General features: G+C 41.4%; 2 protein-coding genes across 2 annotated transcripts; one reads left to right on the top strand and one right to left on the bottom strand.

The window, feature by feature from the left end:
* The first annotated feature begins 35,494 nt into the window (after window positions 1-35,494).
* On the top strand, window positions 35,495-82,961 carry ZDHHC7 (zinc finger DHHC-type palmitoyltransferase 7). Its single transcript, XM_036751802.1, has 8 exons — window positions 35,495-35,833; window positions 49,254-49,334; window positions 63,338-63,669; window positions 69,520-69,644; window positions 73,506-73,602; window positions 74,048-74,129; window positions 76,942-77,072; window positions 80,780-82,961. The coding sequence occupies exons 3-8, from the start codon at window positions 63,355-63,357 to the stop codon at window positions 80,954-80,956; spliced, it is 927 nt and encodes a 308-aa protein (XP_036607697.1). The 5' UTR covers window positions 35,495-35,833; window positions 49,254-49,334; window positions 63,338-63,354; the 3' UTR covers window positions 80,957-82,961.
* A 4,203-nt stretch (window positions 82,962-87,164) lies between these two features.
* Window positions 87,165-142,175, bottom strand: LOC118842891 (hepatocyte nuclear factor 4-beta-like; the record flags this gene model as incomplete). Its single annotated transcript, XM_036750196.1, is given in 9 exon segments — window positions 87,165-90,585; window positions 91,384-91,533; window positions 92,737-92,973; window positions 96,162-96,314; window positions 102,267-102,354; window positions 110,326-110,481; window positions 122,876-122,982; window positions 132,642-132,736; window positions 141,974-142,175. Coding segments are annotated over 9 exon segments (1,322 nt in total), but the record flags the coding sequence as incomplete, so codon positions are not given.
* Between the last annotated feature and the right edge of the window lie 2,004 nt (window positions 142,176-144,179).

Genomic DNA, 144,179 nt, shown 5'->3' with positions numbered 1-144,179 from the left:
TGGGAAAGCTTAGCTTCTCAAAGTTGTTCTTTCCTCCAATCAAAGCACATAGCAGTGCCACTTCATATAGAGAAGCAGTTATTTCCAAGATGTACAAAAGAAAGTCATTGTGAGTCTTCTGCCACCCTCAGTGAAGGCCTCCCTTTGCAAGGATGGCCTAAGCTGAGGCCCAAAGGGACAAAGTGATTAACCTCAAGTCATACTGCAGGACCCAGCTCAGGCACCCTACAATCTTAATCCTGAATCACTCCATGGCCATGGTTGAAGACCTTTCAGGATCTCCATTTCCAAAGGGGCTAGACTAGATAACCTCTAGGATTTATAGACCATAGAGCTCTACCTCTTATGAACAATTTACGATCAATGGCAGCAGTCGGGCTTATGGAACCCTCCCATCCCCCCAGTGACATTTATAGGGGGCCATGCACCATGCTCCCCCCTCCAGTCCTTTTTTATCACTTCTTCCACTACTAAGAGCCTACCATTCATCACCCCATTCCTTCTACACTACCCCCCCAAAACTCACCTTCTTCCTTGATAGGGCAGAGCTGGGTTTGAAAGACCCCAGAATCATTCTTTGCAATGGTTGCTACCCCTTGCATTAGAACAATGAATTACAGCCTTAAAAAAAATCTCCTTACTAGCCAGTTTCGCCACCTCACACTATCTATTGCATAAATCTTCCTTTCTTTTATGCAACATCAGCTAAGTCTCTTGATTTTCAAAATGCAGTATCTCCAAACACCTATGCACATTTCATTCTTCCAGTGAATAACCAGCAGACCCTAATGTTTGCTTCACAGGTATCATGGGAAATTAGACATGGAATAGACATTCTCCTTCATTCTACATGAAGAAACTGAAACCTGGAAAATATAACTGAATTGCCCAAGGTCACTAACGTTGACATGTATTCTTTCCCTGCCTCAGCCTCATATGTTCTGGGACTTCTATGTAAAACTCAACTTGTTTTCATTCCCAAGATCATAAATTTGGAGAGTGAAAGGACCTTAGAAGCTAAACTAGTCCAGCCACCTTATTTTACAAATTAAGAACTGAGGTATAGAATGATTAAGTGATGTGCCCAAGATCGCATAGTTAATTTTGCCCAGGTAGCATTCAAACCTGGGTCATTTCAAATCTACCACAGTTTTCACTATCTCACGGTACTGCCCTGGAGAAAACTTCCCTAAGCAAAGGTGGCACGCTATAGTAGAAGGCCATTGACTTTGGCTTTCAAATAAATACTTGGAGGTTTATGTCCCAGCCTGGTCACTTACAACCTGTGGGAAGTCACTTCTTTTTGGAGGTCCGTTTTCTCATTGAGAAAATGGAAGAGACAGCTAGCTGTCTTCTGGCTTCAATAACCTTTGATCCCAAATGAAAACTGGAAAAGGTAAGTAAGAAGGCAGCACCTTCAGTTTCACAACCATCCTATTTCTCTCTAGGGTGGAGGACAAGAAAAACTATCGGATGAGTTGGGCCAGAATTAAAATGCTCTAGGTTGCGTCACTGCTTCAGAAACCACCTAGACTTAGTATTTGGAAATGCAGTTCACTTAAGCAAAATGGACTTCTCCCAATTCTACTTCCTTCTGGGTTTCTTAAATACTCACAAACAAATCTAATCAGTTGCAGTGGAAAGCAGAAGGCTGCCTTGAAGTTAAGGGAGGGCTGCTGTGCTCCAGGGTTAAGAAGTTGGCCAGTGACTCAGGGAGGAGGGGAACTCTGCCAGCTGGGGACTTATTATTTTTTTAAAGACCTAAGACTCATATAATACAATCGGTCCCTAATTAGACCTCCCACACACAGATCCTTGACAGAGGGCCTATGCCTCCCTCTGCTCCACACCCTCTTCAGGGGGTAGCCTTTAAAGACCTCCCCGTCTTCCAGGGTCCCCAGGATTTACGATTACCATAACAGAGCAAATGTACACAGAGTAGTTTGCCCCAACTCTAATGCCCACTACCCCCTTTACAATGACCCTAATATGAATTTGCCTGGAGCCTGCCTTAGCTGTAATCCATAAAAACCCTACCCATGAGGAAGGGTCTTTTAGATGGCTGTCTGCAAGTATTTGGAGGGCTGTCAGGAGAGAATCAGTGTTCCATTGCTTCCCTAAGAGTGGAACCAGGAAAAAAGGCTGGAAATCCACAAAGGTAGATTTAGACTTCATGTCAGAATAAACTTCCTAACAATTAAAGCTGTACAAATGTGGACTGGCCTGCCTAAGAAGGTGGTAGGTCCTCCCTCCTTTATCCAAATATTTGACAGGGATGCTATAGTAGGGATTGCTTTTATTTCATGCCTTTCTTTGTCTTCCCTGCACTAAGCACACAATAAGCGCTTAATAAATCCTAGAGATCAGAGGCACTTGGTTTTTCAATGGAAAATATCACAGGCAACATTTTTCCTGAGGCAGACTTACCAACACAAAACAGGACACTAGTTCTAATTCTCCACAAACGGGAGGCATGTACTCAAAGGCTGTCAGCAGCCATCAAACTTTGAATGGGGGGGGGGGGGGGGAGTGGGAGAAGGACGACGGGGAGACCAGAACAGGAACTGAATTTTAGTATTAAAGAAAAGAAATTTTGATTTCTATTAAATGTCCCTTTAATTGGGCTGAATTAGGATGTAGCTCCAACCTCGTGAACCTTCAGCCCTGGTTGGTGGGAAGTTCCACCGGCTTAGGTCCGCAGCATGATCTAAAGCAGCTGTGGCCCTGACAGCTGTTGGCCTGCGCAGGGAACACTGACTCACCACAGCGACAGCTTCCACGTCAGTGACACCTCCTCCTTCACCTGGGCCAGGGAAGAGGCGGGATTCTGCACCTGGCCTTGGCATCGAGCACCAAACTAAGGGGGCCTCAAGGCTGACGATTCATACAGCAAAATCTCGTCTGACTCTTTCTTGGCCCCCGCCCCCAATTCCCCCTCTAAAATCCTGCAAACTTCGGGGAGCAAACCCGGAGCAGGAGAGAAAGTAAGACGCTCTGCTCCCGCTCCCAAAGGCGTCTGTCTGCCTTGGAAGCTGCTGTAGCGCAGCCGGTAACAGCTGTCCCGGAGCCCTGGAGGAAGGAGATGGAGTCCTCAGCTCGAAAGCCCTCAAGCCAACTGAGGCAGTACCGAGAGTTGGGAGGAAGGGGTCCCTGGCCAAGTAGCCCAGCAGGGAGACGGAGAGAGGGAAAACTTGGAAAGGGGAGAAAAAAGAAGCAAAAGACCCCCGATGGCACTGGATGGAGCATCGTAGACGTATTTCTCGCGCCCTGGGGGAACACAGGGCATAAGCCCACGATACCCTATAGCCCAGGCATCCTGCCCTTTCTCCCTGGGAGAGACCTGATGTTCCCCACCTCCTCCTAACCCCTCCTCCCCCTAAACAGTCTGAATACTCACGTGGAGGGAAGGATCCTTTGCCATTTCTAATTCCTGCGTGGACCCGGGTTTTGCAGAGACACCCCCCCCCCCTTATTCCCACAAACCCTTACAACCTTCTCCCTCAACCTCCCAACACACTCCAGTTTTCTACAGCTTCTTTTGACCCCAAAGAGCTCCCTAATCGCTCAGAGTTCCTACGGGGCCACATCATTTCTGATCGTCGTACCCCTCAGGAACTACTGTAGCCCCCTCCCGCCATCCCCCCAGGACACCTAATGCCCTTCCAACCCTCCTGCCACCTACGAAGCTCGAGGTCATCCCCAACTCCAAATAATCTCTCTGCACTCTAACCCCGAGCCCTGAAACCTGCTCCCCCATCCCCACGCATCCCTCATGAGACACCCCCCACCCCCATCCTACGGCTGTCCCCGGCTGGACAGGTCCCTCTTCCCGCCCCCCCACCGCACTGCGCTGTGCTGGCGCCAGGCCGAGTGAGCCGGCCAGAGCAGGGCATCTCCCCACCTCGGGCTGCGGCGTCGGCAGCGAGCCGGTCTTACCGCGGCGGGCTGGCCCGGCAGGCTGCCTCCAGTTCCCACGGCCGCAACAGTAGCAGCACCCAGGTTCTCCCAATGCGCACCGCCCGCTAGCCCAGCTGTCAGACCGCCGAGCCTCTCCGTACTGCGCAAGCGCCAAGGCTGAACCCCTTCTCGCAGGAAGCCAGCCAATGCAGGAAAGAAGGGGTGGGGAGGGAGGAGGGATGGTGGAGTAGTAAATGGCCTGGCATCACGTGGTTGGGGGAGGTGCCAAGATTCTGAGGCTGGGGCTCACCTGCTGATGTGTCGTCCCTCGCTCACAGCTCCTTCTCTGGGTTATCGTTAGGAATAACATTTTATAACAATTGATGCTATTTCTGCAACTCTTCTCACATCTGCCTTCTTTCTGCCACCACCCTAGCACAGTCTCTAATGACCGTCACTTAGGCCACTGCAAGAGCACCTAGGGCACTGGCCTTGAAGTCAGGGAGTCGTGGGTTCAAATTCTTCGAAAGGCATTTACTAGCTGACCCTATCTCTCTGTGCTTCAGATTCCTCATCTGCAAAATGAAGGGGCTGGTCTTCTAAAATGGTTCTAAATCCTATTCCCTTCAGTCTCCTCCCCAATCCACCTTTCCCACAGTTCTCAGATTAATTTTCCTTACCTTTCCTATCTACGTGTCATTCATCTACTCCAACATCCTCACTGGCTCCCTACCGAATACCAAGTAACATTCTAACTACTTTGCCTGACTTCCAAGAATTTCCCCTCTCTTGTGCCACTCTATCTTTCCAGCCTTATTCTACAGAACTCAGGTCCAGATTGAACCACCCTCACCCTCACCTTCCAAAAGGTATTTTGGTAAAATAATAAAAACATAATGCCTTTCTTCAGGATGACTCCTGTTCCTGGAATGTTCCAAGAGCTGGAACTCCTCCCTATGTTCACCTCTTGAATTGAGCCCAACTCAATACCACTTTCTCCAGGAAATCTCTCTTCACCCTAGCTCTCCTCTGGCTTTAGCTCTCTGACACCTCCTCTGGGGTGCCCTCTCTAGAGGGCAGATGCTACTCCCAGTTCCCACAGCATCCCATGGGTGGCTTCTCCCAACACTACTCCTCAGGAGTCCCCACTAGTATTGTTGTTGAGTCTTCTCCACCCAAACCTTTGTAACCCCATTTGGGGTTTTCTTGGCAAAGTTACTGGAGTGGTTTGCCACTTCCTTCTCCAGCTCATTTTACAGATGAGGAACTGAGGCAAAGAGGATTAAGCAACTTGCCCAGGGTCACATGGTTAATGTCTGAGGCTGGATTTGAATTTAGGAAGATGAGTCTTTATGACTCCAGGCCAGCAACTCTGTGCCACTAGCTTCCCACTTATCAAACACTATATGCCAAACATTGTGTTAGGCATTAGAAGTACAAAGATAAAATTGAAAGTCCCTACTGTCAGGAAGTTTTCTCTCTATGGCGAGAAACAAAATGTACACAAATAAGTAAATATAAAATTAATTATAATGTAGTGTATGTTGGGGGGGGCAATTAGAAAAATACATCCTCAGCTAGGAGGCTGTATTTAAGCCAAATCTTTAAGGAAGCTAAGGATTGTAAGAGACAGAGAGGTGAGGAGGCAATGGGAGGCAGCCAGGGCAAAGGCATGCTGGCAACAGATAAAATATCATAGGTGAAGAATAACAAATACACCACTTTGGGCTGTAACAGAGAGAGAGCATAAAAGGGAGTGATGTCTATAGAAATCAGCTGGAGCCAGATTTCGAAGAGCTATAAATACCCAACATGGTAGTTCATATTTGGTTCTAGAGGCAATAGGGAGCTATTTGAGCTTTTTGAACAGAGGAGTGATGAGGTCAGATATTTAGGAGTATCTTGGGCAGTTTGGTTGAAGATGGGTTGACAAGAGAAGACACTGGAGGCAGAGACCAATTAATGACCGATTCCACTAGTCTAGATGAGAAGTAATGAGGGCCTGAACTAGGTGGTGTTTGAATGATCAGAGAGAAGTCAGATGGATATTCTTCTCTAATGTATTTATTAAGTAAGGGGGTGTATTTGAATTATCTACATTGGTATTTGATATGGCGATCTCCATGACAACAGAGATGCAAGTCTTATCATGACTATGTATCTCCTAAATCTAAACAGAAAAGATTATACCATAAAAAATTAGAGAATAGAGATACATTTCACAACTAGGAGCACAGGGAGAATTCTGAACTAAATAAAGGAAAGAGGTGTTCATAAATGATAAAGCAAACAACTTGGAGTACATAAAATTAAAAAGGTTTAGCCTGCAAAATAAGACTAGAATGAGAATTGTCATATGGTTCAAATCTTTGCATTAAAAATCTGATAAAATTATGATATACAAAATATATAGGGATCTGACACAAAAGTTATTTCCCAAAGGATAAATTTTCAGAAGAAAAATAGAAATTATTAAAAATTATATTGAAAAAATACTCCAAATCTCTACTAACAAAGGAAATACAAGTTAAGTAAAACCACGGCTTTACTTCTCTAACACCTCCGCTGGTGTCTCTAGAGGGCAGTTGATACTCTTAGTTCCTAGGGTATCCTATGGGTGGTTTCTCCCACTACTATTGCTCAGGAGCCCCCACTAGTGTGCTTCCTATTAGTGGTCAACAAGTAGACAAAATTAGCTCTTAGCAAAGGCATTTACTAAGATGGCATAGTAGCTAAAAAACATTCTCCCTGATAAACCTGGGGTGCACTCTCCACTAAATACATCCAGGGTCCATGAGAAGAATGGGCACAAACTTATAGTACAATGGTAGTGAGGCACACATCTGACTGAGACAACTCACACTTCCAGAACTACAGAAACTCTATGTTCTTTCTCTCCTTGTAGAATCCTCACAAAATTTCTATGAACTGATACAGAACAAACTGAACAGAATCAAAACAAAAATTTGTACAAGGACCACAATAACATAAAGGAAAACAATGCAGAAAGACTTCAGAATTCTGATGAATGTAATGAACAATCTCAATCCTGAAGAACTGATAAGGAAAATCTCCTCTCAGTAGATGAATGGGTACTACAGAATTGGGTCATTATCTTCACTGCTCAATGAGATTATTTGTTGATTGGCTTTGCTCAAATATTTTCTTTACTCCAAAGAAGGGTTTAATGTTGGAGGGCTGCAAGTTAAGGTAAAATGAGGGTGGTCTGAAACAAAAGGTAACACTGAAACTTTTAAAAAATAAACTAATGAACTTAATGCATCCCCACCCCAATCCCAGCACAGAATTATGCGCCCAGTAGCTACATAATAACTATTTCTTGATTTGTTAATTTAAAAACAATAATAATTTATCTAGTGCTACCGTGTAAGATAAGTTGGTATAAGTATTTATTCCCCTATTTCACAGATGCAGAAGCTAAAACTTAGAGAGGATAGTAATCTTGGAGGTCTCTTCCAGATCTAAATCCTATTCTTCTAAGTGACTTGTTCTTTACTAATTACTCTTCCTCCTCCTGTGGATTGTCTCACAGGACTTTGTTTTCCATTCTTCATCTCTTTTCTCTAAGCTCTCTTCCTCATCGATTCCCATCTATTTCTATAGCTTCTATTATCAACTCTATGTACAGATAACTCCAAAAATCCAAATGTTCAGGCCAAATTTCTCCCATTAGCTCCACTCCCTATATTTCTAACAGCCAACTGGACCTGGATGCCTTTTAGCACTTCAAACCCATCATGTCTGGAATTTAGTTTAGCATCCTGCCCATTAAAACTTGGTAAATCCCCTTAACCTTGTCTATTTCTTTGATGGCATCATCACCATCCTTCCAGATGCTCAGGCCTGAAACCTTAGAGTCAGCTTTGATCCTTTCCCCTCTTTCCTGTCATATCCAATCATTTGACATGCCCTGCCCATTTTCTTTCCCCAGAATGAAGTAGGAGGAAGAGGAGGGATTACGTGGGTCCATATCCCATCTTTGCCACTTACTAGTCACATGACTTTAAAAAAGTCACTCAACCTCTGTAGACCTCATTGGCCTTATCTGTGAAATGAGATGAGACTAGATGACCATTCAGGTCCCTTCAAACTTAGAACCTATCGATTTTCTCTATGGATTTTTTGGTCACAGTTTGACCAATTTAATCAACCTAGTACCCAATAGACAGTTATAATTGTTGTTGCTGTTTGTCCTTTGTTCTCCAAGAGGACCGACCTCAGGAGGGTGATGTCTTGACTTGCTAGCGAATTGGATTTAAGTGAGGCTGGGCTGTGTGAAGTCATCAGCCTCACCCTCTCCTCCAGGGTCATCTGAATCCAGTGGCAAGACATAAGTCAGGGCAACTGGAGAAGACCCAAGTGGGAGAGCTTGGCCTTTTTAAGCTAAGGTCTTTCCCAGGTCTCAGTGATTTAAGGCTAGGTAAGAAATGAGGCAAAAGATGGCCTAGTTTGCCTACTCAAACAAAAAAAAATCCAACTGGTTTCTGGCCAGAAAAGAATGACAAAATAAAACCTACCAATAAAATGACTAACAGTTTACACAACATTCCATATCCATAGCTCCCCTCTTCTCCAACAAAAAGAGATGAGTCTTTTTTTCATTTTTCAAATTAAGTATTTGTAAGGTTCTTAGCATAGTACCTGACATGTAGTAGCCGTTATGTAAATGTTATTCTCTTCCCTTCCCCCTTCTATTGGGTCCAAGATTGATCACTGCAATTCAGCTGAGTTCTAAAATCTTTTACTATTGTTTAAATTTATGTTTTTGTAGGTTTTGTGTATGTTATTTATTCTACTTACCTTACTCTACAATAGCTCACACACATCTTATGTGAAAGCTCTTTTAGGGAATAGTTGTGTGTGTTTTTTGAAAGAACTTGTCTTTATTTAAAACTTTTGTCAATTTTTGCTTTAATAATAATAGCTAGCCTTGAAATGTGCCTATTATGTGCCAAGCACTGTGCTAAGTGCTTTACAAATATTATCTCATACAATCCCTGTAGAGGGCCATTCTGAGAAAGTCCATTCTGGGATAACATACAGGCCAGAGTCCTGTTCTTGCCTTTGGGATGATAACTCAGCACATGGGCTCTCCACCCCTGCTTGGCATACACGTGCTGTTTAGGATGAAAGCTCTTCAAGCCTCCTCGCTACACACGCGCTCTCTCCAAAACCCCCTCGCGCACACATGCTAAATACCACCTGTGGGCTATTAACACAATAGTGTTTATGGCAAAAGGGGAACAAAAGCATGGAAGTCAAGCATTATACAAATGCCTCACACATGGATTTGTTGATTCTGGTTGCCTAAAAGGTATATAAACCCTGTCCCTCAGTTAAATAAATGGAGCTGTTCTTTACTCTTCCACCTGGCCCATGTTTCGTGTTTTTCTTTTCACTCTCTGTGGCATTCAGCCATTTCAGCACCACAGCCACTGGCGGCAAATCCCCACAGAAATCCTATGAGGGAGGTGCTATTATTTTCCCCAGTTTATAAATGAGGCAAATAAGGCAGAGAGATTAAGTGACTTGCCCAAAGTTACACAATCTGCAAGTGCCAAAATGCCAAATTTGATCTTCTTGACTCAGATCTTCTTGACTCCAGATCCAAGGCTTTATCCACTGCATCACTCAGTGGCCTCTGAAGTTAGTAGAAAAAAAACATATGCACAATGAATAATGTAAGTCAAAGGCCAGCATTATTTCTCAAAAAAATCACAATTGCAGGTGAATCAATAGCAATGGAAAGACATATGACAGGCGTAAACAGGTTGTTGTGCATTACCAATGAAATAACAATACAAATGACTTCAGCCAGGTCATACACGGGTAGAAAAAAAAGTGGGTTGATCATGCAGTGAGATTGCCAAATATGCGATGGACAGGCCAAATGTTGCACCAATATCCAGAAAATGTGAAAAGAATTAGAGGCAGACCTCCAGCATGTTGGATTTGAGGAAAGATGGGGACAATGATTGAAAAACATGAGAAGCTGTGGTTGAGTTGTGATTGATTTGCACTAGTGAGGGAGAAATATCTATACCAATGAGGTCCATTCAGTTCTTGTTGTTCAGTCATTTTCAGTCATGTCTGACTCTTCATGACTCCTTTTGGGGTTTTCTTGGCAAAGATATGTAGTGCTTTGCCTCTTCTCTCCCTTCCCCTCCCCTCCTCTTTTCTCTTCTCCTCTCCTCATGTTCTCCCCAAAGGAAGGTAAAATTTGATGGCCCAAAGCTACCCAGTTAACTTGAGATTTACTGGCTAGATTTCTTTCTCAAAGACTAAGCCTTAAACTCACTTCATTCTGGATTTCATGGATCCCTGCCCAAGCACCATTTAATAGTTATTTTTTGGGCCCTCCTGGCTCAGAGTAAATGTAAATAGTAACTTTTGGCCAGGAACCCTAAGGGTCTTCCCCTCCCGGTTTGATGTTTTTATTTTTTTTTTTAATTAAGGGGGTCATCCCTTGACTCACTTCTATTCACTGAATGGGCATTGCCTCACTCAAAGTGAGTACCTAAAGAGACTTTAGCTTAAAAGGGCCAGGGTCTCCCAATACATCCTGTGTCATCTCCAGTCCTCCTGATCAATATCTGGCCATTGGACCCAGATGGCTCTGGAGGAGAAAGTAAGGCTGGTGACTTTGCACAGCCCTGCCTCACTCAAATCAAAGTCAATTGCAAGTCTTGTCATCCTCTCCCTGATGTCATGGTCCTCTTCGAGAACAAAGGACAAACCACAACCACAACCAATAGAGCTCCTAAAAATTCATAGGGGCCATTCAGGGGCCTGTGATATGCCTTATACTAAGTGTCCACAATCGTTTGTTGAAGAAGAATTTCCTGTCAAATTCAGGAAGAAGCGTCTTAGGCATCACATTTCTTGCTGTTCCATGAAAACAGGAATACTCCACTTGTCTGGTATGGTTTAAATAGGAATAAATATTTTCTGCATATTTTCAGAATTATATCTGTATTATTTATTAAAATTTAAGGCCTTTAAAGGAAGGGGCTACCTTTCTTTCCAAGTGTCTTTTTATTCCCAGTGTCTGGCACAGTGCCTGGCACATAGGCAGGCAAAGATATTGAAGAGGTAGTTTGATGAAAAGAGCCCTGCACTGAGGACTAGGAGACCTAAATTCTTTTTTTTTCTTTAATTTTTATTTACTTGAAACTTAAATGCAAAACAAGACAAAAAAAGAACATTTCCTTGTATAGAGCAATATAAAACCATGAATTTCCATTTCAGACCGTTTACTTAAAAAAAAAACTAGGCAATAAATACTACACATTGTTTTCAGTGCTACCATGTTTTTTTGTGCTTCCTTTTAAGTTTTCTTTTGTTCTCTGCTGTGAACTTTTTCTCTCTCTCTCCCCACCCCATTCTAGAGAAGGCTACAATTAAACATGAATACATACATACACACATACACACACACATTTCTCCAATTACTTAAATCTGACTTATTTGTAAAAGAGTATTTCATAATTATGTTCATGTAGATTCAGGGTCTGTTTTGGCAGCTATACTCTCAGTATTTTATACTGTCTACAATTATTTTAAATGGAGTATCTCCTGTTATCTCTTCTTGCTGGGTTTTGTTGATGGTATATAAAAATGCTGATGATTCATGTAGGTTTATTTTATGTCCTACTACTGTGCTAAAATTATGGATTGTTTCAATTAACTTTTTTAGTTGAATCTTTAGGATTTTCCAAATATATCATACTGTGTGCAAAAAGAAATAAGTTTATTACCTCATTTCCCTTTCTGATTCCTTCAATTGTTTTTCTTCTCTTATTGCTATTAATAGCATTTCTAAAACAATATTGACTAATATTGGTGAAACATAGTGTAGTTTCTCTGTTTATATCTTTAATTAAATCTATTTTAGTTTTAACTTTGTCTGAGATCATGATTACCTCTGCTTTTTTTTCACATCAGCTGAAGCACAGTAATACTCCTGCTCTTTATTTTAACTTTGTGTATCCCTCATTTTTAATTATATTTCTTATAAACAATATATTGTTAGATTCTGATTTTTAATCCATTCTGCCATCTGTTTCTCTTTTTATGAGTAAATTCATCCCATTCACATTCAAAGTTATAATTATTAGCTGTGTATGTTCCTCCATCCTGTTTTTCCTCACTCTTTCTCATCCTGCTTACCGTCTCCCTCCTTCTTCATCTAATTTATTTCTAACTACTACTTTACCCTCCTATTACTTAATCTACACACCCCTTTAAGAGTCCCTCCCTTACCCTCTCCCCCAAGCTCCTAATTCTTAATCTATACACCCTTTCATAAATCCCTCCTTTTTCCTATCCCCTCTCCATCTTGTTTCTTTATAAATTTAGAAAACTTTTATGCCCTTCTACCTGTGTATGTTGTTGCCTCTTTAACCCAGTTTCTGTGAGAGTAAGGTTCCAGCCCTTCCAGCCCTCTTCTACTCCCACTTGCTTCTTCCATATCACTTCTTCCTTTCATGCCTGGTTTGTATGAGATAATTGTTCCTTTTTACCTGTCTCTACCCAGTTTTATTTTTTAGAATCAAACCAACATACTCAGCTCAGCCCAAGGCTTTCTTTCAAACTATCCAAGTAATGATGACAGTCTTAAGAGTACTGATAATATTTTCACATATAAGAAATAAACAGTTTGACCTTATTAAGTCTCTTATAATTGGTCTTTAATGTTTACCTTGTGTTTCTCCTGAATCTTATACATTGAATTTTCCATTAAGTTCAAGTCTTTTTGTCACAGATACCCAAAAGTCTTTCAGTTCATTGAATGTCCTTTTTTTCCATTCGGGAATATTCTCAACTTTACTGGGTAAATTATTTTTGTTCTCAACCTCGGATTTTTGCTCTTTGAAATATTATGTTCCAAGACTTACAGTCTTTGATGTAGAAGCTGCTAGGTTTTATGTGATCCTGATTGTAGCTCCATGGTATTTAAATTGTTTTTTCTTGTTGCTTATAGTATTTTCTCCCTAACCCAGGCACTTTGAAACTTTGAAAAATATTCCTGTAAGTTTTCATCCTGGGATCTCTTTCAAGTGGTAATTGCTGGATTTTTTTTTCTATTTCTGCTTTATCATCTTGTGCTAAAATTTCAGAGCAATTCTCCTTGTAATAATGAGTCTTGTATCAAGACTCTGTTTTTGGTTGTAACTTTCAGGCAGTCCAACAATTCTTACGTTGTCTCTCCTTGTTCTGTCCTCCTGATCCGTTTTTTTCCCCCCAATAGGGTGTTTCACATTTTCTTCTTTTTTTCTTCATTCTTTTGATTTTGTTTTATTATTTCTTGGTGTCATAACATCATTAGCTTCCTCTTGCCCAAGTCTAGTTTTCAAGGAGTTATTTTCTGCCTTAAGTTTTTGGATCTAATTTTCCAGTGGGTTGAATTTCTTTTCATAATTTTCTTAGTTTTCTTGGATTGTTCTTTTTTTCCCCCTAATTTTTCCTCAATCTTTCTTATTTTATTTTTAAAGTCCTTATTAATTCCTCCAAGAATTCTTTTTGGGCTTGTTACCATTTGACATTTCTCTTTGAATTAGGAGTGACTTTTTGAACCCAGATCTTCTCTGTCCCTATAATAGCTGTTTATGGTCGGGTTCTTTTTCCTTTATTTACTCATTTTTATTTTGTTTTATTTTATTTTTAGCAGCTTAATATTGTAATGCTCTCTAGTCCTGGGATATGAGGAATGGTGCCCCAGGGCTCAGGCCATTCTTACATTTATTTTCTGAGCTCTGTCCAAGGGCCTAACCTCAGGCACTCCTCTCCATCCCTAAGCCATGGCTAGGGCCAGGCAGGCTGTCCTGCAAACACTCTTGCTCCCTGTGGTCCCTCCCTTGGCTGCAAACTTCAGCTCTCCCCTCTGCCCTAGAACCAAAATCAAAACCTCCACTCTTCTGCAAATGCCCACATAGCCAGCAGGGTCCCTGCCTCTCTTTTTTTGTACTCACCACTCACTGAGCAGCGAGGGTCTTTCCTGAGATCCTCTCAAGTTGTCTTAGGAGGAAAACTGCTTTACCCCAACTTTTATTTATTTCTGCCACTCTACATTGACTTTAAAGAGATGATCTGTCTTTTCTGTGGGGAAAATTTGGAGAGCCTGGAATTTTCTGATCTGCTTTACCATTTTCCCAGAATCTTCTCCTACGAGACCTAAACTCGAATCCTGACCCTGCCATTAATCTGATGTACGGCCTTGGAAGGAAGGAAGCAAGTGTTTATATAGTGCTTACCATGTGCCAGGCACTGTGCCACGTGCTTAAAAAATATGTTTATTCTCACAACAACCCTGGGAGGGAGGTGATGTTTGGGCAAGCCATTTCTTAGTGTGTCTCTATTCCTACATCTGTGTATATGACACCATTACAGGGTGCTATGATCAAAGCCTAGTTCCCTTCAGTAATTCATTCAGGCCCACCTCTCCTGTGCCCCCACCCAGCATCTAAGAGTATACTTGGGTAACTGCCAACTTTTTTAGTTCTGAGAATAGCTGAGTCAACTTGACCCTTGGCTATGTATGTCCCTTTTGTCAGTGGTGGCCATGTTCTTGTCTCTCTAGCATATGAGTTGGTACTGAAAACAAAAAGCAATCCTACTAGTTCCTCCCACTACCGGAATTCCTTTAAAGACATGGCAAGGACATACATACAGGTTTTAATCAGGATAGTAAAAAAACAGTCAAATCACATGAGCATCGATGTCCCTAGCAAGCGTAAATCCCCAACCTGCAATCTTCCTTCAATCTCCTGGTCAGTTTCCTTATGGCAGGAGAGCCAGAAGCCCCAGCTGCTGATTACCCCACCCTGTTTGCTCTCAGAAGATAGCTCGATCAACTCCTGCGGCTTCCTGTTTCCTCTAAGATCAAATACAAACCTTCCCGATCCACTTCTCCAGACATACAAAGTGACCTTATTGAGGTTCCTCACACATTTCCTCCCTCCAGGACTTTGTACAGGATTGTGTCCCATGCCTAGGAGGCACTCTGCCTCTTACACTCCCTAGTTTCCTCCTAAACTCATTTCTAGCACTACCTTCTACATGAGACCTTTCCTGACCCACCCCAGCTTGCTAGTGCCTACCAGAAAGATGACCTGTTTTTGTATCTATTTGTATAGGTATATATTGTTTCCATTATCATCATCACCATAACTAGCATATATATTGCACCTACTATGTGCCAGGCACTGGGCTAAGTGCATCATCATCATCATCATCATCATCATCATCATCATCATCATCACCGTAACTAGCATATATATTGCACCTACTATGTGCCAGGCACTGGACTAAGTGCTTTATAGTCATTTTATTTGATCTCACAACAACCCTGGGAGATAAGCGCCATTATTCTCCCCATTTTACAGGCAAACAAACTAAGACAGATATTAAGTAACTTGCCGAAGGTCACTTAGCTAGTAAGTTTCTGAGGCCAGATATGGACTTAGGTCTTCCTGACTTCCAGTGCTTTACCTACTGTACCTCCTAGCTATTAATAAGAATGTAAGCTCTTGCATACAGGAACTCTTTTATTTTTGAGATTAGCACAGGGCGTTGACATAGGAGGTACTTGAAAATACTTGTGCTAGATTCCTTGTATCTCTGTTCCTTTGATACCAGGCAGATCTGTGGGATTGCCCACCCCCAAAGGATGTAAACTGGCTGGGTATCATAGTTCCCCCTCCTCCACCCCAAAGCAGTCCAAGAGTGAAGAAGTACCAGCTGATGAAAGCAGGTCTCCCTGTGTGCACTCCCACTAGCGGGAAGAAGAGACAATAGGGTAGCTTTGCTCCTCAGGCAAGAGAATGGAAGGAGTAGGGTGTGGGGGTAAGAGCCTTGAACTGGGTGTCAGGAGATGAGAGTTTCTAAAGGAAGCTATGCCCCTCACTGGTGGGGTGATTTCAGTTATGTCCCTTAACTACTCTTCAAAGTGGAAAAGTTAAAGTCTCATAGACTTATTTTGAGGTTCAGAGGGTTTAGTGCTAGGTGCTGATGTTACCAAAGAAAGGCAAATGCTCTCCTTGCTGTCAAGGTGCTCACATTCTAAATGGAGATACTCAGACAAAGAGCTTTGCATATAAGATTTATAAGAGACATGAGAAGACATCTCCAACCTACCCCTTCATGGAGGTGGGAGGTCTATAGGTGTTAAACTTTGCACATTTTCAGACTTTTTCAATGTATTAATCAGTTTCACTGATTTTTCTTCCTCTCTAAAAAATTACTGTTTGTCATATAGGATGGCTGTCTTGGAGAGGGAGGGGGAAGGATATGAAAGATAACTATGATGATGGAAGAAACAGGAAAATATTAATAAAAAACTTCTTTTAAAAAGAAATACTGAATATTGTACAAAAGATGGGAATATCAAAGGGAAGACACTGGCTGGGGGCTGGGGTGGAGGAGATCAGGAGTTTCATAGGTAACAAATAGGAAATTTGGGATTTGAACTTGGGTCCTCTGCTTCCCAATTCAATATTCTTTGCATTACATCACAGGAATTTGAAGAGATATATTTGAAAATATAATTTTGAAGTATCATAATAGAATGGGAAAATGTGCTTTAGAAAAAAAAAGCTAGCAAACTTTAAATAATGAAATTCATATAGAATATTTCCCATTCGTATATTTAAATATTTGTATTTGCTGATGATTAAATTTATAATTTTTTTAAATGCTTCTCGAAATCTGCTTCCAAAAGATCAAGGCAAACCCAGAGCATTCAAATAAATCCAAACACTTCACTCTAACATCATCCCAGCTCTTTGAAATTTCTGTGATTTTGTAAAGTCTAAAATCAAGTCTAATCAGGGTTTTTATTTAATTCTAGAAAAACATCGTTAGAACATGCAATGTGGGAACATAAAGAGGATGAAAATAAGACATGATGGCATCTCTCCTCAGAGTCAAAGCTGACTTGGCCATCGAGTTCTCTATGGTAATGCTTGGCTAATGTCAATTTCTCAAGGTTTGTCCGTCTGAAGAGCCGCAGGAGCGCCTCCTCGTGGTGACATTCGGGGATTGTTTTTTCACAATTGCTCGAATATCCAAACTGGTTTCGAATGTTCTTTTTAGGAGATAGGGTTTTTTTTTTCTTTTTCTCTGGAAAGCATTGCAGTAAAGAAGTAAATGCACTCCAATTCTCTATGCTTCAGGACTTTAAAACAACAACAACAAAAAGAAGAAACCAGAGACAATTCAAAATCACCTTTACTGAATAGAAAAAAGTATCTATTCATAAACATGGCACTGAGCTAGACATTGGGAACATAGCTAGGGTCCCCTTAGTGTGAACAAAGAATCCTCTGAAGCGTCACAATATTGTGAGTCACATTTCATATTTCCATTAGGCTGGGACCAATTACCATATTTTACATGACAATAAATTTAAATAGTGCAAATCTGAATGCATTTGACCACTTCAGGGGATTCATTTATTCACACTAATCAGGGTGCAGCTGAACAAAGAAAAAACAAAAAAAGTGTCCTTCTAAAGAAGAATATATACTAATGGGGGAGAGCTAATGCAACATTTGAACAGATAAATATAATCTAATTGAGGAGAAAAAGAGCTTTAATAATTCAAAGAATTAGAAAAGGCTTCCCTGAGGAGGTGGTACCTGAGTTGACCGCGGAAGGAAGTTCGGAACTTGAAGACAGAGTGCATTCCAGACGTGTAGGACAGTTTATGACAAGAAGGGAAAAAGGACATGGAATACCAAGGATATTGGTTCCCTGGGGGATTTTACCCCTTGTGCAAAGGGGAATTTTCCCTTTGTTATTCTGGTCTAATGAAAAATTTTGCCATTTCATCAATGGTTCCTTCCTTCCAAATTCATTCCTAGTGCTTAACTTCTACGAGACTTTTCCCGACCCACCCCAGCTGCTAGTGCCTACCAGAAAAATTACTTGTATAGTTATATGTAGAGAATGTACTATATGGAGCCATATTTCCATAACTATGATGAGCCCAAACACCTGACACGTCAGAGATTCCAGAATCATACGGGATCCATGCCGTATGTGTAGAACTTATTCAGGGCCGTGTAAGGAATATTTTTAAATGTTTGAGATCAAGCCAAGGCTACCTGCACTAGCTCACAAGAATCCACTGGAGATTTTCTTAAGAATTGTAGGCTATAATTTGGTAGCAATTTGCTTTTACTGATGCAGACCCTTTCATCAGTCCAGGCACCTTTAGTCAAAGAACCGATGTATGATTGTGTTAAAGGGATATTGCATACCCTGTTGAAGAGCTGTTGTGACTATGGCTACCTAATTATTGACTAATTGGTGCTCAGTGGTGGGTCTAGTCTCTCATCTGAAACTATTGAACACAGACCCATAGTCCGTGCAATAATAATGTTGAAGGGATTTTATGCCATACTGTGGATTCTTTGGGAGGATATAGTGTATTGATCAAAACAGGCCAGAAGGAAGGTGGTTTGTTCAGGGTTCTTTGGGGAACAGCACTCCTCTGACATCTCCTGCCAGGAAATACCCTCAGCCCCTACTGATTGGAAAATTACCCTCTACCTCTTGAATCTCCGTAGGCTTTGATAGGACAGCTTTGAAGCTCATCTTGTCTGTTTCCAGACTTTCCCAGCATTCCCTAGCATCTCTAGCCATGCCAGCGTGAATGTTTCTCTTCCGGGTCCCCTTCCATCTCTTCTTTTTATGTTGTCTTTCCCCAACTAGCGAGGCAGCTAGGTGATGCAGTGGATAGAGAACAGAGCCTGGAATCAGGAAGACTCATCATTCTGAGTTCAAATCTAGCTGCAGACACTTACTACAGGCTCTGGGAAAGTCACTTTGCCCTGTTTGCCTCAGTTTCCTCATCTGTAAAATGAGCTGGAAAAGAAAATGGCAAATCACTCCAGTATCTTTGTCAAGAAAACCCCCAAAAGGGGTCATGAAGAGTGGGACATGGCTGAACAGAATCTCCCATTAGAATATAAATTTCTTGAGGGCAGGGGCTTCCTTGCATGTTTTCATTTGTAGCCCCAGTGTTTAGCACAGTGCTCTGCAAATACTAAGTGCTTAATATATAATTCTATTTATTCATCAGGAATTCCAAGATTCTGGAAGAGAAAACTGGTAAGAGGGGAACTTTGAAATTAGTTACCAACCCCCATTCCCGCACCACCACTGACTAGGAGTTAATGAGTGAATTTTGAGCTATCAGTTTCAAATGCCAGCTGAAGGTAGGGGCACCTTCGCTCTCAGCCAGCGACTCACATTCTAAGCCCTTCTCTTTGAGCTGTGAGCAGCTCTCAATATAAGAGTAAGTGAAATGAACAAACATTTACTAAATGCTAGGCACTCTGCTTAGTGTTGGGGACACAAAGAAAAACAAAGACAGTCCCTGCCCTCAAAGAGCTTACAATCTAATGGACGAGAAAAAATGCAAACAACTACGTACCACAATACATATACAGGCTAAGTTGAAGACAAGGAGGGATCTCAAAATGCTTCTTGCAAAAAAATGGGATTTTAACTGAAGCAGGAGGGAAGCTAGGAGGCAGCGATGAGGAGAAAGAGTGTAAGGGTAAGGTTTTGATTAAGTAATCAATCAAGTCATCCCCCCCTCCCACCTCTCCCCATCACTACTTAACTTAAGAGATAACACCTGCTGGTACTTTAGCTAGGTGAACCCAATCAAGCTCAATCATAGACTTTAGCTTCAATCTGTCATAGGCTTTAGATTAAGTGTGAGAAGTCCTTGGAATTGCAGTGATGTTGCATAGGAATTGTGCTCAGATTAGCTGGGCAATATTGGTGATACCCTAGAGGTCACTTATAAAATATCAAACTAGTACAGAACTGGTATTTTCCCAGACACTGGAGTAAGTGTGGTGTTCTAGTACTCCTGAGGAAGGATCCCTTGGAATCGAAAGAGAGGCCTCAGCATCAGCCTCAGCTTAGGTCTCCTTCCTGCCCACCCTTCTTCTGCTAGAGGAGAACTCTGTGAGTTCTGTAGAGTCTAGAGGATATTGGATTTCCCATATTCCCATCAGGGCCCTAATGGAATCTCTGGATCAGCTGATGGCAGTGTCTGTATTAGGAGTAAAAGGTAGACTGGATATACATTAATGACTTTACAAGAAATCCAGCAAAGAGACTACATCGTTCTTAGGGGGAGCTTTTTGAACACTCCAAGAATGGGAAAAAGGGAATTCTACCAACTAGGAGCTAAAAGGTATATTTTTGCCATATGTGTTCTCTAAATGTGGGTCCATTTCCCCCTGGATGCTGTATGTACTGGTGAGACAGAGAGTGTGTTATAGACTTTTGGCGGGGGATATTTTATAACAACTTTTCTTACTATATCACCTTCATAAATACTCCTTTATAAAAGAGAATTGAGTCTGGCTGACTAAATGATATCAACTGAGAATCAGGGTGGGAATCATAGCAATGGAGGCCCATGAACTCGACAGCAACAGAAAGACACCCTTAACCTCTCAAGGGTACCCTAGAGCCCTGGGGGAATGTTGTCGCCATGCTTTGGGGACCAGACATCGTCAATACAAGGGAGAGAAGGGGTGGTAACTTTGGAGCATATATTATACTATCCGCAAATTAGAGGGTTTTTCTTCAAATTGTACTCTTATTGATAAATTCCAAGACTGTACAGAGCTCATTTCCAAATGCAAATGGGCAACAACCCTGTGAGACGCAAAAGAAAGAATTCTATTTCCACAGGATCAGTGATAGCAAGATGTAAGTCAGAGGTGACCAGTTCTAATCAGAGCTGTGACCTAGCAGAACCAGGCTTCTAATCAGGTAAAAGGTCGGAAGCTTGTATGTATGCTTAATGAGCTGTTTGAGAGGGAACATATTAGGAAGGAGAAAACACAAAATGGGCAGTTCAGGCAGGTGCATCTAGCCAATGGGGGGGTGGAATTTGAATTGGGAACAGAGCATAATAAACCTTGCATTTGTCTGAGCAAGGGTGCTCCATTAGGGAGTTACCCATTCACAAGGAATATAAAATAAATGTAAAATAAAATGAGACCTTTTCCTGGCTTCACGAGTATTGTTCTTTCTAGAGTGAGCATGCTTCTCATAACCCAATGACAGTAGCTGGATACTCCCAGCCAGAAATGGTTAGCACCAGCATGAGTTCAACATATATTGCTGGCCAGCGAAGATCCTTGTGGAATACAGGTGCCATATCCTCTATGCCACATCTGTCTGAATCCATGATGATACCCACAGAGGCAGAAAAGGCATTCCACAAAGGGACTGACACAAAGGTTTATGGTCTGAAGAAGAAAGTGCAAGAGAGAATCTAGAATGTCCTCTGGAGAGCAGGTATAACCCACTGAGAACCAGAGCAGATAACTTCCTCCAGTAGTCAAGGTGTGGTGGGATAAATATTTTTCTGTCTAGACCTAAACCTTTCCTTCTTCTAGGTCATTCACAGTCATAGTGTTGTCATCTATCTATCTATCTATCTATCTACCTATTTCTATTTTTCAGCATCCACTTTTATAAGATTTAGAGTTCTAAGTTCCCCCCCCCTCCTTTCCAAGACTGCGTGTAATCTGATATAGGCTATACGTGTACAATCATGTTAAATATATTTCCACATTAGTCATGTTGTGAAAGAAGAATCAGAACAAAGGGGGAAACCACAAGAAAGAAAAAACAAAAAAAGGAGAAAATGGTATGCTTCAATTTGTATTCAGACTTCACAGTTCTTTCTCTGGATGTGGACAGCATTTTCCATCATGAGTCTTTTGGAATTGACTTAGATCATTGTGTTGCTGAGAAGAACTAAGTCTATCAAGGTTGGTCATCACACAATGTTGCTGTTAACTGTGTACAATGTTCTCCTGGTTCTGCTCGCTTCACTCAGCACCAGTACATGTAAGTCTTTCTAGGTTTTTCTGAAATCTGCCTGCTCATCATTTCTTATGGAACAATAATATTTCATTACACTCATATACCACAACTTGTTCAGCCATTCCCCAATTGATGGGCATCCCCTCAGTTTCCAATTCTTTGCCACCACAATAAGTGCTGCTATAAATATTTTTGTATATGTGCGTCCTTTTCCCATAGTCATAGTGTTTTAATCACACCTCAGTCTAGTGAACATATGGAAGATTCTGAGACCTGAGAACAAGGTTCAATGGAGTCAGCATGTGATATTTCTAATGTATGAAACAATCTCCTCCCCACTTCCACCATGTATTCGTGGGTGATGCTCACTGCCTGGTTTCTTGTGCGTGGTTTGGAGCAGCTGCTACATGGTATAAGCACCAATAGGTAGCACTTGGAGTCTGAACACCATCTTAAGCAAACTGAGTACACATGGTTTATATTTCCTACCATCTCTGAACCTCTATAGCCTACCCAACCTTCTCTGTCTGACATTCCATTCTAGGGGGATGGATTAATTCACAGAAAACAAAAATCATTCTCTTTGATTCCGATTGTCTCCACCCATTTGGAGTTCCCAATCTTTTTTTCTCCACTTAATAGTATTTTACTTTTTGCAATTATATATAAAGATAGTTTTCAACATTCACTTTTATAAGACTTTGAATTCCAAATTTTTTTCTTTCTCTCTCTTTTCCCTCCTTCCCAAGATGGCATGCAATCTGATATAGGCTATACATGTACGATCCTATTAGACATTATTTCCATATTAGTCATGGTTGTGAAGGAGGAATCAGAACAGAAGGGAAAAATCATGAGAAAGAAAAAAAGAAAATAGAATGGTTCGATCAGCATTCAGACTCCATAGTTCTTTCTGTGGTTGTGGATAGTATTTTCCATCATGAGTCTTTTGGAACTGTCTTAGATCCTTGCATTGATGAGAACAGCTAAGTCTATCAAAGTCGGTCATCTTACAGTATTGCTGTTACTGTGTGCAGTGTTCTCTTAGTCCTGCTCACTTCACTCAGCATCAATTCATGTAAGTCTTTCCAGGTTTTTCTGAAATCTCCCTGTTCATGATTTCTTATAGTACAATAGTATTCCATTGTATTCATTTACTCCAACTTGTTCAGCCATTCCCCAACTGATGAGCATCCCTTCAATTTCCAATTCTTTGCCACCACAAAAAGAGCTGCTACAAATATTTTTGTGAATGCGAGTCCTTTCCCATTTTTTATGATCTCTTTGGGATACAGACCTAGAAATGGTGTTGCTAGATCAGATAGTTTGATTGTCCTTTGGGCATAGTTCCAAATTGCTCTCCAGAATGGTTGGATCAGTTCACATGGAGTTCCCAATCTTACTTCTCTTTCCCTTCTCAGAGCAGCCCCAAAGAATTAACTCATTTGCACAAAATATAAATGTATTTATTAAAGCAAAATTATAAAAGTAATAATGTAATAGTGTTCAAGATTGCTTCTGGGAGAATATGTATTTCTAGTTCCTTACCACTCCCTCTTCTGCCCCCTGCCCTTTTGTTCTTGTGGTGAGGAGAGATGCACCCAAAGGCCGTTGTGGTACAGGAGTGCTATTAACATTCTTGGTGTCCAGAGCCAAAGTGGCTCATCCAATCAGCCCACACCATTGTCTTCTTTGCTGGTGGCACTTATTGATTCCAATTCCTGGCCATCTGCCATGCAAGTCCAATGACATAGTTTGATACAATAGCAAGTTGTTTCATACTCGAGAAGAATGGCCTTTGGAAAGGCTAAGTTTCCCTCCCCTGCCTGGTGTTTTCTACCTCTCAACATCTGTATAGCAGATGAGTACTGGAAACCAGAGAGTCCATCACAAAGTTCTGTCTGGTCCTTTAAATGCAACCTTGAGTCTTTGGTCACCAAGAGAGACCACTGACCATCAATTTATTGATTATTTTCTGACCTAATTAATAAATTGATTATTATTTTTGTTTTGTTTTGTTTTTGGAGGGGGGAAGGCAGGGCAATTGGGGTTAAGTGACTTGCCAAGGTCACACAGCTCATAAGTGTGTCAAGCGTCTGAGGCTGGATTTGAACTCAGGTCCTCCTGATTCCAGGGTCACCTAGCTGCCCCGATTATTAATTACCCAGGAAAATGTAACCCTGCCAACTTCCCCTTGTGGTAGTATCCCTGAGGCTGTTCCAACTCTACACTTACATATCTCCATCTCTCTTTGGCTCCTAAGAGCTGAAAAGTGTGTGTGTGGGAAACCAGATACAGATGTTGAGACAGAACTCCTTCAGCAGCAGTTACACATTTAACGTCACTTTGGTGACATTAACAGGCTTTACTCCGTACCTGTTGATGCTTGAACAAGAGATGTAGTAGGCTACAAGGGAGATGTACATGGGAGATGTGGGCAGACTTGTAGCCAGTCCATCCTTCGGCTGAGACATCAGTGGAAGGGGTCCTACCAGTAGCTACAGGATCAGCTCAGAAGAGCTCAATCAATTCAGTTCAATAGGCCAGGTAGCATAATTCTTCAGAAAGGAATGGCATGATATTCAAGTGCGCTGTCAAGAACTCCAGTCATTAGATAGAGTCCTTAGTGTCCAAGGAAAACACAAGATGGTAGACTGGTGAAGAACTACAATATAATATAATACAACACAACACAATACAGAAAACATTCATTAAGTGCCTATTGTGTTCCAGGCACTCTGCTAAGTGCTGGGGATACAAACTTAAAGAAGGACAGTCCCCGCCCTTTAGGATCTTACAATCCAGTGGAAGATGATAACACACCAGGAAACTAAAAATGATGCAGGTACCCAGCATAGGGGCATGATGATGATGGAGCCAAATCCAAGGAGTACAGCTAGTGGGAAACTACCCCATACCAAGCAGCTGAAATATAAGGCCATTTTTTAGTCTATGAAAAAGCCCTAGAGAATGGTTGGGGCCTTGCTAAGATAATACAACACGACTGTCTGGTGCCCATAAGGACGTTAGTTGGACTTCTAGGTAGCTAGAATTTACCTGGGATCAGTGGAAAGTACAGGAAATAGGCCATGTGGAAGATTCACACACCTGGTGCACTAAATGAGGGCCCCTATGGTGAGGATCTGTCTCAGGACGTGGAGGAAGAGGCAAGTGTAGGTTGGTATCCTCTCAATGGTTAGGGGAGGGAGAGAGAGAGAGAGACAGAGACACACACACATAGGGGAGACAGAGAGAGAACCACAGGGAGAGAGAGACAGAGACAGAGGGAGAACCAGAGAAGGAAAGAGAGACAGAGAAAGAGGTGAGACACACATATACACGCAGAGAAATGGATAGAGAAATAGATGGAGGGATCACCCTCAGGGTGGAGATATCTCTAAGGGTGGGAAATGAAGTCCAGAGGGTGTCAAACCACAGCTAAGGTCCCCTCATGGAATGGTGCTCTGATGCACAGATCCAAAGAGCAGGATCCTTCCAGGACTTCCATGGGCTGAGGGGGACTTCTCTTTAGACAACGGAGGGAGGATCCCTTAATCCAGAAGCCATTCCTTTTCTGTTTGATTCTCTAGCTGTGGAATTCCTGAGATGCTCTTCAGAGTCTGATTTCTTAGATGCTAGAGATAGTGAGGCTCAGCCTGAGACATCTACAGGCTTAGAATTGGGACAGTAGGGTCTGAGATACCAAGAAGGCAGAATGGAAGTGCCAGGACTATCTGACTGTGGCCGGAGTGGCCTTTGTTTTCTTTGAGTGACTCAGCTTACCTCATTGAGCCTCACTGGCTTGCTGGGGCTTCTCTTCCAGGGCAGGAAGCCCAGTGACCATGCCTGGGAACAGAGAACTTCCGGTGTAATGAGTCATGGGGCTGGCTGAGGGTAGGTGTTGACTCCAGAGCCACACCCTATTGGAGGGGCCAACTCAAGAATCAGTCGGCCCTGGTCATTCAGGCGGCGCTTGATGATGTCAAAAACTCTATAAGAGGGGAGAGGACAGCTTGAAGAGCTCTTTCTTTCCTTTTCCAGTTGGCGCGGCAGCAGTGGGGAGCGTGACTATGGGCCAGCCCTTGCTCTCGGGCTGAGCACAGATGTTGGTAACTATGAATTGTATTGGGTCTGTCTGTTGATATTTGTAATTTGTTTGTATTTTGGTTTTGAAGTTCAGGATGCTGGTTTGTTTTCCCCCGAACTAAATGAATGAATGTTCTGAACTTCAGGGTGCTGGCTGTTTGTTCCCCTGAACTAGCTGACTGTAATCTGTATTTGGCCTGTCTGTTGATGCTTGTCTCTTTGCTCCCCTGAACTAATTGAATGCTAACTGAATGCTGGCGTTTTCCTCTGAACTAAATGAATGTTGTCTGTATGCTAACTGAATGCTGGATTAAAGTAAACTGGTCAACCCCTTCACCGTGCTTTCCTTGTTTAAGCAGATAAAAGAACCTGTGCTTTTCTGGCGTGCCCGGCAACCTCCTGGGTGCTGGCTGTGGAGGGATCTTATGCCCCCACAGAAGCTGCTAGCTGAATTGTTAATACACTGACCAGGGACTAACCTGGCATATGATACCCCAGGGTAAGAGGGCATCATAAATATAAATATGTCACAAACAAGTCATGCATATCACCAGATGCTGTCCACTAGTAAGAGAATTTATAACGCTATGTACATAAGCCCATGTTATACATTATATATGACCTCCCTGCTTGTTCTAGTAATGTAATTTTGTTATGTGGGGCTCGGAACTTATACATATGAGCTCTGTATCTTATGTAGCATGCATAAAACTCTTCTACAAGTAAATTGGTGGACATTCATTGTGCACCATGAATAATTTGCAGGAATTAAAAGTATCTTTACTGAGAGAAGAGTGTAACAGAGGCTAGTAGCTGGATGTAGGAACAAGAGTTCAAGGCAAATGTTGTATACTCTGCCCCCTCAAGTGTGGGCCAGTTTTCCTCTACATTTTTGCCAATGGGTCCCTTTCTCCCTTAAAATCTTGAGCGTGTGTGTGTGTGTGTGTGTGTGTGTGTGTGTGTGAGAGAGAGAGAGAGAGAGAGAGAGAGAGAGAAAGTGAGTGTATGTGTGTATATGTGTGACCACACCCACTTCACTGGCTTGGAATTTCCAGTCCTCCCCCTGGGATATAAAAGCTTTTATGGTGGTAGTGGTAGTCGGGTCACTGGATTGTCCTGAACAGTGCCAAGCACTTCCTAGTTGATACAAACAACTCTGTACCCCAGAACTGAGCATATGGGGCCCTGGGGTGACTAAGTAGCAGAGGGAGCTGTCTCCCAATGCCATGTATGCTCAAGTTAAGCCTAAGCTAAAACTGCAACCACGGTGCTTCTCACAGTCAACGTTCTGGTCCTTTAGCCTAGATAGGAACCTTAAGCTAGATAGCACAGAATGGATCATATGGACAGAGTACTTACAGAAAATGGGATTTGGTTAAAGGGTAAACAGAAGGATACAGGATGCTTAATAACCCCCACAGCGAGGAGCAACTCTACCTTTTCAGCCTTCCTTCACTCATCCCCTATTTACTGTATTTACTCCTGTATTTTATGCTCCAGCTGAAATGAAATAACACTCCCTGATCTTTTCCAAGTGAACAGTTAGTTGCTGGAAATAGATACCCTACAGATCATAGACTTAGGAACTCTGAGGTCATTGAGGCATGTTACAGATAAAATGAGTCTCAGAGGGTCAAATACCTTGCCCAGAGTCATAGCTAGCAAGTGTGTGAGACAGGATTCAAACCCAAGTCTTTAGTCCAGGGTTCTACCCGTTTATTGCGCCACCTAGCAACAACTTTTGTTTATGCTATTGTCTATTGCCTGGAATGTCTTTATTTTCCCCTTTCCCTATTTTCTACCCATCTTGTCAAGTCGTGGAGAAGAATTTTGACCAATGGAATGAATCATGAGAAAGAAGAAACAGAACCAAAAAAAACCAAAAAAAAAACCCCAAAAGCAAAAACAAAAGAGAAGCAGAAAAGGCGAGCATGTAGTGTGCCTCAGTCTGTATTCAAACTTCGCAGTTCTTTCTCTGAATGAAGATAGCATTCTCCATCGTGAGTCCCCTGGAGTTGTCCTTGCCCCTTTAGGTTGCTGAGAGAAGCGCAGTATGTCAGGGTTGGTCCTCACGGAATCCACATATCTGTGGCTGTGCACAACGTTCTCCTGGCTCTGCTCCGCTCATTCAGCATTATGTCATGTAGGTTTTTCCAGGTTGTTACGAAGTCTGCATCATCCCCATTTCTTATGGCACAATAGTATTCCATCACCTTCATATACCACAGCTTGTTCAGCCATTCCCCAATTGATGGGCATCCCTTTGCTTTCCAATTCTTGGCTACCACAAAGAGAGCTGCTATTAATATCCCATCTTTTAATGCCACCTCCTCCTGGAAGCTTTCCCTGATTCATCATCAGTAAGGGAGGGGGGAAAAGAAGGGAATAAGTTATTTATATAGCACCTACTATATATCAGGCACTGTGCTAAGCCTCCCCCCCCACCCCATTTTTTGTAGGCAATCAGGATTAAGTGACTTGCCCAGGGTCACACAGCTACTGAGGTTGGATTTGAACTCAGGTCCTCCTGACTCCAGTACTGGTGCTTTACCCACTGTGCCACCTAGTTGCCCCTGTGCTAAGCACTTTTTACAAATATCTGATTTGATTCTGACAACAGTCCTGGGAATTAAGTGCTATTATCATCCCCATTTTATCATTGAGGAAACAGGAAAACAAGTGAAGTGAGTTGCCCGGGGACACACAGCTAGTGAGTATCTAAGTCCAAATTTGAACTCAGGTCTTCCTGACTCCAGGCCCAGCATTCTATCCACTATGGCGCCACCTAGAAGATGGAAGAACTTTCTCCCTTGAACCTCATACATGATGTCCCAAAAGTCTTAGAGCATGTTTAGGCTACTAAAGCTTACTAAAGAATTATGATAGCATCCCAAAAGTCTTGATATGGTAGATGCCTTAGCGGGATGCATAGAATTACAACAAAAATAAAAAATCTTAAGACTTTTGTTGTAATTCTATGCACTCTGCTAAGGCTTCTCCCATATATTGTTTGTGCTGTACTCCTCCCCTGGATTGTAAACTCCATGAAGGCAGAATACATTTTCTCTAAGCTCTGCTTCTCCCTCGGTTCCTACCATGATACTCTACAGACAACAGATGCTCAGTAACTAGCTGTTGAAGGAATGAATGTTTGTTGCCTGAGCCCTAGTACTGAGAGGAGACTCAGGAGGTCCCGCCTTGCAATCTCTGGTGGGTAACAGGCATCTGAGTAAGTTACCAACTGGTATCTGATATTGGAGAGATAGGAGCTCTCCAGCAATTTAAAACTGTTCATTTTGGCCTGAAGAACAGCTTTTAATTCACTCAACAAACCGTGGGAGCAAGTACTGTTCAGCTTTTCCATTTTTGTTATTTCTATATCTTGAATTTTATTTGGGAAATAAAGGCTTATGCCCCCATGGAATACTGTTGGGGTTTTTTTGGGTTGTTGTCGTTGGTTGTTTTTTTTTCTTGTATGTCTGCAGGGAATTTGCTTTGAAACCTTGGTCAGTTTATCTGCTTTCCCTACCTCCCATTGACATTTGAAAGATGTTACATTGCTTTACCTTTCTTCTCTGATAAATTCAAGCTGTGTGTCATGGTCAATATATGAGATAGATGGGGTAGAAAGAACATGGGTCTAGGTGGTAGAAGATCTTAGCCCAAGACCTGGCTACCATGCTAACTGTGTTGCCCTAGGCAGGTGATTTGACCTCTCTGCGACTCAGTTTCCATATAGTGAAAAGAGCATCTGTTCTATTTACTCCCTGTGTGTTCTGGAACCAATATTTAACTATTCTGGGCTCCTAACATTCTTAAAGATGATCTAGTGAAGTCCAATACCCTCAGGCAAGGAAACTGAGACCCAAGAGAAGTTCAGTGACTTGCCCAAGGTCACACAGTGGCAGAGCTGTGCACCCACTTCCAGGGCTCCCTCCAGTATATCACACTGTCTCACAGCCTTAATTCCCTTCTTTTTAAAATGAAGGGATTCACTAGGTGCTTTCTGAGGTCTCTTCCAATACAGGAAGGAAGAAAAAAAGGAAGGAAGGAAGGAAGGAGGGAAGGAAGGAACGAAGGAGGGAAAGAAGGGAGGGAGAGTGGAAGGAAGAAAGGAAGGGAGGGAGGGAGTGTCAAAGGAAAGAAGGAAAAGAGATGAAAAGGAGAGAGCAAGGGAAAGAGGGAGAAAGGAAAGGAGGGAGAGCGGGAGGAAAGAAGAAAGGAAAGAAAGGAAGGAGAAAAGAAAGAAAGAAGGGAGGGAGGAAGAAAAAGAGGAAGGGAGGGAGGAAGGAAGCAAACAAATAAGCATTTATTAAGTGCCTACTATGTGCCAGGCACTGTTCTAAGCCATTTATAAATACTTTCTCATTTGATCCTCAGAACAACTACCTTGGGAAATACATGCTATTTTTAGCTCCCAGTTTACATTTGATAAAACTGAGGCACAGAGAGGTTAAGTGGCAGAATCATGGATTCAGAGCTAGAAGGGACCCCTAAGGTCATCAAGCCCAAACCTCTTATTTTACAGATGAAGAATTTGAGTCGCATAGAAATGAAGTGACTTATCCAAGATCACATAGCTAGCAACTGTCTGAGGCAAGCTTTGAAATCAGGTCTTCCTTATGCCAAGCCCAGTGCCTTCTCTACTATGCCATCACGACAATGATTAGGTACAAACTATAGTTTGAAGACAGCTCTTTCTTGCTTGGTTGTTTTGCCCCTCCTTTTCAATCAAATATTGATAATTCCGACAATAAACATAGAGGGAAGGAGGGAGACAGGAACGGGGGTGCCCAGTGCCAGGCTATCGTCCATGGTCCTAGAGCAGCCTAGTGCTTTGACTGGGGGTAGGGGTAGCTACAGCCCATGGCAGGGGCTGGGAAGGGAGAGAGATATCTGGAATCTGTCTCGTTGGCTTTGTGGCAGCTGCAGCCAGAGCTGGAGCCTCTCTTGGAACAGGACTTGCCTGAGGGTTCGTTCTGTACACAGGGGATTAAAAGTTCCCCTAGTCCCAGGAGCTGAGAGATCCAGGCATCCACTTATAGCTCTTTGGTTTTTATCTCGCCATGTTTTAATAAGGCAGAGACCAGAGTTTGAGAACAGAAATCAAGATACAGGATCTGACCTAGGTTTATTGTTTCTGTAGAATCTCAGTGAAAATTCACTTTCTCCTCTTGAAATTGGGCCTGTCTCAGAAAATTCTGGTGACCATGTTTGAGAGGATCCCCTATTAAAGGGAAGAAGGAAAGGAGCATTTTTTGGGGGAGGGGTGACCAAGAGGGACCTACTAAGTTACATATTGCTCTGGATACCTGAGTAAGGCAGTGAGTTCATGAAAGGGGTTGGGGTACCTGGAAGATTGGGGATAGATCTATGCCCAGATCAAGGAAAGAACTCTAGTCTTGAATTTGGCCATTACACCCTAGCTATGTGATATTAGGAGGTCATTTTAAATTTCAGTTTCCCAATTTGTAAAAATTCGCATATGTAGTCTTTCTAAAAGGTCCTTTCCAGACTTGCTATTTCAGGGACTAAAATCCTTCCCATCTCTCATGCATCCAAATCCAGACTAGAAATGGGTCTAGGAAACCTAGGTCCTCCAGAGATCCATGGTTGGGAAGTCAGATCAGCTGAGTCCTGTCCTTGGGGGTGGGGGAGGTCAACTGGGTTGACCAGAAGGATCACAGGCCTGGATTCCTTTGCAGGGTGTGGGGCTGTAGTTTCAGACTACCTGTCCCTCAAGACAAGGCTGGGGACAAGTTGGACTGGACAATCTTCCTGGGAGTGGGGGGGAGCTTGTCAATAATTCTTCTGCATTTCATTTAGGATCCAGGTCTGGTAACGGCACAGGTAATGGCACAGGTATGAACACCGGGAAATATGGGCTGAACACAGTGTTCCCCAGGCCCTGCAGGGCCCCAGTGCACACCAAGGGGCCTCCGGAGTCACCCTGGCATGAGTCCTTCCCACCTTTCTCAAGCAGACAGACCTTATCTGTCAAATGAGTAGGAGAAGGAAATGGCAAACCACTTCAGTATCTTTGCCAAGAAAACCCCAAATAGAATCATGAAGAGACTGATGACTGAACAGCAATTTAAATTCTGTAGAGCATTTTATACAAATTATCTCATTTGCTCCTCACAACAATTCTGTGAGGAAATCACTGCAGGTACAAATGTTCCCATTTATAGATAAGACACCTGAGGCTCGGAGGTTAAGTGACTTGCCCATAGTTACATGGCTGAAAACTGCCCAAAGCAGATTGTGAATCCAGGTCTTTTGGACTCCAAGTCTAGCACTTTCCACTACATCTTCTCAAGTATACAATGATCTTTAGTGGGGTGCATGGGGAGTTCAAGGAGGACTAGCACTTCTGCTGTGAGGGTTTCAGGGTTGTTTATCCACCTGGTACTCCACTCTCACCTATGGCTCCAAGAAGCTGTAGCTCGCGAAGTGGCCACACTCTCATAAACTATTTTAGCAGATGGGCCAAACACCAGGTTGACGGTACCTGACAGGTCTCAAACCCATCGGTGAGTTAGGAGGATGTCTACCCCAAGAATGTGAAGACTTGCCCCTGTGGAATGGGTGGATGAGAACGATTTGTTTCAAGGGCTGTGAAGGTGAATGAAGCAGGTGCTATGGAGCACTTACAGCTTGGTCAGACATTGAAGAGCCAAGGTCAACCTCTGCATCCTGGGCCATTGCCAGTCATCTTGACTTGTGTCCTGCCACTGGATTTTGATGATTCAGAAAGTAAGGCTGATGACTGTGCAAAGCAGCCTCTCTTAAATACAATTCACGAGCAAGTCAAGACATCACTCCTTGAAGTCCTCGTAGGTCCTCTTTAAAAACAAAGGATGAACAACAGTTATTAGTCATTTGTGTGACATCCCCTTAGACCAAAATTCCATGATGGTAAAGACAGTATTTTCTCAACCTGGGAAGACTTATTTGAACTGATACAAAGTGAAATGAGCAGAACCTGGAGAACATTGTACACAGTAACAGCAATATTTTACGATGATCAGCTGTGAAGGACTTAGCTTTTCTCAGCAATACAATGATCCAAAACAATTCTGAAGGACTTATGATGAAAAATGTTATCTATCGCCAACAAAAGAACCGATGGAGTGTGTATGCAGGTGGAAGCACAATTTTTTTACTTTATTTTTCTTGCCCCCTCTTTTTTTTTTTTTGCAATATGGCCAATATAGAAACGTTTTGCATGATCTCAAATGTATAATTGATGTCACATTTCTTGCCTTCTTAATGGGTGGGAGAGGGCTGGGAGGGAGGCAGAGAATTCAGAACTCAAAAATTTTTTTAAAAATGAATATTAAGAAAATAATAAATTCAAAATAAAACAAATTTAAAAGGATAGTTTTTTTCCTTGTTAAGGAGTATTTAATTTTTATTTTATATTTTATTTTATTACTTATATTATTATACATTCTATGTAATATATCTATTATTTATTTATATTTTAATATTTTTATAATAGTACTTTTTCAATTCAATATAAAAATAGTTTTCAACATTCACTTTTATGAGATTTTGAGTTCCAAATTTTTTTCTCCCTCCCTCTCTCCTCTCCCCACTCTCCAAGACAGCAAGCAATATGACATAGGCTATATATGTACAATCATATTAAACATATTTCTACATTAGTCATGTCTGAAAGAATAAGCAGAACAAAAGGGGAAAACCATGAGAAAGGAAAAAAAAGAGAGAAAATAGCGTGCTTCGATCTGCATTCAGATCATGAGTCAAAAAGAGATATTTTTTCTAAACTGTTTTGTATCTATTTTTGTTATCCCTTCCCTCTCCGCATGTCCTCACGGTGACAGTCTTTTCGACTCTTCCTACATGACGCCCCATCTCCCAACTCTCTGCCTCATTACTGGCTGGTCCTCCACACCTAAGATACTCTCCCTCCTTATCTCTACCTCTGATCTTTTCTAGCTCCCTCTCAGACTGACCTCAAATCTCACATTCCACTTGAAGCCTTCCCCTCTTGGATTACCTTCTGTCTGCTCCATTTAGATCTTACAGGTACATACTTATTTTTTATGTTGTCCTCCCTATTAGAATGTGAGCTCCTTAAGAAAGTGGACCATGTTTTTTGTCTTTCTTTGTATCCACAAGGCTTAGCACTTAGTGGCTGGAACAGCATACCTTAAAAGTGCTCGTTGACTGACCATACACCTTAGACCCCCCATAAATATTTGTTGAACTGAGGAATGTCAGTGCTTAAAGGAACCTTAGAATTTAGTCCTAACCCCAGCAAAGGAGGAAACTGAAGATCCGTGAAGGAAAAGAAAAGCAAGGCTTGAATCCGTGAACGTCCTTGGCTTCATAAAATGAGATAACGGTCTGTTTTTATTTCTACTGCTCCTGCTGCAGTCTTAAATATTTTAATGGCAGATTTAATGATGCTTTTCCTCTGGGGCTTTTTAGCAAAGGAAGCAATTAAAGATCCTAATTGATGATAATAAGCATATATATGCTTGTTAAACACATATATGTACAAATGATCTACATATTACATAATTACAGAAATTATACAAGCATAAACTATATTCCCATATAATTTTAGGTAGGGAATAGAGTCTGGAAGCGTTTCTTTTCTTCCGACTTTCATCTTGGGGATAGACTCAGTATTTTAGGTGCTGCGTTGCCGGTATGTCACGGCAGAACATGTTTGCGAATTTCATAGCCCGCAGTTAATTAAGCTGGAAACTAGCTTCCTGAGAGGCCGGGGGTGGGGGTGGGCGCGGGGCGGGGTCCCCTTCTCTACCTGGAGGGGTGCAGTCTCTTACTTAATTCAATAGGTCAAGCATTCACAATTTCATTAGAGTGGGTTTTCCCCCCACCAACAAAGATTTAAAAAACAAAATAAAAAACAAAACCCTTCCAGCCCAGGTGGGAACTCCTTAACAGTTGCTGCGGCTAAAAAACTACAAATAAAAATGGGGATATTTCCCCCTCCACGGGCTTGGCCAAATCCTTGCTCCTTAGTCCCTTTAAAAAGAATTGTTCCTCCTTCTCCCCATCATGAATTTGGAGGCAGAGGAGCTGAGTTCAAGTGTGACTTTTGTGACCTGTGAGATCTGGGGCTAGTTACTTCTCCTCTCATGGACCTCAGTTTCTCTATCTTGGCTTAACCGGGCACGTTCTTCATTCTTTTGAAGAATTCAAATCTCCTCCTATTATCACAAGAGGCCCTTCCAACCAAGCCCCTCTTCTTTTTACAATGCAGGAGGGGAAACTGAGCGTCAGAGAAGGGAAGGGAATCGCCCCAATATACACAGCAGGGGCGGGAGCAGCAGGATTCCCCACCTTCGCCCAACGTGAGGGTATGGGCGGAGCGGCGACCCGTAGTCCCTTTTCAAATTTCCCAACCCAGCAAGGAGTTTATTCTCTAAACGGAAACGTCTAGGGGAAGCGTGCTATTGGTTAACGGGTTTTCCCCGCCCCCCGGAAACGTTTGTCGTCACGAGCCGATCTTGAACTCCACCTTTCCTAGTCTTTTGGCCCCGCCCGCTTTATGCCTCCCGCTCCCCATCCCCTCACCCCTCCCCAGCCTGTTCCGGAAGTCGAATAACGGCCTCCCCAGAATGCCGCACATGCGCCCTGCCTCCGCGAGATCACTTCCGGGAGCTTCGCTCTGCTAGCCTAGCCCTGGGCGGCGGGGTCGCCTGTGAGGCGCCGGCTGTCGCGTCGTCCTCTGTGGGAGAGAGATCGCCGACAAGCCGGAGAGAGCCCGGCACGAGGGAGCCTGCGTGCGGCGGTGGCCCTGCCTCCTCCTCCCGGCGCCCGCGGCCGGGTCATGAGCTCGGCCGCATGATGTGCGCCCGCCCGCCTCGGCTGCCGCCGCCGTCGCCGCCCGCAGGCCAGGAGGAGACGCCGCGCCGGGCGGACCCCCGGGGCTCCCGCCCAGCCCGGCCCGGGGACCCGGGTGAGTGAGTGAGAGGCCGCCCCTGCCCGGGCCGTCTGCGCCCTCTCCTCCCTCTGCTCTCCCTCCTCCCTCTCGCCCCTTCTCTTCTTCCTCTTTTCTCGCCCCTTCCTGTCCTCTTTCCTCTTCCTTTCCTCCCACTCCCCTCCCTCTCCCCCTTCTCTTCTTTCCTTTCCTCCCTCTTCCCCTCACCTCCCTTTCTTTCCTCTCTCCTCATTCTCATCTCCCTTTCTTTCCACTCTACTCCCTCTCGTTTTCCTCTCCCTTCCCTCTCCTCCTTCCTCTGTCCTTCCTTTTCCTTCCCTCCCTCTCCCCCGTCTCTTTTCTCTCCTATCTCACCTCACCATTCTCCTTCCTCACTTCCTTCTTTTCTCTCCCTCATCTCCCCCTCTCTCTTTCCTCTGGTTTCCTTTGTATTTTATTTTATGCTTTTAAAAACCTAGTTCTGAGAGGAAGTCCATAGAAGAGGTTCACTCCCTCTTTCTCCCTTTCCCTCCCCTCCCTCTCTCTCCCTCTCTCTCTCTCTCTCTCTCTCTCTCTCTCTCTCTCTTTCCCCCCCTCTCCCCCTCTCCCCCCTGTCCTCCTCCTCTTCCCCCCTTCCCCCCTCTCTTTGTCTCTGTCTCTCTCCCTCCTTCCCTCCCTCTCTCCCTTTCTCCCTCTCCCTCCCCCTTCCCTCTCTGTCTCTGTCTCTTTCTCTCTCTCCCTCTCCTCCGCCCTCCCTCTCCCTTGTCCTCTGTCTCCTTCCCTCTCTCCTTCTCCCTCTCCTCTTGCCCCCTCCAGCCTCCTGCCTTCTCAGTTTACTTTCTCTGCCACTCTAAGAGGGTTGGGCTCACTGATGGAGGATGTCTCTTTCAGCTATAAATTCTGCCGCCCAGGGCCCTTCTCCTCCGATCGCTCTTAGCTGTCTCTCTTCCTGGAGCCCTTCTTAATTTCTTTTAATCTCTGCCACTTTCCCATTTGTAATTCGACTCTTTTTTCCTCTAGTCTTTGTAATTCTGAGACTATTGCAACGGTTGCCAGATCTTATTTTGTCTTTCATCTTCCGCTCTTCTACTTTTTTTTCCCTCCCTCAGCCACCGTTTTTGCTTATTGTTTCTGGTGTGACTTTTTTTTTCCCTTCTGATTTTGGTATAGTGTTAGGGGATATAGAGCAGGAAGGAACCAGCTAGTTCAGAGATTCTTAACCTTTTTTTGTGTGTGTGTTTTCAGACCCCTTGGGCAGTCTGGTGAATCTCCCTGACCCATTGTCAGAGTAAGGTTTTTAAAAGCCAAGAATAAAATCCAAAGGAAACCAGTTATATTAAAATACAGTTATTGGATTTTTTTTTAAAAAGTTCACAAGATCCCAGTTTAAGAGCCCTTTTGTTTTAATCAAACTTTTTTCATTTGATGGATAAGGAAGTTCGGGATTTAGAGGGACCCAAGATCAGCAGGAAGAAAGTAATAGAACTGGAATTGACTCTTAAGTCCAGCTCTTTTTGCTACATATGATTTCGTAAATAAAATGTTTCACTTTATTCCTTTCATAGAAAATATTGTCAGTTTTTTCTATTCATTGTAGGAAGGTAGTTTAAAAAAAAACATGGTAGGGAAGAACCAGTAGATTTCTGGAGAATAACTCAGATTATACTTTCTCCAGGCAGCCTGACTTAGTCTCTCTTCCACCAAGTGATGAATGACCTTCTCCCTCAGAACCTCCCATCACTTTGAATGACCTTCTCCCTCAGAACCTCCCATCACTTTTTGTACTTTCTCTAATGCACTTAACTATCCTACACAGTGTTACATATCTGTGTTGGTGTCTGTTAGACTGAGTGATAGCCCTGTGAAGAGTGCAGTGAGTGCACTAAAAGGGACCTCAGGGCCTTGTGCTCCAATCTCTTTCTTTTACTATGGAGGAAACTGATGTTGAGGAAGGTTAAGAGACTTGCCTGAGGTCTAAGAAGCAGGGAAAAAGCAGGGTTGGGACTCGATACCAGGATATTGTGTTATGAAAATCAGTTGAGGTAATGTATGTAAAGAGGGCAGCAATCATGTCTTATCCAAACTTTATCTTTTCCAACAACCAGTGCAATTTTCCAGTACCCTTTTTTGATCTTGGGCAAGCCTTCCTGTATAAAAGCCTTAGTTTTCCTCACCTGTAAGATGAGGGGTTTGGATGAGATGATTTCTAAGGTATTTCCAGCTCTAACATTCTATGTCTGGGAAATCCAGTCCACCTGGAGTTTTTGCATTTTTGCTGCCTGTAGTCAGTGCTCTTCTCATCACCTGGAAGGTGCTCTTGCTGTTCCCAAGTCCTTGAACACCACCCCTTTCTCTAGTAGGTCCTATGTGGAGCCATTGGAGAGACCTAGAATAAAACCAGTTTGTTTTTACGTTGTTAAATGGAGAGTAAAAAATTGCTGGTGCTTGTAATTTTGCATTTTAGGTTAGACTGCCATTTAATCAGGACTCATTTAGATTTTTTATTTGCAACAAGCTTTAGTTAAAACTTTTTGGTTGTAACTCTTTGCTTATAGTTGTTGTAGACCTTCTTCTAAAGTGCTTGTCCAGAATCTTAGACACATAGTAATAGAACATAACATTTTAGAACTGTGAAATTCTAGTAGATAATCTATTCCAGTCTCTCATTTTACAGAGGAGGTCATTAAAGTAATTTACTTTGTGGTAGTGATAGAGCTTGAACTAAAATAAAATACAGTACACCTGACTCCTGATCCAGTGTTGTTTCCAATACACCACACCACCTGATCAAGATGTAGTAATCCTTGTATGACAACTTAGTGATAGACCATAAGGTTAATATGAAATTCCTTTGGGCTGGACTTGGATCCAAAGAATAGTCATTAATGGTTTGAGACAACATGGTGTAGTGGAAAGAGCCCTAGAAGGATAGCCAACGTTGCTTGGAAATGTCTGAATTCAAAGTTTTCTCCATAGGCTAGAATGTTGGGGATGAGTATAGTAAGGTGAAGTTGAATAGGGATAAGTATAAAATCTTACACTGAGGATTAAAAAAAAATCTACTTCTCTAAATATGAGATGGAGGAGGAAAGGCTGGATAGCAGTCCACCTGAAAGATCTTGGAACTTTACATCAGACTCGGGAAAAGTTAACAGTGTTTTATGGCAGCCAAGTTATGAGATACATAGTGTCCGGGACCAGGGAGATGTCAGTCTCACTGTATTCTTTCCTGGCTAAATCACATTTGTATTATTGAATTTAGTTGCAAATTTTGAGTGGGACATTGATAAGCTGAAGAGCATCAAGAGGATGGTAAAGGGTCCTGAGATCTTGCCAGATGAGGGTCATTTCAAGGAGCTGGCGAAGTGTTCAGTTTGGAGAAGAGAAGATTTTTGGTGGGGATGTGATAGCTATCAAGTATTCGAAGACATCATTATGGAGACCTATCAGATCTGGAGGACCACATTTGGTCTTGTTTAGGCAGGTATTTCAGAGAAGATTGGTAAGAAGGAAAAGCTTCTTAACAGGGATGTCCCAAAGTGGAATGAGATCCCTTGGGAGATGGTGGGTTCCTTCTGAAAGGCTGGAGGCAAGTATCTAATATATTGTGGGAAGGGATTCTTTTTTTCGTTTAGATCTGATGGGCATTGATCTTCCCTCTGAAACTAATATTATGTGAGAGTTAATTCATATCTCATCTATAAAATGAGAATAATAATAGTAATGCCAACCCTGCAGGGTTATTGTGAGAATAAAACGGAATAGCGTATAAAAAGTGCTTTGTAACCCTTAAAAATGATAGAAAAATGTTAGCTGTTATTATTTAGGGATAAGGACTGAGCCTATGATTACATAGGTAGAGGAAACTCCTGGATTGAGGATACTCTCTACCAATGCAAGTTAGCATCTTTGCAATTTAGAGTCTCAGAGAAAGAGAAAGGAGAGATTAAGCAACTGGCGCAGGGTCATATACTATTATGTGTCACCGGTGGGACTTGAAGCCCCAGTCTTACTGGTTTTGAGGCTGGCCCTCTATCCATACTACAAGGAAGTCAAACTCAAATAGAAAAGGGGGCCAGTAATCCGTACATGAGGATCCCTGTGGGCCCCATATTAATTTAGTTTTAAAATGTAATATTATCTGTTTTGGTTTTGTTAAATATTTCCCAATTGTATTTTAATCTGGTTTAGGCTGTACATATGGGCTGCATGTGTCTGGGGGCCATATTTAACCTCTGTACTACATCATGCTACTTTTATCATTATTGTTGTTATTAATAATTTCCTTGAAACCAGGGAGATTTGTTTTTCATCTAAAATTTACTTGATTTGGTGATCTCTAATAATCAACTAAAGAGTGAGCTTCAAAACAAATTTCAAAGCAGGATAAAATTGGAAGACTTTTGAAGTATAAGCCAGTGTGATAATTTAGAAGACGATTTTATACCTGCATGCCAGTCTTCCCTTAAAAGTAAAAGACACCATGGAAGGCCTTTTAAAAATATATTTAATTTTTCTGTAGCCCAGGATGTTAATAAAGGTAGAATTCATTCTCTTTATTTTTTTTTAGTTTGCAGTTCAAATTGCAGTTATTTTTAAAAATAACAACTGGAATCACGTATATGGATGTCTGTAAACTCTTAATTGATGCCAGTAAGCATGCATAAGCACTCTACTACTGTGTCCCATTTGATGAGGGGAAGTGAAAAGAATGCTACAGTCTGAGGATGTGGGATCAGATTTCAGCTTTACCACTTTTACTACCTCTTGACTTTGGGCCAATCCTTTAACCTCTTATGGCCTCTATTTCCTCATTTGTAAAATTAGCAGGTTGAACTAGATGATCTCTAGATTGTCTTCTAGTTCTAAATATGTGATCCAGTAACCCTGTGAGGTTCACATGACAAGTGAATATGCCATTTAAAGGGGAACTATAATCCTTATTTTTACAGATGAGGAAATGGAAAGTCAAACACTTGCTCAAAGTTAGTGATACAGGCAGAACTAGCACCAATATTTTAGGATTATTAATTAGTGTTCTTTACAGGCCATCATGTAATTTTTTCCAACCTAATTTCCCACTTCTCCAAAGTGAACTCTACATTCTAGTCAACTTGGAATACTCCTTATCTTAAAACATGTTTTCTCTATGTTTTTGCTCATGCAGTTCTCTATGGTTAGAGGACTCATTCTTGAGTTCAATTCAGGATCCAGCTCCATTATTACCTTTGCCCCAAGTGGTTTCCTTGGTACCAGCTGACCTTGGGAAAAACTGGCCCCTTCATTTTTGCCCCTTGTATAAGCGTTTAACTTTGTGCTAGTCACATGGTACTTTGATACATTGTTGTATATTGAATATCTCATGTACAATTTTGTATCCTTCAGACAGCTTGGCATATACCCTTATATAGATACTGAATACTTAAATTTGATGATCTGTAATCTTATTGTGGACATCCCTTTCCACTCCTACAAATGAAAATCCATCCATGCTTTATTCAAATCATTGAACGTCTGTTGAGCACCTGCAATGTGAAAGGCATTGTGTCTGCAGGTTCTGGGCATACAGAGACAAAAAAGACCCCACACAGTCTCTGCCTTCAATGAGCTTAACTTTTAGTTGAACTTATAACACATTGATTAGATGGTCTCTGATAATCAACTAAAGTTGCAAGTAAGTTCAAGGTAATTCGAAGAAGGATAATTAGGCAGCTAGGGTGACCCACTCTTAGCTGGGGTGATAGGGAAGGTAGAAGCCCTCTATCCAACGTGCTGGAGACCTTCCTGTAGGTGTTTCATTACTTAGAGATACCAGTGCCACATTCGTGTTGTTCACTTGTAACTCCGTGCTCTCCCTCTGATACACCTGCTTTGTTTTATAGACTTCAGTTTCCTTGATACTTAACGTTTTTTATTCTGTTTTATGCCTACAGAGACATCCTTGATCCATGAAATAGGCACTTTATAGTTGTTGTTTCAGGGACACTATTGAATATCCTTCGATATTTACTGAACACATTTAGAAGGGGTACAGCTTTGTCTCAGTCTCCTTTATGTCATTTTGAAGGCATATAAAGGGAGAAATGAATCACTTTCTCCCATCAAACTTTCATAGTATTTTTGCTGAAGTCCTTTGAGTTTTCGCAGCACTTAGAGACTCTCCTGGATGGATCTAAATTAAAGTACCTTCTGAAGCCAGATACGGTGAACATTTGTTCTCTGTGGCATTTGCTATCTTGATCCCTCCATTACATGGATATAATTGAGAGTTTAGTACATTTGGATTTGAAATCCTTGTGCTACTTATTTGAATATGGGTGGGTGTGTTTCTCGGTAAATTCACTTCAAGCAAAATAAAGAAACCTTCTCTGGAAGATATGGAAAAGTCTAGCTGAATTATCTTGGGACTTGGTACTTGGGGAGAGAGTCTGGCTACTGGGTGTGCAAGTATGGAGGGCATTTTTTACTTGTAAATTTAAGATTTTTGGGGGGGTTCAGTTACTCTGCTGACTATTGCACATATTTTTCTTGTATGATTTATTTAGTTGTGCCTTGAGTTTTAAGAACTAAAGTAAAAATTTTGACCTATAGCCTGCTAATGGATATGAATATTATATGTGAAAATTTTCCTCTCATTCTCATTTAAAATATAAGTATCTCCTTAGTCTCCCTAAACTTGCCATCTCTTTGATTTACAACTTCCATAAGGGGATTCCAGGATAATGAAGTGTTTTTATTTAAAAAATCTCTTGAAGTTGAAAGCCATATTTTGATATTGATAATATAGACTGTGGATAATATGTTGGTGTAAAATTGAGAGTTGATTGCAGTTGGCATGATAAACTAATATTGTGCCTTCCTCTTAAACATTCTTTAGATTCTGTAATTGGAGAGGAAAATAGTAGGTTTTGTGTACAGTAGATAATTGCTATGCTTTTAAAGAACAAACTAAATATTTCATGATTGCAAATTGATGGAAAGAATGTTTAAAGAACATAATTGCTATCAATGCAGTTTAGTAGATTATCTGAAAGTTAAATCCTCGTTAGCCCTGGTTTCCTTCACAGCTTGGCTCAAACACCAAATTCTGAGGCCTTTCCTGATTTCCTCAGCTACTTAGCCCCTCTCCCAACCTATTGCCTCCTATTTGTTGTTGTTTTTTATGCATATATGTGTAAGTGCCTTCTCTCCTTTAATAAAATATCAACTCTTAAAAGGCAAGGAGACAGTTTCAGGGTTTCATTTTTGCCTTACTGTGGCGTCGGCGTCTGTTGTCGTAGTCGTCGTGGTGTATCTCCTCCGCGCCTAGCACAGCGTTGCACCTAGAAGGTGCTTAGTAAATACTCGATTGCTTGATCAGTAGTTAGCTTCTCTTCCGGAGGCAGGAAAAAGGCCCAAAGATTTTTTGTTTTAAACAGATAGTGTACATGTGAATGGGGAGGACCGTACCTTAACCCAAGCTTTCGTTCAGCTCACATCCCCAGTCTCTAAAATAGAGCCTGTCATAACAAGTGCTTTAGAAATATTATCTAATGGAATTTAGTACCTACTTTGTGCAACACATTGCAGGTGCTAAAATGCCAAAATCCAAGGCATCCACTTTGGTAAATGGAATAATAATAATAATAAGCTATTAATTATACCTTGGATTTTTATAGCACCTTTGCCCCAAAAGAGCCTGGAGCACTTTCACCTACTATCTCATTTGTCTTAGTATTATTCTTCAGTGTTAACATCGTCTTTTTCACTACCAAAGAAAGCATGAAATGTAAGGAGAGCCTAAGTAACTTCACCTGAAGTACCAGCAAAAAGTGGATATCCAATTCTAATCTTTGTTCCTGACTCACAACCTCATTGTTTTATAACAAGTCCTATTTGAACAACCCAAGCTAGGCATGAAAATTACTACATTGTATTTATATCTTATTAGAATGGAAATTTAGTGCTAGAGGATCCTAAAGGATTTCATATTATTTGTTTTGTTTTAGGATTCTTTTTTATAATTTGGGGGGAATACTAGAGTAAGATGTACTCTACCCTCAGATATGTGGTAGAGGCTAAGTACTAGAAAAAGAAAAATTGAGTCAGTCTATCCTGTCAAGCAGGTCATATTCTAGTTGAGCAAGACAACACAGAAGGAGGGCTGGTTCAATAACATGATAGATGGAAAGACCAGGCGGTACTCAAGATTTAGCATCACAGTTAGCAACACCCTAAGGACCTTGGCCACGTGGATAGGCAGTCTAGTGGTCATCGTGGATGGAGCTCTGAGATATTCCTGGTAGAGGTGGAGGTTGTGACATACAGATCAGTATTCAGGTGAGAATGGGATACCAGTGTCTTATGGGAACTGTAATGTGAGTTAAGCTAGGGAAGAGGAAGGCCTGTGGCTCCTCACCATGTGGTCTTGTATTGTCGATACCTTAGAGCTCTGAATTTATGTTCTAAGGAATAGTCCATATTTTTCTGTAAATAAATTTTTGTGTTCACTTGTGTCCTTGAACATCATTAATGCTAAGAAATGATTACTATAGGAAGGTTAGAACTGGTAGGTACCTTAATACTCACCTGGTTCAATGCCCTAATTTTACAGATGAGGAATTTGAGGCATAGAGAAGGTAAATCAATCAGCCAAGAATCTATTAAGGACCTGTTCTGTGCCAGTTGCTGTACTGGGTTTTGGGAAAGACAGAGACATAAACTCAACAGTCCCTGCCTTTAAGAAGCTTACATTTTGTTTGGTTAGACTACATGTACGTGTATAGTACAGAGATACACACACACACACACACACACATATACATATATATGTATATATCACATACACATATATGAGTATGTGTATGTATTCATATATGCATATATATATATATATATATATATATATATATATAAAATCTTTAATATACATATACATGTCTCACCCAACACAATGTAGGCTTCTTGAGGGCAGGGACTGTTGGATTTATGTCTTCGTCACTACACATTTTGTTGTACCCCATCTGGATTTTTATACTGAAATGGCATTGATTCTCAAACTTTTTTCATGATCCAGCGCACCAGGTGTTTAATGAACTTGGGAATGCAGTGCTGAAAGATTTGGTTTGGTAAGTCCTTGTGGATGATAGTAACTTTTTTTCCTTTCTGAGAGGAAATTTATCTAGCAGATTTTCATTCTGTACCAGAACTAGAGATAAGAGAGTGGATACATTGTAGAAAAACTTATTTACGGGAGCCAAGATGGAGGCTGGAAAGCAGTGAGCTCCCTGCTGAGTCCCTCCAAAAACCTATAAAAAATGGCTCTGAACCAATTCTAGAACTGCAGAACCCACAAAACAGCAGAGGGAATCAGGGCTCCAGCCCAGGACAGCCTGGATGGTCTCTGGGTGAAGTCTATCCCACACGGAGCTGGGAGCTGGGAGTGGAGTGGAGCAGAGCCCAGTGTGAGCGGCTCGGACCAACCAGACCAGGAGCCGGGTGGAGCGGGCCCTAGCGCCCTGAATCAGTGCACTGCAGCAGTTACCAGACTTCTCAACCCACAAACACCAAAGACAGCGGAGAAGGTTAGTGGGAAAAGCTGCGGGAGTGGAAGGAGCTGATGGTTCCACTTTCAGCCCCGGGGGGCATTGGAGGTGGGGCATCTACAGCTGCTGCTGCTTCTGGCCCCAGGCCCACCTGGTGGGAGGAATTAAGTGGCAGATCAGAGCAGGAGTGCACATCCTGCTGAAGATTTAAGCCCGGTCCGGGTTGGGGGTTCTTGGGGAAGGAGTAGTGCTGGTGTGGCAGAGCTGGCGCATCCCCCCAGACGTGGAACATAGAACTCTTTAGTCTACAAGCAGTCATACCCCACTGAAAAACTCAAGGGTCAAGTTAGTTGGTTGGGAATATGGCCAGGCAGCGAAAACGCACCCAGATTCAGTCTCAAGACTTTGCATTCTTTCTTTGGTGACAAAGAAGACCAAAACATACAGACAGAAGAAGTTAACAAAGTCGAAGAGCCTACAACAGAAACTTCCAAGAAAAACATGAACTGGTCCCAGGCCATGGAAGAGCTCAAAAAGGATTTGGAAAAGCAAGTTAGAGAAATAGAGGAAAAATTGGGAAGAGAAATGAGAAGGATGTGAGAAAACCATGAAAAACAAGTCAATGACTTGCTAAAGGAGACCCAAAAAAATACTGAAAAATACACTGAAGAAAACAGCACCTTAAAAAACAGACTAACTCAAATGGCAAAAGAGCTCCAAAAAGCCAATGAGGAGAAAAATGCCTTGAAAGGCAGAATTAGCCAAGTGGAAAAGGAGGTCCAACGGACCACTGAAGAAAATACTACCTTAAAAATTAGATTGGAGCAAGTGGAAGCTAGTGACTTTATGAGAAATCAAGATATTATAAAACAGAACGAAAGGAATGAAAAAATGGAAGACAATGTGAAATATCTCCTTGGAAAAACCACTGACCTGGAAAATAGATCCAGGAGAGATAATTTAAAAATTATTGGACTACCTGAAAGCCATGATCAAAAAAAGAGCCTAGATATCATCTTTCAAGAAATTATCAAGGAGAACTGCCCTAATATTCTAGAGCCACAGGGCAAAATAGAAATTGAAAGAATCCACCGATCGCCTCCTCAAATAGATCCCAAAAAGAAATCTCCTAGGAATATTGTCGCCAAATTCCAGAGCCCCCAGATCAAGGAGAAAATACTGCAAGCAGCCAGAAAGAAACAATTTGAGTATTGTGGAAACCCAATCAGAATAACCCAAGATCTGGCAGCTTCTACATTAAGAGATTGAAGGGCTTGGAATACGATATTCTGGAGGTCAATGGAGCTAGGGCTAAAACCTAGAATCACCTACCCAGCAAAACTGAGTATCATGCTCCAAGGCAAAATATGGATTTTCAATAAAATAGAGTACTTTCAAGCTTTCTCAGTGAAAAGACCAGAGCTGAATAGAAAATTTGACCTTCAAACACAAGAATCAAGAGAAGCATGAAAAGGTAAACAAGAAAGAGAAATCATAAGGGACTTACTAAAGTTGAACTGTTTTGTTTACATTCCTATATAGAAAGATGATGTGTATGATTCATGAGACCTCAATAACATAGTAGCTGAAAGGAATATGCATATATATATATCTATATATAGATATATATATGTGTGTGTGTGTGTTTATGTATATATATATAAGTGAATGTTCATGTATGTATATATGTATGTGTGTATATATATATAAAGAGGGGGGGGTCACAGGGTGAGTTGAAGATGAAGGGAAGATATCTAAAAGAAATAAAATCAACAAGGGATGAGAGAGGAATAAATTGAGAGAGGGAGATAGGGAGAGATAGAATGGAGTGGATTATCTCGCATAAAGGTGGCAAGAGGAAGCAGTTCTGTGGGAGGAGGGGAGAGGGCAGGTGAGGGGGGAATGAGTGAATCTTGCTCTCATCAAATGTGGCCTGAGGAGGGAATACCATATATACTCAATTGGGTATCTTACCCCACAGGAAAGAGGAAGGAAGAAGAAAAAAAAGGGGGGGGGGAATGATGGAGGGGAGGGCAGATGGGGGTGGAGGTAATCAAAAACAAACACTTTGGAAAGGGGACAGGGTCAAGGGAGAAAATTCAGTAAAGGGGGATGGATTGGGAAGGAGCAAAATATAGTTAGTCTTTCACAACATGAGTGTTGTGGAAGGGTTATACATAATGATACACATGTGGCCTATGTTGAATTGCTTGACTTCTTAGGGAGGGTGGGTGGGAAGGGAAGAGGGGAGAGAATTTGGAACTCAAAGTTTTAAAAATAGATGTTCAAAAACAAAAAAAAATTTTTGCATGCAACTAGAAAATAAGATACACAGGCAATGGGGTGTAGAAATTTATCTTGCACTACAAGAAAGGAAGGGAAAAAGGGGATGGGAGGGGAGTGGGGTGACAGAAGGGAGGGCTGAATAGGGAACAGGGCAACCAGAATATTCGCCATCTTGGAGTGGGGGGGAGGGTAGAAATGGGGAGAAAATTTGTAATTCAAACTCTTGTGAAAATCAATGCTGAAAACTAAATATGTTAAATAAATTTAAAAAAATAAAAACTTATTTACATATGACCTTCCATTAAAATGTAATAGTAATTATGCAAAGGATAGTGTTATTCTAATTATGAGTAGCACCTTTTCCTCTCATTTAAAATTTTTCTGAATATTAAAAGACAGAAGGACTAAATCAAAAGACAGAATCACAAATATCCATCCCCTGATTTAGGATGTTTTCACTGACTGTCCCCTAAGCCTGGAATGTTCTCTCCTTCCTCATCTCTGCTTCCTCACTTCCCTGATTTCAAGTCCCAGCTAAGATCCTGCTAAATTCAAGAAGTCTTTCCATGTGTCCTTTAGTGCTAGTGCCTTCTTTCTGTGTGTATCTCCAGTCTATCCTGCAAATAGTTTGTTTGTTGGAATTATCATGCATTCCTTATTAGACTGAGCTTCATGAGGGCAGGGATTGGCTTTTGCTTTTCTTTGTATCCTCAGCTCTTAGCATAATGCCTGGCACATAGTAGATGCTTAATAAATGTTTATTGACTGACTGACATTAATACTATCTAACACTTACCACTTTTAGGCTTGCAGAGTATTTTACATATGTTAACTCATTTGGTCCTCATAGCAACCCCCAGAGTTAGTAGGTGCATTAGGCCCATTTTGGAGATGAAGAAACTGAGGCACAGAGATAAGTGATTTGCCCAGGATTTCACACCTAGTGAATATCTGAGGCAGTGTTTGAACTCTGTAGTTCATCCACTCTGACACTGACCTGCCTCTAGTCAAGTTGGAAGGGGGTATAGAGAACCTTTAATCCCATTCCTACCAGAATGAGAAAGCTCTCTACAACCTAGTCAGTAATTGGTTATCCAGTCTTTTATTAAAGACCTGTAGTGGAGGAGAACCCACCCTCCTGTGCCCCATTTCACTCCGGGATAGCTCAAATCTTTTTTCCATTCTATCAGCCCTGAGACTGTTGGTCTATAACTTCCGCCCACTGCTTCTAGTGATCCTTTCTGAGAAGGAGCAAAAGAAGGCTCATTCTTATTCCACTTGATAGCTCTTAACTGTATGGTTCTGTGATATGTGCTTAAAATGCTGAGTAGGCTAATTATACTCAACACCAGGAAAAAAAAAAACACAGCAAAGGCAGTAAGTATGCTACAGTAGAAAATGTGTTAGATTTTCAGTCAGAGAACTGACTTTCAGATACTGGATCTGTTACTACCTGTGTGTTCTTAGGCACCTATAACTTTAGTTTTCTCATATGTAAAACGAGAAATTTGGACTAAATTACTTGTAAGCTCTTTTAAGCTTTACGTATATGATCTTAAAAAACAATTTATATTTTTTCTGTCAGTAGATTTTTGTGCTTACTCATGGCCTTGATCATCATTTTACTAATTGGATTTTTCCTTTTTCAGATCATATCATATATGACAATATGCACCTTAGCCTGAAGAAAAGGCACAATGTCCAAGTAACATTAAAAAAAAGTCTGTGAGGTAAGTTTTTAAGTCAGTTTATGGGTATAATTTGTCATTTCTATTTTTTTATTTTGGAAAAATAGAAATTTATTTAAGTAGGTCCAATTGTTACTTTAAAGTTAAGAAGACTTGCCAGGTGTGGTGATGCATGGCTGTAGAGGCTGAGACATGTCAATTGAGTTAGGGAATTCAGAGATATAGAAGAGCTAAAGCTGATTGTGTCAGCACAGAGACTGACCCCAGCGTAGTAGCCCTGGGAATCAGAGGGCCATCAGGCTGCCTAAGGAGAGGAGAACCAGCACAGGTTAGAAAAAATGGAGCAGGTTAAAGTTTCTGTGCTGACCAGTATTCGGATTGGGACCCTGAGTGGCCATTGTATTTACAGCCTGGGCTAGACAGAGAAACTCAGCTTCAAGTGAATAAATAAAATTAAGAAAACCAGATCATTTCATGCAGCCAATACAATGGTAGAATCTTTTCAGAGGGAGACCTTTGTTTAACTGAACCAGCTTGCCTTGGTTTGTCTTGTCCCTTTGAAAAATGTCTAAAAGCAGTCTGCTGTCAAAGCAAACATCTGTGACAGGCTTTGGTGCGATGTGCTGTCATTTATGTGTCTTGATATCATGTGTTTTTGTGATTCTTGCCAAGTTCTGCTTCACTTTCTTTTCCGCTCTAGTCCTTGTCTTACAGGCACTTGAAATAGGAGCAAACCATTGGGCTAGGGGAAGCTTGTAATTTCTCAGTGATTCTTCTTTTCAAATGAGAGATGCATTTTGAAGCATATTTCTTAAAACCATTATCCCTCTACATTTTATATAGGAAAAACATAAGTTTTTTGTTTGGAGAGGTTAAGGAGTGAAGAACAGAGGGCGTCTAGATCTCTTAGATCCTACTCTAGTGGACCTTCTTTCTTGCTGTACCTTTTAAATTTCGTAAGCTTTCTTTGGCTGTACTAGCCAGGGATTAAAATCCTTTTTTGTATTGAGAGTTTTGTTTGAATTCAGTTCCTATAGAGGGATTTTCAAAACTGAGCATAAATTAAAAGAAAATATTTGTTTCAGATATCCTTAGCTAGTTGTTAGTGTCCTCTTACTTCTCCATTTTCCATCAGTGTTTCTGCTTGGTTTTGACTCCATGGAGCATCATGTCCTGGCTGGGTATCCCCCTAGTAGTCTTCCCCCACACTTTTCAGCTTTCTTCTGTGTATAGTCTTTTGTGATTAGACAGAGAGTTTCTTAAGAGCAGAGACTGTCTTTTACCTTCTTTTGTATCTCTAGTGCTTAGCTGTGGGCCTGGCACATAATAGGCACTTAATGAGTATTATTCAGTTGGATTGAATTAGCTTTGTTATCTTGTCTGCTTGGAATTGTAGCTTATCTTAAATAGTGTTACCCATTTTACCGACCTCAGAGGCCATCTAGTCAGACTCGAACCTTTACAGTATCTCTTAACTAGCCATCAGAGAGCTTCTGCTTGATGACAGCCAGTGAGGGGAGAATGTGGGACCTCATGGAGCAGCCCCGTTCCGCTTTTGGGGAGCCCTAATTGGGGACATTTTTCCTAGATGAAGCTAAAAATCTACCTTCAGTGGCTGTCTTGCTGGGCTGTTTCTAAACTTTTGAATGCCGCTTAAATCTTTTGTCAATAGAAGTCCAAGCTTTTGCTTCATTATATTCCATAGGATATAATTCCATTCCAAAGAACATATTCCATATTCAGTAAATGGAACCCAAAGAATATAATGATTCCATATTCAGTAAATGGAGCCCACTGGGAGCCCTAGGCAGGCAGGGACTGTGTATTCCTGATCTTATATACTTATAATCAATTATCTACAGTAAATGATCCTTTGTGGACCCACCCTTCCCTCCCCCCAACTTTTTCTGATTCCTTTATATTTGAAAGTCATTACTCAGGCTAAAATGCATAGGGAGAGGGGAGCTGAACTCTTTTCTGCCTTAAAGCTGCATTTACTCTCGAGGTCCTTTCACCTCTCTGTCTTAGATATTCCAGCCACCCTCACAAGATAGCCTGCTTGCCAAAAACTCAACTTCTTGTAACTGGTTTCCTTCTCTGCAAAATGTGGAAATTGGATTAAGTGATTTCCAAGGGCTTTTCTAGCTCTAGGATTCAGTGAGTTGGATTAAAATAAGAATATTAGCCAGTATCACAGTATATTATGCACACACACACACAATGTAAATAGAAAACTTTTTGCCTTTCAAGTTTGGTGCATTGTGGAGATCATTAGATTTGCCCTCAGATAGTTCAAATTCAGGCTCTGCTGTTTTCCACCTGTGTGGTTTTGGGCAAGTCATTTAAACTCTGGGCCTGAAGTAGTAAAATGAAAGTATTGAACTACATGGCTACTATGGGCCCTTCCAGATCTAAATATATGTTCTAATCTGATATTTGTAATTGAAAGTTTCTAGTCTCTAGAAATTGCTCCTTGAGTAATGGAAACTTGTTAGTTTTGATATTCTGAGAAGTGGGTACTATTTTCATTTAACATGACAATAAATACCATGGATTGGGAATGCAATCAAAAGAAATCAGACTGTTGCTGTTAAAGCAGAGAAATGGTCATCAGGCATCATCTTGACTGCTGTAAATCAATAGAATGCCTTCAAATTTCTCTCAGAAATGACCTTGAATTAGTAGGAAATCAATAGTGATTTTGATATTAAGAATAATTCTAGGTTTTCATGTTATTCTTTAATGGGGATAGTATTTTAGTAGCACATCTTTTATAAATTCTCTTTAGTATACCATTTGCACATTTTCAGCTATCCTTAGGTTAGAGTCTGGGCAAAGGAATTATTTCTTTACTTCTTCCCTCCTCCCTTGGTCCTGTTGCTTTTGCTGAAGCAGTACAATGACTCAGCAGACTGCTACAATAGTTTTGTTATGTTTTTTACATGTAGTGAAGAAACTTGTATAACTTTGATCTTGTTTTACACATAAGTTGCTCCCTTGAAAAGTCTGAATAATTTTGGATATTGAATCATTTTCTCATTGGCTTTTCTTATAATTTCAGAAAGATGTTCTTATAAAAATATTGGCCCTAAAACATATAATCACACAGTGATATTTACATCAAGGAATGTTCTGTTTTGCCTTTTGTCCTCTGAATTTTCCTCAAATAAATCTTACAATTTAGTTCAGTATTTATTAAGCAGTATGTGTAAGGCAGCTGTAGGATGTTAATTAAAATGAGTCAGTCCATATGATATTTGTACATGTGTTCAAAGACACATCTCTTAAAGTATACCAATTGGTAGTTTCCATTTCTTGGGGAACTTTCACAATGTTCATTACACTTGAATCAATGTAAAGATTAAAGGACTTGGATTCAAATCCTGACTCTTGTATTTAACAAACCTTTTTGACCTTGGGCAAGTTATTATTTTCTTTGAGCATCAGTTTCCTTTTCTAAAAATGAAGTTGAATTAATTGGTCTCCAAGGTTCCGCTCCAGATCTGCCTACACCTTCCTCTGTGCTGGTTAGAATGCTTGCTTCATAATGAAAACATACTATTTCCGATACTGGCTACTTTTTCTCTTATATCCCTGCACCTGCTGGTTGCTGTGGGGGAAGTCTTAATATTCCTTGCTCCCCACTGCCATTTCCAGGCACTCTCTCTCTTTCACCTTCACTAAGCATCCTCTCCTCCTTTGAGGTTTAAGCTGTCCAAATTTATCATGAAATCCAGATCCTGGTGATTAATGCTCGACCCCCAGGACATTCTTCCTTCCTCAGTGAGTTTAATACTTGACTCACCGTTTTTCTGTCCTCTCCATCTTGTGCCCTCATATTAGGACATTTCACTGTTCCTTCAACCAACCCTAACTTCTCAGTTCCTCATTCTGCTCAATTCCCATGACTTTCTTCTCTACTCTGGCTCAGTTACACACAGAGTTGGACACATTTTTAATCTTGTCATCACCTATGTGTTCTACTTCCTTGTTAATGATCTCTGATGGTACTTTTTCTGATAAAATCTTTTTGACATTTCATCTTTTGTAATGTCTGGTGATCTCTAGCTCTGTTCTCTGTTTTTGTGGTGACCTTCATTCCCTCTACCCCTGAGTTCTTTCTCAAGGTCTTCACCCCTGTACCCTTCCCTTTCCTATCTTGACCACATGGTGAACCAATTCAACTCTATAGTAGCCTCTGTTCTCAAATCCTTTGCCCATTTGTTCCATCAGTGATCATAATCTTTCCAAATCCCAACCCTGGATTACTCACATTATCTACTTTTGTTACAGTTACATGCTGTCAAGCACAGCTAGAGAAAATCATGAAACTGTGCTAATTGGGTCCACCACAAATTTATGCCACATTGTATCAATTGGGCTCTTACTATAGCAAGGCAAGTTTGCTATCCCAATTGTCCCAATGACTTTTCCCTCCTCAAACTTCCCACCCTCACAACTGAGGACCTCATTGCTTACTTTACTGAAAAAAAATCAGGCCTTTCACTGAGAGCTTCCTTTTGCCTCTTCATCTCATACCATTCAGACATCTTTCTCCTCAGTCTCCTCCTTCACTCCAGTCTCGGATGAAGAGTTGGCAAATCTTCTGCATGTAGTCTTGATCTCAAACCCTCTTGAGTTCTCTAACAAGTTGCCTCCACTGTCATCTTTATTCTCTTATCTTCAGTCTCTTCCTAAGCTCCTTCCCCTGTCTACCACATAACCCTTTGGTCCTTCATTCCAGCTAGTTCCCATCCTCTGTCTTTCCTCTTCCCCTTTATGGTTAAACTCCTTAAGAAAGCTCTCTACACTCAGTGCCTTGACTCATTGTCTTTTAAACTCTCTGCAGTACGGTTTCTAGTCCTACTGCTTTCTGCAGAGCTACCAGTGTTTATTTTTTCCTTTTTGGAGGGTAGAAGGCAGGGCAGTTGGGGTTAAGTGACTTGCCCAAGGTCACACTAGTAAGTATGTCAAGTGTCTGAGACTGGATTTGAACTTAGGTCCTCCTGACTCCAGGACCAGTGCTTCACTCACTGTGCCACCTAGCTGCCCCACCAGTGCTTTCTTAATAGCCAAATCTAATGGCCTTTGCTCAATCTTCCTCATTCTTGACCTCTTTTGGCATCTGACATGTTTGGTAACCTTTTGGACACTACCGTCTCATTAGTTTTTATGACTGCTCTCCTGCTTCTCCTGTCTCAAATCACTCCTTCTTAGAACCTGTCAAATAGTGATAGCTAATATTTACTGTATCAGGTATGAAAGTAAAGTGCTAAATGCTTTACAGATTTTATCTCATTTGATCCTCACAACAACTTTGCAAGAGAGGTACAATTATTATCCCTGTTTTACAGATGAGAAAATTGAGGCAAATGGGCGAAATGACTTGGATTTGAGACTGGATTTGAACCCATACTCTATCCACTGCACCACCTCTTTGTCCTAGGTGACTTAATAAATGCCTCTTGTTGATTTGACTGATGTCTCTTTGGTTTACTTTGCTGGTTATTCATCCATGTTGCATTCACTAACCATGGCTTGTCCCCCAAGGCTCTGCCCTTGACCTTTTTCTTCCACTACACTGTCTGACTTGCTGATCTCATCAATTCCCATAGATTTAGTGATTTTTATGCACATGATTCCCAGGTTGTTGTTCAGTTGTTTTAGTCATGTCTGACTCTTAATCCTTAAATGGTTTTCTTGGCAAAGATACTAGAATAGTTTGCCATTTCCTTCTCCAGCTCATTTTACAGATGAGGAAACTGAGGCAAATGGGGTTTAAATGACTTGTCCAGGGTCACACAGCCAGTATGTGTCTGAGGCCAGATTTGAACTCGTTTCTTTCTGACCCCAGGCCTCATACTGTATCCATTGCTCTAGCTAGGTGCCCCTAAATCATCAGTATTTGTTTATAAAACCAATAAAACTCATTAGGAAGAGATAGAAAGAAATTCCATTTAAAATTACTACAGAACATATGAAATACTTGGGAATTAACCTTCTAAGACACCAGAACTACATAATTATTACTACAATAAACTGTTTATAGAAACAAGTAATTGGGAAAATATTAATTACTCAAGGGTAGGAAAACTAGTATAATAAAAATGATGGTTCTCCCTAAATTAATTTACTGCTTACTCAATGCCATACCAGTTAAACTACCAAAGATATAATTTATAAAACTAGCAAAAATAATAAAATTCATATGGAGGGGGGAAATGGTCAAGAACCTCAAGAGAAATGATGGAAAGAAATGAGAAAGAAGGGAGTTCAGCAGTGCTAAATCTCAGATTCTATTACAAAATATTTAATTCTCAAAACAATAATACCAACCAATAGAACAGATTGGGGACAGAACATAACAGAAGCAGATGTGTCAAGTACCCCAAAATTGGAGAAGCACAAAAACAGCTACTAGGGTAAGGACTTACTATTTGACAAACTGCTGGGAAAATTGGAAAGCAGTATGGAAGAAATTAGATTTTGACCACTGCCTCGTGACTTATGCCAAGATAGCTCCAAATGGGTGTGTGTTCTGGGTAGAAAAGGTCATATCAGTCAAATAGGGAAACATGGAAAAAATTGCCTTTCATGTCTCTGGATAGGAGAAAAACTCATGACCAAGCAAGGGCTAGAGGGGGTCACAGAAGATAAAATGGATAATTTTGATTACTTAAAATTGAGTTTTTTCACAAACTCTGTAAAGCTAAGATTAAAAGGCAAAATGACTAACAAAGAAAAGAAAGACTACTGCATGGGAGAAAAGTTCTAAATTACTACTAATTAGAGAAATGCAAATTAAAGTAATTCTTGGAATCCATTTTGTGATTCTGAGATTTCATTTCTCACCGGAGTGACAAAGATGACACACAAAAAAAGAAAATGATAAATGTTGGAGGGGCTGTGGAAAAACAGGTACATTGATACATTGTTGGTGGACTGTGGACAGGTACAACCATTTATTTTTTCCTTTTTATTTTTAGTCTGTAACACACAGTTCTACATAATTTTGAGTTCCATATTTTCTTCCCTCCCTGCCCCACTCCCTCCCCAAGATGACATGGAATCCCATATAACTTCCATGTATAGCTTCGCATTGAATTAATTTACACACTAGTCAAGTTGTGGAGAAGAATTATGACCAATGGAATGAATCATGAGAAAGAAGAAACAGAACCAAAAAAAAAAACCCAAAAACAAATACAAAAGAGAAAAAAAAAGGGGGGGAGAAAAAGGCGAGCATGAAGTGTGCCTCGATCTGCATTCATACTTCATAGTTCTTTCTCTGGACAGGGACAACCATTTTGGAAAGCAATTTGGAATTATAGAAGAGATCAGAAAAAGAAGAAAAAAATCCTACATATTCTATTCTGGCTCTTTTTGTGGTGACAAAAAACTGGAAAGTAAGGGGATGCCTATCAGTGGAGGAATGGCTGAATGAGTTTTAGTATAGAAATGTGATGGAATAATATGGAAATAAGCAAAAAGAGGAAGGGACTTGTTTTTGACTAGGAAGAATCTTTTGGAAACCTTGGTTAACTGCATTATTGCCACTGGGCAGTGCTGTCAGTCTCTGGCACTACTCTGTTCTACTCTGGCTTTTTTTTTTTAACATTTATAAATTTTACCTTTGAATTTTCCTATTTCTCTCCATTTAGCAGTTTTCATTATAAAATCATATGATTTAGAGTCAGAAGGAGCTTTTGCAATCATCTGGTTCACCTCTCTTCATTTTACAGATGAGGTAGTAAGTAACAGAACTGGAGTTTGCAATTAAGTCCTTTGATTCCGAATCTGATTACCTCCCATGATTCTGTGGCACTAAGGACATGTTTTTTCTTTAAAGTTAAGAGTATTGTATAGTGCAGGGACAAGTTAAATATCTTTTTAAAAGCTGTTATGTTGTATGGTTTTCTGTATGTTTAGAGGATAAAAGTTATTAACCACTGAGTTATACTACAACTGTTCAGAAGCATCATATTTAGATTTGGGGGAGCCAATGGTGTGTAACTCTTTAATCTATTTAGAATTTAATCTCATTAATCTGTCCACTTAACCCTGCTCTCTTAAGTTTTATGTAAACTTATTTCATATTGAGTTTTTAATTCTTATTTGCTTCAGTTCTTACCACTTTTTTTACTTTCTTCTAAATTCTTTTCTTTTTCCTTTGACTTGTTCTGTGACAAGACTGTCTGTCCTTTTTTGTGTTCTTTGTACATCCTATAATCTGGGCTTAGAATTCTCTTCTCTTTCCTGTTTCCAGAATTCCCTTTCCATTTTCCCCTTGCTGTCAAGGTTTTCTTAATTTATATTAATTTTTTTATCTCAAAATTTAAAAAAAGTCATTAATATCTTTAAATTTTTCTTTTGGTTTTACATTTGGTTCTGAATAATTACCTCCTCATCATCCATCTCTTAAAATATTTTTTTTTAAAAAGGAAGAAAAATAGTTGAGAAAAACCAATAGACCATAATAGACCATAAAGGTAATCTAATCTAAAACCCTTATTTTCCAGATAAAATTGAGTCCAACAGAGAGGTTAAGTGACTCGCCCAGGGATCCCTCAGGAAGTGTCTGAGACAGAATTGGAACCCATGTTTGCCCGCCTCTGAGTGCAGCACTCTCTCCGTCCCCCGGTGCCAACTTGTCCAGTATTTTGCCCCTTTGCTCTCCCACCTGTGCAAAGAAAGGGGAGGAATTTTCTCTGTTCTTTTCCAGGGCCAAGCTTGGTCTTCATAATTTTTTAGTGTTCAGTGTCCTTTTTGTTGTTATTCCTGTTTACATTGTTATGGTCATTACGTATATTGTTTTCCTGGTTATGCTTTCTTCATTCTCTATCAGTTCATAGAATTCTCATTTATAGTTTCTTATAGCCCAGTAATGTTTTAATTCCTGTATTAGAGTTTGTTTATTCATCCTCAGTCATTGGTTGCCTAATTTGTTTCCAGTTCTTTATGACCACAAAAAGTCTACTATGAATATTTTAGTGTATATGAACCTTTCTTTTTCAGTCTTTAATCTATTGGGATATATGCCTAGCAGTGAGATTTCTAGAATCAGAGGGTATGGACATTTCAAAATGATTTCTAGAATGGTGGAACTTCATAGCTTTACTAATAGTGTATTTAGTGTGCCTGTCTTTTTGCAGCCCCTCCAGTATTTGCATATTTCTTAGTGATTTGGAGTAGTCTTGTATTAACACAGATTTTATTGATATCTTTTGGTTTTTACATCACTAGTATTTCTCCCAGTATCCCTTCTCCTTTCCCCCTACCCAGAGCCATCCCATATAACAAATACTATTTTTAAAGGAAAAGAAAAAGAGGAAGAAGAGAAGAAAGCAGTCTGAAAATATATGCAGAGTACCACCCCCATGGACCTCCCACCTTTGCAAGAAGTGGGGTGAGGGTGTCTTCTCATTTCTCTTATTTGGAGCAATAATTGTTCTTTGTAATTTTGCAATATTCACTTTTTTTTTTTGTAATGTTCACTTTTAATTCTTGATTTTTTTTCCTTTACATTGCTCTAGTCATTGTGGTTTTTTTTTTCTTGGCTCTTCTTCACTCTGTCAGTTCACGTAGGTCTGTGCATCTCTCTATCATACTTGTCATTTCTTATAGCACTATAGTGTATTCTGTTACATTCATGTAGCACAATTTGTTCAGCAGCTCCTCAATTGATGGACATTCACTTTATTTCTAGTTTTGTTTTTGCTACCATAAAAAGTGCTGCTATAAATATTTTAGTGTTTATGGGGACGTTCTTCCTGTTTATGAACTGCGTGGGGTATACTAAGCCTAGTAGTGGAATCTCCAGGTCAAAGAATATGGACATTTTAGACACTTTATTTTCCTAATTTCCAATTGCTTTCCAGAGTGATTGTGCTGATTTTATAGCTCTACCTGCATACGCTGGTGTGCCTGTCTTCCAACAATCCTTTCATGACATTGACTTTTCCAGTCTTTTCCAATTTTCTGGGTGTGAGGTGAAACCTCAGGGTTGTTTCAGTTTGCATTTCTCTTATTAGTGTACAGCAGTCTTTCATATGGTTGTTAGTAGTTTCTAATGCTTTTGAGAATTCTTTTTTCATATCCTTTGACTACTTTTCATTGGAGAATGGCCTTTAGTCTAATCCCTAGTTATCTATAGAAATATTTCATGCAAAGATTTTTTTTTTTCCCCAGCTAACAGCTTCTCTAATCCTAGGTGTGTAGTAAGCCTTTTTTGTTGATCTTAATCAGATTTCGTTTATAGAACCTGATAAGCATCTTGAGAAAAGGAGATTAAGGAAACCTCTAAGTAAAGTCTCCTTTCTTACAAGGGGGCATTCTAGGTGGTTCACTGGATAGAGTGCTGGACCTGTAGTCAGGGAGACAAATCTCATCTCAGACACTTACTAGGTGTGTGATACTGGGCAAGTTACTTTACCTTTGTCTCAGTTTGCAAAACATGTAAAATCGGGATGATATTAAAGCACCTGCCTTCTAGGGTTGTGAGAATAAAGTGAGACAATCTATATAAAAGCTCATTGCAAACCTTAAAGTGCTATTAGAAATTAATTATAATTAATTAGAAATTAATTAATTAATAATAGCAGTAACTTCATAACCTTTTGAAGTTATGTTTACATATATAACCTTTCGTTATTTATGTTTTATGGAATGATAAATAGGACAGAAAAACTAGCACTAAATTTGTTTTCTTTTATGCAGAGATTTTAGAGCATTTTCAACCTTTTACTGAAACTGTAACATCCTCTTGGATCAAATAACTTGTTCTCCTTTAGCAGGATGAAAGGGAGTCAGATTGTTTCTTCTCTAGTATCCTAAGTGACAAGTACATTAGCAAATCCCAGATCCTACAGTTAATTAATTGCCTGGCTTGTACTCTAATTGCATTGTCTGTGCTGCCACTGAAGAGAGTTAATTTTTCCCCCTCCCTAAAGTGGAGGGAAATACTATTTGGCAAGAAGCTAAATTATTTAGACCTCTGCTGTTTCTACAGAATCCCCTCCATACTCTTTGAATGTTGAGTTGTACAAGAGACATATATTAATATTGGTCTGTCATGTAAGATTGTTCTTACCCATGGACAGCTAAAATGAATAAATATTATCTTCAGAAAGTTGACATTAAAAACATTTTTAGATATGCAAAAATATAATGTACCGATAGGAATGCTCATACTTGATTATATCCAAAGTTCATCTTGCCTAGTGTTTTGTTGCCAACAGAAGCCTCAAGAGGCATAAGCATCCTGCTTTTAGGAAATATGAAAAAGTATTTCGGGGTGATGATGGTGTAACATCTTTCGCATCCACATTAGTCATTCTTTAAATTGGTGTTTTTAACATTGAACTAGAATATTAATGGTATTAGCTTGTCTTAATTTGCCAAAGCTTTAAACGATTACTGTATAGAAGGTAGTATACTAAGTGGTAAAGAATATAAAATTAAATAAAACAAGGTATTTATAATTTAGTAGGGAAAACAATATAGAGGCCTAGACAACTGTAATACAAAATTATAAATATAGAGATAGTTGCACAGGATGACAAGACAGAGATTGGAGGGGGGGTGGCGTTGTCAGAGACCATGATCAAGCAGAGCAGCAAAATGGGGCTTTGAAGTGGAAGCAAAGACAGAGCAGGAGAGTGTGTCTGGCTTGGGAGCAGCATGATCAGAAGTACAAGAGTGGGGCAAAGCATTTTAGAATTTGATAGGAATATTGCTTCACTTGTTGAAATAGACAAGTTCCTATAAAGTCGTTAAAAGATTTTTATCTCTGAAATGTACTGGATTTTCTCATTGACTTCTTTTTAAATTCCTTAGATATAGTCTCTGGGAAAAAATGTTGACACCAATCAGTAAATTCTCTTTGTAGGTTATGATAGATTTGCTAGCATAGTGTTACATATAAGTACACATATGTGTTCAATTCAAGAGGCATGGCTAGGTTTTGGACCCAGGTCTCCTGATTCTAAATCCAGTGTTTGGTTTGTTTGTTTGTTTTTTCCTCTGTATCTAGCTGTTGCAATATATAGTTGGATTTCTCCCTTGGTATCATCTGTCGGAACAGAAAGGGATAAATTGTTTCTCCCTTTCACTTGTCCCCTCCACACTGTCATTCCGAGCCACACTTAATGGATTGGAATTAACTGTGGAGACCACTGTTGCTATTATTTAATGTATGTATTGCTAAAGAGATGCAAAGTAGAAAAACCTTGGCTCTGACTGAAGATAGGAATGAAGAGAAAACATTAGCAAAAATGTAGGTAAACTTTTCTTTAGTAATTATGTGGACTGAGTAAGGTGGTTCCCTTTCTAGGTCTTGGAAAATAGGATGTAACATTTTAAAAATTACATCTTTAATTTTTCTTTTTTTTTTTTGTCTGGACCTGTGAATTCATCAAGGTAAAGAACTCCCTGGCATGGAGACACCCACGAAATACAGATCTGGCAGTTATGATTCATCTGTAATCTATAATCTTAGAGTTAATTGAAATCCAAAGAGACAAAGTGACCTGAGGTCCAATAGTTTGTATGTTTCAGAGGCAGGACCCTAACGCAGGCTGTCTGACTTTAAAAAGGCCAGCCCTCTGACTACTAGGCCACACTGTTTTCCATTAAGTGATATCAGAATAGGGATGGGATTCCACTGCTTTAGGCTACTCCTTTGTTAGGAAACCCCTCCACTAGTACTCTGCAATTTTGTTGGCTCAGTAGTTGCATAGGGTGGTGAGAGATTAAGTGGCTTTCTCCAGGTCACATAGCCAGTTTGTCAGAGACATACTTGAAGACTGAACCTCAAGTCTTTCTGGCTCCCAACGCCAGCTCTCTGTCCAGTATACCATTCTACCTCTCACATCAAAAGGAAAAGGGCAAATGATAGGAAACATAATGTACCTTATTAAGAGTTGAAGGGAATGGAGGTCTGGATGTGTGTCAGAGTTAACAACTGTGGAGAAGAGGAAAAGTCTGCTGTAGTGCACAGAATGGCTTCCAGGCCCAGCACTGACACTCTTCATTTTGTGGTCTTGGACAACTCACTTAGCCCTTCTGAGCCTTTGTTTCCTTGTCTGAAATGGACAGTGATACTTGTACTAATTGTTTCAGAATGTGATTTTGACGCAAACCCCTTTTAGAGCTTACAGGCTGAGACTTTATTTTTTTGTCTTTGTATATCAGTGACCTTTTGCAGTTTCTAGCATGTAATAGAAGCTTAATAAATGTTTGAAGCAACTTGGTTTGTCACCAATGCCAGATTGCCTAAGGTTAATACAATGGAACGTAATCTAGAAATCATATGATCATAGATTAAGAGGGGGAGGGAATGTTAGAGATCCTCTAGTCCAACCTCCTCATTTGACAGATGAAAAGCTTAGGTACAGGGAGGTTAAGAGACTTGGCCCAGGGTCATCCAGAGGCCAGCTTTGCCTTTCTGAGCCTCAGTTTCTTCATTAGTCAGATGAATGGGTAGACTAGAAAGCTTGTAAAGCTGTCCTTCAGAAATGTCTTCCCAAGGTCATGTAGGCTGCAGAGCCAGCAGGACTTCACACTCCAAATCTAGCATTGTCTTCACTAACACCATGGATAATTTGAAGTCCTTGATTTGGATTTTTTTAAAAATTAATCCTTAGAATTACAGGAAAAGGTAACTGTACATGGCTAAACTAGAGTTATTATAATGTGACATGGCATCCGAAAAGATGCTGTTGTAGGCTTAATGGAGTAATAGTGTCCAGAAAGGGTGGGGGTGGGGGTGGCAGCAAAAGTCTCGCTGTACCTGGTCCTGGCCCTATCACCTCTGAAGTACCATGTCAGAACCATTGAAATTCAGAGCAGAAGTAATTAGAGTTATTTTTGGTTCTTCGGTATTTCTGTTTTCAAACCTAAATTACATTTTTAAATGACCACATAAAAAATTCATTTCATATGTTATGTTCAAGATGGCATATGTTCAAGCACAATGGACAGCTCTGTTTAATGATTTTTATGTTGTGTTTACATGTACATAAACATTGCCTTTCTCCTGACTTCAGGGTAAGCCCAGGACATCATGCAGTCATCAGGGCACAGGTTCCGTGATGTGGAACATCATCCCCTTCTTGGTGAAAATGAGAATTATGATTCTTCATCCTCATCCTCATCTGAAGCTGACACAGCCGACAGGATATGGTTTATCCGGGATGGCTGTGGTATGGTCTGCGCTGTCATGACATGGCTTCTAGTTGTCTATGCAGACTTTGTCGTGACTTTTGTCATGCTGCTGCCTTCCAAAGACTTTTGGTACTCTCTGATCAACGGTGTTGTTTTCAACTGCTTGGCAGTTCTAGCCCTGTCATCTCATCTGAGAACTATGCTAACTGACCCTGTGAGTATATTACTGTTCCTAGTGATACTTTCTCTTTATTGTGCAAAATTTAGCTGGCTCCTTTGAATACAACTAAGTATTTCTTGTTCATCTAATCTTAGATTTTTGTTTATCCGAATTTCCTGAATGTGCTGCATTTTAATTGTATTAAATTGGAAAAGAGAACCTTCCCTTAAAAGTAAGAGTCCTCACAGTTTAGTGAGAATAACACTAGCCTGGAGTTAAGAGGCTGGGCATAGCTGCTGAGCGAGTTTGGGCAAGTCACTTTTCCTTTATAAAATCACATTTGGACTAGGTAATCTCCATAAGGTTTCTTTTGTCTGGAAGGTTTTGATGGTATAAATTGGGTGGGGTGGGGTTGCAGTGTTGTATTGATGTGTGGAGCCTTGAACCTCTTCTGTTCTCTCTTTTGGCTGTGATTTTTGTCCTTGTGCTTTGAAATTACTTGGAGTATAACTGTACTGGAAGGGAGTGGGAGGGGGAAAATAAGCATTATTAGGTGTCTGGCACTGTGCTAAGGGCTTTACAAATGTTGTGAGGATCTCATTTGGCCAAACGAAATCCTCGCAACAACCCTACGACTGTTAACAATTTTCTCCATTTTTTACAGTTGAAGAAATTGAGAAAAACAGAGGTTAAGTGACTTGCTCAGAGTCACAGAGCTAGGAAGTGTCTGAGGCTGGACCTGAACTGAGATCTTCTTTACTCCAGGCCCAGTGCTCTCTCTACTGCATCACCTAGCTATCTCTATAAACACATTTTCCAAGAGATGGAAAAACGTATACAGAATCATCCTTTCTAAAGTGCCTAATTGTGTGCTGTTTATATGGTGCTAAGAGGAGAGATGAGCTAAATTGTAGCTTAGTTCTTCTTATTTTTCTTTTTGTTGGGTCATCAAGTAGTAGTTACCTTTCAACATCCCTCTTTGTTCATACTTGCAGGTTCATTCTAGGCCATCCTTAACAAATCTCCAAAATACAAAAGATTGGAGAGCTTCAGGAGAAGTGAACCTTTCTCTACTGGATTTAAACATTTTTCTTTATTTCTTAGTATACTATAGAGAGGCTTTGTAGTGTTCAATAGAATGGATTTCATTTGTGGTCTGAGCTCTGGTGTGGCATGTTCTACCCTAGTTCTGGCCTTGTTCTAGCCTTCTTCAACTGCTACCAAATCCCTAAACTTGAAGTAGGTCTACTGGCTGTGGTTTTGGTAGCAGGGACTTGAGAATATTTAGTCCCTAACATTTTGAGTAAGGGACAAAGAATGAGTTAAGTTGATGGAGCAGTGAATTATGAACACTCTTATCTAAAGGTCACCAAGAACCTCCATCATTTAGAACCTGGTTAATAACCCAGAAGTGAGTGAAAAGGGCCACTAGGTTTCTGAAACAGTCCATGTGGTTCTCTCCATAGCAGAAGACCTTTGAACCTGTTGGTATTACGTTAAATGTATCATTATTAATGAACATGATGGAACACCCCTCATGTGCATAGGTCATTGTGTTAGTCATCGGCATATGTAGAGATAAAAGACATAGGCTCCTGCTCTTAGGACCTAATATTTTAGTTGATTAGATAGGATGTATGCCTCAACACAGGTTAGTAAATAAGTTCTAGAAGTTATTTGAAGTACATTGAAGTTAAGTGATCTGTCTGGGTTTACCAAGCTGACTAGCATTGGAGGTGAGATTTAAAGGCCTGCTCTTTGCTCCGAGCCTAGCACTCCTTCCTGATGCCCTCTCTGTGCATTAGAAGATGAGTTCTGTCACAGGGAGCTCCTGCTCTGCCACACGAGTGCTACACTCAGGTGGGACGCTGCAGCTCGTTCAGAACCAGCAGAGTCAGAGTCTGGTCATGGGAGAATCATTTTGCTTCTTAGAGCCTCAATTTCCCCATCTGGAAAAAAGGGACAGTAATACTAACTTAGAAGAGTTGTTGTGAGGAAAGTGCTTGGTAAACCTTTAAAATACTGTATAAATGTTGTCTTTAGTCATAACCAGCTTGGTTACCGGGTTTCCCAGCCAAAGTAATAAATCGATAGGAAAATGTAGAATAAAACAAGAATAAAACACCCAGACAACTGTAGAATTACACCAGTCTAGGGATTATTCGATATAGTAAACATTAAGCACCTGTTTTGTGCCAGGCACTGGGCTAAGCACGGGGGATACAAATATGAAAAAAAGATAGTCCTTTTCCTCAAGGTGCTTACAATCTAATGGAGGAAGACAGTACCCAGAAGGGCAAAAAGCAGGGAAGATACCTGATGGGAGCATGGTGGAGAAGTGCAAGAAATCCCCAAATATTGCAGCGGTGGTGCAGAGCGGTGAGGAGATGTCCGAGCTGAGCCCCCTCCAACAGTGGGGGGGTTGGAGGGCGTGGCTTCACCCTTCAGTCAGAGGGGCAAAGGGTGGGGACAAGGGGGAGTCCCAAGGCTGATGGCACAAACAGCCCTGCGTATGAGTGGCCACGGGGACCTCCCTGCATTGTGGTATAGAATCAGGTAACCAGTGTCATAATGAGAATCTCTAGTGTTTATAAGGCATGTTACAAAGTTTGCAAAGTGCCCAACTGCAATCTTCTGTACTCCAAGACCAATGCTTTTGATGCTGCACCAAGTTGTCCCTAAATATGATGATGACCTGTGTGATGAAGAAAAGTGCAAAATGTTTAATATACTCTGTTGATGAAGGCAGAAAAGAATCCATCTTTATTGGAGTCAGAATGGCAGGGTACTTAATCTTGAATCTGATACACAGCTGTTTGACCATATACAAGACATTTCGTTCTCTGAGCCTCATTTTCCCTGACTGTAGGACAGATATTTGAGCCTCCATAATGGTAGGGTTTTTATGAGGGGCTCAAATACGATCATATGCGTAAAGGTGCTAGATTAATGTGAGTAGTTATTGTCTAAAAGATTCAGTCTTTGCTACTTATGCTGGGTCAGTGAGATGTTCCTGGAGCTTATGGGGGATTATTTCTGAACTTGCTAGGGTATGTTTCTGTCTCTGGGACATGGTATGTGAAGTTAGACATGTAAGCATCTGATGGTCAGGGTTATTGTTTAAATAGACTACTTGAGGTGGTTCTGCTTGTTTAGGATATTTATCTCATCTCATTTGTATCTTTGGGGACCCAAAACATTGTAAAAAGTCAGAAGAAAACTAAGCTATGTTTCTCTGAGTAGTTAGAGCCGTGCTGTAGTGGGGCTATATCTTTGACCATTTCGTTCCTAGGACTTAACATTCTGCCCAAGGCAAAAAATAAAGAAATAAATAAAATTGAATCCTTGAAGAAATTGGGGGAAAAATTATTTTCTAGAACTTTAATACTTCAAGCCCAAGATTAACATGTGTTTCCATGGGATCTGGTCATTCAGCTTAGTTGCTCCTCTGGAAATGGATATGGTTAAGCTATCTTTAGTAAGGAGGCAGCTAGGTGACTCAGTGGATAGAGTGCTGGGCCTGGAATCAGGAAGACCAGAGTTCAAATTTGATCTCAGACACTTACTAGCTGTGTGACCCTGGGCAAGTCACTTAACTTCCGTTTGTCTTAATCCACTGGAGAAAAAAATGGCAAACTACTCCAGTATCTTTGTCAAGAAAGCTCCATGGTCAGTATTGGCATGCTGTGGTCCCTAGAGTTACAGAGAGTTGGATACAACTGAGTGAACAGCAATGCCTTTAGGAGACATATATATATAAATAAATTTGTGGTTTTTAGTACATATGTGTGTCAATTTCAGAAATAATCATTTTTTTTTCCTATACTAAACCTCATTCTAGTTGCAAAAATGAAGGTGTTTGGTGACACTTGGAAATCTTGGTCCATTCAGTCCCTATTACAAAACTCTGGGTATTCAAACCACTTTAATGTGTGGTTATATGCAAAATGATTAGAAGTTATAAAATAATATACCTTCAATTGATACAAACATTTAGTAAGCACCAGCTCTGTGCTAGGTGCTGGCAAAGAGCTGGATTGGTTTAGAATAAGTTAATTCAAATTTGCAAAATCAAAGGATTAACTCCAACTATTTTAGTCAGCTATAGTGAGAAGTGTGATCTCGGTCACAACATTTGACTTCTCTGCGTCTTATCTTCTTCACCTACAAAATAAGGGGATTTGACTGGATGATGATATCTAAGACATCTTGGCCTACAGTCTATGCTCCTCTGATCATACCTTGTCATAAGGATTGAAATTGATCAAAATATGTTTTGGAAATAAATACATTCCCACTAAATTTAACATCGTTTACATGTTCTTTTTCTGCCTGTTATCATCCTTTACAATTTTCCTATCACTGTCCCTAACATCACTATATTCTTTGTATACCAGATTTATTTATTCTTCTAGTTGTCCCCCTTTGAAGTCTCTCTAATTTGCCCTTTCCTGTTCATTTCCAAAGCTACCACTTTCATCATCTAGAGTTGGCAGTATAACAGGGTCTTAGACTTTATTATTCAAAAAAGTCATTTATTTGACAAATTTTTGCAGAGAGCCTTCTCTATGTGAGGTATTCTTTGGGATACATACAGAGTCAGAGTTCCTGGCCTTAGGGAGTATACAATCTTACTGATTCTCACTAATTGGATCTCCTTAACTCTTGGAGGTCCTTCCTAGAAAATCAGCCCCAAATAGTTTTTTAATCATATCATACCATTCCCTTGCTTAAAGAAATAAATGTTTTAGTACTTTAGTGTATCTGTAATTTAATCAGCGTAGGTAGATTTTTCTCTCCATCAGGGTGGGTTACAGCTCATTCATGCCATCTGACCCTGTATGATTTTTGTCCATGTTCACACGAATAAATTCTCCTCAGAAGACCCACCCAGTATGCTAGGTATTTTCCCTGAATTCTTTTTACAATTTGATATTACCAGTATAGCATTTGGGCTCTTTAGTGTATTCCTTTCTTGGACACAAGATGCCCTCAGATTATGGTTGCTTTATTCATGAACTGGTCCTGGTGACTGCCTCTCAGTTTAGAATTCTGACCTTTTCTACTTTGGCCTCTTATTAGTGCTCCCTTCTGACTCTAGATCCAGCACTCTTTTCACTGTATCACACTAAAAGAGGTGGTTTTTTAAAAAAATTTTGGGTGGGAAGGGTTTTTGTTTTTTTTGAGCCATTTTTCTTCATTTTGGGGTTTTCATGTGTATTCTGTTTGTTGAGGGTATAGAAGAACCTTCTTGCTTCTGATCTTTTCAGTCCAACATCTTTGATCAGTTTCCTGAAATAAATTTGTATTAATTTTAAAAAATGACAAAGTCATTTAAAAGGGAGGAAGCAGTATAAGCAAAGACACAATGGAAACAAACAAGGTGTCTATGGGATATTGGGTAACTAGAACAAAGTGAAATTGCTTTGGGAACATTTGAATGTTGTTCAAGGTAGAGTGAGCTAGACATGTATATAGATTTTAGAATGTAAGCTAAAATAATTTAAGGTAAATGTTCACAACCGTTCTTATTTTTACTTGGTACCAAACAGTGTATGAACAGTACTTATCAGTATACTTTTCATTCAAAGGGGCTAGGGAGTTGGGAGGAGTTCATTATTTCTAATTTTAAACTACTGTTAAGTTGGAATACGTTAAGGTTAGATGTTAACCTAGCCTGTAGTCCAGGTTTGATTAAGCCTAGAAAACAATTGAGATTCTTCATTTGGCTTGAGAAGGGTTTGAGATCAGGTAAATGTCATGGGACTTCCTCACAGATATCTTTGAATAATGTCTTTTTGTGGAAGTGGCAGAGGCTGTGTTCATGTAGAATACCTGTTCAGAAGCAAGTGCGTCCACAAGGACACATATGTGATGGTTCTTCTCTGACTTCTCACCCTTTAGGGGGCGGTACCCAAAGGCAATGCCACTAAAGAGTACATGGAGAGTCTGCAGCTAAAGCCTGGTGAGGTGATCTACAAGTGTCCCAAATGTTGCTGTGTCAAGCCCGAACGTGCACACCACTGCAGGTAGAAGCTCCTCGGGACTTGTGGGGTGTTTAACAGCAGCCTTAGCACTGAGGTGCACTTCTCCCTCTTTAAAAATTTGAGCTCAAACTCCGATTAGGCCACCAAAGCACTCTCTAGTTTCTTTGAGAAAGACCTAGAATGTAAAAACTCAAAGGCAGTGCCATATAGATTTTCAGAGTTATATTCAAGAATATATTAATTTACTCAGAAATAGTTCACAAATGTTAGTGTTGAAACTTCATAATATATTCATCAGATATAACTAATAAATAAGTGATATTAAAGTCATTTACATAGATCACACTGAACTTTCTGTGTTCGTGGAGGAAAGTAGTGGCTCAGATCATCCCCATAGATCTCTTTGGCTTTGCAGTGCTGTTATGATGACATCAGTGGGGGAGTCACCAGAGACCATGAAAGGAATTAGAGCAGACTTGCACTTAACTGCAGTTATCCACTGCTAATATTAAGCCATTTAAACTTCCTAGATAGAGACTGTCTGGGCAGCAAGGGAGATATTGAGCAGGGTAGTCAGCTGGATTTCTGTTGAGGAGACCTGAGTTCCAATTCTGCCTTACTGGCTATGTGCCCTGGAGCAAGTCATTTTACCTTTGAACTTCGGTTTCTTTATCTGTGAACCGTGGTTAATAAAGCTAATCAACCTTGAGCCACTTTAAAAGATTGTTGTAAAGAAAGTGCTTTGTTGACCAGAGAAATGAGCTTTTAGGAACCTTTGAGATGATAATGCCTAGACTTTGGGCAAATCCCTTTTACTCCCTAGGTCTCTGTTTCTTCATTTGTAAAGGGAAGAGGTTGAACCAAATGATTTCTAAGATCTTTCCTATGGACACTTTATCATTATTATTATATGCTGAATGCTCTTAGGAAGGTTGGTCATCCATGCTCAGCTAACTCAAATGACCGTATCCAGTCCCATCACTCAACTGAAATTGCTATCTCTAAAGTTATTGATGGTGTCTCATTGCCAAATCCAATGGCATCTTCTTAATCTTCATCCTTCTGACTTTTGGAGGATTTCACACTGTCAGCCACCCTCTTCTCCTGGATACTTTTACTATTAGGCTATCACTGTTCTCTCTTGTTTCCTTCCTTCCTATGTGGCTGTTCCTTTTTGATCTCCTTTGTTGGGTGATCATTTGAGTCTGATCACGTGATTTTAACTCTCCTCCCAATCCTGGTGTGGGCCCCCTTCTCTTTCTGTACTCTTGATGAGAGCATCAGATGTCATGGGTTCAGTTATCAGCCATCTGTATGGAGACGGCTCTCAGATTGGTTATTTAGCCTTCCTCTCTCTTCTCCCCTGTGCCACATTCCTATGCTGCCAACTATCTAGCATACATTACAAGTCCCAAATGCCCCCCACGCTTAGTCCTCTTTCTAACTTTGCTGTTTCTTTTTGCTCTTCCAGTCTGCCAAGTTCTCCACCTTGGTGTCACCTACTCCTCCCGCTCCCTCAGTCCTGTATCAGGTCACTTGCAATGTTGAGACACTTCTGCTGCTACGTGTCTTGCATCCATCCCCTTCTGCCCACTAGCAGGGGCACCGCTCTGGTTCAGCCCCACAGTCCCTCTTCCCTGGAATATCGTGGGAGCCTTTTAGCTGGTTTCTCTTCCTTGATTCTTTTCCTTCTTCAATCCATCCTCCACCCAGCTGTCAGATAATAATTTTCACTCAGATTTGGCTGTTACATTCCTCTTGCTCAGCTAGCTCCAGTGGCTTCTTTGGTGAAGTACCAGATTTCTGTTTTGCGTTTTCCCAGTCTGGCTCAGTTTACCTTTGCAGATTCCGTTCCTCACTCTCACAGAGATTATATAAGTGAGTGTTCTGTTAGCTTTCTTGTTCCTCTCCACTCCCCCATAAAGTAAGCAGTGCTAGTGTATTATCATGCTTGTTATACAGTTGAGTGCAAGGATCAGAACCAGAATTCATACCAGGTCCCCTGATTCCAGGCCCACTGCTGTTGTCGTGACACATTGCTGGATGGCTGGAAATTTGGAAAATTGTTCAATTGTAGCCATATTTTATGTTTTAGCAGTGAACCTGTCATTAAATTCTCAATAATGTGATTCCATTGCATCCTTAGCATTTCTTCAAATATCTGTAGTACTTAGAAAATAGTCTACTACAAAAGTAACTTGTGCTCACTCAGAATATTTGTGTAGACTTTTAAAGCAGTGATTTCTAGCCTTTTCAATGCCCAAAATTTCCGATACCCCCACTTAGTAGTTGTATTGTTAGGAGTTGTTTCCTGAGGAAATAGCTAATGTTAGGAGGCTACTGTGAAGTCATTCATGCATTTCATTAATAACAGTAATATACTTTATTAATAACAGCATTTATTTATGACATAGTAAGTATGAGATCTCTTGAGATCTAAGATTTGTTTAATCAGCACCAAAATCACAATACTTAGTACACGTATACACAGGCCTTCTCTGGGGATTCCAGAGCCCATGAAGAGTTGGAACTATAAATATGTATGGGTTGTTTTTCACATGGGCGTGGGCATAGTAAGGCAGGCAGTCCTGAACTTAGACATAGAAACAGCCACTTTGAAATGACTGTTCTGACTGTGTTACTCCAGGGACTTTTTTCTTGCTGTTGGATCTGCTGCTGCCTAGAATCTCCCCTCCCCCTCGAGCCCCAGTTCCTAATGCTAGACTAGGACAGAGCAGATTCTTTCATGACTGGTGGGGCAGTGGGTTGGACAAGGTACATTCTCATTGGCCTCTACTCCCTGTCCCCCATCAGTACCCGCTGTGGCTAGTGTTATCTTACCACTGTTTTCTCTCCTTTCTTCCATTTTTTATTAGTGAGTTTTCTTTTGATAGCTATATGAGTCTTCAGTTCTTTTTTGTGCCCAAAGAGGCTCTCTGCTTTAAGTAGAAACAACAATCCTCCTTGGAGTCAGCAGGCTTACATTTCTAAGTTCAGGTCCATGTGTGACTCCGGGCCAGACTCCTTCTTTCAGCCTTGATTACCTCAGTACAAAAAAATGGGGATAAAAATATTGGTATTGCTTTACCTCCCAGGGTTGTCGTGAGCAAATCACCTTGCAAAAGTCCTCTGTCTTTGTCAGCTTTTGAAAGATTTGCCGTAATTATCTGTGGGCACCTTTGTCTTCCCTCCATAGTCCAAGTGAAAAGGGAAGGTGAGGGGCCGGAGGATAAAAGCTTTGTTTTCCAAATGTTGCAGCTAGGAAGACTAGGAAACCCCCAAGAGCGAAGGGCATGCTACAGGAACAGGAAGGTAGGGAAGAAGTGTTGAGACTTTATTCTAGTCCGCAGTGGTTACAGGGGGAGAAAGAAATCTTGGTTAGAAACCTTGGGTAGGAGCAGTGACCACTCGAGCTGATTCTTGGGGTCCTCTGAAGAAAAAGACTGGCTCCCAGCAGAATGCTGTCCCGTCAAATTCTATCCTTTGGAGACCCTGACTTCCCATGGCTCTGCACCTCAGACCCTGCTTCTCCCTTCAGAAACTGTGCAGGACATGACTAAGGCTGATGCAGCAGCTATCCCCAAAGCTGTGTCTGTTGAAGTCTTCTTGTTGCTGTTAGAGCATGGGGAATATGCAGGGCTGGAGTTAAGGACATGTTCCCCTGCAGAACCATTGTTTTAAAATGGTGCGATTAGATTCTTATTACTTTAGGTCTATGGCCTGGCCTGGAAACGTCGTACCATGGGAAACACTGTTTGTTTATGCTCTGAGGTGTATGAAACACAACCCATTTTGTAAATTGCAAAATTAATATAATTGTTGACATTTCAATTTAATTAGTTATGTTATTTTGATAGTCTTCTATGCTAAAATATTCAAAATAAAAAAACTTCCTTTTTCCAGTATTTGTAAGCGATGTATTCGGAAGATGGATCACCATTGCCCATGGGTGAACAATTGTGTGGGAGAAAAAAATCAGAGGTTTTTTGTGCTCTTTACCGTGAGTAAAAATTAAATTTTGGTGGTTTATGGTGATTGTCAAACTCTTTCAACTATAAATTTGCTTTTGGCAGGCACGTTTCTCCTCAGATTGAGCCAGTTCCTCCCTAGCTCTCCAGTGAGGCACAAATTGTAGCAGTTGCCTGGCTGCTAGTTATGTGCTGTATGTATTTTCTCTAGGCCTCTGCCATAGTGGTCTCTCTCATCATAGGTCAGAAATGCTTACCCTCTGCTGCTTTCAACAGAAGAATTTTTCCATTTGTGACCTTGGGGTGCTAATAAATGTCACACTAATTTCAAGGATTTAAAATTTTTTAACTTTTTATCACTGTGTTCTTAGCGTATTGATTTTACTAGACAGTTGAAGCTGAATAGAAAGAAAGCTATCGTTCTGTTCCCACCAGATCACAGCCTTATGATTCTCTCCTCCTTTTTCTCTTCTCCAGATGTATATAGCCCTGTCTTCAGCTCATGCTCTGATCCTGTGTGGATTTCAGTTTTTTTCCTGTGTCCGAGGGCAGTGGACTGGTAAGCACATACTTGGATGTATAAAAATTGTTTGTAGAAATGCAAAAAATAGCATTACCATACTGTTGCATGTGCAAAGAAACAGAATATTACCCTCAGTGGCAAATACTTTAAAGAAAAAAATACATTTAGGTTTTGGGAGAACATCTTTTGTTGTCCCTTTGAATGCTTTTCTAGGATGAGATTGTCTTTACAATATGACACCAAGACTTTCTATCTCTAGTACCACAGTGAAGCCATATAATTAGCTTTCCCTTACAATCATATACATATTTGGATCTTTGCAGAGGTATATAATTTACTTGATAGAAATTTCTACCAAAAATTTCTCCCTTCTTTCTCATTTGATTTGTTTAAAAAAAGTTTTTATACTCTTTACAATGTGGACATGAAGGCCTGTTCTACTTTAGTAAAATTTATATTTCTCACCCTCTTTCTCCTGCCTTCTTTAGCCACGCACATTTTAGTTAAGCATGTGAGTGTGTGAGAGCATGTGTACAGTGTGGGTGTGAGTAGTGAGAGCATAAGCCTAATCTTGTTAAAGTGATTGGAGGCTTGTGTCCCCTTAAGCCCAGTAACCTTGGGTTTGTCACAGCCACACACTGTACTTCTCACTGTTCTTAGGCAGTTCTCTTGTATATCCAGTGAGTGTTTACAAAGGGCCTGGTCAGTACAAATTTATGATCATTACTGGGGAAAAAAAACCCTCAAAAGCATTTATCTAGTAATGTATATATATTTAGTGTGAGTCCCCATTCGCTGAAGTTGAGTGTTGTCATTAGATGCCAAAAGTGATATAATTACTGCTTTAGAAGGACTGACTTGGTTCAGGGACATATTTTAGATTTTGTGTTAGCTCTGAGTGATATCATAGGATGGCCTTGCAAATGAGTGCAAAACATTACCAGCCCACACTGATTTTTTTTAACCAAATCACCTTCACTTATTAATGGGAAAGATAGCAAAATAAATAAGACAGTTGTTTCCTTTACATTTCTTCCCATTGTCAACATTTTTGTTTCTTTTTAAGAGCAATAGCCTTAGGAAATTAGTTTTCCTTCTTTGGGATAAGACTTGACACCAGACCAGTTTTAGAAAGATGGCTGTGTTGTCTTTGTCTAAAAATTTCAAGAGAAAGACACAGTTTAGTTTTCCTTAAAGACTTCCCTAAGCATTTACTGTAGAGAAGGGAGAAATTTTATGACACAGTAGGTACGTGACATACAGTCATATCTGTTAGAAGAGAGTGCTAACAACCAAAAAATCATTTATATTTGGCTTGACTTTGATATCCTGGAAATCTGTAACACTTTTAAAAAGTCACATAATAGCTCAACAAAGAAAGAACTGAAAAATAGTCCAGTTTTCCTATCCTGTCCCCCTCCTTCCTCAGCTCTGGTGGAGATTCATGGTATTAACCTCTCAGACAGTGCTCCCTTCCCTGTGTCAGCTCACTGTGTGTCTGGTTTAGCTCTTCCCTGGGTGAGTTAAGGGGTTAGGGTTGGTAATTCTGATTTTGTTTAAAAGGCCTTTCCTGGTGGATGAATCAGGGTGGGGAGAGGAGAGACACCTCCAAGTTACTGAACTGAAATGCTGTCCAAGGATGCACTGGTCTCCTCCGCTCTCTCAAACCTTTCCTTCGGGCTTCTGCTGAATTGCAGGCCGCATGCACTTAGTCAACAGAGGAGGTGAGAGCTAACTGTAGGTAGAGGTGAAAAATGCAGCCTGGGCCACCAGGAAACAATACTTCTAGGCTGGAACTATGAGAAAGTTCTGCATGTTCAGACAGTTCTTAATATGAGAAGCAACAGAAAATATTGGACTTTTATTTTGCCAGTTTTCTCATTTAGAGCCCAGGTGTGGAAGAAAATTAATGTCCAGTCCTTCACGTAAGCTGGATGAGATTGAGAAGTAAAAAGATTAATTTGTACAGTACACAAAATTAAGTATGTATCATATATGTATGTATGTAGTATGGAAAATCATTCTTTGTTTTAAAGGACTAGATCTATAGGGAAAAATAACTATTTTAATGAACTTGAATAGTTTTAGAATGTGACCTAACATGTGCATATTCATTTAGAGTGAGTTCTAAACCACTTATTTTCTTGGTAGCCCAATGAGGGCTACCTTGAATTAATTACCAGTTGAATTAACAATTGCCTGATTGTGCTATGCCATTTTCTCCTATTTTTTGAGGCTAAAAGTTATGTTGTCATTCATAAGTGGTGATGTGCTCAACTACAAATGGCTTTGCCTATTTATAAAGAGGCATATTTGTATCATGCAAAAAGAAAGACACTTATCATGTCATAGTTTGGGAATGAGACAGGCCAGCTTTGTTCAAATACAAATATTGTTCAGTAGTCAGTAGCTTCACTGTGGAGAGATGAAAGTTGCTTACTTTTTGTACTTTATTGGAGGGTAAATTACTTTGATTTTTAAATTTCCTGCACAGTCTAAAACATAAACTAAAAAAATCCCAGCTTTTTTTTTTTTAACAATTCACAAAAACCAAGCAGTTTCCCATCTAATCAGACAGTGAAACCACTGACTAGGAAACAGAATTGTCAGGCCTCCTTTGTACTGGTGTAGGGCTGACCTATCTAGGCCCCAAAGACACCCAAACAGAAAACCTTGTTTCTCTGAGTGGCCCTGGTGCCTCTGTTTGCAGTTGGGTTTGCCTTTGCTGCCAGATGGATACAGTCCTTCCTGTACTATCAGGAGCATAGGATTTCTGTAAGTGAACAGTGACGCAATGTGGGGATATGTTCTTTATTCTAATGAATGATTCTCTTGACCTCTTTCACAGAATGCAGTGATTTTTCTCCACCTGTAACTGTAATTCTGCTGATCTTCTTGTGCCTTGAGGGTCTTCTGTTTCTCACTTTCACCGCAGTCATGTTTGGCACTCAGATCCACTCAATATGCAACGACGAAACGGTAGGGTCGGAGTTTTGCTGTTCTCTGAGATGGAGGTTTTTGGGGTCCTCGGACCATTGGATCACAGACTAGAGCAGGAAGGGTCTTCTGAGAGGAGTTAGTTCAGCCCACTCATTTTGTAAATGAGAAAGCTGAGGCCCTGGGTACTTAAATGACTGCTCAATGTTAGATGGAAAACAAATATCAGAGGGAGGATTTGAACCCTTGTTACCAGACCCCAGAGCTAGTGTGCTTTCTTAAGTTGGTATTTTTTGAAAACGAATTCTGCCCTTAAGACATACCAAACAAAATGAGTATTTCCTCATTCAAAGTAGAGCAGAAAAAAGATTCTGTGTGAACCTGTAAAGCTCTGTTGCTTACCTATATGTTACTTCTCCTGTTAAGTATATAATAAATTCAGTGTGTAACTTTCAAAGCTATCCTGCTTGACTTGGTTTACTTCATTTCTCTTCTATATATTTTAAAAAATGTTTCCATAACTATTTTTTCTCTTTTTGAGGGACAAATCTGTCACAAGTCCCCATCCTTCCATCTTTTCTTCTCTCTTCTTCCTTCTTTCACTCCTTCCTGCCCCACCCCCTCCCCCCATGGGAAGAAAAAAAAAGAAAGTTGCCATATTGGCTAAGTCCAAGAATTTCTATCTCATTCTCTACCTCAAGTCCTTTATTACATTTGTGTTAGGAGGTGGGTAGCAAAGTCTCTGGCTGGTCATTGGATTCATCAGAGTTCTTACGTATTTCATTTTTGGTTTTTTTTTTAAACATTGTTTTTGTCTCAAGTTGTTCTTTGGATTCTGCTCGCTTCACTCTGTATCCATTCATGCACGTCTGCTCTTAAGTCTCAGTAAAGCCAGCCCTTTTGTAATTTGTGGTGGTGCAGCATTATTCCATTACATTCATGTACTGTAATTGTTCAGCCATTCCCCAGTTGTTCTCTAAGTCATGGTCTTGATTCTTCCGGTGATGCTCTACCCAGACCATCCCTAACCTGGGAGTTTTTCCTTTCTTTGGCTGTGTTACTTATAAGTTTCCCTGGCCCATTCCTCTCTCTTACTACATCTTATCCTTACAATTTTCAACTTAACTGTTCATAAGTCCTTTCAGAATATTTCTGTGGAGCAACATGGGAGGAAGCTGTGGGGATGGAAAGTCCAAGGGACCAAGATATAAAATATTGTCCTGTTTCCCCTCTATTTGCTGCCAACTTTTGCCAGGTTGGAGAGGTTGTAGCAATTTCTGAATGTGGCAGCAGCCTCCATAATTCAGATTTTCCTACAAAGTCAGAATCTATATCCAGTTTCTTTTCAAGTACAGCTTTTTCTAGTCTGGCCTTTTCAGCTTTGAGTTACTTATTTTCTCTCCTCAACTTTTTATTGTCAGCCACAAGAAACTTTATATGGTGCTTCTGTTCAGCAGTCAGAGTTGCCTACTTTTCTATTATTTTATTTTTCTTTGGTGCTTTTCTTCTAATACATGATTCAATTAGCTCTCTCCTTTTTTGGAGGAGAAAAAGTGGTGTGTGGGGGTGTCTGTCAAAGTTACAGGTGTTTCTCTGTGCCAGGATCATACTTCCAAGGGACAGGTATGCTTTGGCCATCTTCTGTATACAGTTCACACAGTGTTAGCAGAGGAGGAATTCTGCTGGAGTCTGCTGGACTTTTGGTGTTTCTTTCCACTTTGCCCTTTTCCTTCTTTCCTGGATAAGCAGTAGCTTCTAGGGGACCTTGCCATCTATGGGGAACCGCTCTTCAGGTTGGACTCTGTTCCCAGATCTCCTCTGTGACAGTGGCAAACACTTTCAGCAGATATATATCTTCTCATTTACGCTTTGTCTGCTGTTGATACTGAGGGTGGTCCAACCAAGGTTATTTCTGTTGTCCTATTTTTTTAAAGAATCAAGAATAGTTTTTCATAGTTGCATGGGAAATACTTTGTTGGATGAGAGCCTTTATGTAGAATTTTGCTCTGCTGAGTCAAGTACTTTTTTAATAATCAACTGACAATAATCACAGAATGAACTGGTATTCCCCACATTTTTCAATCAGTTGTGTGTTGATAAAGATGTGGCTACTGTGGAATATCACTTGCAAAGACTTTCTGTTCCTTACTAATATTCTTATAAATGTGCCTTCTAACGTGTGTGTAGATTATTTTCCTAAACATAAACTTAGTATGACCTACAGTACTTAAAAAAATATAAATAATGCTATACAGAAAAAAAACATTGAATTATAGATAAGGTTGCCTTGTGATGAGTCCTTTTTCAAAGAAATGTTGTTTATGGACAGAGCATGCTCTTGTGACATGTTTGTATTCCTGGAAAGTGAGTCCTTGTACAACAGGGCTTCAAGTAAATTTTGTGTGTCCTCACGTTCCAGAACATGTTTAATATTGTTGGTGGGAACCATCAAATGAGTAGGTAAAGTCAATGAGAATTGAAGCCTAGGTTTCTTTAAATAGCCCACCGTTAGCAGAGCAGGGATGCTACCTTTACTACAAAGCTCTTTCTGTCTCTCAGAAGGTGGCTTTTTGGAGACAGGGTACTGTTGAGCATGTTACAGTGAAGTTACTCAGAAAGAAAGCCCAGTCCCAAAAGGTGTTTTTGTTTTATCGTTCCATTAAACTTTCTTTTAAGTAAAAGGACCTGATTGTATGCTGTTTGTAGTACTGACTCGGGAGAGCTGAACTGATTATCTTTCCCCCTAAACCTCTCATTCCAAACTTCCCTATTTCTCTTGAAGGCCATGCAGTCCTTCCATTGTCTCAGATGCATAATATTGGCAGTATACTCAACTCTTCACTCTTCCTGTCCCCACCCATCCATTCTATTGTCAGATCTTACCCTTTGAACCATCACATCATTTCTTATGCCTGCCACCTTCTCTTCATTCTCACAGCTACCACCTTATATGGGGTTCCCACCACCCCTCCCCTAGGTTATTGTGATAACATCCTACGTGGTCTCCCCGCCTCACATCTCTTACCACTCTAGTCTGTTCTATAGAATGCTGCCAAAATCATTTCCTTAAGTGTAGATATGACCATGTAATTCCCCTACTTGGTCAACTTCACTGGCTTCCCAGTGCCTGTACAATAAAATATAAACCCTGTTTAGCTTTAAAACCCTAAACAACCTGGCTCCAACCTATTTTGAAAGGAATTCACTTGATATTACTTCTCTTCTCCTGCTCTCCTGCTCTACAATTCAGCCAAACTGGCCTTCTCTCTGTTCCTCACTAATGACACCTATCTCTCATCTTTGTGCCTTTCTACTGGCCTGGAATGCACTCCCCCCTATCTTCAGCCTCATTCTCCTCCTTTTGTGTAAGATGTAGCTCAGACACCATTTTCTATATAAAGTATTTTCTGATAGCCCCAACTGTTCCTGCTTTCTTTCCCATAGTACTTAGTAGCACTTTGTGTGTACTACTATTAACTTAATATTTATGCTATATATATATGTGCATATATACATATACAAACACTTTAATATATATATATGCACACATAAAGCATATATATATGTATACACACACACATTTATATATGTCTCCTTTAAGCATCCGATATTGAATCAAAAACATAATTTAATTTGATTTATTTTAGTAATTGTAAAAAGTGAGTTCATTTAATTAACTGGTCTCTGAATTTCTATTCAGTGTTAACTCTCTGTTGTCAAGCAGTAATGTTATCTTTATTTCTTCACAGGAGATTGAAAGACTAAAAAGTGAGAAGCCAACGTGGGAACGGAGGCTCCGATGGGAAGGGATGAAGTCTGTTTTTGGGGGCCAGCCTTCAATTCTGTGGATGAATCCTTTTGCAGGATTTCGAATCAGGAGATTCCTACTGAAGTCAAAGAGAGGAGGTCCAGAATTTTCTGTGTGAGGCCCACTTTCCCACACTGGAACTTGCAGATGCACTCTAGGATATTTATTTGGGGTTTGAAAGCCTGTTGACATGTAATCTGTGACCAATGGGGACTGAACCAACACAAACCAGTTGCTTGTAGCAAGCAGAATTTTATACATTTATAGTCACGGAGATCACAAATTTTCCAAAATGTTAACTGGATGCTGTAATGACTTTTCAGCTGTACCACTAATGAAAGGCATGTGGCCACACTACAGAAGCCAAATGTCATTATTCTACTGTGAGATTATGATTTTTGTTAAATCTTTTTCATTTGATCAAATGTTGTTTGGGGTATTACATATGCTATTTTATTAAAAATCCTGTGTACTGAGCTGCATTTGTCAATCATGGAAAAAAAAATCCCCCGTGGACAAGAATTCTCAAGCCAGTAGCATCAGGGAGTTTCTGTTTACCATATAATTCCATTCCGTTATTGCTTTTCCTGTATCTATAGGGACCCTTTCTTAGAGATACATTTGTCTTTCATTTTTATTATCTCTTATAATTAAGTTGCAAAAGATCTGTGTGCACTGAGCAGCATAGGTAAATGTCAGGTACACTCATTAATTATTTCCCCCATTTATCATTGCTTACTTCCTTTTTCCCTCACCTGCCCAACCCCAGGACAAAGTGTTTTCTTGATCCTAGCAGCAAGTTTAATGTATGTAAGTTTTTCCTTTTTTAAAAAATTAGAATTTTTATTTTTAATGGCAAGCTATTTTTAAAAACCTATGTTCAGGGAAGAGGAAAAAGCTGCTATGATATCCTCCTTTGGGACTAACTATGAATGTATTGCCAATTGGACAGTCTACAGATCCAAAGAACAATCAGTTGTCTCCCCTCCCCCTTCCCTTTTTAAGATCTTGTGTGGGTTTAATTATTTTAAAATTTTGAGAGCGTAAAGGAGCTGGAACTGTTTTTTCAGCCAACTTAGCATTATCTGGGTGAATGTCACTCTTGGTAAAGAAGAGTCAAGCCTCATGTTAGAAAAACTTAATCTCTGTGCATCTCAATGCTGCATTGTTAGTCTGCTCAGGGAGATTATATATCCCTGCAGTGAAGGCCAGCCAGTGTGCATTTCACCACAACTTTAATGAAACAATTCCTAGGGCATCAGCTCTTCTCTTTGTGACTTTGGTGCAGAAGAGCGCAAAGCACACGTTTGTAACTCCTAGAAAGAAACAAACAAAACTGAACTACCAGAATGCCTAGAGCTAGATGGGGGACTGTCATTAATACTGTTCTTTCCTCACACTACAATTGATGAGAACCAGGTGTGTAATGGAGAATTCTGCCTGAGCAGTGAACAGCTCCTTTGAGAGGAGTGGGATGGGATGGGATGGGTGGGGAGGGGGGAATATTGCCTTAAACTCACCTGGCTTGTGTATATTTTGTCAGAAGCATCTAGAAGCAATTTATAACATGCTAAGAGGTCTTCCTTGTTTAAATTGATCTCCCACACTAAACATTTTGGTATTTTCCTTCTGGACACAATGCCTTTCTGTTTATCTGTGAAGATCTTCAAAGAACATGTGTATTCTAACCTTATACTAGTATAGATGGAATTCATCAAGAGATCAGCCCAGCACATAAAAGCCAAATGAACAAAGCAATTCATTGGTGTGAGATCACCACAAAAACGTGTATAAGTTTTAGGAAATTGATCAAGAGCAGCCAGAAAAGCAGAAACTTAGATTTGTGGCCTGATTGACAACAGAGGCAAGTTCCAAAAGAATCTTTTTTTTTTGCACATCTGTTGGGAGCATATATTAGGCTTCATCGTGAGCCTTTTGAAATGATATAGTCTGTTGGTTGAAGATTATTAAGAGTTTGAATCCTGTGAGACTTAGCAAGTGTGTGTGTGAAATCAGGTCTACTTGGCTTTTTCAACCCCTTTCATTGTAATTTTTATATAAAATAAAGCCATTCATTGACATTTCTCAAAGTTGGTAATTAAATGATATCGGGTCTCGTTGGATTTAGTCTCTTTCTTTCCTTGGCTCATTGAATGTCTTTTTTGAAGGGAGTCTGTGACATTTACTAACTCAATTTTCAAGCCCTGTGGAATAATTCTAATATCCAAGCTGAATTTGCCAGAGTATTTATTGACTGTTGAAGAGTTCCAGTTTCTTATAAATTCAACTCTCTAGAATGTGTTTGTGATCCCAGGACTTATCTGAAGGTGGAGCTACGCCCAGACCTGTTTAAAATAAGTCAGCAGAATATAACTGACAAAAGTCATAGCTAACCAGAGGGAGAATTACTCTTCTGTCTGTTTTCTCCTTCAGCACAAAGCTCCAAGACCATTTAACTTGGGGGCAAATAGCCCTGTGCGCCAAGGCCTGAATTCTAGCATGATGTCATAATGCTTACCAGTCACTGAGTACAGGCTTAAATTATTCTATTTGTAAGGTTGTGCATGTTATATTTTAGACGGATTTCTGTTCAAAATGGTGAAAACAAACACTATTTTCTTTTAGTTGCTCTGAGGAGATGGCTTAAATTAGCTGAAGAAGAACCCCTTGAGGTTATTCCACCTCATTACCAACGAGGTATTTTACATTAATATTAGCAACTTCTTGGCTTGTCCCTCATAGTCCATATGCCAGGTAATTGTAGAATTGGTGTAAATACAGCATCGCTATGTGCAGGAAAATATCCCTGGGATGTATTTTTTGAAAAACAGGGTAGTGGAAATGATGCGTGTTTCGTGACGGTTGGTTGGTGACTATATAGATACCTGTGCATTTTTACTCTTTCCCCTTGTTAGAGCCAAATGAAATTTATGCTCAGAGGATTCTTTAGGAGAGGGTTCTCATGAATGCGCTTCAAAGCGTGGAGCCTTAGAGATAGGCATGGATCCACTTAAATGCTTACTGGGTAAACATTTATTGATACCTTCCGTGTGCCCAGCCTTTTGTTGGACACTGTGGATGCAAAAACAGAAGATGTAGAGTCTGCCTGCCAAGAGAAAAGGTACGTGCACAGTTAGTCTGCAAGGGAGAGGGAGGTTAAGCAAAGAACACTAAAAAGTTCTTAAGAGCATTTTAATGGGGAGGGGAGGAAAGAATGGATGTGGTTGAGGGAGGCTTCATAGAGGTGGCGGCGCATGTTATGGTGTCATTAGGAAAGGGAGGAACCTCAAGTTCTGGGGTGGGGGCAGTTTATTCCTAGCATGATGAGGTAGTTTGAGCATAGGCAAAGAGAATGAAGAAAGGATAAGATCAAGGAATATGAAGGTTATATGGAAGTGGAGTTATATGAAATCAGACTGGTTTCCAGTGGTGAGGTGATTTCCCCTAGAGGAAAAGTCAGTGGTAATTGAGAGGCAGTTTAATATAGCAAAGGGTGTTGACTTAATTCAACTGGTAAGAGACATTAGATTCCAATGCCTTCCTTATCCCTCTCCACCCTTGTGAGTCAGTCACTTGGCCCTTCTGGTCCTTCTTGTCTCATCTCTAAAGTGGGCACAGTGCTTACCTTGCCTGAAGAAAAGGAGCTAACCAGATTCCAGCTCTAAGAATATTAAATCTGGGCAGATTTCACTTGAGAGGTTGATCTTTTCTGTCTTGAAGGACATGGTACTATGCAATATGTATGTAAATACTTCATAAATATTTGTCACTGAGCAAATGAAAACCAGCAGGCTGGCATGCAGAAGGACATCTAACAGTAGTGGTGGATTGGCATTGCAGCAGAGAATGAGGAGAATGTCATTAGCTTCCTCCTCACCAGTGAAGACCAAGTTTCTTCCTAGCTAGAAATAAAGTGTTGTCTCCTGTGGTGTTGGTTACATAGGAACTTAGAGTCTATGTTATAACAAAAAAAGTTTCATTCAGTATAATGATTGCTTTAGTCAAATAGGGTCAAATACTAATTAGGTAGTTGGCCTAGTCAAATAATATTTCATTTTGTGGCTATTTCTAGAAGTTTTAGGCTGCCGTGTAAATAGGCCTAGTGGGGGCTTTCTGACCCAGTATTATTGAAGTCCCTGCACACTGAAAGGCATCTTCTGAATTCAACTTTTAATGGCCTACAACACATTGGCTGTATTTTTTGGATGATGATAGATGTCTTACCCAAGGGTGAGAAGTTGGTGTGATGTTAAATTTACACACGCTTTTTATAAACCTATTTAACAGGAGAAAAGTGAGACTGTTGGTTTTATTGACTTAAAAGTCATACCCTAACTAGGGCAAACAGTGACTTAACTTGTCCCCCATTACAGCCTTCTATGATGAATAAATAGATAATTATCATTCTATTGGACCATCCCAAAGTTTTTAGGCTGGGCCCACTTAACATTTTCCTGAAACCTTAAGGTCACTGAGTGGGGAAAAGGAGGACAGAATACAGGAGATCTGATGTGAATTACCTCGGGGTTTGTGAAATGTGATGGGTCCCACCAGAAGGTAGGATTATAAGGTGAATGCCCCTGCCAGCTGCCCTCTTCCTTGGGAGTCCTGACAGACTTGAGAGTAGGAGACATAATAGTGGTGATAACCTTGGAGAGGTTGACCCAGTAAAGCTTTGAGATTTATAGACAGAGCCCTGTCCTTCAACTGGGGACCTCAGCTTCTATGCCAAGTGATGGGGAGGAGGGGGAGTATGGAGGTGGGCTATGTCAGAATCAGAGGTTGTCCTGAGCAAAGGCTAATGCAGATGAGCATTGTGGGAGAAACCTGCCCAGGCATTTGTTGTGTCTGTAAAAAGCAGGAGTCAGCAGTGGGAAGAGGGCTGGATTTGGATTCTGAATTGAGGTTCAGATTCTGGCTTAAACACTTGCTGTCTTTAGCCTTTGGCAATTCAGTTTCCTCTGTCCCCTCCAGCTCTAAATCTATGATTCTATGAGTTTCTTTAACCTGCCTGTGTAAAAGCAAGAGACAGGAAAAGATAGTATTTGGAAGGCTACTTCAAAATAGGCCAACATTTTTTTTTTTACTTACAACAAATTGAGCTCAAGGTTCAGCTCGTACGACAGGACCCTGACAAAATTCCAGTAAGATTTTAGGCTGCATTCTTTTCTTGTATCTGTCTTCCTCCAAAGCTCTCTGATGTCTTACTTCGGTGTAGAGGTGACTTTGGGTTCCCTGAGTATATGCCGGTGGGGCCTCAGTATTGCTGGTCCTATCAAACTGGAGAGGCTTTCAGTGAGCCAGGCACCAGGAAGTTGTACCGGGGCCAGCCTAGCTAAGTGCACAAGATCCATGACCAGATAATAAACAGTTTTTGACACAGCAACTCATGAAAAACTATGAAGGTACTGATCTTAGTAGAGAAAGTTCCCACACTGACAAAACCACAATCCTTTGATATAGTGAAAAAAATAAGTTTCATGGATGATGAAGTGGAGATAAAATATAATTTAGATCAGGTGTTTTTCAGACCTTAAGCTCTATTTAAGTGTGAGTGGCTGTTACTTGCTGAAGGATAGGCATGGAAACAAGAATTTAATGTAGTCTTCCTCCCCACTCCCCTCCCCCCTACAATAGCTTGTAAGCTCCTTGAGGACAAAAACTATTTTTTGCCTTCATATACTCGGTGACTGGCTCATAGGTACTCAATAAATGCTTGTTGATTGAATTGCCTTTAGTAGCAGTGCATTTATAACAGGATTGATTTTTCAACCCTGACTGAAGATGCTGAGACCTATCTGACATAACAGGCATCCCATCTTTGGCTGAAGATATTGGGTAGTTGTGTATTTATACTAGAGTAGGTGACAGCGGTAAGTCTTACTTTCCTAGGACTGGCTGAGATAAAAAGGCTTGCCGTCAGCTGACAGTATCACTAGTTTGCTTGGTGATGCTCTTTTATCCCTCATCCTTCTCCCCAGGTCCCCTAGACAGTTGCTTCCAGTTGTCTTAATAACTAACCACATGTGACAACATTAAAGTCTTGTAGGTCACCAACATCATTAGTTAAGAGAATCACTGGGCAGTGGAATCCAGAAGCAGCTTCCAGGCCACCCTAGCACATAGCAATGAGAACTTGGGTTATGATTCTCTCTAGATCAAATGAGATAATATTTGTACAGTGCTTAGCATGGTGCCTAGTACATACTAGCCACTTAATAAATGCTTATTTCCTTGCTTCTAGTGATAGCAAATGAAACTTTAAATAGCCAGAATCCCCTGAGCAAAATTTCCTTTTCACTAATGGGAGTCAAACACAAACGTTGTATTGTGTAACGGTCTTGTATTTTATTTGGAAAAAGAAACCCAGAAATTGTAAAGACAAGCAAATTCAAAAATGATGCCTACAATAGCCGTGCATGCATAGAGCTCTGCAGCTACCTGCCTCTTTCCAGAAACTCTAGAGAAAGAGTCAGCAGTCAGTAAATATTGTTTTTGAGAGACCCTTAGGGGAAACAAGACTTAGCTTTGGCATCACACTGATAAAGAAGGGATCTGGTAAAAACAACATTCCTGGGGCTTCACTAATGTTCATCTTGTATTGCATCTCATCATTTTGATTTGAATGTTTGATAAGCAGAGCTGTAACTGGCAGAGAGCCACTGGGACCTCCCCGCAATGTGCTAATGCGAGGGAGAGGCCTCTGCCTCCCACTGCCTAGTACATCCCTGCTCCCCACATCCAGTATGCACACACCTTTATCGCTCCTAGGCCATCCTGAGAATCCTGTTGTTGTCACAGACCTCTTCTGGAGTCTGCTCTCTGCTCCCTCCCCAGAGCAACTGGAGAAAATTACCTATATTATCACACTGGTTTTGGAGACCTCTAAGGTGTCTGGGATCAGTGAAAATGGCACTTGCCCTTCTTAGCAGTGTGTCACTCAGGATTTCTGCCCCTTCCCTCAAATATCTAGTCATAGTTGTGATGGACCAATGTAATTCGTGAGAGGCACAAAAAAGATTTGGAACTATTGACACAGATTCCATTTCCTGATCTGCCAAATGAATCTGGAAAAAAAGTCCTCCACCTAAAATCACGTCTCTGCCTTGCAGGATATTGAAGATTCATGAGTTAATGCCTGAAAAAATGACTCCCAAGTTCAAGAGAAAATTGTGATCTGATTATTGCATGATTCTAGTCAAACTCATTTTCTGGTACGATAGTGATCACTGGCCATTTGTTAAGTAATCATTACAGGTACTCTTAAGGCTAACATAGTTGCAAAAATCAGCAGTTAAATTTTGGGTTTCACTGGCTGACATTTAGCATCACAGCTGGTACGTGGTGGTGTCTTTGCCGTACCGGGCTTATTTGAGGTACGTAAGCATATCTTCAGGTTTACTTCATGTTTACTGCCATGACGTTTCAAGGCACCAGGCATTTCTGAATATTGGTGGGATTTCTGTCTTTCTAGTTGGAAGAAGCTAGATTTTTAAGGCCGTGAAAACAAGCCACACATTGGAATAATGTCATTTTCATGCTGGAGGCTAACCTCAGCAAACAGGAAATATCACGGCTTTCTAGATTTTTTAAGCATTAATACTGTACATGGAAAATTGTTTAAGAGGTTCCAGATATGCAGCTTTATGCATGTGGGAACATGAATCAGATATTTTTTCTGTTCCTACAGTGCAATATCTGTGTGTTGTGTGTGTGTGTGCATACACACATATATACACACACATACATATATATGCACACACATATATACACATATATGTATATACAATACATGTGTATTTAAAAAATCTAAATATGCATATTTATAATCAGTTTTTTTAAAAAAGACAGCTATAAAAGGACATCAGTAATGAGACATTTTCACAACTCTTGACTAATGTGAAAATACCTGCATTAATTATATTGCTCATATATAAGGTGTGACTATGAAGTCATGGGACAGATTTTTTTTTAACGGATTAGAATTTACACATCCAAAGGCATAGTGTTATCCTCCGTCAAGGCAGTCACCATGGGAAGCTGTGCTTGTGCTGAAGATTCCATCTTTGCTTAAAATATGTGTGCAAGTCCTCTTTGGGAGTGACCTTCAAGAGCCGGTCTCTTATTTTGATTTGAGTCTTTAGTAAGCAGAGCTGAAACCAGGCTCACTCCTTTTATATATCACCCCTCATTTTTTTACCCAAATGGTTGCATCCACTTTGATCCCCTACTTCAGTCACCTGCTATGGCCCAGAATGACTCAGCTGTTTCTAAAACTCAGGTCCACTGTCATAGGACAGAGATTTGTCATTCCTGGGAATAAAAGAATGATTTTGGTTCTAAAGGTAATATTGAGAGGAAGTGCTTTGAACAGGAAATAGTTCTGTCAATAGCCTCCCATGAATGAATGGGGATGACACGTGTTTGCATGTTCAACTTCTGTCTGTCTGAACCTCAGTCATTGTCACACTTCATTTGTGTCAGGCAACAGGGCCTTTGTGACCTGAAGCTTGATTCAAGTACTCAACCATTGAGAAAAGCTGGTTTAGTAGAAGCAGGTCTGAAGGGGGAATGGAGGAGGGGGTGGGGTGGTGAAAATGCAGAGAGGTTTCATGACTTCATATTAATAGTGGATATTCACCTCACAACTTGTCCCTTTACATACATAATCTCCTTTGATCCTAACCACCACCTGGCAAAGTGGGAACTGCCAATTGTCCCTAGTTTACGGATGAGGCCAGTGAGGCTTATGGCCACACGGCTAGCACTACACCACTCTGTAATGGATATACTGTTGTGTTTTATCAGAACCAAACTAAAATTTCCCAGCAATAACTAATTATTCCTGTTTTAAGGTAGTGATGTGACCTGGTTGAGGAGGGAAATTGTGTGGTCTTTTATAGATGTTGCATTGGAATACTTTGAGAAGATGGGCTAAGGTGTGACTGGCCAGAAGAAGGAAACAGGAAGGGTCTCTGGGAGGTTAGAGCCGGTATGTAAAAATCAGTCCAGGGATTGGCGCAGTATCTTGCACATAGTAGGCACTTAGGGGATGTTTCTGGAATTGAATAAAAGATGGCTGGGCCCTTCTACAAATTGGGAGGTGGATACCTGAGTATACCCCCTCTGCCCAATTTGCAAATGGGCTGTTTTTAAAAAATACACTCAATGTGTATTCTCTGTATGTGTATGGGGTTCATGTTCTGCCTCCAGGTCTAAAAATCCTAAGCCGAGGTCATAAATTGGATCCATGTTGCCTTGTGTTTTGTTAATAGAAGCCAGAGGTTTCAATCCTGCCAGATGGAGTTAGACCATAGTGATTTTTACAGTTCTGTTGGACAGCTGTTGGAGGTATTTACTTTAAAGTGTCTCCAAAGTTTAGCCATCTTATATTTTCAAGAGGGGAAGAGGCCCTGCAGAATCAATCCAGGGACCAACAACAATCCTGGTACTAACTGAGTATCCAACTGGATGTGACCATTGGAATCCCCAGCCCTTGAAATCCAGGCTGGCTGTGGAGCTGAGGCAGTCATGGTGGCTCACATCTGGAAAGGTAAGGAGACTGGCTTGTAGATGACTTCCCAGAGAGCTTAAGTCTCTTTAGTTTCATGGCTTATAAAATCTCTTGCTTAGGTATGACGGTCTGGGGAAGTATTTGAATAGGCATCTCAGATCCTCTGGCAGGGTCTAATTTGTAATCTTCATTCCCAGGGCTTGTAGGAGAAGAGACAGATGTGTCTGGAGATGCTGAGCGGGGAAAAAGATGTTAGTTCAGATTCTTCTCTCCCAGTTACAATTTAAACTTTGAAGACTCAGAGTAGAATGAGCTATTTGACCAGAGCTCACACTTACAACCTATTAGTTAAATTGGCTGACGAGTCTGATGGCCCAAAATACTTATTTATCAAATTTGGCTTCCAGTGATTTTTGACAGTTCTTCCTCTCACCGCTCCTCCTCCCCCCTACCCAAATAAATAAATAAAGTTGACTCTCAAAGAAGGAAGATTTTCTATCAAAGTCAAGAGTCATTAACATTTTTTTGGGTCATGGACCCCTTTGTCAGATGGCAAAACCTGTGGACTGCTTCTGGGAATAAAGTTTTTAAATGAATAAAATAGGATTACAGCACAAAGGAAACCAATTATGTTGAAAAGTATATTTTTTAAAGTTCACAGACCTCAGGTAAACCACCTTTGATGGAAGACATTCAAATATTCCCTGATACCCCCATCATCTGTATCTCAGTCCCACAGGACTTGCTTCTAGCTAGCTGCTAGCTAGTCCTTGCTAATGTGTAGGCTCCCATGAGTATTTGCATTTAATAGATGCCTCCATCTTTAAGTTCCCTGTCCAACCCCAAAGCAACTCTCTAAGGTGGGATTTCAGGCACCATGACAAGTGAGATTTGGGAGCAGAGACCCCTTAAAGCACAGCATAGGGACAGCTGTTCTAGAGACTGCCCTCCACATACTCAAAGCCCAATTCTTCCAATTGCCCTCCTGTTTTTCCTAAGGTTAGCCTAAGAACCCTATTTGTTGTCCTCACCATGACTTTCTGTAAAAGAGCAGCTCTGGCCTGACCCGGGTGTGGCCTGGATCACTGAACTGAGGGTGTTGGGAAGGATGTGGCCAGTGACTGGCTCCAGGTTTAAGCTGGGCATCCCAGAATGATACTGGGGCATCTCCGTGGTGTTCCCTGTAAGCAAGCACAAGGGGAGAGTTTGGGTCAAGCCTGAAGCTAGCTGTATTACATTGTTTGTACTCACTGTTGCAGTGGATGACAGGAGCGAGGGGGGATGTACCTGAAGATAAATGGTGATGTGAAAACAAAAGATAACAATGAAAATATGACCTAAAAGGAAAGGTAGAAAGGAATGTCAAGGGAAAAATGGGAAGAAATAAAAAGCTAACCCTTCCCCCTTCCCTCCAATTTCTATGTATCCAAAGGAAGAGCAAATGGCAAATAAAGCCCTAGACAAAGTGAAGTGGAAGTCTCCCTCAGACACTTACTAGTTGGGGGAGCTTGGGCAAGTCTCACATTCAGTTTCACCACCGGAAAAATGGGGATAATTACATCTACTTCACAGAGCAGTCATGAGGCTCAAATGAAAGAATGTAGGTAACCAGATAGTAAAGCTATTAATATTACCAGCTGCTGTTATCCAACATGTCTATACCCTAGTCCCACCACACCTCCCACTCAAGGGGCATTGATTCCATCCCTTTTCCTGTGACCCTGATTCTAATATCTGTCAAGTCTATTGGCTCTTCAACTCCTTGCTTCCTCTCAGTTCTAAATCTGCCCAGCTTACCTTTACCTCCCCCCTTTCCATTCCACCCTCAGGCTGTCTGGACCTCACCATTTCCCATATCCCCTGTACCTCCTTCCCCCACTCCCAATTTTGTTATAGCAGACATCTGCATAGTGGTATGAAGTCTGCAAAGCACTTGGCATGTATTGTCTCATATAATCTTCAAAACAACCGTGAGGTAGGCGCTAATATTCTCCCGATTTTACAGATGAGGAAACTGAGGTACAAGTTAAGAAACTGGTCAGGAGTCACAGAACTAGAAGGTGTCTGAGGTGGGATTTGAACTCGGGTCTGCCTGACTCCAAATCTAGTGCCGTATCTACTGTATCACGTCCAACTCTTCCACCAAGCGCTCATAATGGGAAGTGAGCATTTTGGGGGGACTTGGTGAAAATTCACCCGAGAGCCCTGAGCAGCCCGCAGTCTGGGCGTAGCCGACTCCGTCAGGCTTCACTGGGTTGCCATGGTAGCAGGAGGACAGGACCGGGCGGGGCAAAGACCAGGTGGGGGCTGGCACCCTCGGAGGGCGGGGCCGGGAGGGACCCGCAGAGCATCTGGGGGCTGCGGCTGGGCGGGGCCTTGCCTACCTCCCAGGAGCATTTCCTGCAGCAGGCTGTCGATGCGAGCCATGCCGAAGAGTTTCAGGAACTGGATCTGCTCTATCATCTGCCAGGTGATGCTCTGTAGCGGGGGCAGGAGGAGAAGAAGGTCGCTGAAGCGGCCCCGCGAGTCGTACTGCCGGTCCGTGACGTAGTCCTCCAGGTTCACCTGCACCTGGAAGCGCATTCGCTTCACCTTCCCGGGATCGCTCAGGCCTTTGCAGTCTGGGAGAGGGAGAGAGAGGGGAGAAGGCGCAGTGTCAGGGCACCCGGGCGCCGCGCTCCCCGCCAGGCGAAAATCCTATGACAGCATCCCAGGATCGTAGAAAGTTCGCGCTGAGCGCCTCAGCTCATTGGGCACGTGCCCAAGCCCGGGGTCTGTCCCCTGTTACACCCTTGTGGCCTCACTGCCTCCACTCCTGGGCCCAATCAGACTTGGCACCGATCAACGAAGGGATACAGATACAAAGGGCAATCCTCATTGCCTAAAATTCTGGGCTCCACATTAGCAATGTCCAAGGCTGCCGCAGCCTTTTTTATGTGCAGCACAAAGACATCTCCAGCCCTCTTGCAATGCAGAAGAGGAGGGGAAGGAAAGGGAGGGGAGAGAAGGAAAGAAGGAGAGAAAAAAGGACGGAAGGAAAAAAAAGATAGGAAAGGGAAAAGGTAGGAAAGGAAGGTGGAAGGTTGAAAAGGAAAAAAGGAATGAAGAGAGGAAGGAAGGGAGGCAGTGAGGGAGGAAGGAAGAAAGGCACTGTGCCAAGTGCTTTACAAATGTTATTTCATTTGATATTCACAATAACCCCGGGAGGAAGGTGCTAGGATTATCTCTGTTTTGCAGTTGGGGAAACTGAGGCAGAGAGGTTTAAGTGACTAGCCCAGAGCCACACAGCTAGTAAGTATCTGAGGCTGGATTTAAACTCAAGTATTCCTGACTCCAGGCCTGGCGCTCTACCCTCCATGCCACATCAGCAGAGATTGCTAATTAAAGCCTCTATAGCAGGGGGTCTTAATCGGAGGCCTGTCAACTTAAAAAATACTGTGATGTGTATCACGGTATAACTTGTTTCCTTTGTAATGTGTGTAGTTTACGAATTTACAATTTACAATTATTTTGAGAAGGAGCCCAGTCAGCCAAAGGGTCCGTGGCACAATGAAGGTTAGAATTCCTCTAGAGAGAATGAGGCAGTCTGACAAGGCCCAGTTCCTGGATCTGCTTCCCTGTGTACATCAGTAAGCTGAGGCATTCACCCTTGGCAACAGTGTACCTTCCAAAAGTTTAAGAGGTTTAGCTGACATGGTGATTGTGAGTACAGAAGTTGGTCCTTCTCGTTGACCCAGAGGCCTCCAATTTTTAATCAGGAAGACCAGAGGTCAAATGGCCTCATACTCTTCCTAGCTTTGTGACCCTGGACAAGATGCTTAAGCTCTCCTCACATATAAAATGAAAGAGTTTAGATGTGATTGTCTTAGTGTTTCCTCCAGCTCTGAAGCCTGGATCCTGTGATTTCATCAGGTTAGAGAACTCTGGATGGGGACACTCTGTAAACTCACAGTCTGAGGTTTCTGAGGGCACTGAGGGATCAGATAATTTTCCCAGGGTTACAGTGTAGAGTTATGAATCAGAGGCAAGACTTGAAACCAAGGCTTCCTGATGCTAAAATTAGTCCTCTAGGCCCCAGACCTCTTCCACAATGTTGTTGTTGTCCAGCCAGGTCCCATTCTTAGTGACCCCATTTGGGATTTTCTTGGCTCTGGAGTGGTTTGTCATTTCCTTCTCCAGCTCATTAGACAGATGAGGAAACTGAGGCAAACAAGGTTAAGGGACTTTCCCAGGGTCACACAGCTAGTAAGTGTCTGAGGCCAGATTTGAACTCAGGAAGATGAGTCTTCCTGACTCCAGCCCCAGCACTCTCCACTAATCTACCTAGCTGCCCTCAATAAACCTCTTCCTCAATAAAGCTTGAAACACTGCCACTCCCCCCCCCCCATTCTAGTGTAGACACTTTCTTAGATTTGGAAGGAACTTTCAGTCATCTAGGTTACTCACCTACCTAATGTATGAATCCTGCCCAGTGACAGGTCACTCCTTACCTTATAAGACAGCCAGCCTATCACATGTTGAACAGTGTTTTTTGCTGTCAAACTCCCCCTGTAACTTCCATCCCAGTTGTGCTTGCCGGGGCCAAGTGAAAGGAGCCAAATCTCTCTTCCCACATTATAAGCACATCAGGTATTTGAAGACAGCTGTCTGATTTTTTTTGACATGGTTTCAAGTTCCCTAACCATCACTGCACCGAAGCAGAGACTTGGAGCTACTGGAACTGGTTGTAAGGTTCCCAAACCTTTCAGCTAGGTGATATGTAGATGGAGCACTGGACCTGGAGTCAGGAAGACCTGAGTTCAAATTTGGCCTTGGACATTCACTAGCTGTGTGACTCTGGGCAAGTCACCCAATTTCTGCTAGTCTCAGTTTCCTTCTTTGTAAAATGTGGATAATAACAGCACCTCCCTCCCAAGGTTGTTGTAGGATCAAGTGAGATAATATTTGTAAAGTGCTTAGCACAGTGCCTGGCACACAGTAGGCACTTAAATACATATTCCCTTCCCCTTCTTCTTTCTGTCGGTTGGCAAAAAGCATTGCGTAAGTACTTACTATGTGCCAGGCACTGTATTAGTACTGCTTGGGTGGGGAGCCACATCAATGTGCACAGAGGATTTTCCAGCAATTTTATATCAGAATGCTTTCCTTTTTCCTTCTCCCCACCTTTTTTTCTTCCCTTAGTTGGTTTCTCTTCCTTATCACCCCAACTTATTCCTATTCCTTCTTTCCTTCCTTCCTTCCTTCCTTCCTCCTTCCTTTCCTCTCTCCTCTCTTTCTTCTCTCGCTTTCGTTCCTCCCTCTTCTTTCTTTTCTTTTTTCTCTTTTTCTCTCTTTCTTCCTTCCTCCCTTCCTTTATTTCTTTCTTTCCTCCCTCCTCTCTCTTTCTTCCTACCTTCCTTCCTTCCTTTCCTCTCTCCTCTCTTTCTTCCCTCACTTTCTTTCCTCCCTGTTCTTTCTCTCTTTCTGTTTCTTTCTTCCTCCCTCCCTTCCTTTATTTCTTTCCTCCCTCCTCTCTCTCTCTTTCTTCCTTCCTTCCTTCCTTTCTTCCTTCATTCCTTTCTTCCTTCCTTTCCTTTCTCCTTTCTTTCTTCTCTCTCTTTCTTTCCTCCCTCTTCTTTTTTTCTTCTTTTTCTTTTTTCTCTCTTTCTTTCTTTCTCCCTCCCTTCCTTCATGTTTTTCTTTCCTCCCTCCTCTCCCTTTCTTTCTTCCTTCCTCTTTCCTTCTCCTCCTCTTCTTTCTTTCCTTTTTTCTTTCTTTCGTTCTTTCATTTCCATGCATAGCCAGAGTCAGAGACTTTGAGTTCTCTTACCTGGATCAAAGAATATGATAGCTTTAAGACAAGCGTATTCGTTGTCATCAATTTGGATTTCCCTCAGGGGCTTGACCAGCTCGTCCAGTATTCTTATAGCAACCCGAGCAATTTCCATTTCTGGGCAGTGCATAGGAATAATGAAATCGTTTCCTGGGGAGGAGTGAGAACAGCTGTATCATCTGCAGGCTATAGAAGCAACTGCATTGGACTCTGCCAACGGGTACACCTGACATGAAAGCCTATATACAGAGAATGGAACACAAGAAACTGACCTTTAGTGTATCTACAAGGAGATATACTAAATCTCTTCCAGAGTGGGGCCTGGGAGAGAACCTTGTAGGATAATGAGCTTGTAAGAAAATGACCACTTGACCCAAGATCTTTTTTAAATAAACAGACCTTTTGGCATTTAAGTAATGATCTTTTGGTACTGAAGCCTACTGTGGGGCAAACATCACGGATGTAGGCAGCCACTTCTTTTGGGTCCGTTTCACTCCTTTGTGGGTACATCCCCTCCTCTCCACACTTCTAATGATCTGGTCCTCTCTGCTACTAAACCCTACTCTCACGAAAGGTGTAGATAGATTCATTCATCTTAACATATAAATGGCTAATCAATCTAAAATTCAATTAAAATCTCAATCAAATTAATTCAATTAAAATTCAATCAAAAATCTCTTAAAGCCTATGGCCTACTTGTTAATCAAATCCAATCTTCTGATGGGAATTTGCATTTTAGTATAGGACTGAAGATGTAATATAGGGCAGCTATGTGGGCCAGTGCACAGAGTGCCAGGCCTGGAGTCAGAAGGACCTGAGTTCAAATTTGGCCTCAGATACTTCCTAGCTGTGTGACCCTGGGCAGGTCACTTAACCCTGTTTGCCTCAGTTTCCCAATCTGCCAAATGATCTGGAGAAGGAAATGGCAAACCACTCTAGTTATCTGCCAAGGAAACTGAAAAGGGGTCATGGAAAGTCAGACACAACTGAATAATGACAACCAAAAGGACAGAGGATTACTAGGAAGACAGTACAGTAGTAGTCAAGCTTAGGCAAAAATTTGAGGACTTGAAGAGGTATTTTAGGGCAAGGGGTCAGGAGTTGATAACTCTATTATAATATGATGCAGGTAGCTGCCTCTTTCACTTATGATTAAGGCTAACTCTCTGTAGTACTGATAAAGGAAAGAGCTTACATTTAACAAGTAAATTTGGTTTCCTTTAAATCCTAATTAAAATCCATCTTCTACAAGAAGCCTTTCCCAACCCCTCTTAATTCTAGTGCTTTCCCTCTGTTAACTATTTCCTATTTATCTTGTGTATAGCTTTTTTGTTGTCTCTCCCATTAGATTATAAGCTCCTTGAGGTCAGGGACTGTCTTTTGCCTCTATTTTGTAACACAATGCCTGGCACATTGTTGTTATTCCGACTCTTTGTGACCCCATTTTGGGAGTTTTCTTGGCAAAGATACTGGAATGGCTTGCCATTTCTTTCTCCAGTATGTCCCCATTTTACAGGTGAGGAACTGAGGCAAATGGGGGTTAAGGGACTTACCCAGGGTCACACAGCTAGTAAGTGTCTGAGGCCAGGTTTGGACTTAAGTCATCCTGACTCCAACCTCGGGTGCTCTATCCACGACACCACCCAGCTGCCCTCAACACATAGTGTCTAGCCTATGGTAGCTGTTTATCAGATATTTATTGATTGATTAGTAGAATCAGTCTAGGCAGGGAAAACCCTACTTGGACAATGTAATAACTCTTCCTGACAGCAGGTGGTGCTGTAGGATGTGCTCTGCTAACCTGATGAACCGGTGAATGGTTAGCTATTTTATTTTTCTCTTTTATTCCAATCTATCCTTTTCCCCTCTTTGTTGTTCTATATGCAGTTTAGTTCAGCACCAAAAATAAAAAACTCAAGAAAATCTCTTGAAGCCTGTGGGACTGGTTCATTTATTAAGTGCCATGAGGTTGGTTTCTTGTAAATGCCTCCTTATACACAGAGACACAGTAGTAGGCAGCTATTAACGGATTTGGCCAACGTTCATAAAGTACTAGTGGGATCCTTAGCATTAGAATGGGCTTTGCCAGGGAGCCCCAGGATTCCAGTCCACCCCCACAATCTCTCCTCTCTGCTTTTACGGTTGCCACTCTAGGTTGACCTCTCGTCACTTCTAGACATAACCTCCTGGCTGAATTCCCTTTCTCTAGCCCCTCCCCACTTCAATCCATCATCCTGTAGGTACCAAATGGATATATCCCTTAGAGCATGGCTCTGAGCACATCCCTCCCTTCTTCAAGAAGCTTTGAAAGCTGTCTACTGCCTGCCGGATAAAAAGCTTGATTGGTGTTTAAAGCCCCTCCCCAATTCGGCTTCAGACTTTCTAGGCTGACGTTACATTATTGTCGCATTATTGTGGTCCTGCTCGAATGGCCCAAAGGCTATTCCCTATCCAGCTCCCACCTTTCTCTCTTTGCACAGTCTATATTCTACCTCTTAGAATCCCTAGTTCCTTTCAAGTGTCTGTCCAAATGCCACCTCCTCCAACAAGAGGCTTTTCCTTATTCACCTTGTAGTTCCTTTATACCATCCCTGTAAAAACAAATACTTTCTATATACTTTGCATTTACTTATCTTGTATATATCATATATTGTCTTTAATGCCAATGATTCTGGGCATGTTGTGTATTACAACGCAATTTCCCTCCAGTATAATGCATCTCAAAGGATAAAGCATCTGGGCTGTTTTGTTGTTGGTCTCTGCACCATCAATATATGCACAATATACAATATATGCACAGATCAATAAATGCAAGATAATTTTGAGGAAGGACAGGGCTTTGAAAACTGGGAAGAGCAAGGAAGACATCATGGAATTGGAAGCATCTGAAAGATGATAAAGATTCTTATAGAATCACAGAATTGGAAGGACTTCAGAGGCCATCCACTTCAACCCATTCTTGAAGAAGAATCTCTCTTGAGCAAACTCAACAAGTGGGCATCCAGCCTTTGCATGAAGGGGAGAGAAATGATTATTTCTCTCTTGTATTAATAACCAACTATCGAATTAGGACAAAGATTTTTTCCCTCTTCTACTTCCTCATTCAGAAATCAGCCTCTGTAGTTTATTCAGGCAGCTTTTGAAGTACAAGGCTGATAATGAGAGGGAAAACTCAGATCTGTTCAAAAGGTAAAGAAATTTTAGTTTAGGATGGATTCTGGCCCATTGTGTTTTACTCAGACAGGTTTGGGAAAATGTGGATTCTCTCTTTTGTTTAGATTACAGTAAACAGGGTGATAGGGTATATATAAGTCTCTTTGACCAAGACTAAGTGATCAGAGTCACATCCCCCAGACCCTCATTAGAATTAGCCCACCTCTCATTATAATATTCACTTTCTCATTAATTATTAAACACTCAGAGTTGATTGCCACTCTCAGGAATACCCATTCTTCCCAGGGCATATAAGTGTGAGTGGGTTCCATGAGGGGAATTTGGTATTTAAGAGTGTAACTGATTCCTTTTATTAATTATATGCTAGCATGATTAATAAAATTATTAATTACCCAGAAACTAGGTCTCTCAACCTTTTTATATGTCACAAAGGTCTCCAAATTAGGAGGGAGCCTACTCCCTTGGGCAGGCCAATTCATTTTTGCATAGCAACAAGACATTTTCCCTGAGGTGGTTTATTTTTGGAGGGGAGGAGACAATCAGGGTTAAGTGACTTGTCCAGGGTCACACAGCAAGCCAAATTTGAACTCAGGTTCTCCTGACACCAGGGTCAGCTCTCTATCTACGGATTCACCTAGATGCCCCTAGATGAAGTTTTAATTTGCTTCTTTTCACTGGTTCCATTCATTCCTCCAGGGCTCCTCCTTCTACACTTTTGGGGCAACCAGAACAAATCTCTCTTCTAAAGGAAAGTCCATCAAATACTTGAAGATGACCATAGAATCTTAATGCTAGAGCTAGAAGGAACCTCAGAAGCTTTTACATCCAAACCCTCATTTTTCGATGAGGAAAGAGAATCTTGGGGAGGGTTAACTTACTTGCCTGAAGTCACAAAGGTAGTCAGCATCAGAGGCAGGTTTTGAACCCAGGTTACCCATGCTATTGCTACTCTCTCCACGTTGCCATTATGGCCCCCAAATGTTCCCTTCTTTCAGCTAAACATTCCCCTTTCAAACAGTCCCTTATGGCATGATCTCATGGCTCTTCACCATCCCCATCAACCTTCTCTGGATGTCCTTCCAAAAATGTTGAGTCCATAATGAAGCCCCATACTCCATTTGTGGGAAGGATGGAGCAGAATTGGTCCCTCTCTAGTCCTGGACACTGGACACTGCTTTGCTTGATTCACCCTAAGAATGCAGTGGCTGTTGTATCACTCCATTGACTTACGGTGACCTTGCAGTCCATTAGACCTCCTACCTCTCTTTGCAAATTATCTGCCTAATTCTGAGAGGCAGAGATGAGGAGGTAATATATTCCAAGCATAGGCTATGACTTATTAATGTCAAGTACTCCCTTCTTCTATAGAAGAAGAAACTTGGGCTTAGAGGAAGTGACTTGCCCAAGGTCACACAGAACCAAAGAGCTAGTATTCAAACCCAGGTCTTTTAGCTACAATCCAGTGTTCTTTCCATACTATCCTCTGTTTTCCTTCAAAAGACAGGTAGCATGATATACAGGAAAGAGAATTATACTTGGAGTGAAGAGATTTAAAGTCTTACCCCTGGTTCAAAGAAATTGAGGTCAGAAGTAGAAGATGGGGGAGACATGGTTAGACAACAGTTTGAAGAAGATCTGGGGGTCTTAGTGGTCTGCAAACTCAATATGAGTCAAGAGTATGATTGTCCAAAAAGTTAGTGCAATCTTAGAAGGCTTTAAAGAATAAGGAGATGGTCCTCCCATCTTTTGTCCTAGTCAGCCCACAGCTGGAACATTGTGTTCAGTTCTGGGCATCATAGTTTAGGAAGGATATTGATAAATTGGAGAGTGTTTAGAGGTGAGTGACAAAGCTGGTGGAAGGCCTTGAGTCTATACTATGTGAAGACTGCTTGAAGGAACTTGGTGTGAGGCAAAGACCACTGAATCGGGACCCCTGTTTGAACCCTGGCTCGGCCTCTTGGCCCTTATGTGACCGTCAGTGGGTCACTTAACTCTCAGAGGCTCAGTTTCTTCATATGTAAAAGGCGGGGGTTAGACCAGTTGACCTCTAAGGTCCTTTCCAGCTTCAGAACGATGATCCTATGATCGATGGCTAGTGTGGAAAAGAGAAGATTGAGGAGAGAAATGAGAGCTGTATTTGAATGGCTAATACATGGAGGAGGGAATTGGCATGTTCTGTTTGTCTCTAAAGAGAGGAAACTGGAGCACTGGGGGAAAGTTGCAAAGAGACAAATTTAGGCTCAAGGTCAGGGGAAACTTCCTAGCAATTAGAGCTATCCAAAAATGGAACAGGGTGCCTCAGGATGCAATGGGTTCTCCCTCCCTCAGGTTCTTTAGGCAGAGGCTAAATGACCACTTGTCAAATATATTTGTTGTAGGGGTTCTTATTTGGGGTGTGGGTTGGACTGTGTTCCCTTCCAAGTCTAAAATTGTGGGATTCTGTGACTCCTACTACCTACCTACACACACACACACACACACACACACACATACATGCACACGCGCACACACTCATGCACACCCCTCTAGTCACATCTGCCTTTGAATCTTTGGTTATCTCATCCACCAGAAATACCTTATTCCCTTTTTTCTTTCAATTGAAATGCCTCCCCCCGCCTCCCGCCCACCCCCATCCATCAAGGCCCAGGCTAGGTCCTATCTCTCCTCCACATAGTTTGTCCTAGCTACTCCAGACTATAAAACTGGTCTTACCTACTGGCTATTCCAGACCATAACACCAGCCTGGCTACTCCTAACCATATCACTGGCCTTATCTACTGGATCCTCCTAACCACAGATCCCTGGCCAGACTAATTAACCCTCTTTTCAGTACTGGAGGTGGTGGTGCGGCTCAAGGCCAATAAAGGACTTAAGATGGAAGCTGGAGCAGAGTAAGAGGAGGGAAACTTGAAATGTTATTCTTTTTACCTAAAAGCAGGAAATCTGTGTAGGGAATAGATCGTTTGGCAACTCCAAGAAGAAGGTGTTCTCCAGCATGGGCTCTTAATAATGCCACCTGCATGTCACACATGAGAGAGAAAAGAATTGGTTACCTTTGAGATTTAGGCCAATCTCCAGATCAAAGAACTAAGTGCATTGATTCAGTCAGATCTGAACTCCTTAATCAGTCTTAGAATGTTAATTAACTTGCTCCCATTTACAGGAATCCAAGGCCCAGAGAAAGGTAACTTCTTCATTTTCCTACAGGTCTAGGCAGAAGCAGGACTAGAAGCCAGGGTGCTTTTCCCCTTTGTTTTCCTCTCTTCTGAATCATGCCGCCTCTCCTTTAGCTAGAAAGCCAAAGATTCCTTTGGAGTTGGAATGAGACCGTCCAGTTCAGCCCTTTCATTTTACAGGTGAAAAACCGAAACTTAGACAGGGGACCCAGCTTGTTTAAGGTCACACTAGTTCAGGGTAGGGCTAGGACCAGAACGCAAGGATTCTTGTACTGTATTCTTTTTTTTTTTGAGGGGGTAAAAGTAAGGCAATTGGGGTTAAGTGACTTGCCCAAGGTCACACAGCTAGTAATTGTCAAGTGTCTGAGACCAGATTTGAACTCAAGTCCTCCTGACTCCAGGGCCGGTGCTGTATTCGCTGTGCCATCTAGCTGCCCTTAGTATTCTTTTTAGCTTCTAAAAAAGAAGAGTTTTATTTTTGTCTTTTGTTTTCAATGTTATAATCATTTCCCACTATCACCTCTCCTCCTCCACCCACATTCAACCTTCTAAAGAAAAGTGGAAAGAATCTAAGACCCAAGGAAAAGGAGTCCTATCTAAATAGCACTGGCAAACCCTGTACATCTGTCAGATTCTCTCTCTTTTTGGAGGGCAGGAGGGAAATGTGTTTCATCATCTTTGCTCTCGGACCAAGATAGAACGGTGAAAGTGAATACTTAAGAGTAACTCAGGCTTAGCACAGTATTGACATACAGTAAGCACCTACTAAATGCTTGTTGACTTGCCTCAACTAAATTTGAGTTTGGTAGCATATTCCTGTTGGTTTTTGTTAACATTATTATAGACATTGTGCGTTATTTATGCGGCATAATATTACATATTATAGACATTATTCTCTTGGTTCTATTTTCTCTGTTGTATGTCAGTTCATACAAGTCTTCTCTTGGCAGCTAGGTGGCGAGCATCAGGTCTGGAGCAAGGAAGACCTGAGTTCAAATTTGACATCAGACGCTTACTGGCTGTGCAATTCTGGCAAATTATTTCATCTGTTTGCCTCAGTTTTCTCATCTGTAAAATGGGGGTGATAATAGCCCCTACCTCTAAGGGTTGTTGTGAAAGTCAAATGAGAAAATATTGTAAAGTGCTTAGCACAGTTCCTGGTCCATAGTAAGAGCTACATACATGTTAGTTGTATTATTATTATTAATTATTCTCCTTAATTGATACTTTTCCATTATTTCTCTTGAAATTCAACACCTTTTATTTCCACTTTCCCCATGAAATTTGTTATTTAGTTTAGTTCTAGGAAATAACTCCTTAGAATTTTAATTGGCGTAGCGCTGAGCCTGTAAACTAATTCAAATAATATTGTCATTTTTATTATATTGATTCAGCCCAACCACAAACAATGACTTATTTGTCTTTCTTTATTGCTGTAAAGAATGATTTCTATTTGAATTTCTATAACTCCTGTATGTGTCTCAGTAGTTTCAATTCAGATATTTTATGGAGTTGTTTCAAATGTTATATCTCTTTTTATCATTTTCTCCTGGGTTTTGTTGGTAGTGAATGGAAATTCTGGGTTTTTTATAGACTCATTTAATATTCTGCTTCTTTGCTGAAGCTGGTGATCATCTTGGTTTGTTTCTTTACTGATTCTATGGGGTTTTCGGAGCTTCTTTCTGTTTGTCACATTTCCCATCTCCACACCGTTACACTAGCTGTTCCCCATATCAGGAATGCACTCCTTCCTCATCTCCAACTGATCTACAATGTCAGTTTCACTATTTGCATCCAACCCTTCTCTGTTCTGATATTGCCTCCGCCCTGGTGCAGGCTCCCATCACCTCACCTATGGTGCAGTAGCTTACTGGCATCTCCCTGCCACTCAGCTATCAAACATCTTCCTAAAGCAAGTCTGACCATTTTACCCCCTACTCAATAAACTCCAGTGGCTCCTATGATCAAATATAAAATACTATTTGTTGTTCAGGTACTTCATAAGATGCTTCCCCCTCACCCCTTTCTGATCTTGTTACGCATTATACACACACACACACACACACACACACACGTACACACACATGTACATATACATATGTACACACACACATACGCTTCACCTCCTTTCCATCCCCACCCCCACCCCATGTACTATGAAATCTAGTGACACTGGTTTTCTTGTTTTTTTCTCAAAGTAGACACTCCATCTCTCTGCTCCAGGTATTTTCTCTAACTGTCCTCATTGCCTGGAATGCTCTCCCTCTTCATCTCCTTCTCCTCCTGGAGGCTTCCCTGGCTTTCTTCAAGAATTCAGGTAAAATCCCACCTTTCATTGAAGCTTTTCCCCATCTCTCTTAATTCTAGTGCTTTCCCTTTGTTGCTAATTTCCCATTTATCCTGTATATAGCTTGTCCATACATAGTTGTTTGCATATTGTCTGTTCCATTAGACATTAAGCTCCTTGAGGGCAGGGACTGACTTTTACCCCTTTTTGTATCCCCAGTGCTTAGTATGGTGCCTTACACATAGTAGGTGATTAATAAAAGTTTATTGACACCATCTATATGATGCCTTTCCTAATCCCCCCAATTGTTAGTTCCCTCCCTCCCTAACTACCCTATATTTAGTCTCTTTATATTCATCCTATTTATGCATATGTATTTATATACATGCACATATGTATTTATTATCTCAATTAAAATATAAGTTCCTCAAAAGTAGGGTATAGTTTTTACTTAAATTTTTCTCTGTAATACCTGCCATATGCATACTAGGCACTTAATAAATGCTTGTTAAAGTTGTGGTATATGAAGGTAATGGAATACTATGTGCTATAAGAAATGGGGATGATACAGACTTCATAACAACCTGGAAAAACCTACACGACATAATGCTGAGTGAGCGGAGCAGAGCCAGGTGAACATTATACACAACCACGGATGTATGGATTCTGTGAGGACCAACCCTGACAGACTTCACTCTTCTCAGCAACACAAGGTACAAAGACAACTCCAAAGGATTCATGATGGAGAATGCTATCTACATCCAGAGAAAGAACTATGAAGTATGAATGCATATTGAGGCACACTTCATGCTAGCCTCCCCCCTTTTTTTTCCTTTTCTCTCTTTTGTTTTTGTCTTTGGGGTTTATTTTTTGGTCCTGTTTCTTCTTTCGCATGATTCATTTCATTGATCACAGTTCTTCTAGATAACTTGACTAGTGTGTAAATTAATTCGATGTGAAGTTATACATGGAAACTATATGGGATTCCATGCCATCTGGGGGAGGGAGGGGGGAGGGAGGGAAGAAAATCTGGAACTCAAAATTATGTAGAACCGAATGTTGTAAACTAAAATTAAAGTTTTTAAAAAAAAACAAACAAAAAAATGCTTGTTAATTGATTGATAAATGATCAGGCATTTGCAAATAGGGGTACTTTTATCTTCTCCCTATTGATATTTATACCTTTAATTTCTCTCTTGTATTACTATGAGAGGTTGGCAAAGATGACATGAGATAGAAATTATCAGTGTTGGAGGGGCTTCAGGAAGCCAAACATATTAATACATTAGTGATGGAGCTGTGAATTGGTCAGACCATTCTGGAAAGCAACTTTTAGCTTTTAGTCTATATCTTTTGACCTAGAGGTCCCACAGCTTAGTATATGCTCCAAGGAAGCCAAAGGTAGGAAGAAATATCCCGTTTATATATTATAGCACTTTTCATGCTATCGAAGAACTGGAAATGAAGTTTTTGTTGTTGAGTTGTTTCAGTTGTGTCTGACTCTTTGTGACCCCACTGGGGTTTTCTTGGCAAAGATCCTGAACTGGTTTGCCATTTTCTTCTCCAGCTCATTTTCAGATGAGGAAACTGAGGCAAACAGGGTGAAGTGACTTGCCCAGGGTCACACAGCTAGGACATGTCTAAGGCTGGATTTGAGCTCAGGTCTTCCTGACTTCACTGGCACTATCTACTGGGCCGCTTAGCTGGGTTGGCTATCAGGACCATATTTGTTCCATAAAAGAAGTTTGATAGAATGCCTTCTTTCTCAATTATTGAGCACAATTTTTGTAGCATAACTATTTACTGCTTTTAAAATGTTTGATAGAATTCTACTGTAAATCCAACTGAACCAACTTTTTTTTCCCTCCCTGATATTGTGAGATTGGGTTAAGATCTCTTGCTCTTGTTCTGTTAGTTTGAGAAGATTTTTATTTTTGTGGATGTTCGTCCATTTTGTCCTTTAAGTTCACTTTTCTGGCACATAATTGTACAGAGTAGTTTCTGATAGTCATTTTTAATTTCCTCTCTTCTCATTGTGAGTTTATCTGGTTTATCTTTTATTTCGTTAACTTTGTTTTTTTAAATCAAATTAATATTTAAACATAATTATTGGTTTTGAAGAACAAAATAGTTTGTTTTATATATCCCTTTCATGATCTTTTTATTCTTCATTTTTCTAATCTCCTCTAATTTTTGAGATTTCTTCTTTATACATATTTTTGGTTTATTTTGTTTTCCATTTTCTTAAAGGTGCCTCCTCATTCCTCCAATTTTCCATTTTACTAATATAAATATTTTTAAATTTTCTCTAAAGACTGCTTTGCAACCCATTTATGGACATCCCATAAATTTTGGTATAATATCTTGTTATCATTCTCTTTAGAATAACTATTGTTTCAATGTTTTATTCTTTGACCCATTCATTATTTAATATGCTATTACTTAGTCTATTTTTTCTTTATTAAGTATAATTTTATTATACTTTTTTATTTGAAAAGTATATATTTATTATCACTAACCTTTTATATTTATTTTTTATTTCTTTATGCCTTAACACGTCATCAATTTTTGTAAAGTTACCCTCTGATTCTAATAAATATTATGTTCTTTAATGTGCTAATTCACAAATAACTAAAGGTCTCAAAAGGTCTGTTCATCTCTTGTGTTTTTCTTAAACTTTTTGTTAGACTTATCCAGTTCAGAAAAGGAATATTAAAGTCTCCTGCAATTATGATGTTGCCATCAATGCCTTTTTGCGATTCAACTAGGTTTTACTTTAAAATTTTACAAGCTATGCCATTTGTTGCATGTATTAAAATTATCTTTTGTTTTTACATCACCTAAATTTCCCTCTGTAAGTCTCTCCAACCCCATCAGACAGCTATCCTTTATGAGACAGATTTTCTTTAATAGAAAAAGAGGAAGAAGAGAAAAAGCATCACCCAAACCAATCAAAACATCAAAAATCTAACAATATTGTTGAATATCTATTTAATACTAATATTTCATTGTCTGTGGTGCCTTCAAGCAAAATGTAGTTTCCTTGCTTAGCTCTCTTGATATTATCCACCCCTCTCTCTTTTTTTATTGCCTTATCTTTTGAATTGTCTATGACTGCAATTTCTTCCTGTTTGGAGTTGCCTTGAAGGATGATAGATTTTGCCCAGACACTTTAATTTTGTAGTGGTATGGATGTTTTAAATGCGTTTTTTTTTGTATTCAAGAGTTTACTTTGTGTTGTTGTTGCCATTTTTCCAATCACCTTCTTTTCTTCTGGGGACGTTTAATCCATCCCTGTTTAGAGTTATAATTGTTATGTTTGTGTTTTTGTCCATTAAGTTATTTTATGTCAATTGCTCCACCCCAAGGGCCCCTTTAAAATGAGCACTTAGTTTCTGTGGTTTGGTTTGCTTACACTAATCTGGTCCCTGTGTCCTAAAGCAGATTTCTGCCCTCCAACCTAGCCAATTCTCGATTTGACCTCATTCTAAACTACTGAAGTTTATGTTGATTGATATTTTATTTTTTAATTTAATTCAAATATTTATTAAGCATCTATTTGCAAGGCACTATGCTAGACCTTGGAGATAGAAAGAAAAACATGAAAAATAGCTCTTATCCTCAAGAAGTTTTTATTCTTACATCTAGCCTCTTGCTCCTGCATATTCCCGTCAGGCTACCTGGCCACCAGGGCCTAGCTATAAGGCTTCTTGCCATCTGCCTACTTTTTGCTTATTAGAATACAACAACTGGAGGGCAGGGACTATCTTTCTTTTTGTTTTCATCTGTATATCTAGGTCTTAGAACAGTACCCGGCACATAGTAAATGCTCAAGAAATGTCTGTTACCTACTTACCTATCCTTCTCACCATGCCCTTTGCTCAAGATTGGCCATGACATTTCTTGAAGAGTTCAACTTTGGATTTTTCTCTGTGGGTGATGCCCTCTGTATACAAATGATTTAAAATTTGCCTTCCTTCCATTACTTTTTTAAAAATAATTTTACCATTACTTCTGGGAGATTTTCCTGAATTATTTTCTTATCTATGATATTCATGCTTTTAATATCATTGTATTTGTTGTCTGGGATAGTGGTGTCAAACTGAAATAGAAACAGATCCCTAGAGGCTACATGTTGACTTAGAAAATTAACATTATGTTATATTGTATTTTAATTTTTTTAATTCCCTAATTACATTTTAATCTGGTCTGAGTTTTGAGGGCCACAATTTGACACCTCTGGTCTGGGACACCTTCAATTCCAACATTATTTCTTCCCATCCCATCTTACACAGTTTCCATGGCTTGTAGAGTTTTCATATGTTCTAATTTTGTCTCCTTTTCATTTTTTTCAGTTAATTTTTCTTCTATCTCTATGTTTTTCATATTGAAAATCTGTAATAGAATCCATTATTAAGGGAATTTTTTCTCCATCATCTCTTCTAAGTTTTCAATTCTCTTGCTTGTTTTTATTAACATGAGACTTCTAGTTACTGTACTAATTTCACCCTTTTTTTTTGTTTAATTCTTCTCTTGGTCTTCTCCACCATTCTAGAGCTTCTTACCATTGCTGCATTGTCCTTTCTGGTGGTCTGGAAAAATTTATCAGAGAACTTTGCCCTTCAGGGATTTTTCTAGACTTTTTCCTTCTTGTACCACTTCTTTTTGCAACTGTTTACTCATTTCTCCTACTTCATCAATCTCTGTGTTCTTTTTATTTTTATTTTTATTTTGGTAATGCCCTTCCTTTGTTCAACCTTTTTATTATAAGCCTCCGTCCCTTTTTCTGTTAGCTATAATAGGAACAGACATCATCACCGATTCCTTATTTTTTCTATGTTGTTGTTTAGTCATTTCAGTCATGTCTGACTCTTTATGACCCCATTTGGGGTTTTCTTGGCAAAGATACTGGAGTGGTTTGCCATATTCTTCTCCAGCTAATTTTACAGATGAAGAAACTGAGGCAAACAGGGTGAAGCGACTTGCCCATGGTCACACAACTAGTAAGTGTCTGAGGCTGGATTTGAACTCAGGAAGATGAGTCTCCCTGACTCCAGGCCGGGCACACTGTCCTCTGTGTCACCTAGTTGCTCCATTTTTTTGAGCTGTTTTTTTTTTGTTTTTTTTTTTTTTTTGTTTTTTTTTTTTTTTTTGTGTAGGGCCTAGGATTAGGGTACTTGGGGAATGTTAAACTGAGGTCTAAGTGTTAACAGGTAACTGTCTTTCCACTCAGTTTTCATCTCTAGCCTGGGCCTGGAGTTCTGCACAAGGCTGTCTGTGATTTCAGGGGAAGGAACAAATATTTATTAAGCACCTCCTGTATACCAGGCACTTTACAAATATTATCTTGTTTGATCCTCACAACAACCCTGAGAGGTAATTCCCATTTTACAGATGGGGAAACTGAAGCTATAGAACTTTGCCTTTCTGACCCCTGCCCAACTGATGTCCCGGGGATGTAACGGCGCTCGGGTGAGGTGAGGTGTATGAAATCATATCGAATTAACATCCTTATTGCTACTACCTGGTCATCCAGCGGGAGCTCCCAGAACACTGGGATGTATTTGGCCCATTCCACCAGGATCAACAGCTGCTGCTTCATGGACTCACACACGTCGCTGATGGTGGCCACTTTTTTCGTGGCCACATCGGTCCCATTCGTGGGGTTTATGGAGGAGTGCTGCGAGGCAAAGCAGAAAGGCAAAGGCTGTCATTGAGCCCTCTGTCCTGAAGAGGGCGCTTAAAGCTAGCAAAGTCCCTGTACCAGCAAGACGAGGGAGAGTTTTGATTTTAAATGAAAATATACAATGAAACCATTATCAGATGGCCAAGATGGAACCTTAGAGATTATCTAGTTCAGGGATTCTTAACTAGGGTCCATGATCTTGGTTTGTTTTTTTTGTTTGTTTTTAAACATTTTGACACTTGTATCTGAGTGGTTTCCTTTGCAATCTTGAGTGTTTTAATTTTATGCATTAAAGACGTAATTCTGAGAGGGATCCTCAGGCTTCCCTAGACTGCCAGAGCTGGGCCATGACAAAACCAAAGCTTAAGAACCCCTTGACTGGGCCAACCCTCCCCTTTTACCTATGGGGAAACTGAGGCTTCCCCTCCCTTCCCCACACACACACCATCCTTCAGGCTTGAGAGAAATAGTTACTTGCTAGAAATATTGTTTCTATTACATTTATGCCTCAGATATCAAAGTTTAACGACTCCTAGCCCATAAATGGAGAACTGGAAAAGACTTCAAAGATCATTTAGTCTCATCCCTCCCATTTCACAGATGAGGAATCTGAGGCCAAGAAAGACCAAATGATTTGCTAAAAGTTATACAGGTAGTGCCGGAGAAGGACACACGAACATTCTCTGTATCAGTATCGGGTCCAGGACCAAGGCACAGCAACGGTGGGAAAAGACCAGTTGGGGCAAGAGAGAAAGTGCTGAACTGGGAGTTAGGAGACCTGAATTCTAGTTTCTTACATTGCTTTTGGCTAAGTCTCTGCTTCTCTCCGAGACTCAGTCTCTTATTCTGTAAAATGTGGGAGCTGGATTGAATGACTCAAGTGCATTAAAAAAACATGTTCTATTGGTTCTTGGGCTTCCTCTATTCTGTGTCTACTGTGAGTGTCTACTCTGTTTCTTTTTGTGTTTCTCTGTATCTCTGTCCCTCTGTTTCTGTGTCTCTGTCTCTATCCCTCTCTGTTTCTCTGTGTCTCTCTGGGTGTCTACTCTGTTTCTCTGTGTATCTCTTCCTCCATATCTCTCTGTGTCTCTGTCTCTATCTCTGTTTCTCTGTGTCTTTCTGGGTGTCTATTCTGTTTCTTTTTGTGTCTCTTTCTCTGTATCTCTCTGTGTCTGTCTCTATCTCTCTCTGTTTCTCTGTGTCTTTCTGGGTGTCTATTCTATTTCTTTTTGTGTCTCTTTCTCTGTATCTTTCTGTGTCTCTCTCTTTCTATATTTATCCTTCTCTCTCTCTGTCTCTCTCTGTCTCTCTCTCTGTCTCTCTCTCTCTCTCTCTCTCTCTCTCTGTCTGTCTCTCTCTCTCTCTCTGTCTCTCCGGGTGTCTACTCTGTTTCTCTGTGTGTCTCTTTGCATCTCTGCCCCTCTGTGTGTGTCTGTCTCTGTGTTTCTGTCTCTATCCCTCTCTCTCTCTCTCTGTGTCACTCTGTCTCTGTATGTGTGTCCAATCTTTGGCTGGAAGACCAGAGACCATGTAACACAAGCAGACAATTACTACTTGAAAGAGCTCTGAAAGGCCATTCATTTGTGGTTAGCAGCCTGGCCACTCTGTGCTCTGGGGAAGCCGTACGAGCCGAACAGAGCCAAGCCCCCCTCAACCCGCAGGCAGACCTCCCAGATCAACTTGTGGTCTTCCTGTAAAACAAGGGGGAATGGGAACGAGCTTAGGCCTCTATCCCCTCGCTGCCAAAGAAGCAATTTGTTGGTGTTGACAAGGCACAATTGTCATACAGGGTCCTTGTGACTCTCTCTATATTTTGTGTACACATTTGGTGTACCTAGCCACCCAGAGCTGTACACCCTAGCGAACCTTCAACTTCTGGATGGCACCAAAAGGAACTAGACAAAAAAGTAAAGTAATGACCATTTAAGGCTCACAAAATGCTTGCCTCTCAGTACCTCACTGTTATAGCAAGTGGCATTTTATTCCCGTATTACATAAGGGGAAAACTGAGGTTCTAAAAATGAAATAATGTGCCCAGGGTTGCACAGAGTTTTTTCTTCCCTCTTTTTAAAAAAAATAATTTTTAGTTTTCAACATTCAGTTCCACAAGCTTTTGAGTTTTAAATTTTCTCCCCCTTCCTCCCCTTCCTCCTCCCCAAGATGGTCTGCAATCTGATATAGGCTCTACATAGACATTCATATTAAACATGTTTTCACATTGGTCATGTTGTAAAGAAGCATTAGAACCAATGGAGGGAACCATGAGAAAGAAGAAACAAAACAAAACAAAAAAAAAAAGAGAGCAAACAGTCTGCTTCGATCTGCGTTCAGACTCCATAATTCCTTCTCTGGATGTGGATGGCATTTTCCATCATGAGCCTTTTGGAGTTGTCTTAGAACCTTTGCAGAGAGTTTTAGAACTAGGATTCAAACTTCAATGTCTCTTGATTCTGAATCCAATACACCTTCCTTTAAATCATGCTGATGGTAATCTACCAACTGCTTCATTATGAGGCTGTCACCCATTTCCTGAACCTGGGCCTGGAATTCCTTGGATGGACCTTACCTATTGGTGGACCAGGTGTTATGTGTGTGATGTATAGGGTGAGGAACTCTCTCTTGGGGATCCACAGAATGATGATTCCACCACACTGACTAAAATTCAACATTAGAGAGTCATTCCTTTGGGTGTTTATCTCCCAAAGATGCCCATTTCAGCAGTAAATGCCACTCAGTAAATAAATGTGTTATTAGCTATTTACCATCAGATATGAGGAAATTTATTGCTCTTCTCTACCTGAGGGTAGGGCCCTGAGGGAATGGAAATTTTTGTGGGTAATCAGGATATAGAGAGTAATATTTGAACCACTTGGCACTTGGGCTGAGTCAATTGGAATACCATACTCTAGGGTTCAGGGCAGCTGGGAGCCAGGACATGGTACCTGGAATGAGGGGGATCTGATTACAGAAAGAGAAGGCCATAGTATGATGGAGCAAAAAGAGGGCTGGGTCAGTGTCTGCATAAGAACACAGTCCTGACACCTACTACCTTATGACCCTGGGCAAGTCATTCTACTTCTCTGGGCCTCAGTTTCCTCATCTGTAAAACAGGGATAGTATAAAAGTATAGTAGTATAAATAGGGATATTTATAATATATTACATACTATACATACTATAATATATTACATACATACTATTTACATAATATAGTATATAATAATATAATAGTATATATAGAGATAGATAATACTTGGTCTAGCTCCCCCACCTAAGAGTTGGAAAGAATTTTGTAAATTTTAAAATGCTCTAGAGATGTGAGTTTTTATCATTGCAAAATGGATCCAAAGAATGGTAGAGGGCTCTGACTAAAGATGTTAGCAATTACACTTCTTTCAGGCAATTGCACACTTTTTTGTATGTCAGTTGTCTATGTGTATGTCATGGCCCCCCACTAGACTGGGCAGGGTAAGGACCTTATCTAAACCTTTCTATTTCAGGAGATCCCTGCATACATTCTGCGGGCACTTGGTGAATGCTCACTGAACTGAATTGAAAGCCTGACTCTGGTGTTTAGACCTCATCCTATTGGCTGGAGCTATATGTCAATTCAAATCAACCCAACAAATGTTTAGTCAGTGCTTACTGTAGACCAGGCATTATTCTAGGCACTGAGGATACAAAGACAGAAATGAATTAGTTCCTGCCTTCAAAGAGCTTAGACTCTTCTGGGGTTGGGATGAGGGATGGAGATATAACATATATACAAATTAGTAAATACAAAGGAGTTTCAAAAGGGAGAGTATGCCAATAACCGGGAAGATCAGGAAAGGCCTGCTATAGGAGGGGGCTCAGGAATGGTTCTTTGAAGAAAGCTAAGGAATCTGAGAGGGGAATGTGCATTCCAGACATCAAACATCAAGATATGAAGCTTGGAAGGGGAAAGTCGTATGTGGGATATAACTAGTAGTCAGTTTTATTGTGATGATCAATATGTAAATGGATATGTACACATCCATGTACACATCCAGGATGTAACATGAAATACACCAGTAAAGGTGGTTATGTGGAAGGCAGATTTAACAGTTATGTATAGGACGAGTTAGGGCAGCCAGGTGGTGCCATAGTGGATAGAGTGCCAAACTTGAAGTCTGGAAGACTCATCTTCATGAGTTCAAATCTGGCCTCAGAAACTTAATGAGCTGTCTAGCCCTGGGCAAGTCACTTAACCCTGTTTGTCTCAGTTTTTTCATCTATAAAATGAAGGAAATGGCAAACCACTCCAATATATCTGCCAATAAAACCCCAAACAGAGTCATGAAATTTTGAAGTTATCACTGAAATGACTGGACAACAACAAGAACAGGATGAATTGGAGGTGGAAGACACTGGAGGCAGAGAAGGCAATTGGAAACTACTTCAGTGGTTCAAGAGAAGGATGATGGAGGCTTGAATTAGGTTGGAAGTGAAAGGGCCATCTGAATTAAGAGGCTGTGTGAGTAGAGGATTGTTGCAAATGTAGGATTGACCAGATTTGGCACCTGATTGGCGGTTGAGGAAGAACGAAGAGTTGAGGATGACCCCAAGGTTGTGAACCTCAGCAATTGGAAGGATAGTGGTGCCATTAGCAGAAATTTCAAATTTTGGATTTTGAAGGGAAATACAATGAGTTCTGTTTTGGACAGGATGGGTTTGAGATGCCTTGGGGGACGTATCCAAGCAAGATGTCTAGCAGGCTGTGGGACTAGAATTTGGGAAAAAGATGAAGGCTGGAGCTATAGACATGGGAGTCATCTGCATAGAGATAGCTGAGTCCATTTGAGTTGATAAGATTGCCAAAAGGGATTGCATAGAATCAAAGAGGAAAGAACCTTGGGGATGCCCACCTTTACTGGGCAAGAGGATGATAATGATACAGCAAAGGAGACTAATAAAGAATGGTCAGATAGGTAAGGAGGAGAACTATGGGAAGCCAAGGGAGGAGAGAGTGTCCAGGAGGAGGGTATAATCAAGAGTGTCAAAAACCTCAGAGAAGCTGACAAAGATGAGGACCAAGGAAAGGTCTAAAGTAGGTAGCAGATAATGGTAACATAGGAGAGAGAGGTTTCAGTTGAGTTGTTGGGCAAGAAGCCAGACTGCAAGGGATTGGGGAGTGAATGGGAGGTAAGAAAAGTATAGACAATTTTTCTTGGAAGTTTGACTAAGACAAGGAGAAGAGATATAGGATCATAGCTTGAGGGAATGGAAATGCCAAGTGAGTTTTAAAAAATTTTAAATTAAATTTTTAGGATGAGGGCAACCTGAGAATTTTTTGGTGGGTGACAGGGAAGGATCCAATAACTAAAGAAAGATTAAAGATGAATGAAAAAGGGAATGATGGAAACGGTAAGTTCCTAGAGGCAACAGGAAAGGATGGAGTCAAAGGAACAAGTTGAGGAATTAGCCTTAGCAAAGAGAAGACTCCTATCTTTATCAGAGCCTAGAGTAAAGAAAAGAGCCTGAATAATGAAGAAGCATTTTGAGGGATGGAATTGGAAGAGAAGAGGGAGTTCAGAACTGACAGATGCCCTGCCCTTTATTTCCTCAGTAAAGTAGAATGTGGCATCCTTTCCTGAAAGGAAGAGAGGGGGAATGGTTTAGGAGATGTGACGAGAGAGGAGGATATTTAGAATAGCCACTGTGGAGAATGGGATAGAGAACCAAGCAAGGAATAACAAAAGATTGCTGTGCAGTGGTGAGGGCCCAGTTGAAATTAGGTAACTTATTTGTTGTACGTTCAATCACCATGGCTGCGTGATATTCTCTAAGAACATTCAGCAGTGGATGAGTGGGGATGGAGTGGATGATTCAGAGGACTGCAGTAGCTGCTACAACAAACACAGAACATTTTATTGGGGGTTACTGCATCTGGACTCGACATCCTTCTAAAAGACTGGTCAGAAGCACCCTCATACCACTTCCCCACCATGGAAACCTGTTCTTAGTGTCTTCATTCACAGTGAGGCATAAGGGGCTGAAAACAGATGAGGCTGGGTTGCCTTTCAGGGAGGGTTGGCATTTTTACATGGATCAAAGTGTAAAGCAAAGATTCACTGGAGTCAGGAACTTCTAAAAAATATTTTAATATTGTATTTCAGTATAATTGTTTCCCTATGTCATTCTCTCTGCTTTACCCTATGCGTTTAAAACCTTATTCTGAGAGGGGGGTCCATTAGCTTCATCAGATGGCCAATGGGATTTGAGACTCAGATTAAGAATTCTTGTCATAGTGTTCAGACTTAGAGAGGACCGTCTCAGTGTACACTTACCTGTTCAGACCACTTCTGGGGTATTAGGTTTTGTTTTGGACTTTGCATTTTAGGAAGGATGTTGAAAAGCTGGGGACCACCCAAAAAAGGAACACAGCCAGGATGCCATGGCATATTGAGAACTGGGTGGAAGAATTTGGGACATTTAGGGTGGAGAAGGGAATAATTGGATGAGCTGGTGGTAGGAGGGGGGAGAACAAAGTTGTCCTCAAGCACTTGATAAGTGACCATAATGAACAAAAGACTTGTTCTTTTTGGTCCCAATGGGCAGAATTGGATGGAAGTTGCAGAGGCAGATCCAGACTTGGTATAAGAGAATATTCTATAAGAGTGTATTCTAACAGTCAGAGCTATCTAAAAATGGAATGAGTTGGCTTAGAATGCAGGGGGTTCCCCCTCCCTGGAGGTCTTGAAGTAAAGGCAGAATAACTACTCAGAGATATTGTAGAGGAGAGTTCTTCTCAGGAATGGGTTGGACCAGAGGACTTTTGAGGAACCTCCTAACTCTGAGTTTTGGGGAAATCCTTGAGTTAAGCAATGAAACTCAGATGGTAGAATTCTAGGCATCAGCCAAGGACAGGAGTGAACTTGGGGCAATCCAAATACACCTTTACATAAGGCAGACACAAGGTCCTGGAGACAAGTCCTGCTGTTGTCAGGAATGACAAAATGCTTAAAATTTTGCTTTCAACCAGGGCCAAGCTGACATCAGAAACAGACAAAAACAGTTAGCCTCAGGCCTCACTGGGACTCATCCTGATTCACTAGCTGGGCCTCCAGGATGCCACAGACTCTGCCAGCCCATACCAAAGGCCTAGGAGACCCCACCCTTCCTGCCAGGCTGTGGTGCTTTGGCCAGCTTGACCCAACCCTTACCTGGCAAGTTTGACCAATTCCCTTGGAATCACCAGAAATTGCTCTCAACTCCTGAGCAAAGGAGGAGGGTTTCTCCTAGGGCCGGGGAGTGGAGACGGTAGCTCCCACATAATAATAATAATAAGATGATGATGATGATGATGGTAATAAAAATGACGATGATGATGATAAAATGATAATAGTAACAAAAAGAAGAAGCATTTCTGTAATGCTTTACAAATTATGTTTCATTTTATCCTTACAGCAATTTTGGGAAGTAGGTGCTATTGTTATCCCATCCTCCAGCTGGGGACACTGAGGCAGAGGCTAAATGACTTGCCCAAGGTCACATCACACAGCTCTTAAGTGTCTGAGGCCACATGTGAACTCAGGACTTCTTGGTCCTAAGGACAATGCTCTGTGTACCTGATGATGGGTCGTCCATTCTCCACTTCAAGACCTTCAGTGATGGGAAACTTACTATCTTACTGTCATCTGGGGGCATCTCCTGATGTTGGTCCTTACTTTGAGCCTTGGCTGGCCTCTATGCAACTTTCCCCAGCTGTTCCAAGCTCTGCCTGCTAGGGCCAAGCAGAATAATTTGAATTGCTCTTTCCATGTGATAGCTCATTGTTTACTTGAAGAGGGATAACACTGCCAGTCCCTTCGGTGTGGCTTCCTGGATAGCAAACAGCCTTGGCCATGGGACGTATTTGCCAACTTTTGTCATGTCACTTCTCTGGTTGTGGCTCAGGGCAGCCAAGCTGGTGAGACTCATTAATTTTTCTACTCCCTTGCATCCTGGCAACATCTTTCCAGATATTTTGCTCCCCAAAGGAAGGAGAGATAGAGACAGAGAGACAAACAGAGAGAGAGAGAGAGAGAGAGAGAGAGAAGTTACAAGGTAAAGCAGGCATAGAAACAACTTTCTAAGTTATTTAAAAAGCAGAGGCGCCTGGCAATCACTTTTTTATCCAAAAGTGAGCTGAGAATAAGGAAGGAAGCAAAAAGACCTTTGAGCAAGCAGAATGGTTGTCATAAAGTGCTCACCTCCAACCTCATACATTTTGCTTTACAGGAAAGCTCAACCAGCCCCAATGAGAGCCTATTAATTCTTAGTTTACACACAGTTGTAATAAACTTGATTATTTGGTTTCCAACCAAAAATAAATTAGAAAAGGCAAATCAGAAGGGGGAGGAAGTGCTGCAGGTGAAGACACTGACAACAGAGACCAATGATAGAAAGATTGGAATTCAAACTGCCTCAGTTTAAATTCCAGCTTTGTCATTTGCTTCCTTTGTGATTTTGGGTAAATCACTTCCCTTCTCTGAGGATCTCTAGGGGCCCTAACTTTTAAGGGCCTTTCTAGCTCTGTCATTCTATGAGTCTATAAAAGCTGAGCCACCCAGAACATTCTCTGAATATTCTGGAGGGCTGAGTTTTCAGGAGGGGAAGGCAATACTAACCTTGCCTCCCCCACTTCCGCAGCAGTTAAGCCTTCCACAAGGCTTTACACGCAATAATCCATTGTGGTCAGTACAACCAAGATGTTTTTTTTCCATTTTATAGAGGAAGAAATTGGCACTAGGAGAGGGTAGATGAATTTCTTAGCTTTGCATGATCAGAGCCCTTCAGAGGCCAACTCCCACATTTTACAGTTGAGGAAAACAGGTCCTGGGAGGCTATGACTTGCCTAAAGTCAAGCGTGTTGTCAGTCAGAGGTCAGATTTGAACCCAGGCCCTCTGATTCCAGGGCCAGTGTTCGTTCTGCCATGTCATGTGGCCTCCCACAGGATTAGTAAATAACAGCTGTGATTGGAACACAGGGTCCAGCCCTCTCTCCACTATTGCACACTTCCCAGTAGAGGGACCGGATCCAAGGTGCACTAGGACGGCTGACCCTGCTTTGTTTTGATCATTACTATTTTCATGTTGACGGTTAAGTTGGGCTTGGTTTTCATTGTTTTTTTCTAAATCTAATTTTAAAAAAATAAGAATAAAAGCCAGTCATTTCCTTCTAGGTCAGTCATAGGAGTACAAATATTTACAAGCCTTTTCCCAGAAAATATTCTTGCCCCATCATTGATAGACAAATGGATTTGGAAAGAGCTACCCTTTGGGTCTACTACCTTTGGTGTGTGTGTGTGTGTGTGTGTGTGTGTGTGTGTGTGTGTGTGTGTGTTTTGAATGCCTTTACTTTCCTTCTCCTTTTTCCTCAGTCCATTAGCCCTATAAGATAAAGCCCTAATTTTATAAAGAAGAAAGCTGAGGCCCAGAGATGGAAAAATCACTCCCCCAGGGTCGCCCACCTTAGGTTAGGACTGGAACCCAGGCCTTTTTCCTCCTGGCCCATGTGTTCTCTCCATTAGACTATGCTGGCTCATTCACTTCCCACTTGGCTGTTTAGCTTGGAGGCCACAGGCCCTTTTCTGTGAAGCAGCATCGACAGATTTATTGGAAATGTGAAATTCCATGTGTTTTTGGTCTCTGGTTACACTATGACTTCCAAAAAAATGCCTTCAGTTGGTGGTGACCTTGGTGATTTGGTGCCCTGGCACCCGCTGTCCCCATTTCACAACAGCGACTACTGAGCGATTTATTGGTCAGAGCCTGTCCTTGGCAGGGTCCAGCAACTTCTTCCTCTGTCCTTCCATCCAAATGGTGCTGAGCAGTTTACAAATCTCCATTCCCCCACCCCCACACTCCAAAACCCAGGCTCAGTGGAACAACCTCAGAAACAAGGAACAACATGGCTGTGTGGCTAGTGAAGTTACACCCATAATCAAGAGAGGAAAAGACCCTGCAGAATCTATCCCTTTGGAGATCAGCTCAGAAAAAAAAGACATTTGAGCTGAGATTGATGGTGGTTTCAGGAGAGAGACCAAGCTAGTCAGCAACTGCCAGACGTCCAGGTTTTTATTTTTTATTTTTTTCGACAACCACCTTAGACAGGATTCTCTATTCATGGTGGGGCAGAGATCAGCCATGTCTGGGCTCCCCTGCCTATTTTGGTCATCTTGCACACCTCCCTAGGGTATGTGGGAAGGGGTGGTGGGCAGCAAGAGGACCAGAGAACCACACATTGCCTCTCTGCTGATGGAGGTAACTTTGGGGAGTAGCTCCAGATGCTGGCCAGGTTGCTACAAACTTGGGTTCTCTCTCAGGGGGGGCTGATTGCCCTATCCTCTCTTTCCCTGCTCTCCCATCCCAAGTTCATCATGGGTGGCTCTGATGATTTTGGTAAGAGGCAGACTTTCTCTGGCTTCTCTTTTGTGTTGCTGGAGGGACTGGGGACTGGGAAAGAAGACATTGGTGACAGATTTGAAATGAGCTATTCATAAGCTTCACCAGAGTCACTCTCTGAAGCTGTGATTCTTATATGGTGGTTCATACTAGCTAGCCCTAAATTCTATGATCCTATCATTTTATGACTCCTTAGTTGTCATCCTGATCCCCAGGCTTCATTAATAAGTTACATGAAGTATCCTACATAAAGCATTTTCTATGAATTAGAAAAAGCCCTGAATTTGACTCTGGATACCCTTGTGGTCTCAGGCAAATCATTCATTTCTCTAGGGGGTGGCCTTCTCCTTTGTAAAATGTAGTTGTTTGACTAGATGGTCTATAAGCAAATGTGATAGGGATCAATGTAAAGTCATATGCTTGGGTCCAAAAAATCAGCCACATGAGTAAAAGGTGAGGGCGACAGTGAGACAGCACTTTGTCTGAAGAAAACTCGAGAAGGCTCAGGAAACTGTGAGCTCAATAATAACCAATAACAAGCTGTGAGAGCCAAAATAGCTAATGCAGTATTGGGCTGCTTGAATAGAGCTGGTGTCCAGGCTGAGGGAGGGGTTGGTGGTGTTGGAATCTGCTCTGGCCAGATCATACCTGCATTACTGTTTTCAATTCTGGCCACCACACTTTGGGAAGATGAGTAAATCTAGAAAGCATTCAGAAGGGGTACAACCAAGACGGCAAAGGGCAGTGAGATCAGGCCACATCAGGAATTGTTGAAGGATCTAGTGTATTTAGTCTGGAGAAGAACAGGGGGACAGGGCTCTTGGACATGATGATTGTCTTCAACTATTTGAAGGATGATCACATGAAGACGAGATTGGACTTAGAACTAGGAGCAGTGGGTGGAAATTGCAGTTGTATTTCTGCTTAAGGTACCATTAGAGCTATCCAAATTGGAATGGGCTTCTTCAAGAGATAATTGCTGTCTTTGAGCAAAGGTTTGATGGCCACTTGTCAGAAATGTTGAAGGGGGTGGGATTCTAATTTGAGTATGGGTTGAAATAGATGACCTATGAGGTCCCTTCCTAATTGGGTATTCTCTGATCCCATCCTTTCCAAATAAATCTTGGGTTCCCAAAGTGCCATGTGAATGTTAATTATAAGAATAAGAAAAACAGGGATAATAATCCTTGCCTTCTCACTGTGAGAGTCAGAAGAGTTCTCAGATGTGAAAGTGTCTTACAGAAAAAATATACGACTCATTCAAAATGTTTGGGGTTACTGTGGGGACTGAGCTGAGGGCCAGAGAATGTAGCTGCCTATGGAATGGAGAAGGAAACAGGAAAATTCCCAGGGGTGTGCCAGTAAATGTTTAACAATCAAGTCTCTGAAAAAAAGTATATGTGACACATTTTACAGTTGAATCTACATTATTATTTTTCTCCATCATTTTCTTAAATCTACACAATCAACAAAACAATAAATTGGACTCCAATTTGGGGGTTTGCCAATTTCCAAGGTATAAACACTCACACTGAAAATTTAACAATCCATTCCCAAGAGCCAGTTTGAATTGGCTGCAGTATGCCCCTGGAAACACCTCTCCTGTGTGTCCTACGAGCTCCCCAAGTTCATCATCTATCTTTAAATGAAATGTTTGGTGCAACTTCTGATAATCATAGTCCCTGAGGGGATGCTCCACCTTCTGTAGCCCCAGACTCAATGAAGAGTCCATGATGGATGTTAAATTGAGGCTATGACATTGGTACCCTTTCTTTAGAGATACCTAGAAAAGCCTTAGAACCTCAGAATCTAGAATATAAGAGAATAGGCAGTTCCTTCCTTTTCCTCTTCCTCCTTTTTCTCCTTCCTTCTACTCCTCCTCTTCCTCTTACCTCCTCTTCTTTCTCCATTTCTCTCTCCTCCACCTTAACCAAATTGAAATCCAAGACTGAGAAGGGATGATAATAAGAGCATTCTCCTACCTGTGTCGCCATCACTTCTGCCTGGGTCAGGATGGCAATTGACAGGGACCCACTGTCTTCATAGCTGTTTCTGCGAATACTTATCCGATCTCGCTCATTCTGTACAGCTTTGAGAAGAAGATACGCACAGTCAACTGAGCATAAGCTGGGCTCATGTCAAATCATTCCTGATCCATGACATCTGACCAACTGCTGGTTGAATCCACCAAGCAGACAACCAACCAACCCACTAACAACAATCCATTGAGTAGTGACCATGTGCTAGCATTGAGGCTCTGGAAGGGATACAAAGAAATATAGGAAAAGGTACCTGCCCCAAAGGAGATGATAGGCTGGTTGAGAAGATCTTAGACAAGTAACTTCTCAACTGGCCTCAGTTCCCTCTTTTGTCCCAACGGAAATTCAGATTAAGTGATCACTAAACTCCCTTTCACGAGCTTTAAGATTCAATGATTTCATTGTATGACTTGAGAGAAAGGGTCACAGATGTAGGATGGAAAGGGACCTTGCAGGTCCAACTCTTTCATTTCACAGATGAGGCCAAGAGAAGTGACTTGCCCATTGTCATGTGTTTAGTAAGGGACAGATCCAAGACTCAAACTCAAACCATTTGGTGAAAAATCCAGAGCTCTTTATGGTGCACACAACACCAAGGTGGAATAAGGCTACAAGGCAGTGTTTGATTCATGTTTCTATAAAGATTTATGGTTCAAGCACCTGTCTCACAACCCTGTGAAGCAGAGAGAACAAGTATAATTATCCTCATTTTTTCAGATGATAAAGCAAGAGTATTAGCTTGAATTTGTATGGTGCCCAGACTCTGGCCCTTCAACGTCCCTTCTGGCTTTAAATCTGTGTTTCTACCCTCCTGTCATCTCATTGGGTCCTCACAACAGCCATGTGAAGTAAAGCATTAGAGGTTTCATCCCCAGCTAAGTGGCACAGTGGACAGATTGCTGAGACTGAAGTTGTGAAGACCTGAGTTCAAATCCAGCCTCAGACGCTAGATGTGTGACCCTGGGCAAGTCCCTTAACTTCTCTCTGCCTCAGTTTCCTCATTTGTAAAATGGGGAAAATAACAGCACCTCCCTCCCAAGGTTGTCAGGAGGAACAAATGAGTTAATATTTGTTATAGAGCTTAGCATAGTGCCTGGCAAGTAATAAGCACTATATAGATGTTAGCTATGATTATGTTTTACAGATGAGTCAACTAAGACTAAAACATGTTAAGTTGACTTGCCCATCATCACAAAGTAAACACCGGAGGCAGTTTCAGAACCCAGATCTCCCTCAATTCCAAATCCAAGACTCTTTCTGCCCTAACCACATTGTCTTACCAAGGCAGGACCCAGCAAAGTTAAGTGATCTGCTGGTGACATACGGTTCCCAATTAGGGCCAAACCTCATACCCAGATCTTCTTACTGCATTCTGCTCTCACTACATCATAGCACCAGGTCAAACAGTTAAGCATTAGAAGAATCAAAGGAGGGAGAGCTAGGGTGGCCAGTGAAGACTTCACCAAGGAGGTAGGAATTTGGGTTGGGCTCTGAAGAGCAGTACAAAATGGAGAATCGGCCGGTAAACTCCAGTACCTTGCTAATTGTGATTGCATGCCAATTTCTTGCTGTACTTTATCAGTCAATCAGGGTGGGTGTTGGTCATGCCTGGCTATAATAAAGTGATGATAAAGCATTATTAATATTCCTTTAAAAGAAGACATCTCAAACTTTCCCAACTTATCTCAAGTTTCTGAACTGTTTATATGGCATGTACTCTGATAAGGTTAATTGCCGCTATGGAGTTGCTTCAAGATTTTCTCAAGGTGATTTTTTTCCTGCATGATCACTACAATTTCCTTAGAAGTCAGGCTAGGGCCCAAACAAAATTGTTAATGATTAACCTGCCATGAAAAACAGGCAAATTTTGTGTCCTCTAATGCTGCAATATTTATTATGTTCCTAAGTGGAGCAGAGGTCAGCCCTCACTCCAATCTTGGTTTTGCTGTTGAAGGTTTATCTCCCTCTTAAATGAGACTAAGCAAAACTCCACCCCTGGCATCGCACCTGACATTTTTGTGTTCCCATGCCACGTCATGATGAATTGTGGGGAAGTTTGCTGAAGGCCTGACTGGTTCATCTTACTTCTCAACAGGTTTCCCAAAGAATGGTCCCTTCTGGGTGGTTACTGTGCTGTCCCCTCAAACTCAATCGTACTATAATTGAACTCAACATCTAACCCTGTTCAGCCAAGTCCTAGCTGTGAGATTTTGGAGGCAATAATCTCTTCTCTCTGGGCCACAGTTTCTACCTCTATAAAATGAAGGGGTCGAGATATCTCTATAGTGTCTTCCCCCCAACTCTGTGATCCTTTGATCCTCTCTCCAAAACATGTCCCCGCTGCTTTCCTTGTTATTTATAAATGGTGCTACCACACTTTTAGCTTAGGTGGCCATCTTTAACCTTCTTCTCTCCTTTATCCCCTCCCTAGACTGTATCACTAAGCTCAGATGGTTCTCCCCTCATGCACCCATTTCCTACAATCTCAGTTCATTGGTTTCTTCTGTCCATTCCCTCTACCACCACTCTCATCCTCAGCATGGACTATTGTCTTGACAACAGGCTTGTGAGGTAGAAAGACAAACGTGATCATCTCTTTTATAGACAAGGAAAATGAAGCTCACAGGTAAAGTGATTTCCCTGGGGGGAATCACACAGTCAGGAAGTGACAGAGCCAGGATTGTCTTCTGGGGGTCACTCAATCATAGACACATAGATTTAGGGTGGGAAGGGACCCTCATATCACCTGCTCCTCTTCATTTTACAGATGAGAGAAACTGAGGCCCAGTGAGCATAAGCCATTGACCCATGGTGAGATAGTCAGCCTCAGAGCCAAGGTTGGAGCCAACACTCTCTGACTTCAAACTCATCTCTCCGGTGTAATTCAGCTTGTTCCTCCTTCTCAAATCTTCTAGTTCGAGTTCTTATCATCACAGTATAACCAAGGGCACCTCCAAATCTGCCCATCAGTCCTTGTGCCACCCTGGGGATGAGGAAATGCTTGGCTGCCATGCCCAGCAGTCATGTGCATAGTTTAGTTCTGAGGGGGCTTGGTGCTTGAAGATGATGAGGCTGAGCTCATTGGACCCTGGAAGGGGAGTGCCCCAAATTTGTTGTTGACTTAGGCTATTGCCTCCTAACCAGAACCCCTGCCTCTAGTCTCTGCCTCGTCCATTCTTGGCACTGCCATCCAGTTTAAATCACCACTTTGATTTTGTTCAAAAAGTTTTAATGGCTCCCTATTGCCTTTGGGATGAAATCTGAGCTCTTTAACATGCCATTAATGGTTTTTCACAATCTGGATCCACTCTTCCAGCCTTATGCCCTAAGTACTTTTCTGTACAAACCCTCTGTTCCATCAAGACTAGTCATGTGCTGTTTATATAAGAGGCGTCAAGCTTTCCTTCCCACTTCCCCTGCTTTGCTTACACCACTCTCCATACCTAGAATTCTTTTCCCATTCTCATTTCTTCCTAATGAAATTCAATCTATTTTGGGAGGCTGAGCTCGAGTCCTACGTCTTTGAGAAGCCCTCTCCTAACCACACCAGTCCATTCTGTCCCCTTTCAGTTCCTACCTACTACTCGGCTTTCCACTTAATTATTAAACAAGGCAAAATATGGTATTGGTGTACACAGATTTTCTTTCCAAAAAGATTGCTAGTTTCTTGAGAGAAGAGACTGGGTACTACATCCCATCATCAACAACAAACATTAATTGAGTGCCTATTTAATTGAATTCCACAAATGTTTATTAAGTCTCTACTATGGGCTGGGCACTGGAGACACAGAGGGAGAAATGAAATAGCCTCGATTCTCAAGGAATTTACAGTCTTCTGGGAGATACATGTGTACTGGGAAGTCATATGTGATATCATCCCTGCCCTCATGGGGCTTGCAATCTATTCAGAGGAAAAAAGGCATTCAATAATCCACACCAGAGAAACATTGTAAATAAGACAATTTCAGGGGAAATTTTACACATTCTTTAGAGAGAAAAACCCTTTCTATCTCACTTTACTGAGCTCAAGGCAAGACTCAAATCCAGGGGGTTTTTTAAAGTCTTTTGATTCCAAATCCATTGATCTTTCTCTCTTAAAGCTCTGGCATGTATACTCTGAGGGGTATTAAGACAGAAAGTCTTACAAAGCATTTTCCCCTATTTGTCATGTAATAAATAATAATAATAAACATTAATAGAGTACTAACTATGCCAGATATTGTTTCATTTGATCCCCACAACAAACCTGGGAGGCGGAAGCTATTATTACCTTCATTTGACACATAAGGTAGCTGAGGCAAGCAGTGGTGAAATGGCTTGCCCAGAATCACACACCTACTATGTAGCTGAGGTTAGATTCAAACTCAGGTCTTCCTGATGTCAGGTTCAGTCCACTGAGCCACCTAGCTTCCTCTAGGAAGCCTTACATTATGTAAGGTCAACATGGACAAGAATCACACAGGATGAGAGAGCATGGAAGGATGGTGCTGGGCACCAACTGAGAGAATGCCAACCTGAAAAAGGCACTGGTATATTCAAGTCCATGTCTCAGAACTCCAGACTTTCCAGCTCCCTGCCAGCTCTGATGGTCTGTTATTGCTTGTATACCCTGGAGGGCCCCTTATGGGCTCTTTAATAGACAAATGCAAAGCTAAGGTAGAAGACAAGGCTAAGCCTCAAAAGAATCACAGATGTCACTCTGTGTGAGGTCAGAATTGGTAATTAGGGCAGGTAGGTAGCATGGTGGATAGAGCTCCCAGCCTGGAGTCAGTTCAAATCCTGCCTCAGACACTTACTAGCTGGGTGACCCTGGGCAAGTCACTTCACCCTGTTTGCCTCAGTTTCTTCATCTGTCAAATGAGCTGGAGACGGAAATGGCAAAGTGCTCTAGTATCTCTGCCAAGAAAACCCCAAATGGGATCACAAAGAGTTGAACACACCTGAAAAAGCACTCAACAGCAACAAATTTGGGGCACTCCCCTTTCAGGGTCCAATGAGCTCAGCCTCATCATCTTCAGGTACCAAGCCCCCTCAGAACTGAACTATGCACATGACTGCTAGGCATGGCAGCCAAGCATTTCCTTATCCCCAGGATGGCACAAGGACAGATGGGCAGATTTGGAGGCATCCTTGGTTATATTGAGATGATAAGAACTAGAAGATTTCAGAAGCAGTTACTAGGCGACAAGGAACAAGCCAAATTACACCAGAGGGATGAGTTTGAAGTCAGAGAACATTGGCTCCAACCTTGGCTCTGAGGGTGACTATCTCATCATCTGCAACCAGCCCACTACCATGGGTTAGTGGCTTAAGCTCACTGGGCCTCAGTTTCTCTCATCTGTAAAATGAAGAGGAGCAGGTGACATGAGGGTCTCTTCCAACCCTAAATCTGTGTGTCTATGATTGAGTGACCTCCAGAAGAGAATGCTGGCTCTGTCACTTCCTGACTGTGTGATTCTCCCCGGAGAAATCACTTCACCTGTGAGCTTCGTTTCCCTTATCTATAAAATGGAGATGATCACGTGGTCTTCCTACCTCACAAGGCTGTTGTCAAGACAATACTTTGTAAACCTTCACATGCCATAGAGATATGAGCTACCCCGGAGTGTTAGACTGCACACAAAGCACACTTGGTAAGGGTTGAGAAAAGAGGAAGAGGAGTGAATATTGGAGGCCTCAGGAAGGGCTTCCTGAAGGATGCTAGGTTTGAGTTGGGACTTGAAAGATGGGCCAAGAATCGGGTTAGCTGGAAGAAGAGGCAGTGGGATACAAAGAGCCAAATCAAGCCATTCAGGGGAAAGGGAAGTAAAGCGTGTCTCTCTAACTCTAACCAAGATGCTTATGGACAGAGAGGTCAGAGCGTGCAGTGGGGACAGCTGTGGGGGCAGGGACTCAGTCACGGCCCAGTGGGACTGTGGCAGAAAGAGATCCTCTGTTCTCAGTTGGCTATGCCTGAGACCATGGGTGGATTTATGCGTTGACTAAGCAGATGGGGCCACCTCTTTGGTGTGAGCTCAAGGTTACCCTCTAGCCTGGTGAGGCCCAAATCTCTCTGTTTCAGTTATTCCTCAGTTTGACCATAACCTCTAGTTCTTCCATTTCTCCCCATACCTCACGTCTCCTTAACCCATACTCCATGGTCACCATCATCTCCAATCATTCTACTCCACCCTGCTCTCCTACGTGTATTTTCTTATCTGTGGATGTATTATAAGCCTGTAACAGAATGTAAGATGCTTGAAGGCAGGGGCCATTCTGTTACGTTATTGTATTCTTAGAATCTACCAGAGTGCCTGGCATACAAATGCCTATGGCTTTTAACAGAGAATAAAGTCCCCTCTTCCATAAATAGAGATGAGGCTTTAACTGAAGATTCCGTCTGGGAAAGGTGTCACTGGTTTAAATTCACCCAGAAAGGGAAAGAATCGATTCCAGATATTTGGGGTTTTTTTTTTTGGTTTAGGGAACAGAGAGAGAGAGAGAGAGAGATGCTAAAAGGAGGGGGGGGGCGGATTCTGGGAACTTCAGTCTTGGTGTCCTTGACCACTTTGTTGTGGCTTAGCCCTGTCTGGGACTCTAAGGCAGCTAAGGCAGCTAGAACTGCTGAATGCCCATTTACTGTGGCCCACTGATGAGGCTGTGCTTGCCTGTGGCCTTGCCATGAGGCACCAGTCAGGAAACACCAACCTAAGCAGCTTTTCTTTCCAGGCCAACATTCCCTTGTTCCCGCTGCCACATTTGCTGTTTTTCCACAACCTACATATTTCTCAACTGCCTGCTCCTCCTCCCTTCCTAGCCTCAAAAAATTCCCCCAGGACCCTAGCTGATTGTTCCCTAAACAGTGGGTTTGACAAGACACACTAGTGAGTCATGAAGACCAAAGCCCCCTTCTCTTTCCTCTCCTTCATTATCATCTTTTCATGGCACCATCATTGGATGAGTCACCCACGCTTCAAGCCCTGAGCTATACTTCTTCATCTTCCACAATCCATTTGCCAAGTTGGGTGGATTCTTTCTCTGCAACATCTTTTCCTATCTACACCTTCCTTCTACCATGACCCTGATTCAGGGCCCTATCATCTTGTACCAGGACTATTGAAATAGCTTTTTATCTTGACCCCTTCCAAATCAATCTATCCAGTGGAGTCAGAGGACCTGGGTTCAAATCCCATCTCTGATCCTTGCTAGCTATGCGATCTTGAGCAAGCCCCTTAACCATGCTGAGGCTCAGTTTCCACATCTGTAAAATGAGGGGGAAGTGGACTTATTGACCTCTGAGGTTTTTTCAATCTTTAGATTTAGGATAATGTCAAAGTTAAGCCAATAAATATTTATTAAATGCTATATGCAAGACCGTTATGCTAGGAACTGAGGCTGCAGCAACAAAATGAGAAAAAAAATCCATCTTGCTCATCACTGCCAAATTAAACTTCCTAAAATATGACTCTTTCCTTCTCAAAGAGTGTTAATGTGTCTCCATGACTTTCAAATCCAGCCTCAGACACATTTACTAGCTGTGTGACCCTGGATAAGTCATTTAACCTCTGTTCGCCTCAGTTTTCTCATCTAAAAAAGGAGGATAATACTAGCACCCATCTCCCAGGGTTGTCTTGAGGACCAAGTGAGCTAATAATTGTAAAGTGCTTTGCAAACCTTAAAGCGCTATAAAAATACTAACTGTTGTCATTATTAATTAGATAAATTTGCTGCTGTTGTTGAGTCGTTTTTCAGTTGTGTCTGACTCTTTTGATCCCATTTGGGGTTTTCTTGGGAAAAATACTGGAAGGGTTTGCCATTTCCTTCTCCAGCTCATTTCAGAGATGAGGAAACTGAGGCAAACAGGTCACACAGTAAGTGTCTGAGGCTAGATCTGAACTCAAAGGAGTCTTCCTAACTCCAGACCCAGCACTCTATTCACTGTGCCACCTAGTTGCCCCATTATGTAAATTACAGAGTATTGCACCTGCCATTCCAGACTCTCTGCAGCCTGACTTCAATGACATTTCCTGCCACCCCCTATAAGAATCCTCCAACCGGTCAGATGGTTAACCTTCCAGCATATGCTCCATTTCCTGGAGCACACCATTGCCCCTCGCCCAATGCCTTGGCCAATTCTCTCCCCCATTTCTCTTCTCCACCTTTGCCACCCATTTCAGTTCCCTGTGGGCTCCCTGACACCTTCACGGATCATCCCAGCTGACAGTGACCTTTTTTCCCTCTCATTTTCTAAGGCTCTTACTTGGCCCTGCTCATACACTGACTTGATCTGTAAGGCATTTCATCAGAGTGATTGGATCACGGATCCCAAGATCTCAAGTCTAGCAAAACTCTCTCATTTCCCCCTTGTAAGGCAAATGATTTGTTTGCGGTCAGAGCTGAGATTCAAACCTAGATCCTCTGAATGACAAATCTTTTCCTATACATACATCATTAAGGAGCTGATCGATCAATTACTCAACCAACAAGCATTTATTAAATACCTATGAGGTGCTGGGTATACAAAGACAAAAACAATACCCATAGCTGCCATGTTCATAGTACTTTCAGGCGTGCTAAGTGCTTCACAAATACTATCTTATTTGATCCTCACAACAACCCCAAAAGGTAGGTGCGATTATAATCTACATTTTACAGATGAGGAAACTGAGGCACAAGGTGGTTAAGTGATTTGCCCAGGCTCACGCAGCCAGTAAGATTTTTGGGGAAACTAGATTTGACCTCAGGTCTTCCCAACTGTGGGCCCAGCACTCTATCCACTGCCCTCTGGAAGCTTATGTTCTGTCAGTTTGATGAACTTACAGGTAATAAATTTTGCTCGGGATTTTAGGTTGCATCCTCCTATGAAAGGTGTGGACCTGCCTACAGACAACTGGTTGGGAGGACCGAGGGCTAGCAACTGGGCATGCTCAGCAATATCTCACTGAGGATGAGGGTGTTTCCTTAAGCCTCATCCACTGAGGATCAGTTCATTGACTTGGGTTATTATGGGTTGGAGCCAGCACTTTGGGCAAGACCTGTAGAAAGGGCAAGGCTCAGTTATAGAGGGGACTCTTTTCTCAGAGACGATTCAGAGCACTCCTTGAACTGCCATAGGGGATAGAGAGCAGATTTCTGCCACTATGCTTACTGCTTGGGTGAGCTTGGGCAGGCTAATTTTTCAGTGACCCAAATAATTCTTTAAAACCATAAGCTGAAGAGGAGTTGCCGACTTGTATTGGCAGAGAAGGTGTCTCTACCTGGGAGTTCCCTATACAGATGACATCGCAGGTTTAGCATAAAAAAAATCAGAACTTGGAGTTCTGGGCTATGGGTTACTTGTCCTATTTTCCCTGATTGTGTTCTTGCAGGCAAGGATTTAAGCATCTCTGGTGTGGCAGGGACCCGTAGTGCCCATTTACCAATGTAGATTGGCACCTTCCTCAGGAATTGTCTGTGGCACTGAGGGGGTTAGAGAACTTGCTTAAGATAACATAACCAGTATGTGGCAGAGGCAGGACTTGCACCCAGCTTTTCCTGGCTCTGAGGCTGGATCTCTATCCACTAGGTGTTTAAATACTAGGTAAACACTGAATTTACAATTCAATTTACAACTTTATATAATATTATTAATTAATTTAATTTAATATAATTCAATTGGCAATTTAAGCAGCATTGGAATCTTGGACATCACAATGCCTGGAAAATGGAAAGAACAGAATTTTGGACCCACCTTCTTTCTTCATTCCAGCTCTAAAACATTTCCTCAATCGACAATACCTGCATTGATTCCTCTTGTCTTTGTCAATTACACATTGTCTGTTAAACCTGAAAAAAAGAGGAAGAGAAAGTTATTCATTTTCCCTGAGGGGGTTTTTCCAGATGGGGAAGTCTGTCTTCTGAGATCAATTTCCTCAAAACCATGTTACTGGGAAGCTTGACTGACTGGTTCTTAGGGGCAGGGACTTTGGATTCCCAGTGCCCAGAGACTTGTAGTTGCTATTAATTATCCTCATTTTACAAATGAGAAAATTGAGGCAGATAAAGGTTTTTGAATTGGGGTCTTCCAGATTCTCAGTCCTGTGTTCTAAGTATACATTTCCTGTATGCTGTATACATTTGTAATTCAATTGAATTCAACCAACTATTTTCAAAAGAATCAAGATAGTGTAGTTGATGAAGTGTCGGACTTCAAGGCAAGAAGACCGGAGTTCTGGTCATGCCTTTGATACATAGTAACTGTGGGACAATGGGCAAGTTCCACCGTCTCTGAGCCTCACACAACTCTCTGTGACTATAGGGTTTGCCACATGTACAAAAATATTTCTAGCAGTTCTTTTTGTGGTGGGCAAGAACTGGAAATTGAGGGGATGCCCATCAGTTGGAGAATGGCTAGACAAGTTGTAGCATATGAATGTCATGGAATACTATTGTGCTATAAAAAATGACGACCAGGCAGACTTCAGAAAAACCTGGAAAGACTTATATGAACTGATGCTGAGTGAAGGGAGCAGAACCAGGAGAACACTGTACACAGTAAGAGCCACACTGTGCAATGACCAACTTTGATGGACAACTCTTCTCAGCAATGCCCTGATTCAAGACATCTCTAAAAGACTCATGATGGAAAATGCTATCCACATCCAGAGAAAGAACTATGGAGTCTGAATGCAGATGGAAGGATATTATTTGCTGTCTCATTTTTGTTTTGTTTTGTTTTGTTTTTCTCATGGTTCATTCCATTGGTTATAATTCTTATTTGCAACATGACTAATGTGAAAATATGTTTAATGTGAATGTATATGTAGAGCCTATATCAGATTGCATGCCATCTTGGGGAGAAGGGAAGGAGGAGGAGAAAATTTGAAACTCAGAAGCTTGTGGAACTGAATGTTGTAAACTAAAAATAAATAAATTTAAAAAATCAGACTATAGTGTTTGTACTTGATAAGACAGACATATTGACACACTGGCATATGTGATAAGAACTGGAGAGGGAGGAGGTGGGATATAGAGAGACCCACCTTACTCTCAAGGGACTTAACCTTCTCCTGGGTGTGTGTGCATATGTACTGGAACACATATGTGCATTGTATATGTGTGCACACATGTACATTTAAACAGATAAACGTAGACATGGTTATTTGAGGAGGGAGAGAACCCTAGCAACCAAGGGGTTTTGGCAGGAGGTGGCACTGAGTTGAATCTTGAAGGAAGCTAAGGATTTTAAGCAGTAAGTGCAAATCATTTTCAGGAATTGTAGGAGAGTCAAAGGAGAATAGGACAGAGGTAATGGGGAGTGAAATCTAGACCGAGAGTCAAGAGATCTGAGTTCAAGTCCTGGTTTTGATGTTGACTTGTATGATCTTGGACCAATCTCTTCCTTCACTGAGTCTCAATTTCTTCCTCTTTCAAATGAAGTTGGACCCACAACGTGCCAGCACTAGATGTACAGAGGCAAAAGTGACAGTCCTTGTTCTCAAGGAGATTGCATTCTTTTGGAGTTGTTTTGAGGGGGAAATAAATGTGTAAATACATAGGCATATTATAAACTATATGCAAGGTCAAAAAACTCTTATAGGGAACCCAAAAAACTTGTAGAACTGAATATTGTAAACTAAAAAATAAATTTATTTTAAAAAATCTTATAGAGGTGGGATTCAAAAAAGGCCTCAGAGAGAAGGCATTACTTGAACTGAATATTAAAGGAAGCTAAGCTTTCTAAAAGTAAGAAGGGATGGTATTCCAGGCATAAGGGAGGTGATGCGAAGGCTCTGAGGTGGGAGATGGAGGAATGTATAAGGAATTGTTAAGAAAGCCAATTTGGCTAGACTGTGTGGTGCGATAAGGTGAATGCTATGTAATAATGCTAGAAAGACAAGATTGGACCAGATTGGGAAGAACTTTGAATGTCCAAATAGAGATGTTTATATTTTATCCTAGAAGAGCCACTAGAACTTATTGAGTAGGCAGCCAGGTGGGAAAATGGATAGGGCACCGGACCTGGCATCAGGAAGACCTGATTTCAAATCTTGCCTTATGCACTTCCTAGATGTGTGACACTGAACAAATCTCTTTAACCTCACTGTGCCTCAGTCTCCTCAGCTGTAAAATGGAGAAAATAATAGACCTACTTCCCACCCTTTGAATTGTGGTGCCGGAGGATACTTTTGAGAGTCCCTTGAAAGGAAGGACATCAAAACAGTCAATATTTAAAGAAATTAATTCAGACTACTCATTGGAAGGACAAACACGGAAACCAAAGTTTATCTCATCACTTTGGCCATGTGATGAGAAGATAGAACTCGCTGGAAAAGATCCTGATGTTGGGTAAGATTGAGGGCAAATGGAGAAGGGGACAATGGGGGACGAGGTGGATAGATAGTGTCATAGAAGCAATAAACGTGAGCTTGGCTAGACTTCCAGGAGACAGCGGAGGAGAGAAGGGCCTGGTGTGCTATGGTCCATGGGATCACAAAGGTTGGACATGACCGAAAGAATGTACGACAAGAACATCCCTCCCAGAGTTGTTGTGAGGATAAAATGAGATAATATTTGTAAATGACTGTGTCTTAGATCATCATATAAATATGATGATAATGTGGTCACATAGTCAGACCTGTGTTTTAGAAAAATCACTGGTAGCTGTGAGAATGACTTAAAAGAAGGGGATGCTTCAGACAGGGGGACCACTTGAGAGGCTCTTGCAATAGCAAGCCCAGACAAGAGGTGATGACTACCTGAACCAGACTGATGGCTGTGTGAGTGAGTGTGTGTAGAAGGGGATGAGTGTGAGAGATGTTATAAAGGAAGAAAGATCAAGATTTAGTGAGTGATAAGAAATATGGAATGAAGAAAAGCAAGGAGGCAAGTAGGACACCAAGCCAATGGTGATGTTCTCAATAGTAACAGAGAAGTCAAGAAAAGGCTTTCACTCTTTGAAATGCGGGAAAGTCATGGATTTGTTGGCCCTGCCTCTATGGATTCTAACTTTGGTGGTAGAACCTGAAAGAGCAGCCTATGGGAGCAACTCTGGAAGCCACAAAAGAGTCAATATGAGAAACATAAAATTTGCCTATAGAGGCAAAGCAACCCCCATATAGATGACAGTATTCCATTGTCTTGGTTACATTAAAGAAGTTATTTGTTTCCAACTAACAAAACCTTCTTTTCTCTCCCTGGCTATATTCTTTATACTGCCACAGACATGTAAAGCAAAGTTAGCCAAGTTCAAAATGCAGCACCATGCCAACAGTCTGCAAAGCAGAGTCCTCTGCTAGTTCTAACTACATTAAGAATGGCACTATTGTATGCCAGGGAATCCCAGCATCTATTACAAGTAAATGAAGTTATGCCTTCAGGGAAGGACAGCATGGTTAGAGGATTTTTCTCAGCATCATGAAGACCTGTGTCCAAATCTGACCTCTAATACATGCTAGTCGTGAGACCTTGGGCAAGAAATTTAACCTCTCAGTGCCCTCAGCCAACCCTCTAAGTTGCAGGTGAGACACTGGTTTACATCAGAAAAGGTGGTTTCTATACTGATGGAATCACATGTCAAGACCCTCCCCCCAAATGTCTGCATCATTTTCCCATCTTTCTGAGGTTACTCAAGATGATGGCTTTTGTTAATGGTTTGTTACCTGGTAAATAACCTTCAAAAATATTCCCAGCCTGAAATGTCCCAGAGGGGGTCTCTGATCCAGCATACATTTATTATCATAAGATCGTAGGGTTAGAGTTGGAAGGGACATCGGAGGTCATCTAGTAGAACCTCCTTATTTTATAGAATAGGAAACAAGATTTGAAGAGTCTCTACCTGAGCTTCAGATTCACATCACTTATTGGTCTATTCAACAGATTTTATTGGATATTTCAAATTGGAAATCCCAGAAACATCATAAACTCAACATGTCTAAAACAAAACTCATCAACCTCTCCCTCCCCCCACCAAACCCTTCCTTTCTTCTAACTTTCCCTATTTCTGTTGAAGGTACCACCATTCTTCCAACCTCCCAGGTCCCCCAACTTCAGTGCTATCCTGGACTTCTCCTAGTCCCTCACCACCCATCTCTAGTCAGTTGCCAAATCTTACCATTTATACCTCCACAATAACTCTTGTATCTTATCCCTTTTTGTCACTTGCACAGCTACCATGTTAGTTTAAGTCATTGTCTTTCTCCTTTGTCTTCCTGCTTCAAATCTCTACCCAGTTCAGTCCATTCTATACTCTGCTGCCAGATAATTTACCTAGAGTATAGCTTTCATCATGCTACTCCCTTACTCAGTCAACTCCATTGATTTCCTATTACCTCTATAATAAACTATAATCTCCTCTATCCAGATTTTAAAATATTATACGACGAGGCCCCTACATATTTGTTTTTCCAGCTTCATTTCCAGTCCTTCTTGGACTCTGTGACCTAGAAAAATGGTCTTCTCTTTGATCTTCACACACAACCATCAATCTCCCACCTCTAAGTCTTTGCATTGGCTTTCTGACATACCCAGAATGCTTTCCTTCCTTCCTTTCACTTCATACAGCCCTTCTCTTCTTTTCAAGCTTCCCCTCCAGCTCAAGCATCATTTTCTGGGTGAAGGCTTTCCTATTCCCCTCACTTGCTGACGCCTTCCCTCCCAAACTATCTTGTATTACTCTATTTTGTTTATATCTGTATTTATTAAGTTTATATCTATGGTATATGCATGTATACGTACCTCACACACATATGTCTCCTTCATTAGAATGTCAGCTCCTTGTGAGTAGGGATTGTTTCATTCTTTATAATATGTGTATCTCCTAGCAGAGTACCTGGCACACAGCAGGTGCTTAATACTTGTTGATTGATTGCCCACAGTCATACAAGTATAAATTATCAGAGATAGGATTTGAACTTAGTGCTTTCTGACTCCCGAGCTCAATACTCTATCCATTATATCATGCTGTTTGTCAGATACTTACGATGCGCTATAGACTGGGGTCAGAAAGACAAAATGAACAACAGTCCTTTCCCTCAACAAACTTACATCATATTGGAGTGATATAATTTTCAGTTGGGTCCAACTCTTTGTGACCCATTTTGGGGTTTTCTTGGCAAAGATATTGGAGTGGTTTACCATTTCCTTCTCCAGCTCATTTTACAGATGAGGAAACTGAGGCAAACAGGATTAAGTGACTTGCCCAGGGTCACACAGCTAGTAAGTGTCTGAAGTCAGATTTGAACTTAAGTCTTCCTGACGCCAGGCCTGGCACTCTAACCACCATGCCAGTGAATAATCTGAATTAATTCCTTTAAGTATTGATTGATTTGATCTCCTTGCTGTTCAAAGGACTCTCAAAAGTCTTCTCCAAACAACTGGAAAGTGTTGTTTCTTTGGTGCTCAGCTTTCCTTATAGTCCAGCTCTCACAGCTATGTATTGCTACTGGAAATACCATGGCTTTCACTATACAGACCTTTGTTGACAAGGTGATGTCTCTGCTTTTTAGTATACTGTCCAGATTTGCCATAGCTTTTCTTGGAAGGAAAGCTTTCCTTCCAAAGAGTAAGTGTCTTTTCATTTCATGGCTACAGTCTCCATCTGCAGTGATCTTTGAGCACAAGGTTATAAAATCCAACAATGCTTCCATTTCTCCTCCCTGTATTTGCCAAGAAGTGATGGGACCAGTTGCCAAAATTTTAGGTTTTTTTTAGTATTAAGCTTCAAGCCAGCTTTTATACTCTCCTATTTTACCTTTAGCAAGAGGTTTCTTAATTCCTTTTTACTTTCTTCCATCAGAGTGGCATCATCTGCATATCTGAGATTGTTGATCTTTCTCCCAGCAACCTTAATTCCAGCTTTTGATTTATCTAGCCTGGCATTTCACATGATGTACTCTGCATATAAGTTAAATAAATAGGGAGACAACATACAACCTTGTCACACTCCTTTCTCCACCTAAAACCAATCAGTTTGTTTCATGTTTGGTTCTGTTGCTTCTTGACCCACATAGAAGATCCTCAGGAGACAAATTAACACGATCTCGTACTTCCATCTCTTTGAAGACTTGCCACATTTTGTTGAGATCCACACAGTCAAAAGCTTTAGTGTGGTCAATGAAGCAGAAGTAGATGTTTTTTTCTGGAACTCCCTTGCTTTCTCCATAATCCAGCCATTGCTGGCAATTTGGCCTCTAGTTCCTCTGCCTCTGAAAACCAGCCTGTTCTTCTGGCAGTTTTTGGTTCACATATTACTGAAGCCTGCTGAATCTTAAGCATAACTTTGCTGGCATGTGAAATGAATGCAATTGCCTGGTAATTTGAACCATCTTTGGCATTGCTCTTCTTTAGGAGTGGGACATAAACTGATCTTTTCTAATCTAGCGGCCACTGTTGTGTTTTCCAAATTTACTGTCATATTGAGTGCAACACTTTGACAGCATCATTTTTTAGGACTTTAAATAGCTCAGCTGGAATTCCTTCCCCCACTGCTCCCCCCACTAGCCTTATTGTTAGCAATGTTTTCTAGGACCCATTCGATACTCACGTGCCACAATTTGCTTAGCCATAGGATCTGTGTTAGTAGAGGAGGTGCCCACAACAACAAAGTCACGGGTCCGTAAGTAAGTTTCTCTACTTAGGGAGGCAGTGATATGTGAAAAGGGCATTGACTCTGAGGTCAAGAGGATATGGGTTCAAATCCTGCCCTGACCCTTACTACCTACGTGACCTTATATGTCATTTAGCCTCTCTGGGCTCGTTTCTTCATCTATAAAATGAAGGTGTTGGACTAGATGGTCTCTGAAGTCGTTTTCATCTCTAACTCCATGATCCTATGAACTAGCCTGGGCAAGTAGGACCTGTTATTTACTATTTTTCTGTCCCCCACAATACCTGGCACAGAACATTTTGGCTTAATAGCTATTGATAGATTGATTAAAATACGTCATGGTTACATTTATTTACAAAGCCATCCAGACAACTTCTCTGGGTTCTTAGCTGGTTCTGAATTGGGCAAGGAAACCTAAACCCTTCACCTACTGTTTCATTCATCCATCTGTTCGTTCAGTTATTCTATAAGCACTGTTGGGCCACCTGCCATATGCCAAGGTACTATGGGAATAAAAAGAAGGATCAAACATGGTTCCCACTCTTAAGAGTTAGCAGGCACAGATAAAAGTTGTCAATTTACTCTGGACAATATATCCCTGTCATTAGAGGTTGGCATTAGTTGAAACAGAAAGGCTGCCTGAGGAAAAGACTCATGTGCCAAGCACATCAGACCCCTATCACAATCTTGACCATTATCTCTTCTCAAACCCTGATGGAGGTAGCTCAAGAGCCTGAACCCCCGAGCCTTGGAACTAGCAGTGTCCCCCAAATCACCAGCCCTGTTTCTAACCCAATTCCACAGTCATCATTGAGGGGAGAAATCATTGTGGAGAAGGGCCCATCTTCCTCGTCAGTGCCAGCAACAACTACTGTCCATCTGCCCCCAACAAGGCAAATAAGCAGAGGAGCCCTATGAGTGGCAGTACACCACTAATGCCCACCCCCCTGGCCCCAGACCACCAGTCCTTCTTCCAGACCAGCCGTCATGGCCATCATCTGGGGAAGAAACTTCTGTAGAGTAGGGGTCAGCTGTGCCCACTAACTGCCAACCAACTGTCACTCATGTGGCAAGCAAGCCAGCCAAGCTGAAGCAGCTGGGCTCATTTAGGGGGAGACAGGAGACAGAATATGCCCAACATGTCCAACTGCCATCACCGCCTTGACCACCAACCCCCCTTAGACCCTGATGGAGACAGCCTAGGACCTGAGCCCAGAGTCTCATGAATAACAATGCTTCCAGCCCAGTGCTCAATAGCCAGCAACCCGGAAAGCAATCTCCATGGCAATGTAGCCTGGCAACTGCTCCTGCAGATGCTCCAGCTTCAGCTATCGAAGATCCAGAAAGGGGAGTTCTTGCCCCGCCTCCCCAAGTCCTTGCATTGTCAAATGGTTCAACAGCAGAAACTGATGTCATTTTTATCAGTAGAAATGACATTGAAGAAGAGGCATTACCATCTGCCTTGTCCCTGCAGTCTAAGGACCATGAGACTTTTCCATGTGACTTGCAGCCAAAGCCTTCCATATGTATTATCTCCCTCATCAAAATGTGACCACTTGAGACCAAGGATTGTCTTATTTTTCAATCTGTATCCCCAGCTCTTGGTACACTTCTTTGTACACAGTAAGTGCTTAATAAATGCTTTTTTCCCCATACACTCATTCATTCACAGAACAACAGCGAGGACAAAATCTTTGGTTTTTGTGGCACTATGAACCCAGCCCAAATAGTTAAGCAAACTCTTTGATTACTCTTTTTTCTTAAAGGAGGAAACAGATTGTTTGTTAAGAAAAGCCATTCTCCAAGACGTAGTTGTGATTCATCTTGCCAGCCCCCTCCTGCCTGGTCGGCTAGAAAGAGGAGTTTACATTTTGCTACAGCCAATAGGGGGCCAAGGGACTGAGCAGGAGAGTCATATGATGAGAGCTCTGCAAAAGGAAAATGATTTGGTAGTAGTGCGTAGGATGGATTAGAGCCGGGAGAAATCTGAGGCAGGGAGATTGATCAGGAAGCTGCTGCGAAAACTGAGGGAGGGGATGAACACCTGAAGCAAAGTGGGAGCTGTGTAAGTTGAGAGAAGGGATAGCACGTGAAGGTAGAAATGACAAGATCTGGCAACTGATTGTAGAGAATTGGGACCAATGGAAGTGTGGGAGAGAGGGGAGTGAGAAATTGTAGGTTGGTAGATTTCAATCAGTCAGTCAGTAAGCATTTATTAAGCATTTACTATGTGCCAGACACTGTATTAAGAGCTGGGAATTCAAAGAAAGGCAAACACATGGTCCCTGCCCTCAAGAAGTTCACATTTTAATTTGAGTTCAATTAAAGGAAGAACTTGCTACCAGGACTATGGAATTGTTTCAGAAGAGGCTGGAAAACTGTCTGCTTAGCTCCTATACTGAGTGCTAAGTGGGTGGGACCAGATAGCTTCCAAGGTCCCTTCCAACTTGAAGAGCCCATGATACTATTATCAGTACCTGCAAGAATAGACGTGGTTCTTGCGGACACTCCTCCGGAAGAATCCTTTGCACCCATCGCAGCTGGATGCACCATAATGTTTGCCAGTAGCACGATCCCCACAGATGGAACAGAGAGAATTAATTCCATTAGTCAGCAAGCCGGCCTGGCTGGATTCTGCTGATGTGGCTTCTGGGGGGCTTAGGCCTGAGTCTTTGTGTCCTTTAAAATGAAGAAGGAGGAAGAATGAATAGGAGAAAATGAAACTCAAGCAACTGCAGCCATCCCTTCGGGTCCCATTAATCCACCTAGGCTTTGTTCCTTATAAATAACATGGCCTCTCTTCTCCTATTCCAGTCAACTCTTCAAAGAAACAACCTTAGAATCCTGGAGTTTCCTGAGAGTAACCTCCAAAAGTTGATGCAGTTTGTGCATGCTGGCAGAATTATCTTTTCAAGGCACAGGCCTGATCGAACCACTAGCCTTCTACCAAACCTTCAATGGCTCCCTATTGTACGAAGAATTAAGTCCAATTGTATATTATGACCAAGTTATAGCCCTATAAATTGTTTATCAGTTCATGGTACTGAACCCTGACTCTTCTCAGGCCCTCTTTTTCTCTTTGGGCTTGATTGTCTCCCCCACCTGCATTCACTTTGATAGGTGGAGATGGTGTCCCTAGCAGCTTGGCTACTCTACTACAACTGCCAGGATTCTAAGGGTAATCTGGGTGTGAATGCAGAGAGGGAAACTTTTCTGTTTCTAATCATAGCTACTGAATCCCCATTCATACTTCTCATTTGGATAAAATCAGTCACAGTGACACCATTGTCTCTTAAACATGAAACATTTACTTAAAAACAAGGCAAAAGCAGAAATAATCATAACCTTTAAAAATAGGAGATAAGAGCAGAAATAATTATGCCATTTACTCAATGGAAGGCAAAAACAGGAATAATTAAGATATAAAAGTATACTCAGAAACCTGGGTCATACTCTCCTTTCACTGCACACAGTATCCATAGGAGGGCTGGTATATACATTTATAGAAATCTAGCAGGGAGGAACTTGAATAGGTAAACCCATTGGTGGGGATTGCAGTTTGCAAGTCTGGATTGTGGTGCTTGATGGCTTAGGGTTTGTCAGAGAACAGCTTGTACCTAGTGTTGCCTGCTAGGCAAATCTATTCCTCTGCTATTAACTCCCTGGGCAAAGCTGATTCTCTGCTATTCTCTTTTACTGCTGAAGCAGTGAAAAACCAAAACAAAACAAAAACTCTTTTAGCACACAGCCACCCTTGGCAGAGTGCTGAGAAAATGTTATGCTTCTCCAGTGACAAGCAGTCCCCTTACACCAGAGAACTGCCAAATACCTCAAACCTACTCTGTGGCTCTGAGAAGGAGTTTCTCCCTCTCAAGTTATAGGCAGCCGCTAGACCATCCAGCCTTTTTCCAATCAATTTTTCCAATAGCAGGAAATTCTCCTTTGTCCAATCAGGTTTTAGCAAACCAGGCTTCTTCTCGTAGCAAAGCAGATTCAAAGCCTGTATTTCCTGTTCTGTTTCTTCCTCTCAAACTGTCAGGGGCAGTAGAAGGTCACAGGCCCTCAGGAAAGGTTTCCCTCTCTGGACTCCTCCTGTGCTCAGTCCTTTTCCCTCCCCTGGCCTCTACTTACTCATATATAAAATGGAGCTAGTGGTCAAGACAACCTTGATCTTATCTCTTCCCTTTGATGAGTATGATTTACGTACTCATCTCTGAGAGCTCTGAAGAGCACAGTGGCCCAGCTACGTATGTGGTCACAAATATGCTGACACAAATAGGATTTCCTTTTGCCCAGCAGGCTCAGTGTGTCCCTTGCACAGTGACCTCTGGGCATCCATGACAGAAGAGTGGATCAGTGCTTGCTATATATAGCATGAGGAAGAAGCAGTGATGTCTGGCTTCTCTCCCTTAAGGGTTAAACCTTTTTTCTTTTTAGTTACAAGTTGGCAGTCTTAGAAAGTTACCTATAAGGCAACGGCAGGGGCTTCTCTGCCTGCGTGTAAGGGAGTCTGGAGCCTTCTCCCAAAAAGTGAAAAGTTCAGTTTTTTGCTTGTTCCACTGACTGACTGTCCCAGTGGACTGACCTGACCCGTTGTCTGGGTGTCGCCTTGGGCAGACCCTCTGTTGGCCCGGAGGCTTCTGTTCTAATAAAGCACAGAGCAATGTCCATTCAGGAAAAACA

This window comes from Trichosurus vulpecula, chromosome 3 (assembly GCF_011100635.1).
Source record: "Trichosurus vulpecula isolate mTriVul1 chromosome 3, mTriVul1.pri, whole genome shotgun sequence".
Classification (NCBI taxonomy): Eukaryota; Metazoa; Chordata; class Mammalia; order Diprotodontia; family Phalangeridae; genus Trichosurus; species Trichosurus vulpecula.
This window is presented reverse-complemented; position numbering and strand designations above follow the sequence as displayed.

What these genes read in the sequence shown, in the direction of transcription:
- ZDHHC7 (XM_036751802.1), top strand. Translation starts at nt 63,355, where the DNA reads ATGCAGTCATCAGGGCACAGGTTCCGTGATGTGGAACATCATCCCCTT. An exon ending in TGTCCGAGGGCAGTGGACTG is followed by an intron (nt 74,130 to 76,941) that starts GTAAGCACATAC and finishes CCTCTTTCACAG; the next exon opens with AATGCAGTGATTTTTCTCCA. An exon ending in CAATATGCAACGACGAAACG is followed by an intron (nt 77,073 to 80,779) that starts GTAGGGTCGGAG and finishes ATTTCTTCACAG; the next exon opens with GAGATTGAAAGACTAAAAAG.